At 40.3% G+C, this 121,896-nt stretch overlaps 9 protein-coding genes across 17 annotated transcripts in view; 3 read left to right on the plus strand and 6 right to left on the minus strand.

Moving 5' to 3' along the window:
* The window catches only part of LOC105433914 (uncharacterized), a 76,012-nt gene extending 44,837 nt beyond the window's left edge, over nt 1–31,175 (minus strand). The window contains exons 1-2 of the mRNA XM_011649406.2: nt 29,803–31,175; nt 9,530–9,801 (exon numbers count right to left, since the gene is read on the minus strand). Of these exons, the coding sequence (XP_011647708.2) occupies nt 9,530–9,801; nt 29,803–30,061 (531 nt within the window). The 5' untranslated portion in view covers nt 30,062–31,175. The remainder of the gene's footprint in view (nt 1–9,529; nt 9,802–29,802) is intronic.
* On the minus strand, nt 31,105–37,735 carry LOC105433915 (uncharacterized). Its single transcript, XM_089077548.1, has 2 exons — nt 37,043–37,735; nt 31,105–31,808 (listed from the first exon to the last, which is right to left on the minus strand). The coding sequence occupies exon 2, from the start codon at nt 31,468–31,470 to the stop codon at nt 31,105–31,107; it is 366 nt and encodes a 121-aa protein (XP_088933674.1). The 5' UTR covers nt 31,471–31,808; nt 37,043–37,735.
* Nucleotides 37,736–40,448: 2,713 nt separating this feature from the next.
* Nucleotides 40,449–77,064, plus strand: LOC105433916 (uncharacterized). Its single transcript, XM_089076051.1, has 5 exons — nt 40,449–47,078; nt 73,357–73,623; nt 73,989–74,500; nt 74,622–74,706; nt 74,819–77,064. The coding sequence occupies exons 2-5, from the start codon at nt 73,438–73,440 to the stop codon at nt 75,086–75,088; spliced, it is 1,053 nt and encodes a 350-aa protein (XP_088932177.1). The 5' UTR covers nt 40,449–47,078; nt 73,357–73,437; the 3' UTR covers nt 75,089–77,064.
* A 491-nt stretch (nt 77,065–77,555) lies between these two features.
* l(3)72Dn (UTP4 small subunit processome component l(3)72Dn) lies at nt 77,556–80,483 on the minus strand. The gene is made up of 4 exons (XM_011649410.3): nt 80,246–80,483; nt 78,598–80,137; nt 77,814–78,119; nt 77,556–77,719 (listed from the first exon to the last, which is right to left on the minus strand). Exons 1-4 carry the CDS (start codon nt 80,344–80,346, stop codon nt 77,603–77,605), a joined length of 2,064 nt encoding a protein of 687 aa, XP_011647712.2. The 5' UTR covers nt 80,347–80,483; the 3' UTR covers nt 77,556–77,602.
* An 859-nt stretch (nt 80,484–81,342) lies between these two features.
* Nucleotides 81,343–86,285, plus strand: Lfg (Glutamate NMDA receptor-associated protein 1 lifeguard). Of its 4 annotated transcripts, none has more exons than XM_011649413.3 (6): nt 81,343–81,576; nt 83,567–83,645; nt 84,231–84,347; nt 84,429–84,609; nt 84,698–84,968; nt 85,104–86,285. In XM_011649413.3, exons 2-6 carry the CDS (start codon nt 83,597–83,599, stop codon nt 85,461–85,463), a joined length of 978 nt encoding a protein of 325 aa, XP_011647715.2. In that variant the 5' UTR covers nt 81,343–81,576; nt 83,567–83,596; the 3' UTR covers nt 85,464–86,285. The 4 variants fall into 4 exon arrangements, with proteins under 4 accessions (XP_011647715.2, XP_011647713.2, XP_088933672.1 ...); XM_011649411.2 differs by having other exon boundaries at nt 81,344–81,576; nt 83,579–83,645; XM_011649412.3 differs by lacking the exon at nt 81,343–81,576 and adding an exon at nt 82,220–82,559 and having other exon boundaries at nt 83,579–83,645.
* Nucleotides 86,286–86,697: 412 nt separating this feature from the next.
* On the minus strand, nt 86,698–89,732 carry Rab10 (RAS oncogene family member Rab10). Its single transcript, XM_011649414.2, has 5 exons — nt 88,954–89,732; nt 88,128–88,188; nt 87,887–88,025; nt 87,694–87,783; nt 86,698–87,588 (listed from the first exon to the last, which is right to left on the minus strand). The coding sequence occupies exons 1-5, from the start codon at nt 89,078–89,080 to the stop codon at nt 87,403–87,405; spliced, it is 603 nt and encodes a 200-aa protein (XP_011647716.1). The 5' UTR covers nt 89,081–89,732; the 3' UTR covers nt 86,698–87,402.
* Nucleotides 89,733–92,342: 2,610 nt separating this feature from the next.
* Nucleotides 92,343–96,874, plus strand: LOC105433922 (lethal (2) k01209). 3 transcript variants are annotated; one of them, XM_089077540.1, is made up of 11 exons: nt 92,346–92,644; nt 92,746–92,876; nt 93,610–93,780; nt 93,886–93,992; nt 94,117–94,287; nt 94,377–94,448; nt 94,526–94,777; nt 94,853–95,062; nt 95,393–95,578; nt 95,654–95,966; nt 96,228–96,874. In XM_089077540.1, the coding sequence occupies exons 1-10, from the start codon at nt 92,589–92,591 to the stop codon at nt 95,963–95,965; spliced, it is 1,668 nt and encodes a 555-aa protein (XP_088933666.1). In that variant the 5' UTR covers nt 92,346–92,588; the 3' UTR covers nt 95,966; nt 96,228–96,874. The 3 variants fall into 3 exon arrangements, with proteins under 3 accessions (XP_011647719.1, XP_088933666.1, XP_011647720.1); XM_011649417.2 differs by lacking the exon at nt 96,228–96,874 and having other exon boundaries at nt 92,343–92,644; nt 95,654–96,069; XM_011649418.2 differs by lacking the exons at nt 92,346–92,644; nt 92,746–92,876; nt 96,228–96,874 and adding an exon at nt 93,343–93,440 and having other exon boundaries at nt 95,654–96,069.
* LOC105433920 (uncharacterized) lies at nt 96,059–100,514 on the minus strand. The gene is made up of 12 exons (XM_011649415.3): nt 99,882–100,514; nt 99,160–99,237; nt 98,979–99,073; nt 98,813–98,890; nt 98,577–98,723; nt 98,217–98,292; nt 97,945–98,132; nt 97,691–97,835; nt 97,318–97,533; nt 96,946–97,064; nt 96,681–96,816; nt 96,059–96,536 (listed from the first exon to the last, which is right to left on the minus strand). Exons 1-12 carry the CDS (start codon nt 100,167–100,169, stop codon nt 96,222–96,224), a joined length of 1,881 nt encoding a protein of 626 aa, XP_011647717.2. The 5' UTR covers nt 100,170–100,514; the 3' UTR covers nt 96,059–96,221.
* A 131-nt stretch (nt 100,515–100,645) lies between these two features.
* Nucleotides 100,646–120,465, minus strand: Nhe2 (Na[+]/H[+] hydrogen exchanger 2). Of its 4 annotated transcripts, XM_011649419.3 has the most exons (18): nt 119,493–120,464; nt 118,301–119,409; nt 115,856–116,119; nt 113,120–113,316; nt 111,463–111,719; nt 110,701–110,918; nt 109,568–109,770; nt 108,708–108,797; nt 108,188–108,258; nt 107,424–107,639; nt 107,205–107,340; nt 106,615–106,755; nt 106,458–106,530; nt 106,248–106,352; nt 105,885–105,986; nt 105,356–105,523; nt 104,905–105,063; nt 100,646–103,636 (listed from the first exon to the last, which is right to left on the minus strand). In XM_011649419.3, exons 2-18 carry the CDS (start codon nt 118,788–118,790, stop codon nt 103,386–103,388), a joined length of 3,141 nt encoding a protein of 1,046 aa, XP_011647721.2. In that variant the 5' UTR covers nt 118,791–119,409; nt 119,493–120,464; the 3' UTR covers nt 100,646–103,385. The 4 variants fall into 4 exon arrangements, with proteins under 4 accessions (XP_011647721.2, XP_011647722.2, XP_088933652.1 ...); XM_011649422.3 differs by having other exon boundaries at nt 103,496–103,636; nt 104,880–105,063; nt 118,301–120,464; XM_011649420.3 differs by lacking the exon at nt 105,885–105,986 and having other exon boundaries at nt 118,301–120,465.
* Nucleotides 120,466–121,896: the final 1,431 nt, after the last annotated feature.

Genomic DNA, 121,896 nt, shown 5'->3' on the forward strand with positions numbered 1-121,896 from the left:
AATTCTAACCAGTCTCTTCCCCCCCCCCTCCCTCCCGTCGTCTCAATCGTCTTTTTAACTCCCACTGTCCTTTCCCGCCGCCGTCCTATTCGAATTCCTCCTGTTTTCAGGCGGATTCGCTATTTTCGACGAGAACGAGTCGTTCGCGCCCGTTCCTTTTGTTTGTTCGCCCGGCGTCGTCAGATCGCTCGGCGGATCGCGGCGTTCGTTAAGGGAACTGTCTGCACGTAATAGTAATTAAGACGTAGACAATTAATATCAATGCGAAAGATCTGAAATGCGTACGGTAGTAAGTAAGGGATTTACGTTATCAGCATTGTAATAAGAGAGGCAACGCGAGCGTAAACGGAGAAGTTCTTAAGGTTTACTTTGTCTCTAAGAAATGCACCGGGATTCAGCCGCGACGGCATCGCGCGGATCTTACGGAGGCAGGGCCAATTAAGGCAAACGTTCGTCAGGGTTACCATGCATTATACCGCCGTATAATGAATGCAAATGTTTTCATTATGTTAATCGACCTCGTTAAGCCGCACGACGGCCGACAGCGGTCGGAAAAGTGCGATCGCATCATCGTTGCTTCGTGCGTGTGCCTCGAGAAAGGTACACGCGAAGTCGGAATTTTCTCGGATTCGCGCGAGCGAGATCTGTGACGTAATTCGACCAGAGAAACCAATATTTTCGTCATTTTATATATTCCGTATATTCTGTTACTCGGAGAATTTGTAACGGTTCCCCCCGTTAACTCGAATAGCTCTGCTATTAGAAATCACGTTCAGATTTACGACGTAATTAGATATAAATTGCTAATAAATTGCTATAACTTGTCCCAATCTCGAATTTATTATTCCTACGTGTGTGAGTGGAGAATTAATATTAAAGTAAATAGGAGAAAATTAATATTAAGATAAACCGATTTATTATCCTATCACATTTCTTTCGACTTTCAACACGTAATGAGAGATCACAAGATAAAAAGACAGATGTATCAGTATTACGTATTGCGTTACGCGATTGCTCTAAGATACCGCAAGATACGCGGATGTCGAAAATATTAATATTAATATGTCCCGCCAGGCCCGAGAGAGGGGGTAATAAATTCGGGATTAGAGCAAGAAATTAGCAATTATAGTTAGCGCTCAATTATACCGCGAATCCGAAACGTGTCTTCTAATAAGTGGGAGTGCTAGATTAACGAAAGGCTCGTCTCGTCGCGTGCCAAAGACGCGCAGAGCCGACCGCAGAGCGGGGCGATGTACACGCGTGCGAATATACGCGCATACACGCGGCTACTACACCATGCAGCTACTTTTATGTCTTGGTCGGAAACGGGACCGGTCGCTGAACCGACGCTCCTTGTTGATAAACAGTCGCGTCGTTCATCTCGGAATTAAGAGGTTTTCTCGAAATACGGTCTCTCCCGGAGATTTATCTCCCGTTCGCTACCCGATTCTGAGTGTGTTGCTATTTCGCAGTCCCGAATTTATTATGCGCTAGAACGTTGGATGATGACAGTGCGTTATTTACTCTCAAATGCCGGAGGAGGAACATTCCTGGATTTATCTATCTTGGCATTCTGATGTAAAATTTAAGTTGCAATAATAACTCAATGGTTTACCATCGTATAAAAATTGACTGGAAATAATCGTAATGACTGATCTCTCAATTTCTATCCACACATTTCTATTAGTTTCTTTGTCTATATACGTTTTCACTATTTGCGGAGTTTCTGTAATTTAAAATCAGCCAGTAACTTGACCAATGTAACTTCACTATTTTTTCATTTATCCGTATTAAAGATTGTCGTTTTTGACGGAGTTTATAGAAAGTTCGAAACATGTGTTAATCGGAGAAACAAAATTTACGGGTGTGTTACACGATCGAATACCCTTTGTAACTCTACTATAATCGTTTTTACAGAATACCGTTGATTGCTCATTTTCATAGACGGCAGCTTAATTCGTTGCCCGGAACTCCGACGTGAAACGATCGATAAATGCGGCGGGTGCGGGCCCAGAACAATGACTGAGTTAGTCTGAGAGAAAGAGAGTCAGAGAGAGCGAGCGAGCGAGCGAGAGCGAGAGAGAGAGAGAGAGAGAGAGAGAGAGAGAGAGAGAGAGAGAGAGAGAGAGAGAGAGAACTAGAGCTGGAGGGGCGGGAGGAACGGGGGAGATAGGAGGAAGAGGAGGAGAGGAAGCGGGAGAATCCGAAAAGTAGCGGTCGCCGCCGGAAGGACCGCAGACGCGGCTTGCGGTCCGCGGCCTGTCCTGCGCTTCTCACGACTAGCACTGTCTCTCACTTTGCAAACCACCGACTTGCAAGAGATTCGAAGATTCGAATAATTCTTTGGGAGTAGGAACGCACGAATATAACGTTTCTATTACATTCACAAAATAATCGATAGTAATAGTCATTATCATTCTCGAGTCATTTAAATTCTTAATTAATATTTAACACAAAAATTTAATTAAAAATGTGTAGCAGTCTCTAAGAGGAATATTTTTTTATGAGGTAATAGTTTCATTAATTACCCGTTAACGTAGAGTTGGATAAGCATACATGAATGTTATATAACTAAAACAGTTTCTAGGTGTGATTCACGCAAGTTATGCAATTGAATCTCAGAGATTAATATTCCCCTTTGAGGGTTAATTATTCGTCATTTATCTTCAAATTGGATGACAAATTGATATTAAATTTTTTATCTCGGTGTTAGGTAAGAACGAGGCATAAAAAAGGGTGATGAATAAGTAGATGTAGTGTATTACATACATACGTTAATCTCTAATCCTATTTGATCATCACAAATGTAAAAATATAATAACAACACATTGCAAAAAGTCTAATGAGATTAAAGAAAAAAAAAAGAGAGAGAGACAAGGATATTATTGATAATAATTTGAAGGATGTTATATAAATGAATATCAAAAGAAAAAGCTTCGTAAAATAATGTCTCGTTCTCGTTCACGGGTACACCCTTCGCAGACGACCTTTACGTAATGCTCGCCACCCTTCGCGTTGCTGTATAGCGTGAGAGAAAAGTAGGTCGTATCCGAGGGTTACCTGCAAGCAGCCTCGAGACCGATCAAAATCAACGTAGCCGCAAGCGCACGCTCGCCGTAGGCTCGTCGGATAGTCAATTCGAAGGGCGGTTGGTGGTTGGTTGGATGTTTGGCTCGCCCATGGAGGACGGGCGCGTCGTTGGGTCAGGGTCGCCGCCAGGAGAGAACGGGAAAGTCGATAGGGAAATCGGGTTGCCACCCGCACCGACGGCGGCGGCGGATAGTCGATATATCGGCCAACTCGTAGCGAGGCACTTCCACCGGAGATAATCGAAGAGAGTTCGTTATGTGGAATATTTTACGGGAGGGATTCCGACGCATATCGCAGGGAAGGGTGCGACGGGAAAGAGAGGGAGAGAGAAAGAGAGAGAGAGAGAGAGAGAGAAAATATTGTCCTGTCAATTTACGATTGCCACGATTTCAAGAATTTCCGTTACGTCAGAATTATTTTCGAGCCGTTGGTATTAATGCTACTCTCAAAGTTTATTTCTGATCGAGTGGGGAAATGAAATATATGTTGGCTCTTTTTATCGTTATAATGTGCGTTCTTGCGAAACAAGTGTAAATATTTGTGTGATGTCGCGATGAACGTTTACCGTTAAGCGGGGCCACGTCGCACGGATGACTCGGCGAGACGGCGTTTCTCTTTTTTTTTTTTTTTTTAATTGTGCAACGCGTTGACATATTAAATTACCGATACAAACAGATGTCTGCGTAAACAAATAAAAAAGAATGTTATGTCACGAGGTATTATAGAAATACTTTCCTGTTTTAAAATTTCTTTTATGTTTCAGTCTTCCCGTTTTCTTTTAATTGCATAAGTTTGAAAAAATTTATAATTTGTTCTGTAGATAAAAAGAAAAACTATGAAAATTGCAGCGAGATTTTCGTCTCTTTCTTTTATATTGATTATGTACTAACAAGACTGGGAAAAAGTATACACTTGACTGTCAACAACGAAAAAGTAAATAAAAGAAATGTAGATCTGTCTGTTACATAAGATGAAGATGTTATTTTATCATTGACTCGACCTAGATTTTTCACGAAACGTCAGCTCTTCTGCTTTCGTCGCGACTCGACGTCGCGTAGACGCGGTCGACACCGCTTTCGGCATCGGTGTGTGCCACGGATTGTGACGTCAGCACGTGACGATGCTCGCGTAGTTATATCGCGGTTAGCACGTGCGCGTAGGTCGACCATTGGCGTAGCTTCGTCCCAAATTCCCATCATTTTGTCCCAAAATCTTGGAATCGTAATTAAGTCCTTAATTATACACAAGGTGATCTTTAAATAGAAAATAAGACCTTCCCGAATAAATTTGCTATCGATTAACAAGCTGCATGTATCTTAAGTATCCTAACGTTTCATTTTATTAATTGCAAAAGAAGAAAAATTATATAGAGACTCGTGGCATATATAATCGGGCAAGATTTTGAGTGTCTATTTTTTAAATTTAATTAAATTCATATAAATTATTTCTAAATTTTTATTTGTAACTACTTACCGTTTATTTTTAAAATTATAAAAATGATAATATGATATAAGAACAATTATAATAAAATAAATAGTATTATTAGAAATCTCGTAAGCGAGTATTGTTTGTAATTTGCTGGAAGAAGTAACTTGAAAAATCAAGGCGGAATAATCAACATTCACATGGCATTCTCCTTCGCGCTACAGATTTATTTAGAATTAATTAATATAAATCGAGGTTCACCCGTATTTTTCTTTATCCCTAGTGTGATATCTAGAAAGTCGTAATGTTCGTGCTTCTTAGTTCGCGAATCACTTTATAGTCGTGAGTCTCATCATCGTCACGATTTATCTCTACCGCTACTGTTCGCATCGGCGGACGATGATTCACGCGTAAGTCTAGACGTCGTTATTTCCCGGAAAAGGTAATAGAGACATACGTGTATCGCGGTCTGTTCGCGTATCACACGCTCGCGGCCTTCGCCGCGCTATCGCGAATGACGTTGCGTCACCGGCGGGAGGCTGCCGTTACGTCACGCACGTATATTCTAGTTCCATCCGCGAGCTACAAATCCCCATGATATATGGGTGCCGCGTTCACGTGAACCTCCATCCGCTCTTAAAATATCAATAGCTGTAACTGATTGCCGCGAGAAGTAGATAGACCGCACAAAAGTCACTTAGCACAACTTCTAGACAACATTATTTTATGTTAACATTATTTTATGTTAACATTATTTTATGTTATTGGCCTCATTTCCACTTGTTTGCAGAATCAAAGCTAATCTTTCCACGGTAGAAATTTACCAACAGATCATCATTATTTAACGTCTCAATAATGTTAGAATCTTTCAAGCGATTTAATAGAATTTAATAAAAATGTGTCGCGGAACGATTGCCTACTTTGCATGTGTGTATGGTGTGTGTGTGTGTGTGTGTGTGTGTGTGTGTGTGTGTGTGTGTGTGTGTGTGTGTGTGTGTGTGTGAGTTGTAAAAAAGGTATTGAAAAACAAGAAAAAAAAGAGAAATTTCGAGAAATCTAATGTTAACAGTTAATGACTTTTTCGAACGCGAGCCAAGAAATCATTCTACGTGCCTAATTCCGATGATCACGGATCGAAAGGTTTCAATCAAACGATCTGTTACGACATGTGTTACGCCGATATATTTATTTCATCGACAGTCGACACCACGACGGGAACATGACCAGGAATCTCGGTTTGCGATTTCGCACGTCGGAATTCGGACGATGGTACCATTCGTGCGGGGCATGGTAACGCGATTCTGTTTGCCTACTTGTCTCTCCCGATTGTTTTTCCCGCCAGTTGGTACGCACGTTTTGTATTTTTCTTTTTTTTTTTTTACACAACACACGCGCTGCTCCTGTTTTTCGCGGGTGCGTTCAGGCGGTGCCGCGCGGCGTCGATCGGCAATTGGCACGCCGATTTGGCAGCGGCGCCAATGCGCCGTACTTGGACGTCGCCCAAACGTAATAAATTGCAAATCAGGTCATTGCTTCCCCGCTCGTGGGCGCGAGCTTAACGTTACCGGGGGAAGCCCGAGTGTCGCTTGATCTGCGGAGTTTACACAGCGTAGCGAACGCGTAACATCCGTCGCGTCGGGTCGAGTCGGGTCGCGACGCGACGCGTCGCGTCGCGTCACGTCGCGTCGCGTCGAGTCGCGTCGCGTCGCATCTCGTTGGCGTCGCAGTGAGAATGCATCCTCTCTCTATGGATGTTCCCGCGACGCCATCGGCGACGCGACGGTGGATAAACACTATCCGACATCGTCGTATACGGACGCGACACGCCGGCATTTCCCACACGATGAGACCAAAAAGCTCAGCCGTGCCGTTGAAAATGCCGACACGTCTGATTTTTCCATGTTTAATCCGTCCGATCAATCTTTCCCGCTCGTTTCATTTGCTCAGCTGCTGATTTGTATAACGTTTATCGGTTTGTCTGTAATAACAACACGTGGAAAGCGTAAACAAATAATGTTAGTTCAAAATAATAACAGGATATGGTAATTGTAAACATGAATATGAATATTCATACATATATATATATTTTTTTTTTCGTAAAGTTTTAATTGATGCGCTATGAAGCGCATCTAAAAAAAAAGATTTATTCGAAATGCTTATGTTCTGTCTATGAAATTTCTTCCGCTAAGAAAAAAATGCAAGATGAAAAGTAATGGCAGTCTGTGAAAGAGTAATCGGAGACTACTGCTGCAAAGTGCTAGACATAATATTTACTCCTATCCCGAGACTAATCTCTTCTCTCTTTTTACGGTCAGCTATCTACAGTCAATGGCTTCACCACCATCTTGGATCGGGAAGGTCGACTGGAAGGTCAAAGAAGTCTTCAGCATGTCAGAAAAATATCGAAATGATGTCAATCGGAAAATTTTATTAGATTTGTAAACTCTGTCTAATAAAATCTATTAATATAGATTAATATAGATACTGATTTAATTATTATTATAGAACAACATAAATTTCCAAATATAGATAGAGAAATATAAGTGAATAATAGATTAATCACAATATTGGAATAAGAATGTCGAGAGTGAATTCAAATAAGATTACATTAAAGTAACAGAATTTTATAGTTTAATTTTGGGAATTTGATCATTGTTCTTTCTCTCTCTCTGGCGGCAAGATCTCGGATAGTAAGATGAATATTTGTCGCTACGCTAAATTTAGAGAAATCGACAAAAGATTGGAGCCGAAGTAGTAGAAAGCAAAACAAGATTAATTCATATCTAATATATCGATTTTTACCGCATAAATTATATCATTCACAAAAAAATCTCTGCAAATTATCCAGTCTCAAATCTTCAACGGCCAAAGTTTCATTGGAAAGAAGGAATCTCTCTGCTCGGGGGGAATGGGAAAATTTTCAGCATTGCAGCCGTGACATTCCGAAGTCGCGTCATCGCTCGGTGCATCCATATGCACGCGGAGGCTCTCGTGTGTCGCAATCTGGCGCGGATCGGGAGCGAGATGAAGAGGGGAGGATTGCGCGACCGAGAGGAGAGAGGAGGAAGCCGCATCCTCTCCTTTGGCCTTCGCCAAAGAGCGTAGAGCAGCGTCCTCGTCGGCGTCGGCGCGCGCGGGAATAAGGGCGGTCCCGTAGTACGCCGTAATCTAATTTGCGATGCAATCTAGAATAACAATGGTCCGCGTCGCGGCAGTGGCGGCGGCGGGAAGGGGGCAGGCGTGACGGCGGTACGAAACGCACCGCAACATCTCGCCGCCGCGTCGACGGGAAGGAGGATGGAACTTCCCGCCGTAATCACGGGACCGGTAACTTCCAAATTAAGTTCTCCATCGCCCGATGCCGATGGAAACCGAAGCGCGTGGTGGACGCGCCGCCCGACGTCCTCGTACCCTCGGGGCTTTGCCGAGGAAAGGGCTCTTGCCACCGATCGATACCGAGAGATCCGGTATCGAGACATGTCGCAAAGTGGAGCGTGTACTCTAATGTGTTACGCAGCTTTACGTTACGCGAATTATAACACTTCTCTTTAGGGAAATTTAAAGAATATTCATATGTTTGCGAAAAGAAAAACTTGAGCAATTATTTAGATATTTTTTTAAAAATATTCACATCTTAAACGGGGATCAAATAAATATTTTTTTAGAAAAATATTTTTCTCGTTATCCCATTACGTTACTTTCCGTTATAGAAGATAAAAGAATTATTTTTCGTTGAGGTCTTTGATCGGGCAATTTTCAGAGTATTTTAAAGAGTAGATTCAACCTAAAGTGAAGATTACTAAATGTCTACTAAACTACTAAATGTTTACTCAATGTTAACGAATTATATCATATGAAGTTATACGTATAAAGGATTTACATGCAACTCGCTCGTATATCATCGCCTCGCAAAGTCTTCATCTGAAAACTTGCAATGAAACTATAATACTATCGATTACAGCTGGAGTCTTGTAAATCACGCTCGTTCTAGATTTGTCCTCACTATCGCGCAACGTTCGGAGTAATTGAATCAGGGTGCAGGAACGAAAGAAAAAAGCGGAGGAGCGAGAGAAGTTATGCGTGGCCATGCGAATGTGATCCGCTTTCCCAGGAGGGAAGAGAAAAAGAAGACATAAAAAAAAAAACGCACGCGCCGGATGGACGCAGCTGCGCTGCGACCAAGCCGACCGGCCGTCAAGATTAGATATCGGAAACTTTTTCCTAGATAGCCTTCGACGTTCCACGAATCGTGTAATAATCTCGCCGAAGGTCGACAGCGTCGCCGATAATCACCTCCGCTGGATGGGAAATCGCACTTCCTTTTTTCCCCCTTTTGACCTCCGCATAACTGTTCGCCGCTGACGAGCTGACTACCATGTCCGCAATGACAACGACGCATCTATTGCCCGACGAGAGAGAAAGAGATATAGAAAAAAAATATTCTGACGATAGCGCGTATGCCTTTTGGAACCGTGACGCGGCGATATCATCGGGAATATGTAACGAGACCGGCGATTATTCAGCGAAATGCGCCAGAAAGTAATAAGAAGGAGAAACGATTACGCGGAGAATACGATATGGATGTTTGTCGCGGGTATTCGTTCGTTATTTGTACAAAGAAGCTATTCGACGAACTCGGTCAAGTCTGCTAAAATTAGTACGACGTATATAGTTTCAATGGAATTGTGCGGAAGTGTGCTTTGGTTTTATTCCGAAATACATTTCTCTTCGAGAGATATCTTAGAGATAGATATGATAATCCATCATCGATGCAATTTACCGCTAACTTCCCCAATTATCGTAATAAATTTATCTTAATGTTTTCCAATATCAGATATTTTAAAAGTTTAAAAACGTATATAGAAATACTTTCTCGTTGTATTATTTTTCGCCCTTATGAATCTATCGATGTCACGACATGGCATACATTATTAAAATAAAAATTCCACGTTTCTTTTGTAAAAAACGTAATTTCTTAAAGTTTCACTTGGACGATCAGGTAGATGGTACTCACGGATGTATCAGGATAACGATAATGATCCTGCAGTAGAAGACAGCGCTGTAATGGCGGCGGCGGTGGCTCCTCACGACGATGACGGTGACGATGATGCTGGTGCCGATGGTGGAGAATCGAGGCAGAAGCGGAGGAAGCTGAGCCGGGAGGAACCGGCTCGTGCACCAACAGCCGACGATGATGAAGATGACGCGATATCGTCGCCAGGACACCCACCAGTGCTCCGACTATCAGCACGAGCGTCGCCGAGACGATGTAGCCGCTTGCACCCACTGCAGCAACCGGAAATCACGATTAGTAAACAATTTCGATCGGAAACCTCGTCGCCTTGTCAGTCTCCTTCTAATTTCGCTTTTTATCTATTCTATGTGTCGCAACTGGCGTGACTTTTTAGTAGCGAGGCGTGAAGATAAGGCTATCGTTAAGGCGAAAGTGAATCTCTCTGGACGTGAAAAAAATTAGGGTTACACTCTTGGCGAATTCGACTGAATGCGCCCTCTTTCGATGTATAATATTCGATTGGCTTGCACTCTACCGATTCAGAATCTATGCGTGTTCAATTGAAGGTGCTATTCCATAGACACGGAAAACGGAATCGGAAAGGTGGAATGGTGGGGTCAGCCAATCAGCATCATTCTGAAAATTTCATAGCTTTCCGTTCCGATTTTAAGCACCCTGTTGGAGTGCCCCATAGAGCATATTTTTCAAGAAACGAAATCTATTCTAATCTTATTTTTTTCAATTTAATAATTTTTCATCTTTTTTATTTAATTAATATATTAATTGAATAAAATGATGAAAAATTATCAAACTGAAAAAAATAAGGTTAGAAAGCGGATTCCGTTTCTTGAAAAATATATTCTAGAGGGAACCAGGATGCTTAAAATCGGAACGGAAAACTATGAAATTTTCGGAATGATGCTGATTGGCTGTCCCCACTATTCCACCTTTCCAATTCCGTTTTCCATGTTTATAGGATGGCACCCTCAATCGAACACGCATAGATTCTGAATCGATGGAGCCAATCGAATACTATACACCGAAAGAGGGCGCATTTAATCGAATTCGCTAAAAATGTCTAATTTTTTCACGTCCATATATATATATATATGGACGTGAATATATAACGCGCGCGCGCGCGCGTGTGTGTGTGTGTGTGTGTGTGTGTGTGTGTGTGTATGGATGTGTATATATATACACACATTATTATAATTTCATTATTTTACATATTTTATTTTTTTAAATTATTCTATATTTTTTTTCTTTGAAATGGCTCAGGGCTATGAGCCAAAGAAGAAATTCTATGATTAGCTATATATATTGCATATATAAGCATTCAAGAAATTATCAATTGCACTGAGTTAGGTCAGTGTAAATTACTGCATCCAGGTTAGAGCGAGATACTCACACTCAGTTCAGTATAAAAATACGCACTCCAAGGACGTGCCCCTAGTAACAAAAAGTTACTAGCCACTGGAACGGAGCAAATACATATCAATCGCTATTTGTAATATGAAGGATATTAATTATGGATTTTTTAAAATAAATATTTACATTTTTCATCATCATATTATTTTATAAAATTTTTATTAGATGATATACCATAAAGGTCAGAAGCAAATTTATACAATATATTAATAAAAATGAAATAGATATAAAAAAAATTGTATGAATAAGTTATACAAAAGAGCTTATACTAACTTTTTTCATCTACTCGACTTCATTAATATATTGTATAGATTATTTGATTTTCCTATTTTTAACACTCTGCATATAGACAAATTCTATAATCTTCGTAAAATAAATTTAAAAGTTTAAGTTATTATAAATACTGAATATTATGTTACCTTTTCCTACAAAATGTAATGTGTCACATTGAATAAATATATATGTATATAGCAATATATAACATTGAAATTATTTCTCGCATCGCATAATACAAGTAAAGGATAAAAATATTAAATAAATATAACATTAAACAAAATGCAAGTGATGTTTTACCTACGGAAACGTGTGATGTAAAAGTTTAACAAATCGCCTGTCTCGTATCAGGATTGAATTGTTGGAACATAAACGGTTACGACTCGAATAATGTCCTGTGCAGTTTTTCTAGTCGGCGTACAAATCATCGACACGTGGAAACGATTAGATGTCATTTTCTTGCTACTACCAAGGACTCACGAATGTGATCGACATTTTTTATCGTTCGTATATTTTCCGAGCGCATCTTTAAAGAAACGGAAAATATACGAACAATAAAGAATGTCGTACAAGCTGCCGTATCAATCGCGTAATATCGTTTCGTCAAACGCAGTTAAATGCACATAAATCATGAAACACACGCATGTAGTATGTATGCTAATGAATCTATCTATCGCTCGAATAACTGATTCGTCGATAATTTGTGTCTGATTATACAATATATTTGGATTCGATATCGAACGAGGTGCTAAATACAGGTGCCAAAATTCTCTCCTCCTGATATATGAGAATTTCCATTAAGATTTCCTTTAAGTGCTCAACTACTCAAATCATGAATTTTAACAAGTTACAAGTACTGTTAATAGAGAAACATTAACTCAGTAAAGATCAAATATTCATTCTTAAAATAAACAGTTTATGTATAAAATATCTAATGAACAATTTCCCCTTAAATCTCATGATATTTGATTCCGAGATTAAAGTTTTTTGAGAAAATAATCATGTCGTCCAGAAATTATGGGATCCTTAAAAAGCGATCATAAGTGTATTTTAACCAACATTTTTTACATTATTAAACACAATTTTTAGTCGTGTATTCGAATGATTAATTAATATCGATGGACCTAACGCGTTAAAGATCAACAAGAAATCACGCAGGTCTGGTAGACTCGACTCGGGTTGCGGGAAGGATTGAATCATTTCTATCGCGATCCTGCGATCCTTTGAAGCATCGTATGAGCGGTCTGATCGCCGTTTGGCATCACGAACGTCAACGCCGGCAGGTGCACCGAGATCGAACGACCGCATCTTCCTTCCCTCCCCCCTCCCCTCCCGCACCTCTTCCCCTCCGATCGTCGCCTCTCGCTAGCAACTGCGGAACAGCTCGGGTCGCCGGCTTCGTCCGAGACGGCCTCCATCGCGCTTCCTTGTTCTCCTCCTCTGCCGCGCGCCGCAGGAACACGCGTGTCCGTGCGCGTGTCTCGGCTCGGGAAGATACCGCCCGGATGCGGCGCGGCGAAGGACCGATGACGACGAGATTGAGAACAGGGACGGCGCGAACGTTCGGTTAGATCGGCGGTTAAGTCGCCTCGCTCCCCCTCCCCCCTCCCCCCCGCCGCCGCCGAGCAATCGCTTCGAACGATCAAGTACAAAGAAAGCTCAAGCTCGTATCGTGTAAATTTTTAATAAATTTTAAACCACAAGATGAAACAAGACATTTTTCGTTTCGATAAAATGCAATAATAGTATTACTTATCAAGTTATTCCGGTATCAAAGTTTTTTTCTTTTTTAGAAAAGCTACATAATTGATCGTGAAATTTCAAAGAGTAATCACTTAAAAAGAATTTGTGTTGTTCTCCAATTTCGAACACCAGTTTTCAAAAAACTGGTTTCACATATTGACATTTCTCAAATTTGTGTAAGATTCTTCTTAATAGAAAGAGAAAATCTCAGAGGGCACATTTCGACTACAGGTTTAGAAAAAAATTTACGAATTCCAAACTGGAAAATTCGAGCGATTCATAAAGAAACTTTAGAAGCCTATTTCTCCTCTGTGATATAAAAACTTTTGATTTCTTTTGCAAAAAGAAATTCGCCGGATTAGTACAAATAAAAATCGCGCGCCCATCCCGCGATTTACATCCTACAAAAGAAATGTTAAGTGTTTTTATTACATCGAAGGTAAGGTATTGTTATATCGCAAATATTCAGCGTCAACGTTTTGCAAATGGAACATCGCGAGTATGCTTGCTCACACCGACCCTGATTGAGAGTGAGAGCGAGAGCAGGCCGCGACGAGAGATTGACAGAGAGAGAGAGAGAGAGAGAGAGAGAGAGAGAGAGAGAGGGAGAGAGAGAGAGAGAGAGAGAGAGAGGGGGGAGTAGTGAAGGAGGAGGAGACGGTACGTCGGCCGAAGTGAAGAGGAGGCGAGGTGAGTTGTGCAGAGCATGCGGTGCACCAGACAAAAAACGATGAGCCGCGGTGGGGGCCAGACGGGGGGCAAAAACACGCGACGAGGCCCAAAGCCCAGGCGCTGCGGGCCCCTCGTTTGAACGACTCTCCCTCTCTGCCCCCCTGCCGCTCGCTTACGAGCGCACGATGCCGTGCATGTGTGCGCAGCGTATGCGCTCCGCGGCTACGCCGGGTGCATCCACGAGCATCGCGTGCATCGCGATAAGGACGAGTCCGCGATTGCTCGAGCTAGGAATATTGAAAAGTGGAGTCGAATAATTGTCCGACAGAAATATATAGTCTTTTTTATTCGCGCTTGCGATTGTTTCTTGAAAACGAGTTTCTTCAAAAACTTAATTTGTTACCTATTCGTTTCGCAAAATGACCGCGATATCGAAGGAGCGAACAAAATGCTCAGTACTCGGTAGGCGATATCGATAGAACAATGACAAAAGAAACTCGCTATGATGTATTACGACGATTCTGAGATTCAATTGAGCTAATACACGAGCCATCGATAACGTACCGTGTGTGTGTGTGTGTATTCCCTCGGGAATGAGCCGACGTCGAGCGGCGCGACTGCGAGAATCCCTCGGTCTTATCTCGAGCTTTCTTGCTCTCTGTTATCACGCTGTACGGGTTCGCCGCTCTTTGTGCCGAGTCTCAAGTGCCGCCTATTTGAAGTGCCGCGAGACAAAGAGCGCATCGCTTCGCATTCACTTGGAGAAGAAGCGCTAGCGGCAGTCTGGACGAGACAAGGTGCGTCTCGTACGAGGATAGATTGGAAAATAGAATCGGATAATAGACGCGGATGTTAACGAGCAAGAGGGAGAGACAATACGACCGTCGTTGTGATCTACGAGGTAGGGACTGCGAGATCGGCTACGCCGATCTGGCACGATCTCACCGCTCTCATTATCCTCTCGGTAAATCAAAGAACAAGACCCTCGCAAGTACCTCTTGATTTCGAAAATGTTGATTCGCGAAAGTTGAACGCGTAACTCGTACGACGACGATTCAAGAATTCCCACAGCATGATTTTCACAATAATAACTTAATTTTCTTCATATTTTACAGAATATTCCATATTCGCGCGCGTTACTTATAATACTTTAATTTCATGACGGCCGATTCTGATAAATTTTATAAATCGATCGCTCGCGAATAAAAACGTCAAGGTGCTAATATTTCGTGAAGTTGAAAGCGGACGAGATTCATGTTTCAAGAGAGCGAGTAACACCGGGTTATTTCCGTCTAGCGGAAGAATGCCAATCATCAAGATAATGTTTAATTAACGCCTGCGCGATCGCGCAAAATTTTCGAGCGTTTCGCGGCGATGCGCGACGAAGGCTGAGTTCGGGGAGCGTGCTGTTAGAACTATCGCATCATTCTTATCCTTAATTTACATATAATGAGTAATAAAGATAAAATGATGTGATAGTGCTAATAGCGCACTCCCCGAATGCACTCCGAAGACGGATCAGCAGACAGCAAAAGACGGGGGAGAGGTAAAATCGAGAAAGCGGCACGCGTGCGGTACGAGAGGCCCGACGCGCCTCTGTCTACCCGGTGAAACGCGACGCCAGACTAAACACTAATACGGATATCGGATTCCGAAAGACGCTTAAACAATGACTTTTTTTTTTTTTTTTTTTTTTATTTTAAAATAGCCCGCGGGCTCGTGTTTCTCGACGTGTTTGTCACGGCGGTGTTCGCAGGATGCCACGAGGGAAAAGACGGATATTACGGGCCACAGCCAGCCGGTCCCCGCGTCTCCGCGCGCGGCTGTAACGCGCTACTTTGTCAACTAAATCACGCGGCAAAGGGTTTAATGTCTTCCTCCCAGAGCCTCCTACAAATGCACCGAGATCCCGCGAGAGACTCGCGCAGACGGCGGAGTCTCGGGATACAGACTCTCGCGTGTATCCAATAGAGATCTAGAGAGGGGAAGGGGGGGAGACGGCAGCAGCCCTCGTGATTCCTACCGCTATTGTCCCGTCTGCACGGCTCCTCGTTAAAACATCTCTAATGATCGCTCCTCAACGACGATCTATGACTGTCGAAGTTGGCATAATACTACGGAACGTCCTTAACGGTACTGTCCTCGGTTCATCCTTCGTTCGGCATGATTCTGCCGAGCTACCGCCTCTCGGCGAATCCTTCCTCCTTCCCCCCCCTCCCCCGCGCGATCGATCAGCTCGCCTTTCCGCAAACTTCGTGAACTTTGATTAATTTTACGCGAAGTAATTTTATAATAAAAACACACACACAGAAAAAATAAAAAAAAAATATATTAATTATTAACTAGACGTTGTAGCTTATATGATTCATCTCTATTTTTTATTTTCCGCAATTTTTTGTAAACTTCATAATGGACTTGTATTAATGTATAAAATTTCGTGTTAAATTCCCCGAACGTGGAAAATATACGAATATTTCACATTTAACGCGCAAAATAATTTGAAGTACAAGTAGACGCGATATGTTCATTCATTAAGCGAGAACTTTTCAGTGAGAACTGCTAGAAGTCGTATTTCATCGTAACGCGGGACGAAGTTGAGGCCGAATTTCTTTCGGCTTCGGTTCTATCTCTGCCGAGTGAGGAGTTAAGTGACGGCCACGACGAGGGCGAGCGAGGCGGCGAAAGAAAGGAGCAAACTTTTAATCAATCCACCGCGGCGAGGAAGGCTAAAAAACGATCCGCGCCTACGCAGCGGCTGTCCACGTGCGGGAATGCGTAGGTGGAGCGTGCGAGAAGAGAAGAGAAGAGAAGAGGAGAGGAGAGGAGGAGGAGGAGGAGGCTCGCGCAGAGTGCCGGTACGGTCAGGTTGCGAGGACCGAAGCTGGCCAAGGCCAGAATGCGGTGGAGCCGGGGTGGATTATTTTTAGCGCTTCCTACTATTGTGCAAAGCGCGCGAGTCTGTCGGGTGTCTAGGCGAGACTAACCCGCTTTAACTATACGCGTCCGCTGCTTTCGGCCCACGTGTGCGTCCTAACTTATCTTTCGCGGATGAAAGCTCTATAGATCGTTTCGCTATTAGCAACAGCAAATTGTATTTAAGAAATATACATTTCTTTTGACTGAAATAAAATTTCGAGAGATTAAGGTTTCGGTCGTAAAAAGTAGTAGTTGCGACAGTGAAAAGTTATTAGGAAATTTAAAAAGAACGTATTTCTTACATTTTGTCCAAATGAATAAATTTGGATCATAAAAATGTTGAAATACAAACAAAATCATGTTTATTTATCATTCTTTTTATGAAAGAAAATATATTTATAATTAATATTCTTTTTTAATATATATATAAATTAAGTCATCAGTATGTTAAATTAATAATTTTCAAATATATTCGCTTTTAGAAAGGACATATTAATTCGGTACTCGAATGTATTAAAGTTGATTATTGCCGTTTTTCTGTGATGTCAATTCTCTCTACTTATTTCTCGAGTAGCTATCATCGTAGAGATAACATTTTGACAGTTTATATCTGTCTTGTATACATTGCACATAACTGTCATTGTAGACAAGAAGGTTACAAGTTGAATGAAAATAAATTATTTTGTATTATTTATGAAATATTTTATGCTTGATTAAATATTGAAGATGTACAATTATGTAAGTGATGTAATTTTCATATCACACGAAAACTGTTCATAACATAATATAGATACGTATAGACATAGTTGTGACATAAATTGATAAAATTTATCTGGATTTAAAATTTAATTAAAAAATATGATGTTAGAAAAAAATAGCGCAGTGCGCGTTTGCAGTCTAATTTTCCTAAACGTATTGTTTAATTCCACTATTAACGTTGCATTATGCAACTTTTCTTTATGAGAATCAAAGCAAATTTTCAAAAGAAAATTATGTTCATTTTTTACCAATATTAAAAAAATAGAATTACAGAATTAATCGATACATAATTTTTATATTTTTGTCAATGACTTGATATATGACATGTAATATCTATAAACGAGATATATATGTCGACGTACTTGTTAATACACAACGCTTGTTTATACATAACGGTTGTTATAAACTCATCTGTTTTCTTAGTACTCGCCGTACGAAAAACGATACATCACATTGTACAATAAAGTCTCGCAGACGCAGAAAAAAAGTTCAGATAAGAAAAGCATTTTTCCTAGAAATATATCTTTGTATATTATCATTAAGAATTTTTCAAAAATAATTCTCCAGAGAACTTCTGTTTCTAAACAAATTGAATGCAATTTTGAAATTAAATTGGTATTTTCTAAAAATATCAATTATCAGATTGTCAGATTGACAAAAAAATTATTCATTAACGGAGAACAATTTTTTAAATAGATATGAACAAGCATATTACGGGACATATGTCTTTTTTACGTCCAATATACATTGTAAATACAATAGTTTAAAAAAAAAAATAATGAAAAGCTTCTTCAAGAATAGAATAGATTTAATTGAATGAATAAAAGATAATAGTCGGATAGGCATCCTTCCATTGAATAAACTATTTAGTATGGAAATAAATTCGTAAAGCATTTCATATCATATCATACGCAAAGTGTATACAAGTATATACATTTTCAAAAAAAAAAAATATACACGGAAAGAACAGTTCTATTGAAATATTCAAAAATTTGACGAGATACAGTTATGAAAATAATTTTGTTGGATTACTAAAATAATTATGTATGACGCTTGAACACGATAATAATTACTGCAAAAACTTTTGATATTCTCACAACCAACTTGAGCGTTCTACATAATTATTTTGCTAATTCAACAAAGTTATTTCCAAACCTGTATCTAATCAAATTTTTATATGCTTTAGAAAAACTTCTTTCCGCGTATCCATAAAAAAAACTAAATTATAACAACATTATAATAACGATAACGATAACACCGATAAATCATAATTGTAAGAGCGTAATAAATAACGATGTCCGTGTGTATGTGTTTGACATATTGCTACTCTAAAACATATTAACCACCGTAGATAAAAGACGAAAATTAATTACGCGTCGAACATCTGTACACACGATGACTATGCGATTAATCGCAATTTCCGGGAACGTCCCGTTTCTTTGGCACTTGACACCGATTACCTCCGTCTGGACGGATCGCGTCGCGCCGCGACGCGCCGCGCCGCCGACGACGACGACGACGACGAAGACGGGCTGGCCCCGACGAGGCCGACGTGACGCAATCGACGTACGCGTGACACACATTAGCGGCGCGTAACTCTATCGCGCTAGGTGTTACGCGTCGCGCCGCCGACAAGTGCGTCCTTGGCCGAATAGGCGTTCGCGCTGAACGTCAAGTAGTTGCACGGGATGCTCGCGAGACAGTCGACGATTTCCGTCGACGGCGACGAGTAACGTAATGTTGAGTTAATGCAACGTATATCGTATTGAAAGATTAAATAGCAACATAAAGCAAGCCTTGAAGAAGTAATAGAGTACAGAGCTCTTCTCTCTGAACTCAATTTCATTTTTTACGACAAACAAAATTTACTCCCTGGGGCAATTTTTGTTTTATCGTGTGAGGAAAGGGCAGTTCGAAAAATTAGGCGCAGCAACGATTGATTTGTTCGGCGAGATGAGCGACGTACGATGGGCGAATAATAATCAAAATCGCAAGGGAATCGTAACGTAATTAGTAATATGCAGAGGGGGGAGAGTCGAACTGCTGTTGATAAATATATCTTGTACAACTACAGACTTACAGTCAGATATAGTAAGCCTAAGGAAAGAAATATTTCTCTAATTGATTCATCTTTTCTTTTTCCTAAAAAAAAATTACTCTCTCGTGAAGTAACGTTGGAAAAAAAAAAAAAAAGAAACAGGATGTACTACTCCCTCGGCTGCATCTTTATGCTCGAACCTCTGGAGCATGCGTCTCTACGTTAAGTCAACACGGTGCAATTCCCCGTTGACAAATCGCGGCGAGGCACGCGGGAGCTCGCGATTGCAAGAGGAAAAACTGAAAGTGCAGCCGCGGAATGTAAATACGAGGCGCGCCCCGGCGATTCCTGTTCCCGCGCACACGTGCGCGTCATCGTCTCGAGAAGCGAAACCGAAGTTGTCGTCGTCGTCGTCGTCGTCGTCGTCGTCGTCGTTTCCGACTCGCAGAGGCAGTGCACGAAGGTGGAAGGTGAAAGAGGAAAAGAAAAAAAGAAAAAAAAAAAAAAAGAGAAAAATAATGAAAAAGGAGGAAAAAAGAGAGAGGAACGCCGATCCGCATACCGAGCGGTCGAACGCGATAAATCAGCCGAGATAGAGATCGGAAAAACGGGCGTAGTCACTCGAGCGTGAATCGGGTCGAAATTAGCGATCTTGCTAGGGCTCGCTAGGACTGATCTCCCGGATCTCATCAGTATCGCAACCACCAGTTCCCTACCTACCGACTATCGACTACAGTCTACTAGAGAGACAGTATGAGCGTCTACCGACCGCCGGTGCGGCGCGATGCACGGTGGCGTGTATCTCGAAGACGATGTCGCGGAGAATGAGGCTCTATTTCGCGCGATCGTCAACAATCTTCGCGTTCCCTTTCTACGCGTAATTACGCGTAAATTTCTCACAGCAAAATAACGCGATGCCATTTAAGCGGCTTATAGGAAAAATGTGAATAAAACTTAAACGTTACAAGTATAAAAGAAAAAAATAACGAACTCTTAATATTAATAAAACAAAAAAATTAAATATCATATATAATAATAATAATAATAATAATAAAGAGCGTTGCATTGAAAGTGCAACATATGATAATAATTACCATTACTCATATTTTCCTCCGTCCAATCAGTTGCATCTATAATGACTCGAAACTTAAATAGTATGTAAATTCAATTCAAGAATTTTACATTGTAATCTTATATCTTTGTTTTCGACAATTTTTAACTCGATTGATTGATTCGCTTATTACTTATGTTTTTCTATGTATCATTAATTCCCGTAATATATTTGATCATAAAATATTTTAAAATGAATATTTTTATCTTGTTATTAGAATTAGAAAAATAATTGTTCCGCTTTTTTAATTTCTGTTCAAATTTCATTTTAGACTAGTTATCAATTATGCAAGCGATACGATCAATGATTACATAACGATCATTTAAAAGATTGTGCCCCTTATGATAACGTAATTTCGTCTATCTTTCTCAACATTTAAATTTTTCAAAATATTTAGAAGTATGAATGTCTACCGTGCTGAGCTCACATTGAAATCACCAACAAATATTTGTCTAACCAATTTGTACGTCAATGGATGTTGCATATCGGTAAATATATAGCCCGTTTCATAATTTCAATGCATATCACGTATTAATATAATATTAATCATTTCGATGTAAATCAGTGTCGTCATACAGTTACTATTTTAACTTGAACGAATTGATGTCGTCATATTCGTGGAATTAACGTAATCAGGACTGCAGTGTTATGCGACGAAGCGTAACCGCTCATTACACACATCATTAATTATCACATCTTGCAAAAGAATTCCATAAAAGTGCAACCGTTACTCGCGCAAGGAGGTTTAAATGCCAAAGCGACGTTTAAATGCCGAAGCGGATTTACGAGCGTGGGGGTAACTGGTGGAAAGCATTATTTACTACGTTAAACTCTTTATACGCAGACTAAGCCGTCTCGATTGCATAACGACGATAAACAGCCGGTGTAATAGTGGCTCAAGGCCTACTATACGCACACGCGTTACGTCAATGCTATGATTTTAACGGGTTACATCGACACGTAAACTTATCTTCGATTCTCGCGTATTAATCGGTCGACATCGATACGCGTAACAATTGGACAATTATAAAAAAATCTTGTACAAGTTTTATCATGACATTAGGTGATTTGTATCAATTTTTAAACGGAATCATCCCCTCATCTGTTTTTCACCTTTTCACAAATCACACACGCAGTTCGAAGTAAATGTCTACGTTCGAGGTAAATTTTTCATTTTACGCCATGGTTTCAGAATTGTTCCTCTTTTGAATAATTTCCGCGCGACGAAGCGAATAGATTTTAACGGAGCGTTCTATATATACGTATAACATAATCGTCGCAATCATCGCAACAAAACGGAACAATAAACAGTCTGTAAATTCCGTTTCGTCATGCTCTTTGATATACGATACTGTCTGCGGCTGATTGGTTATCCAATTGTGGTGCTTTTTTAGAATAGACCTTCGTTCAAGGACCTTGGCCGAGCAGACGAGGACCAGACGTGCGTGGACGGACGGCCAGCTATTTCGTCACGCTCGCCGCGCTCGCTTTCACACTCGCATATCCTTCTCTGACACATAACAAAACAATTCTCAAGCCAACTCTATACTCATTTTACCACATTGCACTTTATTTAATCCTAAGAAAATCCCGCTTGTGATTTATGCTCGTACACTTAAGCGGATGCACATGTAGAAACATGTTTCTTTGAAAATTAGATATGATTCTCAAAAGTCTAATCTTTTTAGCATAAATGTGTCACAATTAACTCTGTGTGTGACATGATTTTTTATCTTATTTCGAATAATTATCTTGTAATGATCATAAAGATTTTTAATATTGATGATCAAGAAATATGAAATATCGTTACGGGATGTATGAGCAACGTATGCAGAAATCACAAGTTAATTGATAACCTATTCATTTGAAAGTTTATACCGGATAAATGCATGATAAACGTGTGTTCTTTTGTCACTTTGATTTTCTGTGGTAATTATAGTTTATTATTGCATCTGTCACGACAAGAGTTTGACCGATGCGTAGCATCACGTAGCATTCCGGAGCAGGGATTCCCAAACTTTCCAGTCTTTCATTTGATTCAGCTAATCGCTGATGTTACGAAAATTTTGACACATTCATTTATCTTTCATCAATCACGTTACAAATTTTTACGTATAATTTAATAGAATTGGATGCATTAAATAATAAAACAATCTTTATTTACTTTTAATTTCTACAATCTCTAAGTTTTTATTTTTCTGTCAATTAAAAAAATATAATTTTCATTTTCAATTTAATTTTAGAAGATATAAATTACAATTATGAAAATTGCAATTTATTTTGAGAACTGTGGATAAGTAAAAAGTAAAGTAAGCAAAAAAACCAAAAATTTTCTTCAATTTTTGCGTATATTTCCTATTAATTAAACGTTTTTATATTTAAACGAACAAACGTAGGATGTTGTGTAACAAACTAAGGGCTATCGTTGAAATATTGAAAAAGATAGTAGAGACATTTCTCGATTAGGCAGGATCTTTAGTGCCTGTAAACTTTATTTTTGTATTTATATAAATTTATATAAATTAAAGAACGTTTCTTTACATTTTGTTTGGAATATTCCTATTATGCTTTTCGAAAAACATATCCCCGGTTTGGGAACCAATGCATCGGAGTGACGCATGTGAACAGCGCGCTGACATTCGTCAGAGTTGCGGGAGCAGCGTGCACGCGCTTCCCTTCCCCGGCACTTCATCGTCGCTCGGCCGAGCTATTGTTTCTTCCATATCAGCGCTGACAGATCATGTCTCGCTCTCCTAACATTGATTTGACACGTGTCAATGTCAACTAGCTTCTCGCGCCTCTCGGAAGAACGAAACGTGTCGACGATGCAGAATACGTACGCGATTCGAGAAAGATGACTCTACAGAAATTCCCCTGACAAAGTCCTTCTCTACTTCAGCACTAAATTGTCGAATTATAATCGATCCCCAGCACGGACTTGACCCTTCGATGAATTCTTCTTCATTAATCGCGATAAAATATGCAGGTTTTTTTTATACGATCTGCATTTTGTCGATACAGATCTACGTTGTTGTTCTTGACAATATAAATTTCAACAAACTCGAGAAATATGTTAAGTAGCTATTGTTCGTATTAAAATTCTTTTTTTTTTTTTTTTCAAATACAGTTTCCTTTTGTAACAGTGCGTGCTGTTAGTAGAATGTAAATGCAAAAATAATTTGATGCTCTAAAAAGATATCGTGCTAGTATGGATATTATTATCTTTATTCATCATATATGTTCAAAAAATCATATATATATACAATCATTTGCCTGGCTAATTTCGACATGCAATGGAATTATTTACTTGGTGATATAATTACGAATGCGTGGCATAAATCGATGCCACGAAAATGTCATTTCTGCTTGAAGAGAACATGTCATGGAATTAATGTGACAGATACATCTCATTTTTGCGGAGCGCCATTAGAAATTGATTCTACATGAATACAGAGCGCGATTTCGAGCCAAATATTATAATATATCATAGATACAAGAAATAAAAAGAGCAGTAATACTCATAAAAATTCAGCGTTAAAAATGAGTCATGGCAATTATTATAAAATGGAAATACAAGATCGAAAAAAATATACAGCAAAAGTAATTAATATAATATCTTGAAAATCTCTCATTTTCTCCACTTTATAATTCATTCCTTTCATCCCGTATTACGGGAATAAAATTAAATATTATTGCACTCTAAAAATTATAAGCAGTCGTATTTTGCTGATAGACGTGCAGCACGAATATATTAACGGATTGCGTTTCTGCTTACAAAGCGATTGAGAAAAAGCTGATTTAATCATTTCTTTCGGATTTAGCAAGCACAGTCATCGTTAACACGTTCACACACACGCGCGCGCGCGCACACGTCATCCTATGTTAATCGACGCGATGAAAGATATCTCTTCGATAAACAGTCTCGAAAACTTCCTGCGACATTGACAATTTCTCGATGCCATCCAGCTACATTCAAGAATAGTATTAATATCACCGTATTATCGGTGCGATAAATATGGATAGCCCGCGATAAGCTCCCCGGTTAGGTTTCTCCCAGTTGTTTACAGCACGCCATATACTTCCGCTATTCCACCGCGTGCCTGGTGTGTACGCGCACACAGCCAGACGTCCTTTGCACGTGCATTACGCGACGAACACGCCGCGATCGGTTATTTTTGTTTAGTCTGTCGGCCGTTCTCGCGTCTGTGTTCTCTCAAAACTACCACCGCGTGTAATTGCCGCGCACACGGCGGAGCTGTCAATATCAGAATACTTAACTTTTCAACTTTGCTCGCGTTGTTCCGGAAAGTGCAACGATTGAGTCCTCTTCAGCGAGGGGAAAAATCGGAGCAATCCATATAATTGATTCCCTCCTCCTCCCTTCCCTCCTCCAATTCCCGCGCGGAATTCTCTTCTATCGCGACTTTTTCGAAGCATTAATGTAACGTGAGGGTATTGGGACCGTATAAAATTAAATATAATTAAAACACGGCTCAGTGAGCTACGTTATAAAGATATGAGATTAATACAATATGCAATATTTTTCGAGATTTGAAAATAAAAGGAATTAAGATGAGCAAGGAGAGAAAACGAGAGAGTGAAAATCGTTGCTCGTGATCTTTCGTAAGCGGCATTTTACGCATTCACGTTAGCTCCAGAGACGCTCCGGAGTTCGGATGGTTGCACGGTGAAATTTACTTCCTCGCTCCCGGAAGTCGCGTTATTCCTTCCGGACGGAGGCGAGTCCCGAGAGCCGTCTACCAACATTATAGACACGGTGCTTACAGTGCTCTCCCCACAACGGGGCGAGTCAATACTTTATAGTTCGAAGTGAACTCGCTCGCTCGCTCGCTCGTTCGCTCGTCGTACTTCGCTATCACCCCGTCGTCGCACCACCCTCTTCGCTAGGAACCGTCATGGAGGGTGCCAAGAGCATCGGGGGCTTTACATTGCTCCTCCTGCCCCTTTCTGCCCAACGCCACGCGCAAATACAACCGACGTATCGCGAGCTCTGTCACTCTACAAATATCCTTTGCGAGGAGCACGAGGAGTAGAGCGTGTAAAAGAGGATGACTCGGGGAAAAATTTACTGTCCAACATTTGATAAATAATGAGAAAAATTGACTTGAAAATTCAGTCGTAAAAACGAATTGAAATTTTAAATTATGTTTTATGTAATTATTGATTTGGACTCTTCGTTAATTTGTTGCTTTTTGTTGATAAAGAGATTATGAAAGAGTATATGAAATTAAAAGCTTTATGAAAATTATTATAAATTTATTGTGAAAAATTTAAAAAAAACTTGGCAAACAAAAATAAATGCTTTTTATGCTATTTATTGGATTATTAAGATCGAATCGCATCGATATTCGAATATTTCTGGACAGTCGACAAAATAAAATTGATGAAATATCTACAATTCACCTCGTCATGCTTATTGTAAATTTATATTTAAGATTAATATGTATACAATTAGAAAATATTCTATTATAAAATATTCTTGCATATCTGTTGCAAGAATAGTCATGACTCTTATGACCACATATTCATTGAATTAAAATAACTTGTGATATATGCATATTTTATCAAAGAGCCAAAGTCTAAAAAGATAAGAAGTTGCTGCGCTATCGTAAAAAGTCACATCTTAATTCTCATTAAAAATGGGTAATCTTTAAATGTCTTTTCAGTTAAACAGTTGCAACGTGGCGAATGATACGTGAGATATAAATATTTCCAACTCATATATTTAAAACTCTAATATTTAAAATTAATCTGATATCTGTAAATCATCATTCGATTGCAATTAGCGAAACGACGCGTGCAGAAATCTTGTTGCATAAGGTTTGTGACCGGAAGATTGACGATTTATTATAAAGCAACCGTCAGTCTTAGCGAGAAATCGTGGGGGGAGGAGGAGGGAGGGGAAGTGGCGAGTATCTAGGTCTGTGTAACGATTTTTAGAGTCTCGACCCTACGATCGTTCGGGCCATAAAAAACTTGAGGCACCCCACAGTAGTCGAAGAGCCAGGGTTTCCATAGCGACGAAGCCCTTTCGCTCTTCGCCCGCAAGGCTCCCTTTGCCCTGTTCTGCGGTAACCTACCGGCTGCCGTTGCTACCATCCTTAACGCGCCGTACCGGCCTCGAATCCTGGAGATATACGTCATGTAACATGAGCGCGACACAACCAACCAAGGACCGATGGAAATTGCCCAGTCGATCGCTCGGTTAAATTTCTCTCGCCCTCATATTTATCATACAAATATATATACATACACACGTGTGTGTATGTGTGTGTGTGTGTGTGTGTGTGTGTGTGTGTATGCGATTGATTAAAGATATTTTATATGTATATTTAAATAATTTTAAAATTATAAACACACACACACACACACACACACACACGCGCGCGCGCATGTCACTTTCTAAGAAAATACAATTCTCTAATTCTTCGATTAAGATTCTTTTAAAATGGATACATTAAAGATTAAATGTTAATCTGTTCTGAAAACTATAATGGTGGAATTGTATGAAAAAGAGATTTATATCGAAATATTAGGAATATTTTATAAATCTTACCAAATTTAAAGGATGTGTTAATTATATTAATTTTAGCATTATAATATATACGAAAAAAGAAACGTGATAATCGCTAAAATTAATCCTTTCGGCGCGTTTTCGTAAAGAGTACGCTGATTCGCCGGGGTATTTCTTTGAATTCATACGACGAGAACATTACTTTCTCTCCACCGGTGCGTCAGTTCTTTTCTAGGGATACGAAAATAAATCGCGAGTTTTGGGATGCCTGACCGGTTACTCAGACCATTTAGTCATTCCTCTTATACCGGGTATACTGGGGATCGCGCAGTCACGAGAACTCATCGTTGGGAACTGTCCAGATCACGAATTAGATCGTAAAAGAGAAGGACGACTCCGTGCTTTCTTGCAGGAGCACGGAAATAAACACGTTAAGTAATGATACAAATGTACGGATAACGTGCATTTTAATGCCAGCGATCGGTCGATAAATAAAAATTTGTTAACAAATATCAGAGAGTTTTATCCAGATTATTGAATTAATATGTCATATATATATATATATATATATATATATATATATATATATATATATTCTATACTTATGATTACAAATAAATTATAATTAATGTAGTTTTTCTGTAACTTTGTCTTATCCATTTTCGATACCCTAAACAAAATATATTTTCATAATTGTTGATTCATGTATTAGGAATCACAAAATACAATAAAGAGGAAAACTAGAATATATCGCTCATTATATAAGATATCAATTGAGAATTAAAAGGTTATAACAAATTAAACTTTTGCTAACAGTCAATAAAATTTCCCTTCATTCGATTAATTTGCGAAGGAAATATCGATCTTAAATTTCAACCGATGAGCCACTCGAGTTTCGTTCTTTTTGTCGACTCTCATACGTGAATCGAAAGTTAAGCTTACGTGATCGATGACGAGGATTCAATCGTCGTCCCCATCGTCGCAGTCGCTCGGCATTATGGCCTCTGTATAATTCGCACGTGCGACAAGGCGTGATGGGGTATAAAAGGGGTAAGGATGGGGAAAGTGAAAGAGAGGCGAGGTACACGGTCGGTCGTTGCGCGAAAGAACTAATCGACTGATTTGTACGCGGAGTCACGACTCGTGTACGTAGCCAGACGTAATCAAAAACACACGAGATGAAAACACGCGAGCCGTGCGGCTCTGTCCCGTATCGACTCTTCTATCTCTCTCATTGGCACACCAATCTTTGTGGCACACTTATCTTAATCCTAATTTGATCTACGATGGTGCATGATAAATTCATCGCGCTTATGCGTAAAATAGATTAACTCCATCGAAAGTTTCTCTGATCCTGTTACCTCGAAAATTGCATTTGTTATTAAAATGATATACGAAAGCGTAAAGAGTTTTAATATCGATACCGATAAGATAGTTGCGTTAATAATAAAAGGATTATAAAATATAATTGCTTCTTTCGTTTCCATTTAAATTTTTATCAAAACTTGATATATCAAACTTTGTTTTAAGAGAACATATATATATATATATTCTTTTATTCATAAATGTCATTTACAATTATAAATGTATTCAAAGCAACAGACTGTCAAACGAGTGTCTGAAATCTATCTGAAAATCTATCATTCTCTACGCGTGCGTAGAGAATGATTGAAAGAGCGATATTCGCGATAGAAAACATGACAGAATAAAAAATCTGAAACAAAACATAAAACCAAGAGACAGAAAGAGAAGAGATTAATAAATTCGAAGAAATTCCCTTTTTTTGATCCGAAAATACGGAGAGCCAATGTTCTGATTTCTGTTCTGGTCGTCGTAAACGAAAAGTCGTAGCGTGAGGTGGTGCACGAGAAGATGCAAAACAAAAAAAAAAGGAAAAAAAAAAGGAACACAAAAGAGAACGGGAATGGGGAAGGTGGCCCGCGTGCGTACGGTTAGGATAGTTAAAAATAACTCTGATCGTGGAGCCTGCGGTTCCTGTAAACACGAGCATGGCAAAACGAACATGGTGCTATTCGCATGCGAACCGGTGATCCGGAGGGATTTTAGCGAGGTAGTAAAAGGATGCGAGTGAGAGTCTCATTCAGGTGCATTTAAGGGATCAAAACGAGAAATTGTCTTATTGCTTTCTATAGAAATGGCGATTCTTAAAAAGGATCGAAACGTGTCTTCAGTTTTTTAACTTTTGTGGTAAAGGAATAGAGCGATATTTTATGAAACTTATTGCTGACGAGAGATGATTAAAAAAAAAAGGTCATAATTGTGATACTTGAAACAATCAGGAAAATATTTTTTTCAGTTGTCTCTATATAATTTAATAGATATTTTAAGTTTCTAATACATTTATCGGCATCAATTTAATTTAATACAATACTAATGTAATTTAATTTAATACAATACTAATGTAAATATAAAATCCAAGATAAAAACCCAGTAATTTTGTCATCTAAAATTTGAGATTTGATTTGAATTGTCTAAAAAGATTCTATAATTGATTAAAATATAGATGATCAGTTTATTATTAAAAGGATGTGGCTCCGTAACATGTATATTTTATTCTATCTATTCTATATATTTTCTCGACATATATGAGATTTTAAAAAAATATTCAGTAATACGATATAAAGTAATATATTCCGTTTTTTTACGGAATATATTACGAAAAAAATTTTCTATTTTCATATTTGAAGCAATTTTCTTATTAATTTTTCGAAAATTTAATTTCATATCTCCTTTCAACATTAAGCGAGACATATAGCTAATTCAAATGTAACACTTACGTGCTTCCATAGAGGTGTCTTGAGTCAGTGGTGGACGTTGCGTCGTCGTCGTCGTCGTCGTCGTCGTCGTCGTCGTCGTCGTCGTCGTCGTTGACGATGCAAACGAATCTTCGGTATTGTGCGCGATGGTGACCTTGACCTGCTCCTCGTCGTCGTCTTCCTCGCCCTTCGATGAGTTTCGTTGAGAACTCGCGCGCACTCTTACACGCTCGGCCACCTGCACATCGTCTCCGGAGAACGTCGACCGCGACGATGACATCGGCCCGGCGACTGTTGTCGTGGTCCACTCGATGACACTACCACCACCACCTACAACTGCACCATTATCCTCGTTCCCCACGAGCGCCAACCTCTTTCCGCTCTTATCACCTTCCACTCGGTCTTGAGTCACTCTCTCGACGTCATTTCTTTCGGATATGGTGCTTCCATGACCTCTTTGAGTCGCATCGGGGTACGCGATGTTCCGCGTGATCGTTCTCGTCGTCGCCACCGCCGTCGTCGTTGTCGCCGTTGTCCTCGAAGCACTTTCGCGAAGTAGAATATCTCTCAAGGAGCTCTCCGGACGCAATATCGATTCTCCGAACTTGAAGACGGGCTCTAACGGCGGAGTGAAAGTCTGGACTGCAGAGCGAATCCCTTCGTCAATCGATGACGCGGATTCCACTCTGCGAGATTGCGAAGGGTGTTGGTTAACGCGTCGCCATGCCTCCGGCCAAGGGTTGATAAAGTTCGGGAAGGGTTGATCTTTCAGCTTCGATCTCTTGCTTATCGGTACTCGCTTCGCTCTACCTCGTCGCGCTGCTACCTCTTCGTTCTCGTTGTCACGACTCGGCGTCAAAATGTAAAGATCTTGATGCCTGACGACGATGGTATTCAGCGACGTTAAAGACGACGGCGGTCTTGATAACGTCGGAGGCGGCGGCGACGACGACAGCGGCGGCGTCGACAATAGCGGCGACGTTAATGACAAGGGCGACGTTAATGGCGGCGCGGACGAAGGTGAAAGGCGCGTCGCCAATGTAAGATGATCCAGAGTTCCCCGATTCGCGTGACCTTCGGAACCGACCTCGTTAGGGCTGGACGCGCACTCGATCGCCCTCCGGAATGGGCGCGGCGCGAACGGATAATCGGATGATAGCGACGGCGGCAGATGAACGGGCGTAGTAGCATCGGCTGGGTGGACGCTATCCAGCGGCTGCGGTACCACCGACGCGGCCGTCGTCGCGCGCGTCAAATCGTCGAGAAGAGCAACAACGAGAAGAAGCAGGGGCAAGCCCACCCCCGCCCCCGTGGTGGCTCTCGCTATCCCCTGCCGTGCGATGAGAATCCGCGAGGCGGTCGTTCAGTCCGGCTGTCCGCGATCCGCTCGCGACGATGAGCTTTGTCGTACTTCTTTTCCTCCTCCTCCACCTCCTCCACCTCCTCCACCTCCTCCTCCTTCTCCTCCTCCTCCTCCTCCTCCTCCTCCTCCTCCTCCTCCTCGTCCTCCTCTTTCTTCTCTTCCTCCTCTTTCTCCTCCTCCTCCTCCTCCTCCTCTTCCTCGCGATCTACATGCAACCACGCGATCCAGCGGTTCTCCTCGAGCACCTGCCCACATTCGACGAGTGTGCCTCGCGTCCCCACGTTTGATCCACCACGGCTCGTGCCGACGTCGTGCCGTTCTGGCATTTATTATCCTGTCGCGCGTCCCAGACACGTGCTGCTGCCCCTGTTGCGCTCCGCGATGTTGCCGCCGCGATGGGCGATCGACTCCACCGTAAACTCGATCGACGGGCTGGACGACGATACTCCGCACCCTGTCCGCGCGCATTCCGCCATCATCGCGCACCCCGCGAACAGCCGGTGTCGCGACCCGCGTCCCGGCGATGCTCGGCGCATCGGCGTTGCCCGGCTGCGTCGCGCGGCATCCTCCGCTCGCGCCTCCGTTTCGCGCTTCCGCTTCCTCTTCCGCGTCCTTGCTGCCTAGAGACGCTGTCCAAATAGCGTTCGGAGGACTACAGAGCAATCTGAAACAATCCAAGGATTCCACGCTTTAACGCAGATCGGTATATTTCTCTAATCCTTTTCATCACATTTTTATCGTGTATTCTCCCTTCAGAGATTCAATTCCTCAATTTATGATAGTCATTCCAAAAATTTAATCGCAAAATTTTCATCTAATCTCTACTTGTTTTTTTTTTTTAATTTGTTTATTTTATAATATGCAAACGATATTTCTCATTGAAATTTTATCAATAAATTCAAAAGTGTCCTCTTGGTTTTCTTTTTTTTTAATAAAATTAATTTTGTTTAATATTTAAATAAAAAATTGTTGTTAAATAAAAGATTGATTTTAAGTCGCATTTTTATTTTTTGTCATAATTCTATTATTAAATTAAATTAACAGCAAAGGAGTATTCTTTCTTTAATTACATTTATTAAACTTCTGTAGAACTTAATATTGAGACTTAATTATAAAATATAATTTAATTATAAAATACAAAAAAGTTTCGACAGGTATTCACATTACAAAATTTTACACATTTACGAAATTTACGGCTTGTCTGGCGTTCAGTTAGTTAACACGTGAGATGTTAACAGAACATGATCAATATCAAGTTCACGTGTATCGTTTGCCGCCAATTATTCACGGGACGCAATTACTCCGTCGGGAATAGAAGGGTTAAACAGCCCAATAACGAGCGCAAGTACGAATGTAATAGTACGTGCGTGTTTCTCAATATGAATATGTCAAAACATGCATTTCCTGGTAAGGTTCACTAGGGAATCAATCCCGAGGAGAAAGAGAAAAGTTAAAATAATCATCAAAATCTATTAAAAGCAGTTTTTATCGTAATTTTCACGCGACAAAAATTCCGGAATACTTTCAGGATATTACGCTATAATGACACTTTGGAAATATCTCCAAATAACATCATTTATGCGTCACGAAATATCATTATCCAGATTCACTAAGTTCGGTTTTCGATCTTCATTTCTAATGGGTTACCGCATTTTCGATATTCTATTCATTAATCAGTGCTCCGATTCTGGAAATGCATTGCGAAAAGAATCGATCGCTTTCGCGTACTTTATAATTCAAATGCTTATGGACCGTTTGTTCTCACCAGCAGCAAAATAGCTTAAATAACTAATTTCTGGGCATAATAAAGGTGACACGGCAAGCCATCTGCATAGAGCGAAGAAACACAGAAATACGAGCGTCTAGATGGGAGTGACTGATCTAAAAGTGTAACGGAGGAAATATAAAGGGAAATGAGTAGAGGAGATCGAGGCTATAGCTGTTAAGCTCATACACACGTATACACACACACACACACACACACACACACACACACACGCGCGCGCGCGCGCGCGCGCGCGCGCGCGTGTACAAATAACTATTAAAATAAACTCCACTCGAAATTATCAGAGAAGCAATTTTATTTTTTTTTTACAATCATGAAAATTTACTCATTAACATTTTACTTTCAGTTACTCGTTTCTAGATTTCCTCGCGATTTCAGTACCTCTGAAAAAAATTCTGAAATACATTATTCAAGGTGCAATTTACACGTGAACATCGGGATACAGTACTCTCTTCGAGTGTGTTTTAATTCGACTTTCGATATTCGAACGGCGAATCCGCTCGCGCTCCTCGCGTGTACGTTATGACATAATTATATGTGGAATATTTTCTTGTACCGACACGGCAAAAATTCACAGCGCTATCTCTAAAAATATTTAAGACACGCGCTGAAAAAATAGACGGGCGAGTGAGTGAGGAATATACGGGCGGCGTTTCTCGTTACACGAGGGTCGACCCTCCTGAAATTTGTTTACTACGCCGAGGGACACCGGTGCCCGGGGCTAAGTATAGCCGTAAGGAGGGAGAAACCGCGAAAATGCTATTTTTATGAGCACACGCCGCGCGGACATTGTTGTGCCCGATCGGCTGTGTCTCGACGGCTGTGCCGCCGTTGGCCGGATCGTCATCATTGATGTCGTCGCGGTCATCGTCACCACGCGCGCGGTCGTAAAAATTTAATCAAAACAACGCCATACAACCGATAATATTATTGTAGAAAGAGAACCACGAGATAAATATTTTATCCGAGAGATTTTTTTTTAACAGAAATTCTACATATTTATTTATTATAAAAAAAAATGATAATAAATTCTTCGTTAATCGTTAAATGTAATAAATAAGTTTAATATAGTTGTCACTTTAATAAATTATAGACAAATTATATTTACGTTTTAATAATTATTTTTTTCACCTCTGATAAATAAATTTATATGCGGCATTTATTTATGTTGAGGTAAAAATATCTCAGGTATTTCGCCGACTGTACACGAAAGAGCTTTATCATTCGATTTTCAATAAAAGATACACATTTTTTTTATCGTTTATTTATTTTCAATAATCGCTCGTTTATTTTAATTTTGCGAAATAAATTAGATTAGTGTCATTCAGGTCTAACTCTGATTAATCAAAACTTGGGAGTCATTCGAGATACTTTTTGAGGAAGAGAAGTCGAGCTCAAAACCCAAGTCTCAAAGTTCCAATAGTGAGGTCACGTGACACTTCGTATCGCTCGAATAACGAATTCCTAGTGGCGGAGAGTCGGCATGGTAGAAACCTCGGGGAAGACGGGACATCAGGGTCCGTTTCTACCCGGCACGCTGGTGGAATTCGTGGTACGCTGCTGGTTGATAACAATTCAGCTCGGCATCGGTGTTCCGCTCGCGCGTTGCGACGCGCGGCCGATTGATCCTCTTATCCCGGAGCGAGATCACGCGCGCGCTCTCGCTTTCGCGCGAGCGCGACACGCGTGTATCCGCCGTACGTAAAACGCGAAATATCTGCTAATTATAGTCCCATAGCTGAAGTAAGGAAACCGCGGAGGCACTATTTTTACGACTCTCCCGCCAAAATATCGTCGCGCGTCTGCCACGCGCTCCTACTCGACTTGGGAGGACAGGCGTTCACCTTTGTGTTACGTGACGCGTTTTATCCGACTATTACACGACTGATAATTTTCGGGGAATTCGATTTGATTTGAAACGGAATGCGCAATAGGGAGGTCAAAGACGTATATGAATATTTTATCCCCGCTTCCCGCATTCAACGAACCGCCAAGCAATCCTCACGATTGATTTTAGGAAAATATTTTTTGCAGACCGTTGAGAATAATTCTTCATAATTCTCACGTAATTTTCCTGAAATTGTGGTAAATTCAACAACGAAAAAGAATAAGCATCATATATTCATGGGAAACATAACTAGATTTTTAATGCGATATATCGCCGCTTACTATTTTTGTAGACACTTTCTTCATGGCGCACAGATATCCGTGATATAATGCGAAATAAATTATTTGTTGTTTGTAAAACTTTGTCATATTCTTCAAATCTATCTTTCAAATCTATCCTCGATTAAGTACCATACGATTCGTGAATCTTCTCCGATAATTTATACTTCAGTTATATTAATTACCATAAATTTAATTCAATCTTTAATATACGACAGCTGCGATTTAATTCTTAAGTAAATTCTTAAAGATATCGGTTGATTACTTAACGAAGCATTGTCACTATGACTATCTTAATTTAACGATAATTATATCAATAAAATTAAAAATTATAAAATTGTAATTACGGGAGAATCGATATTTCAAATCAGCTCGCACGTTTCCGTATATTATCAGTAACGATGACGCTCGTTAAATCTCCCAAGTTGTACGAGAGCTACGTGTAAACTCCTCGCGATTTCTGCGGAGATTAATACGCGACGATCGAGGCGGGGAGATGGGGAGAGGAAGAGACGCGCCCAGCCGGCGCGTGAGTGCACGCGTGCGAGCTCGCTTACGAGGTGGTCGCATAACTTCGCAAAACTCGTGAGAGTTCGGAACGCGTGTTCAGGGGTACGAGAGCCAGCGGCCGCCGCCGCGCCCGTTCGCTCGCTCGCTCATTCGCTCGATCGAAACGTGAACGAGAGCGAGCGAGCTTGCGAGCGGGAATTCGTTGTTTTCGCGGCAAAAATGCGTGCGCGGCACGCGCGTTGACGTTCTATTTTCGAATGAAACACACGATCAGGGGATACGAACGAGAGACTAATGTAGAAACCCGGAGGGGAAGAAAAAGCTGATGAGAGGGAGATGGAATGAGGGGAGAAAGAGAGACTTTATTTGTGCTGCGGCAAGCGATATGGAAGAGAGAATGAGATAGGGACGGTTAGGAAAGGGAAGAAGGGAGAGGGAGAGGGAGAGAGAGAGAGAGAGAGAGAGAGAGAGAGAGAGAGAGAGACGCGAGCGTCGAAGAGAAGAGATGCAGAATGGAGAAAGAGAGAGAAAAGAAAAGAGAGAAAACGAAAGACAGATAGAGGAGCTACGAAGGGAGACCGAATGGAAAGAGGAAGAAGGGGAGAATAAGGAAAGGGAAGAGCAAAAGAGAAAGGAAAAGTTGTGCCTCCTCACGCAACGGAGACGCAATGTAAAAACAAGCGAAAGCTTCGCGCGTGGACGAAGTGTAAGAGCGAAAGCCTCGAGCGATGAAAGAAAAAAATGAAAATGTCTGCGTGCGAGAATATAGAAATACATTTATAAAATTGATACATGCTTAAAATACATCATAAAATTACATTAACTCTGCAAATTGATAGAGGAAGAAAGAGAGGTGCGTTAACGCAGCAAGGAGGGAGAAGTGCAGAAAATACAAGAGAGGAAGAGGGATGCTGCTGCGCGAGAACGAGAAGATAGGAACGCGAGCGTCGTCGGTGTAGTACGTAAACGTGAACACCGGCGAGGGGGCTCCGGTTTGTTTTGTGCTATAGGCGGCCATGCTGCGTCTCCGTCGCGTTTCTGAGAACGGAGCATCTTCCGCGCGGACGCGCTGAAAAGCGGGTTCTCGTAGTGACGAGACGTGAGCCGATTCACCCGACGCGACGCCACGTTGCGAAGCGTCTTGATCGCGAGATGTAAACGCCACGGTACGCGACAGAGTGAGATCAACGAACGAAAGAGGGACAGACGGATTGGAAAGAGAAAGGGGGAGAGACAGAGAGAAAGAGAGACAGAAAGAGCGGAGCGTGCGCGACAAAGAGGTAGAGGCAGACAGAGCGCAGAGAGAGAGAGAGAGAGAGAGAGGGGAGGGAAAGAGAAGCAGAAAACGAGCGTGAATGCAGACAGTCGGATAAATAAATAGGTAGATGCAGATACGCAGATACGCGAGAGGGAGAAAGAAGGTAGACAACACGCACCATACAGACTGCCGCGCATCCAGGTCGGGGAGAAGGGAGCCTCCTCTCTTCGGTCGCGCGACGAGGTGCGACGACGTACACGCTCGCAATGCAGCGAGCGGACGACACACGCCGGGCGCTCACACACGTACAGGTTTGCTGCGCGCGACACACGCGGTCGCCGGACACACGCGAAGCGATGCGTTCTCGCTGCACGCGCGTCCTGCGTTTTTCACGGCAGCTCGACTTTTCCTTCGTCGTCGTCGTCGTCGTTGTCGTTGTTGTTGTTGTCGTCGTCGTCGTGATTGTCGTTGTCGCGGATGCCGCGGCCGCGCCACGCCGATACAGTGGGAACGAGAGAAAGACAGAGAGAGAGAGAGAGAGAGAGAAAGAGAGAGAGAGAACGAAAGTGCGTGTGAAAAAAAAGAGAATGAGAGGCCAAGAGAGAGAAAGAGAGAGAGAGAGAGAGAGAGAGAGGAGGCGAGCGTGGCGGAACTTGAACGAGCGCAGGGAGAGCTCGAACCCGAAGCGAGAGTCGAAGATCCGCGGAGCAAGCGGTGCTGCCTATCGGATGGCACTGCGTTCAGCGCCGCGGTACGCGACCCTCGTCGGCCCTCATCGTCTTTCCTCGTCGCGTCTCGTCTCGTCTCGGGGACGCTCGTCGCTTTCCGTCCCTTTCCGTTCCGGCGGGTATGCTCCGCCGTCGTGCCGCACCGCACCGCACCGCACCGTATCGCGCGGGGACGCGCGTCATCTCCTCTCCCGCGGTTGGAGTACGTACGTGCCGAAAGTTCGCGCACCTCCCTGCGGGGGTGGCGAAATTCTTAGATAAAATCCGATAGCGCTTGTGTATCCGATTCTGTCGATCATTGCCGACTGAGGAATTAATATATTTTCAAAAAAGCGGAAAGAAAATCGTGTACATTGTATGTAATAGTCTGTCAAAGGAAGCATATCGTTCCAGAAATGACATGAATTTACGCACGTCATTCGTTATTATTATAGAACGTTTTATAATATAAATCAAATGTCAGAATAATCAGTTCAAGCAAAATAATACAAGTTGATATATATACACACACACACACACACACACACACACACACACACACACACACACACTTGAAAGTAAAAGTACAATACGAGGATTAAAAAGTCAAGAAAAAGTCAAAAGTTGTTAGGAATTAAAAAAGATTATTTTCGTCGAATTGGTCTTAAAAATCTCTTTTTTTCTCATTGATACACGCCAGAATATTTGTATAGCTAAGATTCCAAAATGTCATTGAACATTGAAAATAAAAAGCTCATACACGTCACTCGAAGTGAAATATCTTGGCTGGCATTGATCGAATTAAATCTGTCGATTGTCGTTTCGCAGGGAGAAGAAAGAACAGACGTATCTTCGTCCTGATAGTGGCATATCGGATACGTACATACGCTCGAGAGATGCTGACGTACTTCGGGTCAGTGAAAATAATTAATGGGAAGGGAGCGGAGGGAGGTGGGAGTCGCGGGGTTAATTGTGGAATAGATAGCGCGCGGCGCGATACGCGCCTCACGTGTTTTCATATCTACGTATATCTACGCGACGGCGAGATCTCTCCCCCTCCCCCCTCCCCTCCGGGGGAGGTCTCTTTGCGCAACCCTTTCTTTCTTTCCTCGCGAGATTACTATATCGGTGTCACACGACGCTCCGCGACCTTCCTTATTTAGCGACAAAGACATCGGAGAGTCGGGCTTAACTGCGCGATATCGGCCTCAATAATTCGCTAGTTAATGAATTCGTGACGCCCAACGTAGGAATCCAGAAGTACGACTCCTCCGGTGGGAGAGTACGCTCCGACGGCGACATCGCATACGTTTTATTTCCGATCGAATCTCTACGTTATTTATCGGTGTGCAAACCTATATGTTTAGCCAGCCGTTGCGCCGCATAAGTTAAATGTCAAATGTTATTAGGAAAAAATTAAAGTGCGCGCACTTGGCTTTCGCGCGCGCGTTTCGCGAGTAAATACGTGCAAAAATGCATACGAAATGGAGGATGCCTAGAATATTATACAAACGTCACACGCCGATCACAGCCGATCGCAGCCTGATACGCTATCTCATTAAATCTCGCTCTCGAAAAACATCTCTTAATTTCTGACACATGCATTTCTCACACATTTCGTCATTCCGCTTCTCTCATGATTTCGTATAATTCGGATGTATAATTCGGATTCGTTGTTCATTGCATATTTTACATATCTATCGTGTTACAAATGTACAATATCGTTTGTACCCTCTTTTGTCTCGATTCCGTACGTCACATAAGTGTCGGTCCACAATAAGTAATTTAAGCTTTAAGACGTAAGAAATTGACCAATTATAATCGAATATGAAAAGAATAATCGACTATGATTGGTCAATTTTTTACGGCTTAAAGATTAAATACTTATTGTGGACCGACACTAATGCATCCGAAAAGAGAATGCTAACTGCCAAATCGCTGGCTCGTTATAACAATAAGCGTGGTTTAATCCTCGCTCATATCGTCGTCGTGCCGAAAATTCCTGTCGAGGAGACGGCGAGGATATGACCGCGCACGAGTGTCCACTCGGCGATGCATTAAGCTTTCGTACTGTGTGCGAAGGTATACCCGCGAGTACATGTACGGTGTTGTTTACTCCCGCCTCCGATGGCCGACTGTCTTCGTCGCTCTCGTTCGCACCTTTCCTCGTCTCGCCGATTTTCTTCCCTTCGGTCTCCATGTACGCCGTGTCGGCGCCAACGGCAGCGACGGCGAGGGCGGAAAGGGACGTTCGGCGACGGGGGGGAGGAGGGGGAAGGGAATAGACGGACACGGAGCAGAGAAGCGGCGAGGTGGTTTAAAAGAACCTCAAAGACCATAAAGACCAAGTGATAATCGGTCAAAGACCCTTCTGGCCGGGGCCAGACGGCGATGCACTCGTCCGAAGTGCGCTGGGGCAGACAACGAACAGACAGACGGACAGACAGACAGACAGACAGAGAGACGGACGGATGGACGGACAGATGGACAGACGAGCGGACGAGCGGACACGCGCACCGGCGGCGAGTGTAACCAGAAGACCAAAGGAACCGGAACATTCTCGTATCCTGGTGCACAATCGCAATCCCACTCGCCGGGATTTCCGGCAACCAAGTTTTCTCCGCTCCCTCGGATCTATCGATCGTGAGAGACGAGAAGTGCATTCGCGCGCGCGCGCGCGCACGAGCGCGTGTATAATACTCGCGGATGAGCGAGGCGATCTGTCTCTGTCAAGGCGAGTTTATTTTTGTCGGCGGCCCCATGATGTCCCGTAATGGCAAAAGCCATCTATACGGGGTGCCCCGGCGAGATACTCGCATCGCTCTTCGGCTTCGGCTCCGGAATTTATTTATGCGCCTCGCATCCCGAGCGCGTAGTCGCGCAGATGAGAGACAGTCGATTCTTTCGCGCGTATAGATTTTTTCTTTTTTCCCTGCTTTTTTTCTTTTTTTTTTTCCCGAACGCTCGCGTCTGCACGGGATTGACGATTTGATTTTCGCGGATTTGCATAACGCCGTAAGCAGGAATGTGCGTGAGAGACATACGTGTAAGCGCGAAATTCGTCGCGTATATTCACCGGGATCCTGCATTAGGCCTTTTCCCAGCGACGATACATACTTATGCATTTTTATGTTGTTTATGATCTTATGGAAATTCATACGAGTCGGACTCAGCGCGCGAAAATAAGAAACAATCGAGCGAGAGTCATTGTTACGTTTGGAATGCGCTATGCAAGCTGGGTGTGACTTGTCATTTTAATCTGAAGATATCACGAACAAACAGTACGTATTCTTATGAAACGATGTTAAGGAATCGCTTCTCTCATCTTTCTTTTTGAACACTGATTATTTTTTGATTAAATATTTTGATTAATTGTTTTCTGATTAATTTTATTTTAGTTTAATCTTTTGTTCCATCATATTTAAATAGTATTTTAAATAATATTTTTATCATAATATAGATAATAATACAAATTTAATTAATTACACAATTTGTTAGCGTATTTGATCGTATCCTTTAATTGCATACCGACAATGATATATCTGACTACATGCTATCCCTTTAACAATGATTATTTCGAATCGAAGCATTTGAAAATTCGTCGGTTTCAGCGCATTTTTCCTCGAAATATATAACGTAAAAAATTTTACTAGTCGATTTGACTAATAAAAAATAAGAAATCTGACCAAATATTTAATCGTAAAATACTGTCAAGTTCTGAAAGACTGGAGACTGATGTGGTACGTTTTCACGCACACATACATCGTTGTTAACGTTATTATCTCATCAAACGCGGACGAGCCCGGCGGACACGGAGGAAAACACGTGAGGGAGGCATCGAGTCGCCTCTCTGCAAGCAAACTGAATTTTTACGAGCGACGTACGTGGCTACACCTGCCGGTTTCAAGACACCGATCGTAAACGTCACGCACAGCGAGCGGCGTCATATCGCGGCGTTCGTCATGCGTGGACGAGCCTTGTGTGTTAAACTGACAATGCGATAGGCACGAGATGCAAGGGGAACGCGGGAGAGAGAGAGAGAGAGAGAGAGAGAGAGAGAGAGAGAGAGAGAGAGAGAGAGAGAGAGATAACGCGAGAGTGCCCTCAGCGGCGGAGAGAAAGAAAAGGAAACGTAGGCACGCGGATCATCCTCGTCGTGACAAAGCAGATGCTTTTCATTCTCGTGAGTATTGTAATGCGTACTTACGCATCAGTCTCCGCGATTAACAAGATCTCGATCGCGAAAAGAGAAAATCGGTTGAGAACTCGGCGTATTCTTCGTTCGTGTTAAGGCCCGTATTATAGCGAGCTACGACTCGCCTATTATTCACCTGTCAATCCGACAATATCGAACGTGTCGCATAGGAGATGTAATTATCCGCAATTAAATGAAAGTTGCAATGTGTGCATTCCGTTATAATATATAAATGTGTATAAATTACATGTAATTACGCAAAATTGGGATTGAATATTATATCTCATTATTAGTAACACATATGTCTCATAGTGGAGAAACCAATTACGAATTATTTGCGTGTTAAATGAAAGATATGAAAATAATCTTTCATTTCTTCTCTCTCTTTCCCTCTTTCTCCTTCTCTTTTAAAGTTTCGTCTATTTTTCTATATGAGAAAAAGATATTAACCATCTCGAAAAATTGACATTTTAATGTAAATATTATATAAATTTGGCACGATGTCATGAAGTACAAATATCAGCGCTCGTTAAAATCAAGGTGGACACAATTTTCTTTCTCTATTCGTATCATAGCTAGAATTGCAATTAAAACGTTGTAAAGCGGGTTTGATTAATTCGGACTGCCTGGTGTTTTAATACGTATAAGTACACACAAGATGTGACACGTGCGTGTAAAATTGGTACTCGATTGATTCGAATCCATCCATTATTTCTTTCCAATTATTCAATTTGCCGGGTTTCAAATGCGACGGGGCTGAAATGACGGCGGAAAGCTAAATATCACGTCGAGTGCATCGTAAAAAATTGATATGCCGCGCGCACATCAGTTATACGTGACGGCACTGCGCATCGCGGAGAGCTCGCAATGTTTACAAGAGTAACGATGACGAGCGAGTAGGATGACCCTTTCCTTCCTTATTGGCGCTTTGATCACAACGAAACGCATCATTTCGGATAATTGGACGACTCCGCGCCCCCGCCCCCGATGGGGGTTGCATCGGACCGAGCGAGCTCGGCGCCTGAACTCGGCACTGAAAAATACGTTTCACGTCCGTGCACTTCGCGTGATGTTTACACGTGCTCTCGCGAGACGCCGTGCCGCGCAAATTAGATTATCAATAATCAAACGCGAGATCTGTGCAAATCCGAGTAAAAAAGGTTTCATCGTGTTTCAACCGCCGTTCTTATCGCCCTTGCGTCAGCGCCGTTAAAACGCTCGCACGAAGACCGCGCTGAAAGACGAAGACGACGCGAGGAGGAAGGAAGGGGCATTTATTACTTTTCGCGGAAAAACGTCTGTACGGAGAGGATGCGTGCGGACAAACATAAAAAACGACGCCGACGAATTAAGCGATAATTCTTCTGACATTACGATAATAGGCGTAATATTCGAGACTCGAAATGAAAACACGTTAAACGTTATTATAGATAGATGAAGACGTAACCGTTTCGCCTCGTGCGCAGCGAAATCTTTCTCTGTGGTTAATTTAAGAGATATATTGAGTTGAAATAATACAGAGGGGAATAATAAACGTCATTAATGTTTTATAGACTCTACGGCTACTTGTAAACTTTTCTCATCGTGTCTCAGCATTCAAATTAAGGTACGTATTTATAGACATTCGTTACGTGAATCTCGTATCAAAAAGCGCGCCGAGTAAGCTAACTCGGAATAAAGTTTTGTATTTTGAGGCACTGGCAGTTTAGTAATCGTATTTTGATAACAGACTAGTTTAAAAGTGAATTTTACTAGTAATGAAAAACGAAATAATTATTCTTATAAAATGTGATTTGAGAACTGTACAATTATTATAGAACGTTTTGCAATATAACATCCCTGAGATAATTATTGGATTTCATCATCATTGTTAAAAAAATTTTTGTTGATACAAAAACTTGTTAAAATAAACATGCTAGCCAAAATAAGAATTAAAAATTAGTTTATGTATGATAAGAAATAGGTGATTATGTATGATAAAGAATACATATAATTGATAACTATCAACGTGTCTTTTTATCAATTAACTCATAATATATTATATCTATATAGTGTTTCGGAGCGAAACATTATATTTCTTATTGAATCATGAATTATCATTTTATTGCGATAATTATTTATGATTGATAATGATCTTTTTAATAATTTAGTTTCAAATGCGCTTCAAGTCGCGCTTAAGACTTGAAGCGAATTATTTGCTTATTGCTTTTGATATATACATATACATATATGTATATATACATGTATACGTGTTATATACGCACGCGTGCGCGTGTGTGTACACACATACATGTATACATATGTAATATATATGTAATATATCGATTATTTATTAATAACACATTTTATTGTATCACGATAAAATTGAATACATTTTTGCATTACCTTTTGCGTTATTAAATAATTACTGTCGGGGAATGCCGTTTAAAGTGCTCTGTGATTACTCAATTCTGGCAATTAATACTCGTGATTGTAATTGATCATATTTTCGCGAATGTTGTGTTCAAGCGCAATGAAAAAATTTGAGAGGAAGGAAAAGAGGAGGCTTGAAAAACATCAGGCGACAATGGAGCAATCAGGTTGATAGGTCATTAAATTATTATATTTTATATGATTGTATTTTAGTAACAGATCTCCGTGAAAATTATATCAAATATAAATAATAAGAGGAAATAGATATATTATAGATATATTAGATATATATAAAATTTATAGACATCTATTATTATCTAGGAATGACAGATTAAGATAAATATTTAATTTTAGAATATTATCAACTCATTAAATATTTTGTGCACGAAATGCCAAGAATAAGAAATATAATGTTTTCGCTCCGAAACACTATATATGATGTAATATATTACGATTTAATATATTATGATTTAATTAATTTCCATTCTCTACTGAGTTTCGATTTTTAAGTAAAATAATTAAGTAATGACACGAAATATTATTTGATAATAAAAAGATTTACGTGAAAGAATCTCGAAATGAAAAACATGTATAATGCAAATTAAGGGATATTGAGAATCAACGCAATAAGTAATGCGCAATTCTTAATATCAATTTTTTAATGAATCATTATAACTTGTAACATTGATATAGAAATTTACCTGATACAAAAAAAATAGATTAACAATACATTCGATCGCTGAAGATGACTCCAATCTAAACTCCAATCTAAACCTCTCTCTGTCAGGGTTGCAAATTATATAATTATTTATTTAAAAAATTTTAACATTAACAATTGTACATCATTTACCGTCGCGCCGATTCTCAATTTGCATTATTTATATTTCTTAAATATCATTTGTTTCAATACAAATAATCGATGCATTACATTAATTACAGATTAACAATCGCCCACATAGGCGGCCTTTTATTAATGGTTTGTAAAAAAATAATTTAATAGGCGTCTCCTGATATTCGATACGATCACGTCCCGATATATAATACGGTAGAACATGGAACAGTTCGCACTACTTGCCGTTTCAAGTCTCGAATGACAACACGGTGCATGAGCGGCCTTGTGAGCCATCGCACGTCGCTACCAAACAAATACCAAGAATATGGCAACTTTCACGGAATATCTCGTCTACAAAATAAATCTAACTATGCGTATTGCGTACTGCAAAGTAACTGTACATTGAATATTCGGCCCCTTTAAATTGAAAATATTGAGGTTGCGGCACAGTTGAACTGAATGAAATTTTCCTACGGATGATGACGTTTATGCTATTGATTGATCGTTCCGAACTGAGTAGATTCAAGATGGAGGATGTTGATAAATAATTAAAATTAACATTAAGAACAGAAAGCATCGAATATTTTAGCAATACCATGCATGTAATGAATGGAGTATTATTAAAAATATTAATCATAAAATATCGAATCAAACGTGATATTTTTTAGAAAATTTTTTTTACAATTAATTTCAATAATTAAATTGTTATTGTGTATTGTCATCTTTATTTTAATTCGTTACTATTCTTTAAGATAGCGAATTATATTGGAAGAATTCTATGTTGAGATAGCCTTGGAATAGAAGTATTGCTATTTAAATTTTAACGAAAGAATACAATTATAATGTGATAATTTTTTTTTATATTGTATATTAATTTAACAAGGATAAAATTGTTTGGTTGTTTCGAAATTTGATGTGAACGTGTTAGAGATATTAAATGTAAAATTCATATAAAAAATAAAGCTAATTTATTTTGATAAAAAAAGTATTTATAAAAGTTATTTTTTATCAATTTTATCTTCTTACTCTTTTGCACATCTAATAATTGTATAATAAAAAAAATCCAAAATTATCGCAACGTTTCTTAATAGAAAAAAATTAAATAATTTATATATAACAGTTGAAATTTTCCATAATAATTTAATATATTTTATATTTATATTCACATATTTAGATTAAAATAGATTCTCCTCAAAGTTACAATTTCAATAATTTTCATCTCAAAAAGCGATCTCTCAATTGAACAGAATCAATATGAGACAATTGTGTGATCTCTGAAATTATTCGTGAGACGAATCGCAAAATCTGTCGTAACAATTTATTAGTCAAAATTAAAGTACAATATATTTAATTTATATTTATTTTGTGGTGCATTGAAATGTTTCGCGATATCGATATAGATGGCCGATGTGGAAAATCTGGTGATAACGAGATACGACGTACGCAAGGTCATGCATCGTGTTATCATTCACGCGATGAGACTCGACTCGGCAGGTAGAGGCGCGCGCCGCTCCGTCTATCGCCGCATTACCCATTACCCTAAAGGCTATTATTTCTTGCGAATTATATACACACGATTAATCTCTATTCTATTTCATATAATGATAATTATAGAAACAATTGTAACAATTGTATTAGTAAGTATTTTACGTTATTTAGTTTAGATAGCGATAATGGTTGTATAAATTAATATCGATCTGCACGCACGAGCAACGGTAGTTTTTCTAACGATGCTTAAATCCGAATGTATCGTCTCACGTTACGCTTTAAATTTCTTTCTGATTTATTCATTATTTACGGATTAAGAGCGCGACGTAGTATACGAGTATATCGATCGATCATAAAGCTATACACTTCTTTTCGCTGCGGTATTAAAATGCAAGTAACGTCGGGAGTGCGGCAAACGTGCCGCGCGATTATTTTATTCTAGTAATTAGGATGTGTAATTGTAATTAACTGTTTTTTTTCGTGAGTGTTGTGTACGAGTGCAACGAAGAAATTTGAGAAAAGGAGGACGAAGGGAGGGAAGCTTAGATGGATTATCAGGTGACGGCGGAATAATTCTGAGGTCAGTAAATTATTATATTTTATGTTAATAAATCTCCATGGAAAATATATCAGATATATTTATAACATGTAATATAAATATAAATATACATGTGTAATATAAATATAAATATACATATATCAAATTAAAAACATAAGAATATAAATGCACTTGATAGATTTATTATATTGGAATAGACGAAGTATAATAGATAGAATAAGAATATTTATTCTTGAAAAAATAAATAATAAATATAATAAATATTAATAAATTAAATATTTTATATGCGAATTATCCAGGACAATTCAAATTTTTACAATCAAGAACACTATAAAGAAATATATTAATAATCTTATTCTGTTATACTTTTTTACCATTAATAAAATCGGATCGGTTTTGTAGCATTGAAATTCAAGTTTGCTGGAATCCGAACTTCAATCTTTGTTAGTGCATTATTTGTGCCCGTCTGATCAGAAAACCTGAAAGCTTTCATATTTTATTAGATTCGTTCAAACTCTTATTAGAGTTCCGTCCATTTTAGCTGTACTTTCTTGCATTTCTTACGTTTAAAAATAAAACGAGCTATGCATTCAAGTTTTGGAGCAGGAAAGAGAAAAAGAAAATATAAAATATATAGAAAGCGCGACTGAAACGAAAGAACTTATTGCAACGCGAAATGTATTGGGAACAAGCGTCGGTGAAACGGGGGCGGCCGAGGGCGTGAAAAAGGGGGACGGTAGGGAAGCGGAGAGAAACGAGAACGAGAAAAAAGCATCACCGGAACGTCTAGGGTAACCATCAGGAGCGCCCGGGAGTTATCGTCTGGCGATAAAAGTCGATGGCGATAATAACAGCGATATACTCCTTCTCTTTATAGCTTTCTTTAACCACCGCCACCACCGCGCCCGTCCTTGTCCGCGATCGTTCATTTTTTTTTTCCTTTTCTGTATCACGTATACACACATACTCTTTCTCTCTCTTTCGCTGCCCGTTGCTCTCTCCCGCCCCCTCCATATCCCCCTTCCGTCGCCCGGAGCGGGCTGATGCACTGGTCTGGCCCGCGTCCGCCCGTCTGGCTGTCAACGGGTCGTTGAACCCCCCTCCTCGCCGCCTCTTATCCCGCTGTTGACCGGTGTCTTCAAAGCCCGAGACTTATCGTTGTTTGAATGCAACGCCGCGGCCGTCACGGTTGCACGCAGACAGAACTTCGAGTCTCTTTCTCCCTTTCTCTCTCTCTCTCCCTCCGTCTCTCTTGACCTCGATCATACCCCTCCTATCTGTGCCCCGCCGAACGTACACTCGCATGCGAAAATTCAGCGACGGGTGCCGATTCCCGAGGGACGCGCGATACCGATGAGGCTGCAACCCCTCCGCCGCCACTACCGCCGCCGCCGCCGCCGCCACCGCCGCCGCCGCCGCCGCCGCCGCGGCGATTCGATTGCTGTTGGCCGAGTACGAATGCACGGACCGACGCGCATGCAAGTGTGCGGGTGTGTGCATACATGTGCATGCACCATGTGCACGCTATGTGTCTGTGCGTGATTGGATGCGTGGCAATTGTCAATGAAATTGTCCGCAGTTACGCCGGCGGAACGAGGGTCGTGTTCATCGGGTGACGATTGATCGTCGTGAACAACGGAGGCAGGGTCGAGCGGATTCTTTCACAGGTATTCAAGGTGGAAGGTCGAGCACGGGATGAGGGGAGGAGGGAAAAAGAGAGGAATAGACTTCTAATTTTTTAGGCGAGACGTATTGTTGGACAGAACAGGCACAACTAATCTTATTTCGGCTCATTGATATCGATAAAAAAAAATTAACTAGTCTATATCGCTCCTCTCTCCCGCAATGTTTGAACGTTTTTATTGTCAATTGAGAAGAGTAAACGCTTGCTTTGCAATTCTCTTTATGAAATATTCTAATATGTGGGTAAAAAATATCTTTTCTTATGTAAATATTTAAAATCAAAAATATAAGCAATTATAATTCCGAATTTATATATCTATATATAAGTTCAATAAAAATAAAAAAAAATTATTAAATTCAATAAAAAAAAATTATTAGACTCCTAAAATCCAAGTTCGCCGAGTAATTGCCTTTTCTGTTCTGTTATCGAAAACATAAATTCCATATATACAGTAATCTTTAAGAAAGAGAGATGAGAAAAAGTTTTTCGAATTTGTAAAATATATAGGCAAGACAGTACTCATCCAATCCTTTGGGATATCAAGGTCGGCTTGAACGTTTTATATATCCTCTAGTTCATGAATGGAGAAGCCAATTCGATACTCTTGGGATGGACATTGCACGAGAGAAAGACTTGAGACGACGAGAAGGATACAAGCCCGCGTCGAATAGTACTCATGCGCGAGTCAAACGAGAAGAGCCGACTATCAAAGGAATGAATTTCAAATTAACGGGCGCTTTCGCATTTAAATGTCAGACATCTATTTCGCCGTCCGAGAGGACGCCTTTCTCGACAGAGAGAGATTCGCGAGTAGCGCGATCGCGAGACGACGGGACGGCAAAGAGAGCCGACGTACAATGCATCTCCCATTAAAACAATTTGAAAGACGGCGCACTCAGCCGCGCCTCGTCTACGCGAAATAAATTCAAAGAAGCCCCATCGGGGGAACGCTGCCTCCGCGCTTTGCAGCCTTCCTCGGCCGCGCAAAAAAGGCGCGCAAAGGACGGAGGATCTGGATAAGAACGAGGAGAAAACGAAGGAAGGTGTCTACTAGAAATGGTAATAATAAAATCTAGAAGGGTTGGCATGACCGAGACGCGAGCATGACTACGACTACGACGACGACGACGACGAAGGAGTTGCGGACAGACGATCGGGGCAGCAGCGCGGGGGATGCCGAGGGGTGGAGCAGTCTGGGGGTTGGTAGAGACGGAGACGCGAGGACAGAGTATTTTAACTTTTTAAGGGGGTGCGCGGCGGTAGTGCAGAGTAGGAGCCGGAGAGAGCGGTTCACTCGAACGGTTTGGTTGGCCTGTCTGCCGGGGGTAGATCAGGGGAGAAGCCGGGGGGTTAGTCTAGACGGGAGGACCCCCGACTTCCACCCTCTCTCCGGCAGCGGAGCAACGCCGTCTGCACCAACATCGCCACCGCCGCTGCCGCTGCCGCCGTTGCTGCTGCTGCCGCCGCCGCCGCCGCCACCACCGCCACCACCGCCGCCACCACCGCCGCCGCCGTCGCCGTTGCCGTCGCTACAATACTACTCAGACTGCGAGCAGACAGATTGCGAGTACAGTGTCGTAGCGAGAGACAGCCTCGCCGACGATGCCCTTGGCCAAATAAATTTTCGCCGCAGGCCTGCCCTGACGGATAAAAAACAAAGGTCTCCATTACTCGAGCAACGCACATGTCGCCGTATATGCAATTAACCTTGCGCGTTTAACGTGTCTGGACTCAGATACCTGATTTATGTAGAAACAAGAAAAGCCAGATAGACGCTTTATAATTTTACTCACTGTGTATCTTGATCCGTTTCGCAAACCGGTTATTGAATTTGGAGTCGATATATGTATTAACGTCTTGTTCTTTTTTTATCTCTTGAAGATGTCAAATTCGCGTAATGGTACGTTAGGTAACGTACGATTGCATGCATATGTGCGTGCTTGCGTGCGTGCATGCGTGCGTATACGCACGGCACGCCCTTCGTACACGCGGTACGTACGCACGCACCCGCCGTATCATTACACGACGCGGGATAATGCGCAAAAGATACGACGAGAATATAATTATACGTGCGAGCGATAGAGCAACGACCGCAAATGCATTCAAAACGCACCAGAAAGAAAAAGAGAGAGAGAGAGAGAGAGAGAGAGAGAGAGAGAGAGAGAGAATAGGTCCATTATTTTGCCATATCATCCTACAGAACATCGTTCAAATCGCATTCCGTGTTTGGCAGCCGCGATCAATATTTGAAAAATTATATTCACACATATTTGGAACATACGTGTCCGTAACGTTGCTATAAATTAATTCGTGAAGCGCACTTCACGTTCATACACATGAAACGTGCATTTCATTTGCATAGAAACGGCACGGAGATCTTTCTGTCGCCGGTAACTGTTAATTCAGCAGCGTTGCTGATGTATCGATATTTTCTCTCTCTCTCTCTCTCTCTCTCTCTCTCTCTCTCTCTCTCTCTCCCGAGGCGACGCGCCGGCCAATACAGCGTAAATCTCCAAAGTCGTCCGTAAATTTGCCCGGAAGGTACAAATTGAAACGTCACGACGGGCGACGTGGCCGCGCGGCACCCTCTCGCGCGAAATCGGAAGCGGAATCCGGGGCCAAGTCCGCCGAAGACAGGGCGGAGACGTATTGAAATGCCGGGCACGTAAACGGTGCAGCTTTGATCTCACGAGTGATCGTACGGCGCCTCGTGCATCGAAATTTTCCAGCCGGGAACCGCTCGGAGAATCGCACAGAATGGAATATAGAACGGGACGAGGGGATGTGCCGGGGCCGTAGGAGACGCGAACTCTCGGGGATGGACGACGTGGAATGACGCGTGGAATGTAATTGTTGGGCCGTCGAAGTATGCGCGCGGAGGCACCGACAAAGACATTTTTGTCGCGATCCCCCCGTTCGTTCGCGTGTCTCTCACCGTGACGTAAACCACCGCTCTCGGCGATGTTCTCTGATTGGAGATTTATAAGCGCGACAATGCGCAAGGAGCAGTTTAAATTGACAACATTATTGTTGTTGTCAATGCACGATATTAATATCGATATTTAGACAGTCAATATATTCACATGAATGCATGTATATAAAATTTGTTATATATTATAGTTAATTATGGAGTATTTATCAACTTGAGAGAAAATCAAAGAAGTGGCCAATATATATTTTTCTCAATATTTTAAATACGTAAATTTGAAATTAAAATTAAAATTTAAAATTTTGCTAAAATAGAATTCATCTGACATCAATGAAGAATATGGTATCTTACTATCGTGATTGTGAATTTAATCTTAAAAGAGTAAGAACAAAATTTTTTTCTCAAAATTCCTTCATTTATGATTAAATTTCTTGCTTTTGCATATCTCTACATTTGTGATATTACACTTGAATCATGATATGATGAATATTCTCCTTGCATGTGTGCATTAAAACAAGTAGTAGGTAATACAATACACGTATTTAGGCGTAATATCGTGACTAATTACGCACAATGACGTTTTACGCAGGCGATTTTGAACAATCGCGGTTAATCGTCACGATAGAAATCGTATAACACGGTTGAGTTATCACTCGAGCAATGCGCCAATCGATAATTGCGAATAATTACCAATCAATAGAAGCGACATGGGTGCACGAGCACCCAGCAAGCTCAAGCAAGATGCGTATCATCTTTTAAACTTCATGCGCATTGATCCGGACCGCATTCCCGATGTGTGCGTCGATAGTTCGATATGCAACGATGTCAGACGTGCGTTGGTAGTAAATTCGAGCTAAGTGGGTCTCACGCTCACAGACTAAACAGTGCAGCATCTGCTTACGGTTTTTCTACCGTTTCGCGCGTATTATTAAGGCCAAGGCGGTTCGCGACCATTTTCTATTATGACTGCGACCGAAGGATAATAATATCCTGCAGCTGCAAGAAAAGAGTGAAGTACATAAAACACGCACGTCACGCATCGCCTCACACGCACGGCAGCACGAAATGCGCATTCGCGCTTGTAAGCTTATCGATGAGAGAGAGAGAGAGAGAGAGAGAGAGAGAGAGAGAGAGAGAGAGAGAGACACCTCGCAACGCAGAAAAATATCGTGTGAAAATTAAAAAGAAAAATTGCAATTGTTTTTAAGGGAGGAAGGTACAAAGATAAAATGGCACACATTTATCATTAAGGTTATAAGTGAAGGTATATTTAGGTAAAGAAGCGGATAATTTTGTACGGACCACCCTTAACGAGACTGCAGACGAGGCGAAATTATATGAAGGATCCGACGTAACGTTTTCAGAAACACGATACTGTTTTGATTTCACGCTGAATGATACCGCCGGGAAGTTTGGAATCAACCGGGAGGTTCTCCCGTTCACGACTATAACACCGAAGACGCCGTTAGAACGTATCGTCGCGTTGCTTACATGCCTACATGGCAAGCTAAGAATGGGAACTATTTTAAAAACGTGCTTCTCGGTCGGCGACTAAATTTAATTGCAAAACGAAGATGCGCCTCCTCTCTCATGCTTCCTTCGTACGCGCTCTTCTCGCATCTCGCAACCACATCTTCCTCTCGCCACCATCTTCCTCTCAACTCCCGCTTCTGCAGGGTCATCGGATTCAATTGCTTCGACTTCGCCAATCAGAAGCGAGCGTCAATTTTGTAAAATAATTTCGACATAATTATTTACGTCTAACGATGTATTTTTCTATGACTCCTAGATTTTTAGGTTTCTACGCTTTTGTACGTAAAGATCTTTCGTGGAATATATAACTCAGTCTAGGGAGCTTATTAAAGTATTAGTACATACGATCGATAACTCTTAAATAAAATTTAGAACATTTTTTACGGAACGAATTAAATTCAACCTCCTTATCCACGTCCGGTGGATTTGCGCTCTGGAATGAAATCGAGGCTGAATAATTAATCCCTCCGCTTTCGCTATGATACGTCTATAAAACGCACATCTCCGATCGTCCAATCATCTTCTTCGTCTGTCTCTGTCTCCGTCTCTCCGTCAACAGGACGTCCGTTTCTTTTACGATATTCCATATAAGAGTTTAAGCCTGCCTGCATAACGCGCCTACAATCTTCTCCCTCTATTTTCTGCGATCGCGACCGCAAAGGATATCCTTTCGAAAGCACGAGAACGCATTTCTTCCCTTCGTCCCCACTGTCATCCCCTACTTTCTCTCTTCGCCAGTTTCTGTCTTTCGATCATACGCGTGTCTGTTTCGAGCGAATTACCCTGGCGGCGATATCGCCGCCGCTCGCGCGCAATCGAGACGCCTTGTATTCGTCGAGATTGAACGCAAATCGAATCGCTCGCATTCGTCGATTGTTGGTAGCCCGTGCGACAACCCCGGGCATGACATGATTCGATGGCCACATTTTGAATCCAATTTCCCCCGAACGCGTATTTTCTTGTGAACGACGCGGCGAAATTATTGCCAGCAAAAAACGAATGGAAAATAATATTACGTACAAGAACAAGATCAGTTATATATTTAATTTGTTATTGTTCAATATCGCTAATCATCAAGTAATATAATTTGTCTATCCTATAGTCTATTATCTCTATTATCTTTATTATTTATACATAAAATCTTGAGCACATTGTTGTTAAATTATACAAATTATATAATTGAAGAAATACAAGAAATCAATCAATTTTGGTTTACTTCATGTTGCGCGGAAGGAAAAGTCGACCAGTTTTATTTTACTTTACTTTGTAATTCAGCACAAAGTTATATTTCTTTGTTAAATTCTTTGGAGAACAAAAAAATTAACGTCTTTTTATTATGTTGGGGATTCGGGCAAACAATCGTCGCGATATGACGAATCGTTTAGATTATTACCAATTCTTTTGTTGAGCGTTTGTTATTTATTACAGCTTTGTCCATCGTTATCGACACTTGCAGTCTTTTTGATCTCTACGCGATGTTTCAAATCAATTAAATGTCGTGTGTATCTCGGTGGCACATGTCAATAATATCGCTAGGAAAGTTGGACACGCGTTTGCACGGCCTTAAAACAAGGAGGGACCGAGGATGCCTTAAGGGGCCAGCCAATCGAGCTTTACGAGCGCAGACTGCGATCGTCATAAACACATGCAACTACCGCTTGTCACGTATTCGATTGTTATAGCTCTCGTTGACGGCTGAAGAAGCCAAACGAGGCATTGAATCTGGATCGAGCTTTATTTGCCCGTCTGGTGCGCGGATCTGTGTGCGTGGCGTGTACGTGAAAAAATACACGCCAAATAGGGTGACCAATGTCCCGAGACAACATTAAGACCGTCTGGTAAGCAAGATAGGTGTCGAGAGATATTGATTGTTTTTCACAGATATATATTAGATCACGGTAAGTCGCGACGAAAAATGTTAAAAATTTATAGTGACATTTTACCCTAGCATAGATATAAAACTGGAGATGTTAAAGGTAAAGGATGAGTATCTAAAATATTGAATTTTCTATACAAATAAAACGATGATTCATTTCCATTGAATTAAGTGAGGATCCTTTCAGGATGTTACTATATTTAACAAAGTTAATAAAATTAACAATACAATTAACAAAGTTAATAAAAAACTCAAATCATAAAAAATAAAAATTCAAAATAAATAAATAACGAAACATTCGGAAAAACATTATTTTCTTGCGTATATGAGAAAAAAATTTAATTTTGTTGCACTAAATTAATAATAAAATTTAATAATCTAAAACTGTAACATTTGCAAAACTTATATAATGTATATTATTATTTAGTAAAAATGTTGTCACACTGCGCGAAACCTTTTTCGAAAATTATTTTTTAGAAAGAAAGTTTTAATTATATCTACATGCATAATCTTTTTTTAATATTTTTATACAAATTATTTATTTTAAAGACTCAAAAATCTCACATATAGACAAATAAAATTAGAAATTACATATTCGTATTTAAAAATTAAATAAAATATTTTTACGCTTCTCTTCCCCTGCCCCCCCCCTCTCATTATCAATTTATCTATGCACTTCTAAGCAAATTAGACAAGTCTTACGTCTGTCTCGAGAGCTAGTGGACTCCGTGTGTTGCCATCTAACAACATGAGACTGAAACATCGGATGTTGCCGATTCGCGTGCACGTGGGCCAGAGGGAACCGAAACGTTGCTCGCTCGACGCGCGTTTTACACAGCCGCGGCCGCCGCCGCTACCGCCGCCGCTACCGCCGCCTCCGCCGCTCCGCGCCGTCGTTTCGGATTGAGATGGAGGGGGCGTCTAGACGCAACGTCACGCGAATACCTAGCCCCGGTCCCCTCGGCACCAGCCAGCCGCGGCCCCATGGCCCGCCGACGGTCCGTACTCCACTTCTTCCCTCTCGCCGTCCCCCCCCCCGTCGACACGCGCCCGGGCTCACTCGTTTGCTCGCTCGCTCCCTCGCGCAGACAATCACGTCATCTCCCTTGCCTCGATCCTTCTCTCGCTGCCACCTCTTTCGGCGTGTGTCCCCGAAACCCCCGACTCTTTCTTTCCCCCTTTCTCTTTCTCTCGCCCTTTCCGCCTCTCTCCACGGTCTCTCCTACGCCGGGTGTTTGGTATCCTCCTCCTCCTCCTTCTCCTCCTCCTCCTCCTCCTACTCCTCTTTCGCTCTTCGTCCCTTCCCGCCGCCATTCCCGGCGTCAGCCGCCGTCTCGATGCCGCACTTCGATGACGGTCGCAGTCAGACGCACCCGGGTAGGGGAGAAGGAGGCGAGGGTGACTCCGGCTTTTTGGTTAGGAATTGTTACCGGCCGTCCCGCGTATGTACGAGTCTGCGGCTCGTGTATCCCGATACACATGCACCAGAGAGAAAGAGAAAAGACGCGACACAATATAGGCAACAGGATAAAACTGTCGAGATTGTGCGCTCGTAAACGACGAGGGGCGATAGCAGCGGTGACGCGGTATGAGGGGAAGGGGAGAACGATATAGTCGAGCGGCCTGAACAAAGACGATCGTATCCACCTCGTGGAGAGTGTCGTATCGGCTGGTATCGGACGACACCGCCGCGAGAGGACATGTCAAAGTGACCGCGAATTGAATTTTCCTCGAGAGGACGCGTGTAATTCTGACTTCACCGCTCTTCCAACACTCCTCTTGTCGTTCTACGATAGGCGAATCTTTCTCCTTGTGCAACCTCCCCCTTCCGCCCCCGTTAGTCCCTTCATGTCTCGCTCTTTTTAATCGAAAACCGCGACCGCAAATACGCATAAACTGCTTCACTTATTACAACTCAGATATCAATGAGTAATCATCGCATGATAACTTTCAATTGCAGCAGAACGGAGAGAGATTTGTTAATGAAAACTTTTACATCCACTGCCAACACTTATTATAGTATATTTCACTTCTGCATCTTCTGCAATAAATATTGAACAATAATTATGTAATCTCCATATGAAATTCTGACCGAGATTTCTCCTTTATCATTTTCACGTTGCGTTGGTCAGGGACTGTCTATATTGCGAGAAAAAACATTTTATTTTATACGGGTAAGTTGAGCAAATTTCATTAGGAAACAATTGGTATTAGAATAGGTAATTGGAATCGGAACGAAGAGAACGCCGAATTCTGTTGCTGGTAAGAGTTTCCCGATACGTTCACTTTAACGCTCAGCCTCGTGAACGGCTGCGAAGGCATCTCGATGCGTTTTATTCCGGCCCATCGCATTCCGCCGTTGCGGATTCGCGCGTCAGCGCTGTGTTACGATCGACCCTCTTTCGACAGTCGTGTATTTTCTGGGCTATTTCGCGTGTAGACCGTATATAATCTAGATACGAGCTCTAAATGCGGCGAACCTCCTATTTAGACCCACGAGTTGACTCACGCATGACTATTTTTAGACACGTGTTTTCGTTCGAGCGCGCATATCACATGCGTGCGTACGCGCACACGTGCACGCATCTCGCGTATTTTTGCGCGGACGGCCGCGTGTACATCGCCGCGTTACATCATATGATCACACGCTCACGAAAGGATTTTGGAGACGGGAAAAAATCGAAAACACTCACTCTCCCTCCCGGCGCACCGTCCGTGTACCAAAACAAATCGTGTCCACGAGTGAACGATCCGAGAAGCAGCGTTCGCTAACGACGTAAAATGATATTTCAAGAAAATATCAAAAGTATTTGCGTTTCACTTGCTGTTCTTTTGGAAGTTTTCGAGTCAATCATAAAGTCTCTTTTGCTCATCAAATATTAAAAAAAAGGAGCCTGAGTACCAACTGAAATATATCTTATGTCTCTGTATAAGAAGGATTTAATTGTATCAATTTTCTAGTAAAGAATCAATTAGTATCATATTCATATTAAGATTTTTATATAATAGTTATATATATATTACATATATGACGTATTCATTTTATGTTACAGATTTAAATATAATATTGTCATGGGCTTATCCAAAGGAAGAAATTGGAGATTTTAAAAACCTCCCCCGAAATTAAAAAAAAGGTTAAAATTATAATTTACAGAATCTAATATTTTTCTCATGCAAAATCAGAAACGAGAAGATATTCTAAGCTCTAAAATATTCAAAAAAGCAATTTATTAACGCAAAAAATTGCTGTTTATGCGTTAACAGAATTGATAAATCCCCCTCCTTCCCTCCGAAAAAAAAATCCTGTGCGGATCCTGTGCACATGAATATTATTAAATATAATAGGTATTGGAATTATGATCGAGCTTCGATATGAGGAATAATATCCATTAAATAAATGACTTGCGCATTTTATCAGATAATTTTAAATAATATCGTGGACGCGCGGTTATTATATGTAATTCGAAATGCTCGGTCGGCAGGAACAGCAATTTTGCCCGATGACAGACACTGTAACCGCATACGTTCATACCGTAAAAGAGATGCATGCGTTCAATTTATTTGCGTGTTTCTCGTAGGGAAGGGTTGAACGAGGGTTGTGCCGAGACATCCCAACGCGCCGATCGTAATGATATTTGTGCGACCCTATGTTACACCTCGAAATAAATTAAACTTTTTTTCTAACGACATCGTCGTATATATGTGTGTGTATATATATATATATATATATATATATATATTACCAGTCAAAAAATATATTTGAAAATTTGACATTCGGAATATTAAAACAATCTACATCTACGTGCAAGAAAAATGGCATAAGGCAAATAAAATTAGACTTATTTAAATTATGCAATACTCGGATATAAAAACTCGATTCATCTTCACGAAGTTTCTTGCATATATCTTTATACAACGACAAAAAGAATTATAAACAATCTCAAAGCACGCTCTTTTCTCATATATCACCCTTAGCCATTGCGGAATGGCACCCGAGGCGAATACAGTTAGTTCATGTCTCGCCTCCGGATCTCCCGTATCAGCGGAACGAACTCGTAGGGTGCTCGTTGAACGTGCAGTTTGTGCGCACTTCCTTAGTCGCATTACCGTTCATACGTGCGTCCCATTTCCGTGCTTTTCAATAAGCTCCGGCCGGCCGGCCTGCTCGACTCGGCTCGCCGTTGTCGTCGTCGTCGTCGACGACGTCGTCATGGTCGTCCATTGATCTTCCGCGCGAATGAACGCAACAAAACGATTTCGCGATGACGATGAGGCCACTCGAATCCCCTGCACGGTAAAACGCGCAGGGCTTGTAATACGAGTAGTAATGCACGGGCACCGTGCGCGCATACACACGGGGGAAATGGGTTTTTTATCGATCACCACGCTATCGTAACCTACGACAACCATCTGGCCCCTGCCTTGCCAGGGATAGCCTGCCGGCGTTACCATTGGCTACGTACATAACGGCTCACCTCGATATCAAAGTCAACAGCCGGGGCTCTGACGCCCGAACACGCCGTACGTACGCATGAGGAGACAAAGGCCGCGTATTCTCGGCGCATATTTAGCGCTAAACGTGTCCGCCCGATTCTCGTCCCGTGTTGACATTCGACACGCTCCCGGTTTATTAGTCATACCGGTTGTAGCTTGACCAAAAGCGACCGAATGCTAAGTGGAAATGGAAATTTTACCCAAAGACGCTCGTTCCCGCTACGTATTCGGTGTTAAATATGCCGTCGTGATTTGCACCTTATATCGATATAGTACGACTGCCTTCGCCTAAACACGCCTTCAAACGGCGTTAAACAGAAGCGAAAACACATGCGAAACGAGACATTTTTCACAAAAACGGAAAAACGATGTTTATGGACAGTTTTAATCACAGGCAGATTTTGCGATTAGTATTTGCGAGTCTTTTGATTTGTTATTCGAGATCTTAATTAACGTCGGCCGACCGTTACTGACCTCGTCACGGCACAGACGAAAGTCTTTCGTAGTCGTGGCATCGCGATAACACCCCGGCTATGTTTGGAGACCTACCCCAATCAAAAGCGAAACTAAACTAAACGAACTACGCTCCCCGCTAAGGCAAAGGTATTGGTAATCGTCTCGAGTCACGCGACGAGAAGAAGGCAAGTCTAAAAAGCGCAAGGGAGCCTGTCGCGTGCGTTCCACCATTCACTTGATAACGGTTTGGTAGACATTAGCGATGATGCCATAGTGAAATCTTTGGTCGGCAAGAAAAGCTTTCAGCATGTCTATCGCATATTGAATTGATATTATTTAATTTTCTGACACACACACACACACACACACACACACACATATATATATATACATTTATCAAATATATAAAAAGTCAATATTGAAACATATTTCAGACTTATTAACGCAATCTATCAAATTTCAATTTTTTAATTAATATTTGAGAACATTTAATTTTAAACATTAAAATTTTTTATGATTCATGGCGGATGGATTGATGGCGTCAGAAGTGAAAAAACACATGACGAAAATTCGTGCAAAATTTATTGAAATAGCAATACTTTTTGGTAACTTAATGTTTACAATCAAACAAGTTTGTAAAACATATTGAAAATTCTCTTTTTGTAATAATCAATAAATAATCATATATCTAGAATTGAATTATGTCTCTGTTCTTGATTGGGAAAAAATATTTCTATTTTAATGTATTTCGCAGGAATTTTCGTATGTTTTCTTGTTTTTGACATCATAATTCAACAAGACTGCAGTGAATCAGCAAGAATCACTTAAAACATTCTTTTTAATTATATTTTGAAAAAAATATTAAGTAGAAAATCTCTCTGGTAAATTTGAGAATATGATTTTATTTCGATGGATATTTTATTTGTGAACTTGCATGATATTTAATTCAAATATTTAACAAGCTTTATTTTTACGGAATTATATTATATGTTAATGTAAAATATTGTTTTATTTTTCCAAGTCACAATTATAAGAGAGCAATGCATAAGACCAACCACTTAATCACCAAATCTTCCGATGAGTCACAAACATCGAGACACCGTTGTTCGAACATGATCATCCCCTTTCCCGTCCACCTGATCCGTCTCGCTAACGGGATTAGAGCTCCTTTAATACGCGAGATCATTAAATCACTTCCCGTCGAATCGAGTCACTGTTTTCGTGCATTTCACGAGGCTTGCAGACAATCCGTCTAACACTTTGCAATCCTACCGAGTGGAACAAATCGACAGATTGTGTCTCCAAAATGTTTCTTAAACGCATATAAAGCCATATAATAAAAGTTTTTCTCAATGAGTGTATTTGATTAGAATATATATTCATTGATCACACACTTGGAATTAAATGAAAACAAACTGCGCGCAAACAATCCATCGTTTGCATTATCAGTTTTCTAATCAGTTTACACATTTTGTTTAAACTTAATTACGGATTAAATTTGAAATATTTTAGAGATTGATTATTTTATAAGTATTTTAAAATTATAAAAAAATTATTAGATATATATTGTTAAAATTGTGTGTAGAATAATTAAATAACTGCGAACAACGAAATAACACATTATGGAACTTTTATAAAATTGAGACATACATTAACAAATACGAATATTTAGCTAGTTTATTAGCCAACTGCAGTTATGAAGATTTTTAATTTTTAAATTTTTATCTTATATAAATATCATATATAATTATTACTAATATAAAATAATAGCGTGATATAACTATTATTAGTATAATATTCAATGGATTATTCGAATCAGCAATTATTTGAAGTCTCCCCAAACTTCTTTCGCAGTAAATCTCATTACAAGTCTAGATACAAGTGAGTGCTCTGTAGAATGTTCTAGAGAGAATCACGGATGTACTTAGAGTAAACGCGGGGAAAAATGGGTTTCTCCGCAATTCGACGGCATCTCCATCTCATCGATGGATTTTCAACGGATATACTTTGCGCTAGCTGTTTGATGCGGTGCATCTGGCCGCCCGGTATATAATATAATGCCGCCGTACCGCGGGAACTATAGTCGCTGGCTAGACTGCATCCCCGCACCCCCGCACGACCGAGGAGAGAAGGTCGGCGCAGAGAGAGAGATTGTGGGTACCAAAGGGGGTTGGCGGGGGGACTGGTGGCGACGGCGACGGGTTAGGCAAAGTGGGTGGGCGGGTGGTTGGTCGGGTTGGTTGGTTGGTTGGGTTTCAGGGGGCCCCACGAGGGAAAGCGAGGGAAACGTAGGTACGAACGTGCGCTCGACGAAGATAACGGGAGACGGGAGGGACGCGGGGGGGAAGGACAGGGTGACCGAGTGAGAGAGAGGGCTCAGCGGGGGCGAGAGCTCAGCCGGTTCGAGGTAGGGGGCGCTGGCTAGACACCGCTCAGACACCGGTCCAGGGGGTCGCAGGGGATAATTTCTACAATGGCGTCGACGCACACCGGGACACACGAGACGCATTCGACGACATTTCGATGGGAATCGGCGCGAGCGTGTGCAATGACGTCGAAGCGATCTCCCGGAATCGTCGTCGCTCACACCTGCATCGACCTTCGCCAACGCATGTGTCCCGATTAGATATGCGAGGCACAAATGCGAGACACGACCGGTGTGCATCGGTCGTCTGTCCAGGTGACTGCTGCGATGCGCCGCGGATACTTGACTCGTTCGAAGTCTCAAACGATATTCCAAAATCGTGCGATGAAAAATAGTTGCGTATATTTTTTTCAGATGCATTTTCTCTCAATTAGATCTTTAATCTTTTTTCCAAATGATATCTATCGATACATCTAATGTCTGTATAATTTATAGATAAATAGAAATGTTTCTATTTGTATATGCTAATGTAACGTATCTCTTCTTAGTAAAATTTTGATGATTGATACTAAGGAATATAATAAGATAAAGGTTTTTTTTAAAGCGATTACTTTTAATCGATGATTATCACGTTGATTTGTTTCGATGCAATTGAAGTCTGTGGTGCATTACGCCAATGCATCAGCATGAACCGGGAATGCGGCGAACTGTTTTTTATCAAGTGACGATAGAGAGTTCGCACTTGGACCAAGCTGGGTCGGCCCAGGTCGAGACGAAGGTATTCTAGATGAGGAGACATCTGTCATTTCCATAGTTTTCTCATAAGAATGTCGCGCAAATCATTCACATTTTCTCGCTAGTTTTCATACCATATAAAAAAAAATGCATTTTTGTTTTAAAATCATCTTAGACATCACAAGATACAATAACTATCTTCTAAAACTATCTGTATTTACTAAATGAAATTCATAACATGTTTTGCCATTTTAATTTAAATTTATTTACTTAAAAATAAAAATAAAAAAAATTTCTTATTAAAAAAAAAAACATGTTGTTTTTTAGATACAATGTTAAGATTAATTTTTAAGATTTATATATCATAGAAGAAAGATCGTATAAAATTATCGAAAATTAGTTTTATAAAAATATCCAACGGTCATTTTAAATATTTCTATCGAAAAATTTGGAAAAATGTTTCTATCGAATTAATGTAAGTATAAGTGAAGCGTATTCCAAATCCAACAAAGGATATTTTAAGAATAAATTTTCTTAAAGCAAGATATTTGTGTGTTTATTATGGAAACAAGTAGACGCGACATCTCTTGTTACAACCGGCTGGGAATTCGTTCACTCATCGCGGGCGGGGTTGTAGTTAAATTAATGTACGTTGAATTAATGTTTAATAACATGCAAATCATATAGCGACGGCTCGGCTGCCGCCGACGTCACCGCAGCTTCGTTACAAAGTCAAAAGGAAGATATTGCTATTAAGATCGCGTGTGTGCGAGATAAAAGCAAGATTTCCTGACGTTGCAAGTGTTATTCATTCTCTTTGATGTGTAACTCAACTTTGTTGCGTCGCTCGCACGCATGATTTAAAAGAACACCGGATTATCGAGGCAATGGAAATTTCGCTGGTTGCTTATCTCTGATACGCGTAAAATTCGTCACAGATATTTTTCGCTTCCTTGCTTTTTCGCTGGTCCTATCCGAATTTCCACGGCTAAATCGAAATTACTGTAATTATGATGATCGCAATCACTCCATAGGCGGGATTACTCTAATTGCTACAATGACTCGTAATTAATCGCGATAATTGCTGTAACGTCTCAAGCACTTGTCTTCAAAAGCAACGTGTTTCATGCTATCGATGCATCAATCGCCAATTTGAATGCTCAGTGCTGAGAAATTACATTCATTTTTTTTTAATTACAAATTTTTCCATTCACTTTCACTTGTCCTCAGTTTTTTCTCGGAAATATATACATATACAATTTTCTAGTAATTAGGAATAAAATAGTATAGCAAATTAAATTAATATAAAAGAGATTATACTTTTAAATTAATTTTATATAAAATAAACTCTTTCTCAATAGAATTCTTCTGAATTCAAATTTACAATTGGTTACAGAGATATTACAATTATTATGATTTAAAAATTACAAAGATATTCTAAATAATGATCTCGTTAAATCTCCTTGCGAAGAAGCCCGTCTTTAAACTTGCCAGAGAAAATGACGTAATTAAAAAGACATTTGTTAGTTTCAAGATATCCCGTGACACCCGTCGTTGCGAAAACAAGTAGAGTCGGTGCGCCCGTCTCCGTGTGTCTCTCGTCGGTGTTCTCCCGGAAGCGTGATCGTCGTCCTCCCGGAAGCGTGAACACGAGGCGGCGAGCGGCCGGCCGTTGGGGCAGGATACGGCGGGGACAGGTGGCTGACCGACGTCCGCAAGTGGGCAGGAAGGAGGACATCAGGACCCCGATGCCCCGGAGAGATGACGGGGGAGGGACGGGGACAGGAGTTACGGTTTCGTGGTCGTTCCGTGCGTGCGACGTAATTTCCCGCAGCGCCGCCGTCTGTCCGTCCGCGGCGACACGACGCGACGCGACGCGACGCGACGCAACGCGACGCGACGCGATGCGTCGCGACGCCCCGCGCGCCGCGTCGCACCGGCGTACATGCACATACCGTTTACGCCATTGTTCCGGCTCGCCCTCGCCCTCCTCCGCCCTTCCTTTTCGCATACGAAATCGAACATTCCCGCGTTACCTCCGTCGGGGTATAACGCGATCCTCACCCGAGCGAGACGGCATCTTCAAGTGGCACGCTCACCGGGGCGTCTAGACGCCTTACATCGCGACGTATAGCTTACGCTCGTCTCGTTCCATCCCGTCCCGTCCCGTCTCGTTCCGTCTCGTCTTCTTCCCGTGGATCTCTCTCCGTTATCGGGAATCCCCGTATTACGTCTCGACGGTACGGTTCGCTCGGGGATTGGGAAGTCACCTTCGGTGGCGTTGAATGAGCCGACGATCGAGGATGAAATTTGCCGCTGGATAGTACGTCTGAGTTGCTCGACTGTTCTTTTTTAATATTTTAGAAAATATGGGCCTCCCCACGTCATTCCTACGTCATTTTAAATTACTGTAAATTGTATCAATATATTTTTTATATCGCGCTTTTCATTTCTTTGCATGCACGAGGTGTTAAGACGGTTCTTTCGGTATTACTCAATTTTTTTGAGGAAGAGGGATACGTGATCCTTTACGATTTTATAGTCCGCGATTCCCATGAATTATAAACGAATGCTTTTCTTCGAGTCGGTCGCATCGATCCATTTTCGAGAACGAGGCACCTTGACGGCGACCTTGCAAGTCTCGACGATGAATATATATATATTCAAGTTTTACACACATATATATATATATATATATATTCAAGTTTTACATATATATATATATTGTATACATAAATAACACGATTGTGTCTATGAAAGAAAAACAGTATATGATACGTGTTAGATCGACTTCCTATCGTTTTCCAGAAAAATCCCTTCAAGATAACGTCACTATTAAGAGTTAAAAAAAAATATTCACCTTCTGGAGAAGTACTAAGCAGAAATAGGAAGGAAAGTTTGATTAAAACTTGTTTGTTATTCAAGAAATTTCGAGAGTAATTAATCTTAATCGATTAAAGATATTTTTCAGATAACTGGATTAATTTTTACTTCAACGTTTCGCATAACAGCAATTTAATATTCTGGGATGTATCGTAGTCCGTTGTAATACCCAAATAAATAATCAGAAATAACTTCGCGGTATTTTAATATCGAAGGACTATCGGGAGGCATTTCTAATTATAATCTTTGAACTGTCCGCTGTGTCAATTCCACTTTAGGAGATACGCGAAACTCAATAATAATATTCGGAGAATTAAACATTCATACTTAATAAGACGGAGCTTAATGGAGCACTTTCTCAATGGCGTGGGTACAATAGCGGGCTAAAGCGTTAACTGAAGACCAAACGGACTGGCAAGCAGCTAGATATAATCAGATGAACTGCGCGAAAGGGGAGCGAGGGGAGAAAAAGAAAAAGAGATCTCCGCGAGACAATGCGAAACCGTAACAACGATGAAATGAGGGACAAAAACGTCAACGGTTATAACTGTTGTGGCCACGGCTGCGGCGAGGACGTCTGATGTCTGGCGTGGGTGAATTGCACTAAGGGGGAACGAGAGGGGAAAGGTAATCGGGGGAGAGGATGGGTTACGGGGGTACAAGGGGGCGGCCGTACGGGGTGGCGGACGTGATACTCGGCGCGCAGGGCGATTCCGTAGGGTGGTTCCGAGGATTTCAGCTTTTATTCGAGTCGTTTCGTCTTCCTTTCGACGATGGATCCCGCGTCTCGCGTCTGCAGCGGACAGCTCTGCTATCCTGCCACGCCGCGCCCCTCCCCTGCCGCGACTTTGATCTTGACTGTCTTTTTCGGAATTTCACCACGTACGCGCGGTGCCGGCGAATAGAATTAAAGTGCGACTTAAGCACTTCCGACTAAAAAAGTCGACGGCGGGACGACCGTTCTACATTGTCCCATGTGAAATCGCGAAATAATAGATTTGTCCATCTTACGCATTTCTCCGCTTTTAATATCGATCTTCGATATTTCGATCGTTTCATGTGATTGAAAAAAAATTAACGAAATTGGAATGTAAATATCTCAAATTAATTCAATGATGTGAACGTTTTCGTCTTCTGTTGTTTTTCTACTTATTTTTATCATACGCGATAATATAAGTTACGTATCTACACTGAAAGAAAAATATTATGATTATAAAAAATATCATTACCCTTGAAATTAAAATAAAATGTAATTTTATAAAATGCATAAAAATTTGTAGATTATTTTTTCTAATAATTTATTTTGTTAATGAAGATTATTTCGACAAGGTTTACCGACAATAATTAGTCTCAGCTTTGCGGCTTGTATTACATAAATGACACACGAATGCAAGCGATCTTTCGTCCGGAGATACGATGAGTTCTCAAGAACGAGAATGTCGTAATGCAAAGTCTAGGCACGCTTGAGCAATATGCTCAGCAAATAAAACATACACTATGTTATGTATCATCACCATGATGTCATCTTCTCTATCAAAGTCTCCTTTACATTTCTCAATTAGATGTATGCATAAGATAAAGATTGCAATAAATCTTTTACTCTACATTTATCGGATACACGTGCGCATAGTAAAAAACCCCAAGTATCTTCCGTCGAAAGTAAATTTCCGCTATTTTTTGCTATTTTAAGATCTCACGCGATTTCCTGTGGATTTTTACAGACGGCAGCATGACTCGAACGTCACACGCGAAGCCGTCGGGCGATAAAAGTCACGCGTGATAACGCGTGTTTTCGTCGAATTAAATACGCGCGTGTCGAGAAAAGAGTTAAATTATTTGCAGACATCGCCTGATTTTGTTATGTATATAATTTATTTAATCAAACTTGAGTTCTGTATAATATGAAGTGAATCACTAAATTATCTCCTTAGAAATTCTCTGTTATCCCACGCAAGTGATACCTTGGTCGAATAAAATAATACGAGGATACAATTTTTGTCATTTTTGGGATTTTAAAGAAGGAGTATTTTTTTTTCAATATTTATTTAATTTTATAAATATATTTTTTTTCACATTACCGTAAGTTATATTAGTATTTTAGAGAATTTATGTTTTTATAACGTCACTTTAATTAGTCATCTTGTAATATTTCTAGTGTTAAAACGAGGAAAATTTATGACATGTTGGATGTATCGGTTTATGTTTTACATAATTTTTGCGAAGAAAAGCCGTCATATTCGTTATCACTGCCAACGTCTTTCTCGAAATACCGGACGAGCACATAAATGCAACCGGCAGAAGTCGACTGAGATAAGATCTCGTCGCGTCCCTTAGATTAAGGCGGCTGTAAAGGGAGGCAAACGCCGAGGGACGGCGTTAACCTCTTGTTTCACGGCCGAGACACGGAAATACTGAGTCATTTCGACGCGACGTCGCGCCGAGAAAACTATCTGTCGGAGGACTAACGTTTTCGCGTAATTCGCGAAAAAGGGAAAGTATCCTCCGGGAGGAGGACTCGTGACTTTGCGGGGGTTGTAAAAAAGTTTGTCGTGCACGCGCGCGGATGAGATTGGATCCGGCGGTCGCGAAAGCGGCGACGACAGCGATGCAGACGCGACGTTGATTGTCACGGTCGCTCATTAAAACGCGGAAAAGGAAGAAGAAACCACAACAAGAGGGAGGGACATTATGTGCAGCGACGGTTACGCGTCCTTGCGAGTTATGATTATTGTGGCACGACTGCGGCTTTATAATCGGCGTTACTTCGAAAAACGATTGCACCTCTTTCCATCTCTGGAATATCCCCTCGAATGATTTCCGCCTCGATGTTTTCTGACAGAAATAATCAGAGAAGATTTGTCGTTAAGAGCGGAACATGTCGCACCGACCTCATGATTAACGAAGAATGGAATTGGTCGAAGGATTATTGTAGCCAACGACTCGAATCGTTTCCGACGATCGTTTGAAAATAAAAAAAAAAAACTGGGAAACAAATCATGTTGTGGCATTAAGCCACCGGAAACAAGATGTTGCCTCTCCCCCGTCTCCCTTAGTGAGAACTTGCGAGTCTGAGTTGATTAACGAGTCGTATCCGTTTCGAATCTTCATTCGTCTTGGCGAACGAACGTCAAGATGACGCTGGTAAAATGCAATATGCGATTTCGGCGATATTATTATAAAATATTCGCCTAGGAGAAATCGATAATAATTTGAAAATTATTGTCATTTCAGTGAAAATCAAATGTGCCAAATAATTCCTAATGATTCCTCAAAATCATTATAGCAATAGAATTTATCATAAAATTTCGATAATAATTCAATAATAATCTCATCCAGATATTATCTTATGTTAAATGATATATAAAAAATTATATAATTGAATAGAAAAAAATTGTATATTATGTATTAAAAAGGAGAAAACATTTCACAATTTTTAATTTATTTATTATATTTTTTAATATCGCATCGGAATCATACATAGATACATGTTTTAATTTTAATTTAGAATTTTATTTTATTTAATTTATTGTATAATTTTCCTGATGGATTTCTTTTTAATTTTTTTTCTATGTAATACTTAATTTGATGAAGTAATGAGAGTATTATCATTATTGTAAAGAAATTTGAAACATTTGTTTACTATTATTCCCAATACACACCGCTTCATATAGCGGCATGTCGAATTAACTCAGGAGTATTTTCCGAGATTTTGAGCGATTTACGAGAAGAGCAATGAAAACGGCGGTCGGGACGGGGTCGCAAAGCGCAGGTATTTGCCCGATCGCGTGAATGGGGGGGGGGGTGAGCTACCAAAGCGATACAATATTTCTCGGTGGCGCGTCGCGACATTGCGCGCCATCGGCCGCTTCGGTGGTATCGATAAATACCGACTTTGCGAGAGCGGCGGCTCGCGTTCTCGGTTTCGCGGTGGTATCTCGAACGGCTTAATGGCGCTGTTAACTGCCGTATTATTTAACGTAGATTTATGGATCGGAGAGTCGGCCGATTAAAACGCCACCGTGGTTAGCGAAGGACGGTGGCTGCCACACCACCATCGCCGCCGCCGCCGCCGCCGCCACCGGCATGCTCGAGAGAAGCAGATGAGAAGAGAGGAGAGGATGCAGACGTTAGTCGCCGTATCTCGTGTTCTTAATCCCTCGTTATAGCCCGTTCTAATAAACAACCGCATCCCCGGCGGAATGGCGGTGAGAACGACGCTGCGTCGCGTCGGTGAAAAATACGGGAAACGATTGCGACGGGATTATCTTCGGCGGCATGCAAGCTCTGCCGTGATCGAAACTTAATACGTGGGATATGTCTTTCTTTGAGGCCCCTCGAAAATGCATCGCAAAAGTCGGATTTTTTTTTAATGAAAAATATAAAAATTATACGAGAAATCTTACGTGAAATTGCATGTAATCACCTCGTCGATGATAAATTGTATGGTACCAAGTGATAATACTGTATTAGAAGCTCAAATCCATCATCACGATGTTATTAGGCTTTATCTTAAAAAGGATAGACATGTAGTTAGAAGTTGTAGTTTAGAAAAAAAAAGAAAAAATAATTTTATACTACAGCAATATTATCTCTGTGAAGTTAGAATTTCGACATAATTGATAGAAGTCTGACTTTTCCTCAAAGAGTACTTAATAATATCTCAGAAACGATTCTCGTGATTAAAAGCAAACATTTGAAGATATGAAATACTAACTTTACTTTTCTGTTGTATGAAACTTCCGTAACAACTTTCGCGATTGTGATTCAAGTTATAACTTTTTACATACGAATTGTATTCACTAGATGCTAAGTATAAATTAGAAATGTGAGACTATTTTTTTAACAATCCAAATTGTCCCGTAGGGATAATTTCCGATCCTCACAATGCGACAGTCTAGACGTCTTACAAGCGACGTCTAAGTTGCCTATTTTTCCGAGATTGCAGACGTCGCAGTCAGCGCGGGAGCGTGTGGCAATATCGTATTCGGAAGGGTCGGATGTTTTCTAGGACACGGTGAAGGAGAGAGAGATTCCTGGCACGCGAAGAAACGGAATAATTCTATGCGCTCGTGATGCATACACGAGTGACTGCTGGCGGGGGTGTTGAGAGAAGTGAGGAGAGAAGTAGAGAGAGAGGGGGGGGGGAGGAGACGAGAGAGGAGAGATTGGTGGTCGGGCGACGGTCTCGTGCATCATCCACGTCACGATCGCTGCCAATGGGATCTTGGATATCAGGTGATGCTATTGGGGATTTGCATCTCTTGGCCGCGTCGAATGCATGAGAGAGGTGAGGAGGCCCTCTCGTCCGTGAACTGGCTGGCGCGACGAGAACGATGGGAAATCCGGTTGCGTTGCATATATAGGCGAGTAAGACGAGGACGCAGCCAGTGCGCATACACAGGGTGCTTCCAAATTAAGCCGTGTCACTTTTTTATAAGCGTATTCTTTACTTTATAGTCAATCTTTTCTCTCTCGATTTTTGTTAATAAAATAAAAGTTAATCATCAAGACAATTAATTCTTGACAGCATAAAATCTTTCAATCTCTATGACATGGAGAACGTTGCTAAAATGAGGTCATGAGAAAAACCAATCTTGTCATCGGAAAGAATAAGATTTATGATATCCACTGAAGATTGACAGTGAAGCATATTAATCGAATTTTCAGCGGAGAGAAAGCTACAAATTCGTTATAAGAGTTCGTTCACCAAATTAAAAGGTGTTTAATTTGGGACCACCGTGTAGATCGCGATGGGCGCGAGAAAGAGACGCGGATAGATAGCTAGATAGTGGAAACGGGAGAAACGAAGAGAAACGGAACATGGTCGATGTGTCTAGCGCAACCCGGCTGACTGGCTGGCTGGCTGGCTGGCTGGCTGGCTGGCTGGCTGGTTGGCGGACTGGCTGGCTGGTTCGGGTAGTAGCTGGCTGGCTGGCTGGTTCGGCTGACTGGATCAACCGGGGACCGTCTAGCTTGCGTCTACCCCGCCGCACAAGCCAACCCGGCATTATCTATACGTCTAGACACCCCTGCGCCACCGAGAGAAGACCATAGCGGTTTGGCGCTCCGCTTGTAATTTACAGCGCGCCCCGCCGTGTCTCTACACCCACGAATTCTCTCTCTCCCCTCCCTTGCCCCTCCCCCTCCTCTTCTCTCTTTCTCTCTTCTTCGTTTTTCCATCTTTCTTTTCATCTCTCTTTCTCTCCTCACTTCTTTCGCACTTCTTACGACAGCTAAGATCGCGCTTGCACCTCCTCTGCTCGAGTTTTTCCGTGCGTGCCCCCTCCTCATTCTCCCTTCGGCACTCGTTTCCGTCTCTTGACGTTCCTTCATTTTTCTGCCATCCGACACCAGCTCGAGTGACTCGATCGAAAGTTCACCGACGTTATCGTAAATCTCACGTCCAAATTGCGAGATCGTTTTTCTTATAATTTTATATGAAACGCGGTGGAGACGAGATAATTGCATTCGACGATATGACGCGTGAATTACCGCACTAGTCTACGGTCATTTCGGAGGAAATTCATGATCACGCATTTGTTGCCGTTCATCAGAACGGGAAATTGTTGTCGCCAGCTGGATGTTTCTTTTTCATAATTTCATGGAGCAATGGTGTGGCAAGCTGCAGACGTTATCGCATTTATTAATACTGATGCGCAGATATATTTGCATCAAGGTCGGTAGAATGCATGCATGCGTTCTCCCATTCGGTCATCCCTTCTACAGCCAGACTTTTATATGATTATTCTATAGCGATTAGAGGAAGCTCTGTTAATCCTAAAGGCACTAGATAAAAACAGGCTCTGTCCGAAAGTACGAAATATGTGTCTGCGGTTGGAAAAGCAAAGCAAAGTTTCCAATCGATTCCTGCTAAATAAGCAGCGCGCATAAACTTTAATTTAGAATCGTCGGTATTCGTTTGTATTCTAATTTATATTAACAGTTAAATTAAATCGTGAAGCATTTGTAGGAGCCACGTACTATATTACTTTCTTCAAATTTTTATCCAAATAGATAAATCAATATAGGTTTATCAATATAGGTATTATGATATATTTTGCATTATGATTTTTTACAAATTTAACCAAAGAAATAATATATTGTAGAAAACGGACATGATATGTCTGGACACTTATATCATTTCACTCGTACAGATTTATCCTGTTTAATATCGGTATAATCATATTATATATAATACATAATGTGGAAAAATGAGACATTTAAAAACGTTGGAAAAATGAATTCATTTAGAATTCATTTGGATATCGTTAAGACTCTGTTGTCTTTTATATGATTAATTTTAATTCTATACAAAGAATCGTGGCTTATTTACGTTTTTGGCAGCAATCATCGAGATAGTTACGCTAGAATGGCAAGTGAGCACGGAGATGAACTTTTGAATGAGGGAAAGGAATAGAGGAGGATATGGCGCGATTTTCCCAGGGGTATAAATCGAACGGAGATGCAGGCTGCAACGATGAAGAAAGACGGATGGCTAGTCGGATAGATCGACATCGAAAACGACTCCCGAAAGAGGGAGAAGCGGAGAAAATGGCGACGGTGATGAAGGCGCAGACTATGGCGTCGAAGTCAGGGGTTGAACGGGGGGGTTGATACTTTAAGCGATGTAAGTTACAGGCGCTACGAATAGCGGTCTCGGGTGCAGATTAGTCGTAATCTGGGTACATTGCACTCTGCAGCGTCTCCACTTTCTCTCTCTCTCTCTCTCTCTCTCTCTCTCTCTCTCTCTCTTGATGTACGCTCTACACAGTATATAGCTTTCGGTCGTACATTCTCATATACCCGAACATCGACTTGGGACGTCTCGCCGATGCAGACACCCAGATAGACGCTACCTTGATTATTTCCCGGCCACTTCGACAATCGAAGAAGATTCTCGGTGCTCATTCCCGTTTCCACTGCCTCTACGACCATGGAATTACCACGATCGCGACAGACGTTACACCGGATAACAGATTAACGAGATATCTCCGCCTAAAATGATGAAATTCCTATTTCTACCTCATCATCTCAATACTTCCTCGGAATGGTTTCAGGTACGGTTCAGGCAAAATTGGAAAACTTATGGGAAGTATAAAAAAATTGCATCGATATTTGATAAAACTCGAAAATTCGAAATCGCTTATAAAAAGAAACTTTTGGACATTTTACGTTTTCTTTACAGGGATTTTATTTACGACATAATTCGCGAGGGCGATAGGAAAGTTTTACGTTTATCCCAGAAGATGCGAGTTGGAAGTTTCAATATTACCGCGCGTGATAACTATAGTAACAATCCGAGATATCGAACAAACCGCGCATACGCCTCGGATCGAATTCAATGCCGAAGACTTTGTTCGTCGTGTGAGAAAATATCCGTCCGAATGTCTGAGGAAAAGCAGGATAAAGAAAGCAAGAAGGTGGTCGAAAGAGTGATCCCCACAAAACGCGATGTCTTTAAAAACGAAGTGGCCGCTGATAATATTCGGTAATTTGCCATCGAGAGTGTAATAATAGTTTCGCTTTGATGGTGTACTCATGCATAATAACATACACGTAGACTCTGTTTTATATATGTTAATAAGATGATTATCTCGTTAATATTTTAGCAAGGAAATGAATTTCCTCGAAAATCTGTCGCGGCGGATGTGGCCGCAGAGGTACGAGCACCTGACCGGGCAATTTTTCAGCCAGGTACCTTAAAAAACTCTGTCGGTTGGCAAGTCGCGTACGGCAGAAAAAAGAAAAGAAGAAAGAGTACGCGAGCAGACGAATTTCAATGTGCCCGCCGTGTCACTGACCGTAGGTGCTGGCGGAGGAATGCAGAAAAGCGGGACTTCCGGTGGACACTTTCGAGCGCCCGGAAGACGCGGCCGAACGTTCGCCGATTCCTTTGAAAGCTTCACCGGCTTTCCCCAGGACGACATCCGCCCAGATCGGCCATCGTTCATCCCGCGCGGAATACAGCCTGGAATTCACCGGACGTCTGTACATCTCGCCAAAATGGACCATCGAACCTCCCACGGATACTCCGGAATTGCGCCCCACGGAACAAAAATTTATCTTCTTAGGTTGAAAGAAATCTTATTCATCCGGACATGGCATATTAATACGTACGTATTTGAAATTGCGTATAATTTCTTTCTTGAATGATAGAGAGGATAGAAAAATGGTCTTTATTAGCATAATTTCACTGGTCTGTCGCTTAGTGATCGTATAACAATATGCTTCAAATATACTTTTTATATGAAACAAAATATATTCTTTAATGAAAAAAACGAAAAAAATGAAGAATCAATTCATATATAAAATATTGCTAATAAAAATAGCTTCATCATGAAAAATTTTATTCAGATCACATAAAGATAATTTAAGATAATTTAAATTAGATCAGTTAAAATAAATTAATTATATTGACTATTTAGTTATATCATCCATGGTATTAATTGTCGCTGATCTTGCATAAATTTAATACATTATTATCAAGTAATTGAAGATAATTGAGAAACGCTTATCGATCATCTTTGGTCCACAAAAATTACAAAAATATTTAATATAGCATTCGAAAAATAATTGTAGATACATTAAAATAATTATAAATATTTTAAAAAATTTAATAATATAAATTATATTTAAACAAATTATTCAAATATATACGAACGGAAATGACAGTGTTAAATTAATGCAAAATTGCGAATTTCAAAAATATAGAAGCGAAAATAATTTTCAAAATACTAAAATTGTCGATGTAGACTAAATTTTCTGTAACAGGAAAAAATTAATAAAAAATAAAACGTTCAAAGTGTTTAAATAGAGCTAGAAGTAGTCAAAGCAACGAAGTATTATGAAGTATAATCAACGCAGCTAATTTATGCATGACGATACGCATATATACATGGTAATGCGCGATTTGCATTTTGCGAGAGAATATAACGTGCAAAGATAATTTCAATTAATTGCAGCGTAAACGTTATATATCGCGTATGTATCGCTACAATAATTTATATAATGATTAAACATGGTTAGGACATTATGTATTAGATTAGGACATTTCGAGAAAAAAATATTCGCAATAATTATTTATTTACAGATAATTGCGGAAAAATATAAGTAATTTGAATGCAACATTTTTCAGTGACCGACCAGTATTCGATATTGCGATTCTCGAAGTATCGAAAGGTCGAAACAAAATGGCTGCAGTTATTTCGCGGAAAAGTAAAATCCAAAATAGTTTAGCAGATATTTTAAAAATGATGGAAATAACATATGATAACAACATGAAATAAAAATAATATGATTGACACAATTCAATGTAAACATAAAAGTACTCACCTGGTAATAGTTTTCGATTTCGTACTTCAGCGCAGAAAATATGCTCAGTGGATTCCATAGAGAACGAACGGTTCCAGGAAAGATGAAATTACAACAGGAACTTCACACAATACTAGACGCATTGCGAAGAATCTGATTTTACAAGAAGCACTTAAAATGATTATTTGAGCATAGGATTTATTTACAGGCAGTGATAATCGCGGGAATTGCGACAGAATTAGGATGGATTTGAAAGCTATTCTATAGTCGCCGCGACGCATTTCCTGACTGAGCGCAGTTTGAAAACTATCGAAGAGCCATCTTACTATTCTCGAAGCAACGACCGTCAAAGCAGCGATAAAATGGCGATCCAGTTACCTCCTGTAGAAATTAAATTTGAAATATTTTAGCGAATATTTTAGAGATGGTCGAAGTGGCAAATGTTGAAGTACAATCGGTTCGAAAATAAAAATGTGCGGTATTTGACAATAATTATGCGCTCATTGTTATTCTGACGTATGTATTTCGATTAAATGCGCGAAAACAGGATGTACTCGATGAATTCTATATACGAAAAAGATTATTAATATCGAAATAACAGGAACTTTACGTAAAAATATACTAACAATAATACGACGTATTGCGATAAGAATTGAATTTTGTAACAAGCATTGGAGATAATTGTTCACACCTAAGATTTTATCAACAATTGTGGAAAATATAGAATGAATTTGAATACAATTCTATTTTATGATTGCCGTAGCGCGTTTCAAAACTGATTGTGAGCACAATGCGCAGAGAACTATCGAAGAACCATCTTATGATATTCTAAAGAACGACTATTCAAAGCAGCGATAATTATTTCTTATAGAAGATTCGAATTATTTAAATAAATATTAAGAATGGATGAAGTAGCATATAGTAGCATATTGTATTTCATACAATTATTTGACGCGTTCTGACAAAAATTAACAAAAATTTTCTTCAAAAGCAAAATTTAAATTTAGAGATAAAATTTCAACAAAAATGCCCTGAATTGTAATAAAATGCTGATATTTCTGAATTTTTAAGAGTAAAAAGACTTTTCTGATAATTTGGTTTTTGAGAGAATAGATACCCTGTTATAAGAAATTAATTCGAATTCCCAACTATATTGAAAATAATGTTGAAAAAAATAATACATCTAAAATAGTAAAGTAGTCATGTAAGAATAGAAATTTAAACCACAAAAATAAATATAAAATTTATTTATTATCAATAGCATTTCATATATACATATTTACATGCCAAAAAACTTTTGTTTTAACGTAGGTGGTAATTTCTCAATCAGCGAGATAGGATTCACCTCAATCGCAACCAATTCTTCATCATTTAACCAATTTAAGTAAACGAGATGCTGCAAGTATAATAAAATCATAATTCTTCCTTTCCTTCCTTTCCATTATAAATTACTTAAAATCGATTTTTTTTTAAATTAGTTATAATGTTACCTTGTATTTTTTTGCAACTTGAAATGCATATTGAGATTGTGAGCTGCAAACAGAATTGCTATCCTCTGCGCTTTCTCCGTTTTCACGTTTAGGAATCTTTGCTTCTTTCGCTTCTGGCAATTCACTGTTTTTGTTAATAACATACATACTTGAATCATCCTGCATAATTATGACATTCTCATTGTTCGTATCAAATATGATGTTCGTTATCGGGAATGGACGTGCTAACCAATGTTTTGGTAACCGACTTTGCAAGTTGTTAGAAAACTCCGTATACTTCTTTGTAGGAATGTTGTATTCGACAATCTGAAAATCAAATTATTTGTGTAAGAATTTTGTAAAAACTTAATTACTTTATAATATTAAGAACATTTTTGTGCTCGTTCTAAGATATGAAGTTTAAGCTATTTTCCTCTTGAATCTTCCGATCATATGGATTTAGATCATATGGTTCTTTAATATACTTTATTGTACGTCTTAAAATTTAATAAGATCCGTATCGAGGTAATAAACTTATACTTCACAATATTTATACCGATAATTCAATAATAGGATTATAGAGGTAATTACGTGCAACGTCGTCGCGTAAAAATAAAACCATAATAGCAATTAACAATAAATTGTGAATTTTTACTGCCGCAAATCATTAACGTTGTGCAGCATTTTACGATAACCCATATTTGCGTCGGTCATTATTTTAATGTCGACATATAATGCGCGATACACGTATTACTCAGTTTAAGTTGTTATATCGTCTATAGTTTATATGGTGCGTTATATTTACCTTATGATCAGAATACGCTATGACAAGATTTAGCGTACTTTTCTGCACGGCCATCGCCGTTACTGGACAACTGTACTTGGGTAATTGCCATGCCTTGAGCGATTCTGCCGTTATACCATTACCGATAAAATACACGGCGATTCCACGTTGCCGGTCTGCACATACAAGATACTTGCTGTCAGGAGAGAAACACACGGGACCGACATTTTTAATAGACTCCCTTGTTGTCTGAAATGAACCGATCAGATTTAAGCTTTTCTTATTTACTTTGAACAGCGTCACGGTATTTTCGTTGCCGTCATTGTTGATGGCGGCAAATAACTTCCCATTAGGACTGAACAACATCTTTTGTATTCGATTCATGGATAAATCAGTATCATTCCTAGATAATTGAGCATCTCCTTCCACTACGTCGAAATTGAAAACTCTAACGTGAGTGTCCGTCGAATACACGATCGTCTTAGAGTCTTTATTAATGGCGCAAGAAATTATGCTTTCATCATTTTTTGTTTGTAATTGCAGTAGTTTTATAGGTTCCTCGTCCAACTGATGCAACATAGAAGAACGTACTAATTCTGGAGGATCTTTAGTTGCAGAACCAAGTCTCCATAGCTCTAGATAATTTGTGTATCGCAACAAGATACATCTAGATTTTCGACATATTATGGCACAAGGTGGTTGTAGTAGTGGTGGATACTTTACAAGATTTTTTGGTGGATAACTCGATACAGCAAGATATCCATCTACACCAGTCGAATAGAGTTTTCCATTGGCTTCTACAAGCGCTCTAACATCATGAACATGCAGTCTCCTCTCGATTCCCTTTACCCATTGAGGTTTTCCACTTGATTTTAGGATAACCTTGCAAAAGCTTCTTACAACAGGGTCTACACCCGCACAATATACAACATTCATGTCATGTGACAAAGTAATAGTTAATATATCAGCGGTATGACTTTCATGAGACTCTATCAGGACTCCTATATGAGGATCCCAGAAGCATAAGAAGCCCTGAGAATCGCCAGATATTATTATATTGTCATCAGTAACTGCAAGGCACCAAATTATTGTGCTTTTTTTAATATTACTTCTAGAAGTCGTCATTTTGTGTATTGCATGTCCAGATATGGCGCTCCATACCCTAACAGTATCTGTAGAACCTGTATATATCATCTCGCCTGTGTTGTCCCACTTGATACACAAAATTCTTCCTTTCTGTTTATCAAATATTCTCTCATAAATTAATTTATCTTTATGTACAGCGAAAGTATTAATATATCCATCTTCTGTGCCAACAGCCAAGCGAGTCTTCTCTTGATTGACATCCATACACCAAGCTGCTCCTCCTACCACCATGTCTTCATGCTTGATTCCTAGAGTTTGTAAATCGTACTCGACCACTGCACCATGCAAACCCGTCGAAAATAGTCTAGATTCGATCCAGAGTACGCTTTCTACAGAGTTTTCGGCATGACCAGCTATGGTACAATCAATAAATGGTGCATTCTCCACATTCCAGATTTCTATGGAATTGTCACTCCTTTAAAAAATTAAAAAGAAATAAAAGAAAATCATAAAAATTTTCTTATGTAAACATTTCATTATAGTTTATATAAATGCTAAATATATAATCATAAATATATTTAACCTTGCGAGAGCCAGCTTTTTCGTTTTTGGTTCGTAACACAAGCAAGTCGCCGCCTTCGGTTTCAGATTGTAAAATCTTATGTTATGTATACGATGCGCCATAATTGGATACTTATTTTTAATTTATAACTTAATTTATGTCTAATTTTATATTAAACTGAAATATATGCTTAATAATGTGTAGTAAACATAACCATAATCGTACACACGTGGACGGTACACTTCATGAAACAATGCTCTCATTGGTCAGATATGTCACCAGAAGCTAGTAACATTTATAACAGTGCCAACTTTTTTTATGACTTTATAACATATTCCAACTTTGACTCTCTCTTATTGAAATATATTCTCCTGATAACTTTAACGAATTTTATATATATTTTTATAGATATATATATATGTAATAAAATTAACATATGTTGGAAGAAAAGAATATCAAAGATAAATATTTTTATAAAAGCTTTATTAATAATTTCTTGGAGCAATAATGTATTTAGAAATATGTGTAAAATTTACCTTAGAACTAATTGGCCTATATATTATTTTTCTATATCAATTATTATCGTATTATTATTATTCAATATAATATTTAAATTATAAATTGTTTTTTTAAATTCAAATTTTAATTTAAAAGTCATTATTATTATCTTTTTGTTTTCACAGTTTCTATTGCGCAATCATGTAAACTTATCATTGTCAATAATGACTTGATAAAATAAACAAATTTATAATTAGCTTGAACGTCTTTTTAATATTTTATTTATAATTGTTTTTCATTCTGCCGTAATATCACTAATGAATTCTTTCAGGTAATTTCAAGATATATGCAACAAAATTAATGTGACGTTGGAATGTGACAACATCCTCAGGAAAATAGAATGTTCTTATTTTATTTTTGCCATTATATGATCTCATTATCACACATTCCAAATAATTTCATTTTATCGTTCCTTCCTGATCGCTCGCGATCGGGTATTTCTTAGGAAAATTTCTTAGGATCGGCCGGGGATTTACGCGGAAACATAACGTGGACAAGGCAGACGGAAAATGCGATGCAACGCGCAAGCGTCCGCCGCATGATACTGCTCAAAGTTGGCTGACTTCACACCGTTCGACGGCGCACTTTAGTCGAGATCGCGCGATCGCGCTAGTGTGAGTTTATCGGCTGTTCGTCACGGGCGCGTAGGCTACGTTGCGTGCGACTGTGTCCGATTGCAACCGTGCAAGTAGAGCGATTGTCCGACATCGCCACGCATTTTCGTGTACGCCACAGGCTGCGATCTAAACCGGGATCCTGCCGACAAGAGTTACGGGGACCACGCGTGAAACGAGGTAAATAACACACCCGTCCGCATCGCAATATTCGGGGAGCGAACGCGACTATCGATTGCGACTATTTCCAGAAAGGACGACGGGGTGACGCATCCGATCGACGTATTTACGTCGTCCCGCGCATCTCGCGTTTTCTCTTCCGGCCCTCACGCGCGCGGAACCGCTTCGTGGCGATGGGGCCCGGCCCCCTTAATTCGACGATATCGCGTGCGGTGGAAACGCCGACCTGTAAACCGCGGTTGTCGTGATCACAATAGATTACCGCGGTTCGATACACGCGCGACCTTGCCGTCGTGGAAAAATCGATCCAGAAGGACGGCGTATCACCACGTCGAATATTTCGAGTCCCATACAACACAGACTTCCAAGGGATGTTCTAGAGACATCCAGAGGATTCCAAGGATCTCTTTCATCTTCGATTAACTTAATCGGCTGATTATTCCAGTGGAATGGACCAATCGCATTTGTTGTTAAATGTTTGTCGACAAATACGATCGATTAATTCCAATAATCGAGGACGGTGAAAGAGATATTAAGAACGTTTCCAAGATGTCCCCTAGATAAAGTATGCTGTATAAAGACTTGAGATTTTTGGGAATGTAATCTTTTTTTTTTTGTTTTTTTTTTTAGATAAGATTCACGGTAATCAGCACGTCTCTTTACAGACACTGATGTCTTATCGCGAGTAACATCGCGATTACACGCGCACTCATACATTGCCGCGGATACGTACGGATTTAGGCACTTTGCGTGCGCGCGCGCACGCGCGCACGTATGTACGTGTAAATTTTTCAGGAAAACTTTCGCAGTACACAAGTAGATCGTCGTTAATCGCGATTACCACTATTACGGCGAAGCCGATATCGCGCGTTATCTCGAAGTGACTGTTTATTCCTAATTATAGCGACGAAAAGAGAGGCAGGAAAGAGAAATATATAATCTACCTTGCGTTTAAATATCCGGCGAGATCCGAAAAGAATCCGGTAATTTGCACATCTTGTTCCGCTTACGCGATATTACGTGTTCGCAAATACTTTTGCGAAACTTTCGTCTACGTGATTGTCGTAAATATTAAGCTAAGCTGCCGCTTGCTGCGAGATGCAACATGAAACAAATATTGCTTATCAAGTGTTTGTGTATGAGTGTAGTGTGTATGAGTTCTTTTCTTCGTATATATAGCTAGTTGATACGAATGTGTTAACTCTTTAAACATATCTAATATTCTAACAATAATAATTAATAATAATAATAACCTGTGCGTAATCGAAATAATTTACTTGATGTTCACAATATCTTCGCTTTCGCTTACTAATACATTTTTTTTTTTTCAAAGAAAGTAATGATATGAATAATAAAACAAATTAGTGAATTTTTTTGTTTAATTAAGATTTATTATTAGCAAATTTTTTGATATGATCATAATCAGTCAATCAATTTTGTCGAATCTTCGTTATCGCTTTATTTGCTAAAATTCAGGAAGATATATCAGCAATCAGGAACTAATCCAGAATTTTTTTTTTATGACAATCATGAATGAGTCAGAGATTTTACATTTTAGTAGGATATATGCTTTTTCAAGTGTTTGCCTATGACTCAGTGAACAAATGTGTAAAATATTAATCTCTTTTATTTTTTTATTATGTATTTAACATGTGTTTCTGTATTTTTTTGTTATTCTTTTGGTATGCTACAAAAAAAGGACATAACAATTGATAAATAACATAATAATTGATAAACTAGTAGATGTATTGAATTTTAAAAATATTAATCATAATAAATATTTTTTCAAAAATAAAAATATGATATATGTGTATTTTATTTTTTATTATTGTTTTCATTGCTTCATTTATGTCTTTTTTGATACAGGATAAATTGACTTTAATAAATTTTATGCATAAATATTTAAAGTTATTGATTTACACTACTTGATTGGAGTTCCATTGATGTTTCTTTTTTTCTCTCAAGAGAGATCTAGTTATAGTAATATTAGATTCTTTTTCAGCTAAAACAAAACCAAAAGATGACAACTTGGCAAGCACCTGGTGCGGGGTTCTATGCAGGGCAACAAGGTTCTGATCTTTTTCTTTCTGTTTTTTGATATATTTTCCATTACTGTGTTTCGTTATTCTACTGTTATATTCGGGACCCATGTCAAAGATTGTTCAGTCGGCAATTAGCATTATCACTTGCTTGAGAGGATATATATATATATATATATGTATATATATATATATATATATATATATATATATATCCCACGCATTTCAAACCACACTGCTAATATAATGGTCATTTTTAATTAATGACATTTAAGAATAAAAAAAAATTATTAATATATATAAAATAATTATTAATATATATCGATTAATATATATCTGCAATAACACGCTGATATCATCATCAAAATTGTAAAGTTAATTTATATATATGCAATACATTGCAGCAGATCATGTTAAATAATTAGTGTCTTTGAAGAGCCAATTGCACTTATGAAAATTCAATTTTATAAAAACATAAAACATGCACTGTATAATATATAAAAGTAGTGGCTGCTGTTACTGCACAGAGTTCTTCGAGTTGTTATTGCTTGTTAAGGTTACACGCATATTGTACCGTAATATCAATGTTTATATTTTTCAAATTTGACTGTGCAGGTCCATATCCTCCATATCCTCAACAAAATCCTGGATATCCACCGCCACAGGAAGGCTATCCGTATCCTCAACAAGCTCCAGGCTACCCACCGCCTTACTCCGGTGGGAATCCGCCAGGTATATAAATGCGATTTAAAAATCTTATTTAAACAATCTTAAATTGTTGCGATTATTCGTTTATCGCGCGTATGTTTATAGGTCCAGGATTTATACCTCCACCATACGGTGAAGCGCCACCGCCAGTTGGTCCAGAATTTGGAGGAATCCCTCCAACAGGTCAACCAGGAATGTACGGAACCGGCTATGGGGAAGATCCTATGCAGGATGAGATCAAAGGATTTGAATTTAATGACAAAACTATTAGGAACGGCTTTATCAAGTAAATATCACCTAAAATTTAGTATGCTTCAAAATATATGAATAATAGATACGTATATAAATATATACTTTTATTTTTTTATTTATAGGAAAGTGTATAGCATTTTATTGTGTCAGTTGGTCATCACATTTGGAATGATTAGCCTATTTATTTATCATGACAAAACACGAATGTGGGTCCAGCGACACACAGAGCTGTTTTGGATTTCTTTCGCTATAACGATTGTTCTAATCATATGTATGGCTTGCTGTACCACTGTGAGACGCAAAGCTCCAATGAATTTTATATTCTTGTTCGTATTTACATTGGCAGAGGCTTTCTTACTATCCACAGCTGCATCGACATATGATTCTAAGGAGGTAAGTTGTATGAAATGATTTTAATTCCGAATGCTATACAAGTATGTAAATAAATTTTGTATTACGTCACATTGTGCAATTATGACATGTAACAAACTTGACATCGAGATATTTACATAGAGATTTTTTTTGCAGGTCATGCTAGCCGTTGGAATTACAGCAGTAGTTTGTCTAGGATTGACGTTATTTGCATTTCAAACAAAAATCGATTTTACTGGATTACATACTGTATTGTTTGTCGCTGTGCTCATTTTACTCGTTTTCGGTATGATCGCAATATTTTGGCCCGGAAGAATTATGACTTTGGTCTACGCTTCGCTGGGCGCACTAATATTTTCTCTATATCTAATTTACGATACGCAAATGATGATTGGCGGAAAACATAAATACTCTATCTCGCCAGAAGAATATATTTTCGCTGCATTGAGTCTGTATTTGGATGTCATCAACATCTTCCTCTATATTCTAACTATTATTGGCGCTTCGCGAGACTAATTGATGTCAATTACAATAATTTTAATTGTGTTACAAATACTATGGAATACACTGTCAGTTTTTACTTACCGCCGTCCTGCTCTTGCTCTCCACACAGTTATTCTGAGAGCACACTGTAGGCGAAGGAACGATGAAGCGTGAAGGAGCATAATCTTGGCAACAGTTTAATTTTTATGAAGATAGCTTTTACAAATTTTCAAATATTAATATATATACAGACAGCACGCTTGTATTCGGAGCCTTTTGTCTAACTCCATAAGGCGTAATACAACAAAATATTTTCCACGTCTTGGGAAGAAAACCAAATATAAATTCTTATAATTGCTAATATATTTAGAATAGTATGTCATTGCCATTATTGTTGTCATAAAAATAATCAATGTTATTTCTTTGTCGATTTCATTTTCAATATTTTTCACCAGAATTCTTTATTGTAAGAAGCAGTAGTCAAATTTGTATGTCTTATTTTATTAATTTTTTTAAAAACTCTTAGATATTTTTCAATATGATATATACACATATAATTAAAAATACGTAAAACCAATTAATGTATAATTGTTATATATATGTTATAGTGTGATACAAAGCATTAGTTATAGTATTATATTATCTGGACTTGGCTGTAATTCCAGACAACCCTAAGAAATACTTGTATCTGATGGTTGTCCTTACATATACAATATATATATATATATATATATATATATATATATATATATATATATATATATATACACATACATACATATACATATATAGAAAGTTGAGATTGTGTTTACTCTATCCAAATTTGAATAAAATTATATGATTATTTCTCTGGTATTTATGATTTTTTTCTTTTGATTCCAGTTTACATTGTAGTAGCATGTTGCGATATTTTTCATCAAACATGTTAACGCTATTTCTGCGATAAGATAATTTCTGTATAACATTACGTAACGTGTGACAATCCTGTTTGTAACGTCATATATGTCTGACTCGATCACATATGATCCGAGAGAAAAGAGTGGTCGGATTATTGATACTTTTTTATCTATTAATAAAATGTTAAAATGTTAATCTTATAATTTGAATCATATACGTGACATGCTATTATCTCTATGCTATAAGAAATGATTACATATTATATTAATTATTACTGTCTACTTATCTATAATTTTGCATTTATGATGCAAACTCATTTTCTACAAGATATATATATGTGCGTGTATCTCTACGAAATGAAAACAACAAATTCGAAATTGCGAATATCTGTATTTATAATAAATCGGCCGTACATAAAACGGTAGAAGCTTTTGGTTTTACGCGTTCTTTCACCTAACTTAATATACAAATAAGCATGTGTGGTGCGATTATTTATGTAGGAAAGCATCCAATGTCCAAACGAATTATCAAGATTAAAAGCCGACAATACTCATACTCACACCACTCAACATGGTAACAAATTGCAGCCTCATAACAAACAATATGTCCTAGTTGTCTTTGTTCTCAACGATGCAATATTTTACATGGAACATGAAAGTTCACCATTGAAATTTGTGTGCTTACGCAAATTTTTTTGCGACTCGCATAAATTAACAGAAGTTTAAGTTCGTTAAATACTATATGTAGATACAATTGTATATGCATAAAATAGCGCTTGTATTTTTATAAACTTATTGACATTTATATAAGTGTATTTAAAAAACAAAATTTAAATATTGGATCGATTGAATAATTTTTTGTTAGCGACGACTTTGTTTCGCTTGTAGCATAGAAAAACATATTTTTGTCAGAGCAAAAGTGAGATTGAATTATATCAGATCAGGCAGTGTCGTAAAGTGTCGAATTACGTCATTATGCTTTAAATTATGCTCTAAATCTATCGAGGGATTTATCCCAAGTGGCACGAGCTGATATATAGTTCGTTATGCGCCATTAAAATAAATAACATATAAAATTAGCAGCACCGATTCGAACTTCTTTCTACCCTTCGATCAACCGTTACTCTGTCAGGCGCGTCTTGTGGCTCCTTGCCATGCGTTTTGTCCAATATTGCTTCTGCTAGTTCGCTAAATGCTCGATCAATATTAATGTTCGCTTTCGCGGATGTCTCCATAAATCTAATGCCATGCTCTCTCGCTATCTGTAAGATAAAATTTTGTTTACAGAAATTATCGTGTTTTTCAAGACAAAATGTTTCGTTATTCATAATATATCTAACAAAAAATTATGTCCATAAAATATTTACCGCTTCTCCCTTTTCTGTACTGACAACGCGTTTTTCCTCCATATCACTTTTATTTCCTAATATCATTTTCTCCACATCTTCATTTGCATGCTATAGCAAATGTTTATGGTGATCATTATTATGTGATTATATTAACAAATTTACTTATGATACCAAAAGTTTATAAAATATATATAAAATAAATTATACTTACTTCATCGATATTTCTCAACCATTTTACAATATTTTCAAATGTTTTTTCGTTAGTAATATCATAAACAAGCATAATCCCCATAGCCCCTCTGTAATATGATGTTGTAATAGTATGAAATCTTTCTTGTCCAGCTGTATCCCTGCAAATGAATAAGCATAAAATATATATATAGATATATAAATAAAATGTATATATAGATAGCTTAAGTGTAAGATATACAATAATATATATGATGACTCACCATATTTGTAATTTGATTTTCTTTCCTCTTAATTCGACCGTCTTGATTTTGAAATCGATACCTATGAAAAAAAGCACTTTTATTTTTTTGCTTTATTAAACAATAAAATATTTTAGAATATTCCCATATATATTCCAAGTACATATTTTATATTTTCCAGTTAGTATCATTACGATAAAACCTTAACAAGTTAATTACAATGCGTACGTTTTTCTGGCTCTTACAATTTTTAATATTTATTAAATCGTTTTTTATATATGTACAAAAAATACAATTTGTACATTATTCATAAAATCATTTGTCTTTTTTGTAACTTATACAATATTCATTTATCCTCAGAGATGACGATGCGTGACTCGAGTGAAACCTCGCGAAAGCAAAGTACACCGATCACCTTTCTTTTTTTACTCCGAGAACAACACTCTGGTAATGGTAATTGCAACCCGATCATTGTGTGTATGGTGTGTGTGTGTGTGTGTGTGTGTGTGTGTGTGTGTGTGTGTGTGTGTGTGTGTGTGTGTGTGTGTGTGTATGTCGCGCGCGCGTGTATGGTGCACGTACACGCGCGCGCATACACACGTGTACGAACTTTCGCACACGAAAACGAAGCGAGTCGGATTTTACGGAACGAGGCGCGACGTCCGTCAATTTTTAGGTAAAGCGCCGCATTCTAACCTCATCGCCGGAAAGAAAACGCAAGCCGAATTTAGCGCTGTTGACGAAGAGAGCGAGTCTATGACTTGTCTCTACCGGCCTTTCCGATTTCGTTCCCACTTTTTCATTCTCTCTCTCACTCTCACTCTCTCTCTTTCTCTCTTTCTCTCACCTATCGTGGAAATAAAGGTGGTGGAGAAGGCATCGTCCGAGAAGCGAAACAGTATGCAGGTCTTGCCGACGCCGGAGTCGCCGATGAGCAGCAGCTTGAACAGCAGATCGTACGTCTTCTTCGCCATTTCGTCGCCGAGGCTGTCCCGCGTCGAGGAGTAGGCGCCGTGGAGGAGAAGGAGGCGGAAGAGAAGGAGGAGGTGGAGAAGAAGGAAGAGGAGGAAGAGGTGGCGAAGGAGGAAGTAAACAGAGTAAAACGAGCACGGGGCTGCGGTGCAGCCGCGGTGATTCGCGGTCGGCTAAGTTGTTGCGATCAACAGCGACGATTCCTCCACGCGATGCGCCGATGCTCCGTACATCGAACGTTACGCACCGGTTATAGTCGCCCAAGGTCGAACGAGGGCGCGTCTCCCGACGAGCTGCGACGTATGTATGTGGATGTATCGTGTCGTATCATACATACGGGCGAACCGGTCGCGGAGAGGCGGCGGGCTATTAAAAGACGGCGCGACGTCACGCGACGGCGGAGTCAACACGACGACGCAGAAGCCATCGGGGGGGTAAACGCGGGGTGACTTTCGGCACGCTCGCTCGGCTTTTCGCTTTCTCTCTCTTTTTCTCTTTCTCTTCCCCTCTCCTCTTCTTCTTCCTGTCTACGTGCGTACGGCAAGTTCACTACTCCACACTTTGCGCTCGGCCGGCGGACAACGCGAGATCGAGCGACGATCCGGTGTTACCGGCTGAATGAGTGCGCGATTCGCCGTGGCGTCGCGCATCGCGCGACGTCGCGTTGCGTCGCGTCGCGTTGCATCGCGTCGGCGGCGATTCGCGGAGACGATCTGAAACCAGCGATGTATCCTTCCGACCAAGCTCCTGCTTGTTATCGCGAAAAGTCGTTTATCGCTTTGCTGATGAAAAGGGACGAGGTGGGATTTTTTTTATTCCAGTGTATACGAATTTGAAAATCCTTCAATTTTCGCGTTCAATAAAAAAATATTAATGTTGAATAAAATTATCGTATAGTTAATAACGTTTTTTTTATCATGATTTATTTAGCATCATTTAGCTTGAGTCTTATTTTGTGATGAGGTACATTTAATTTTACGATAAAAAAACTAAATTTTAGAAGAAATCTAACATACATATTAAAAATTTTTCGATATTATATAGGCATTGTGATAATAAATTAAAAATATAACCACGAGATCCGGGAAATACTAAAATAGTGACGTCTCATTCCCGACGAAGATTACATTCACGTCTTGATAAATGTACGTCTTCTGTGTGCGTCAATAATAAAATACTCAGTCTTGAATTTCCAATGCGTATCAAGTTACTTCTTTTCGCTAGCTTATACATTAAAAGATTAAAAAATAGTTTACTGCTAAAATTAGATTATATATATGCGTAAATTAATATGTTAATTAAAACGTGTTTATGCAGAGTTAAGGCCCAGTTTACGCCTTTTATTATTACGCCACTTATTAAAACACATCTATAAATTAATCAAATTCAAAAATTCTATTTTATATACATTGTATTTATAATTTCAAACGTGAATATTTAAATTCATTCATTTTGTAGGCTTATTAATTGCCGCTGCACGCATGTAGCATCGGCGTAATTAGAATATGATACTGGTTATCCGATCCTTGAGTTTCTTATCAATTTTTCATGTTGAACGAACAAGGAGTAGACGCGGTTCAAATGCACAGGCTGGCGCATATTTTTCTCTCCTCGTTGCAGTTTGCAGCTATGACATTTGAAGTGTTTCTATATGTTAGTTTCATTACTTTTTCGCAATATACATGCCAAAGATAGCTAACTTGATCCGCGTGGGTGGAAGCTTTCCTTGTCCTCCTACACCATCTCCTTTATTTATGATATATTTATTGTCATCTGCGTCATATACGCAGTTATTGTCATCTCACACATCTGCGTCATATACGCATACGTCATATACTGAAATATCAGAGATAAAAAAGGATAAAAGAAGAGCCTTGTAAGAAAAAACGGAGCGATGCAGTCAAGAGTAAATTAACGTTTTGTACTGATAAAAACAAAGTTTAAAAAGAAAGAAAAAGGAGATCCAAAGAAACGACATACGATATTTTTAATAAATTACGAATTTTTTTTGAAAATATAGAATCTGTAAAATTTGTAGACGAGCAACAATAAAGGCTAACGGGATTGATCGACTGTACAACCCTGCAAAATCAATTATGCATTCTTTAATGCATTATTGCAACCTGAAATTGATTTTGTAGGGTTGAATAGCCGTGTCGAGGTTTTGCGTAAGTCGAACATACATATGCTCTATCACAGAATTGCACTCGCATGCGCGTGAGTTCTTGCAACGACATTGCGCGTGGCAGATGTTCCCGAAAATGTCTCACGCACGCGCAGATTTTAGCAATGCGCTCGGTCCTCTCAGTCGTGTATGTATTTCACCCCGATACATAATTATTATTAGGCCCTGCGCACAATGGAGGAACAGAAAAATATCAAATTTTGAAAATAAAAATTAGGAATAGAGTTAAACATATAACGCAAAATGGACATAAGTAAATGTAATATATAACTATAGTCTTTGTGCCTTAGGCCCAATAAAACTTGAAATCGATTCGAGCTCTTGTAACAGAGGAAAAATTAACTAATCATATTGATCAATTGATCAAAATAATTACTACAACTATCAACTTTTCCTCCAACCGAGATTTCGTATCAATTTCTACATCGTAGACACAATGCCTTATGAAGAGAATTTCTTTCAACGTTCTTTAAAAAAGGATGTTCATCAAAGGAAATAAAATTTTTTGTAACTATTTAACATTGCTGAAAGCGTTTACTTGTAGTAATGTCAACACAATTTGCCTGCAGTTTTTTTTTATCTAAATTAATTTCAGATAAAAAAGCAAATTTTACTCCTATAATTCATATAATAATTTATTATTTCGCAGAAAATCATCGCCAATTTTTAAAGATAAATTTGTCGATTAGTAAAACAGGATTCAAAATATAAGCCTTAAAATCTATTCAGAAATTTGCATAACTGCATAACTATATGCATAAAGAAAATTATCCAATCGCATTTCTATTATAAGCGTATAAAAATTGGCGATTGGATAACTTTCTTTACGCATATGATCATGCAAATGTGTCTGGATAGATTCTAAGGTCCTATATTCTGAATCTTTTTTCGCTAATCGATAAATTTACCTCTAAAAATAACGATGCAAATTTTCTGCAAAATAATTTTCTGTAAAAACATTTATATGAATTATAGGAGTAAAATTTACTATATAGTTATGCAGTTATAATGCAAATTTGTCTGGATAGGTCCTTAATGTGCATTCTGCTCTATCTCTAGGCATGATCCTGTCGAGACAGTCACGTGGCCGTTTGTACGCACGCGCGCGAAGATGGTGAGGATGTTTCAACGGTGGGGTCTCGCTCATGATTTGGGAATTGGGAACTGGGAACACTGACCGCGTGGTCCGCGTGTGCGCCACTGCGTGTATGGTACGTATGTCGGCGTGCAACGTGCGGCTCGCATACGACGCAGTAGGCCGTGGATGATCATCTGCACGCTGTCGACGAGCGGTTGCAGGTCCAAGTCAACGGAGTCGACGGAACATGGCAGCTAAGGTGCAACATCCGTTCGAGCCACCGAGCTCGGCGAGTTCCGAAAGGTAGGGTACGCGAGAGGTGTTTACTTTTCTCGACATTTTTTTTTCCGCCAATTTTCACGAAAAACTAATGAATATTTCATTCACCGCTGACAATTTTCCAGCGACGAAGGCGACGTATGTCTGGACGATCGTGAGATTTTCCTCGCCGATGAGTTATGCGAGGATGCCGAGCACTACAGGCGTTCTGATGTCGGCACGCCGACGCCGCAATCCCCGAGACCGCCGTCCACAGGTGAATTCGTTTATTATCAGCTTTCTTTCTCAATTTAAAATATCCGAAGTTAAAGAATAACATTGTTCCACATACATCAGAACTCAGTTTAGTCTCACATGTGATAGTGATGTTTTTTATTTCCTCACTAAAACCTGTTAATAAAACCTGTTGGTTAAATCTTTTAGTAGAACCTGTTAGTAAAACTTGTAGAAAATAGAATTATATGGATATATCAACAGATGATGATAATTTTCTTATGTACATATGTTAATATATAAAGTTTATTTAATAGTGTTTAAACAAAGTGATCTGTGACAGCTTAGATCAGTTATTTATTGACAATGAACCATCTGTGACGTAAATTGCATCATATACATATCTTATCAGTAAATGAAGTCTGATGACAGAAAGAAGTAAATTTATGATTAAATAATATATAATTAATGTATGTTATATATGTTAAGTTCTATATAGATGTGTTGTTTGCAGAAACAAAGTGTATGAAATTGCATCTATAAGAGGAGATGTAAATGATCCAATGCCTCAAGTTCCTTAATTCCTAGAAGACAGCTGATACAAAAAGTATAGGAGATCCTTCTTGCCTTTAATCCTATTTCTATTTTTCTTTTATTATATTCTTTTATTACAGATTATAAAAATGAATTAAATATATATGAAAGATAATGTCCTAAAAATAAAAGTTAATTATTATATATAGAAATAGCAAATTGAAGTTATATAATTCCAACAGGTTCACAAAAATCACCGAGATCACGAAGGCAGCGCACTACCAGCATGTCACAATCAAGTAAGAAGACATCAGCAGAATCTATTCTCAGGAGTAAAACGCGTACCATTTATACAGCTGGTAGACCTCCTTGGTATAATTCAGCTGGTCAACAAGTGGAACCTTTTGTAATTGGTTAGTATTTATTGTTAATACAAATAAAGTTGTTTTTAGTTTATAAAATAAATAACCAATACAAGATGAAGATAAACTTTAATGTAAAAAATATATTTGCTATAGGTATCTGTGGAGGTAGCGCCTCTGGAAAAACAACAGTTGCAACTAAAATTATAGAATCTCTCGATGTACCATGGGTGACTCTCCTTAGTATGGATTCTTTTTATAAAGTACGTTAAATTTTTAAATCATTAACATCTATTAAATGTACTTTTGTAAATAATTTAACAAATTTGTTACTAGCGTGATGGAAAATAATTCGATAACGCTGTAAAAACATCGAATACTTTATAGGTATTAAATGAGAAGCAGCACGAGATGGCCGCGCACAATGAATACAATTTCGATCATCCTGATGCATTCGATTTCGAGCTTCTCAAAACTACACTACAGCGTTTGAAAGAAGGACGCATGATAGAAGTTCCTATTTATAATTTTGTTACGCATCGTAGAGAAAGCAGAACGGTAAGTTGATGTATTTATATTATGATTTTTTACTTTATATGAAATAAATCAACGCGATTTATATAATAATTCTCCTTCGTTTGGAAAAGAAAACCATGTATGGCGCCAACGTCATTATCTTCGAGGGAATACTTACTTTTTATAATGCTGACGTGTTGAAGGTAAATCAAAAAAATCAATTTAAAAGTTGGTATAACTATCGAAAGAGAGTAATCAAATAGATAAACATTTCATCAAGATGTGCGATATGAAAGTTTTCGTCGATACTGATGCGGACATCAGACTGGCCAGACGTTTACGAAGGGACATCTCACAAAGAGGCAGAGACCTGGAGGGTGTGTTGAAACAGTATAGTAAACATGTGCAACCCGCTTTTTATTATTATATAGCGCCTCTTATGGTCCACGCGGATATCATTGTGCCGCGTGGAGGAGACAACGAAGTGGCAATTGAGCTAATTGTACAACACATTCACACTCAACTTCAATTGGTAAATTGCCAGTTTTTATTTCGTGTTTTAATGCAGCATTACATCGAAGCTAACGTGATATTTACTTTTTTTTAGAGAGGTTTTAAATTGAGAGAGAAATTAGCACACTCTTATATCGGTCAACCATTACCTTCATCTTTGTACTTACTTCCGGACACACCGCAGATAAAGGGCCTTCACACCTTCATCCGCAACAAGGATACATATAGAGATGAATTTATTTTTTATTCTAAGCGTTTGATCCGTCTGGTGATTGAATATGCATTGTCTCTACTGCCTTTTGAGGTAAAAATAATGTATCGCTGGAATATCATAGAATTTTAATAATTTTTGATAATTTTAACTATGCCTGCGTTCTGATATTCACTACTAATATTGAAAATTATAATACGTGCTACACGAATTATATATTTTTAGTACTGGCAATGAATATCGGTAATCTATATGCATTTACATAAATTTAACTTTCAAATTTATATTTGTGCACACTAAATTGATTAGCATATGAGTTTTCAAAATGAGTTAATATTTTCACAAAAGTATAGATTATCTTTATTAATATTTTATGTATTATGTATTTTATTAATATTTTATGTATTCATAATATTTATGAAGGACGTAACTGTTGAAACGCCGCAAGGAGTATTATATGGCGGCAAGCGAGGTGCAACGGATAAAATATGCGGCGTGTCGATATTGCGTGCCGGCGAAACTATGGAACAGGCCGTTCGGGACGTGTGCAAGGATATACGTATAGGAAAAATTCTTATCCAAACTAATCAGCAGACTGGCGAGCCTGAAGTAAGCACTCGAAAATTTTTTCTTCGCAACGGTACTTGATAGCAGACCGATAATTTGTTTTATTTTCTTGCCTAGTTGTATTACCTTCGATTACCAAAGGACATCAAAGACTATAGAGTAATATTGATGGATGCCACTGTTGCGACTGGTGCTGCTGCTATCATGGCGATCCGAGTACTTTTGGACCATGATGTTGCTGAAGAAAACGTGCTGCTGGCGTCATTGTTGATGGCTGAATCTGGCGTGCATTCAATCGCGTATGCCTTTCCGCGAGTGAAAATCGTTACTTCTGCCTTAGATCCCGAGATAAATGAAAAGTTTTACGTACTGCCCGGCATTGGTAATTTTGGCGACAGATACTTTGGCACTGAGCCATCTGATGATTAAGGTGATTTATAGATCTCTTTTTAAAGTACTTATATATATTCGCTACGTTGTGTAAATTGTGATTACAAACAGATGTCAATAATTTACCATATCTTTAGCAAAAATTACTGTGTATTTATATACTTGTTGGGTATTTATATACTTGTGTGCCTCATCCTTATTACAATTTTGTTTTACATTGACATTTGAATCAAAACTAGCTATCGTACTTGCTATTTTTATATGCAATGTCGACTTTTCTTTAAATGTCAACTATTCACAGAGGCGTAGTGCCAACGCCGCCATTTTCCGCAATATCGGCGGCCGTGCCATGTAATTGTCTATAGCCTCGTGAACTAGCTCGATGCGAGCGTCTCCATGAATCTAAATTGCTGTCAGTGGGATTGCTTGGTGGCTGGCTTAGAAGATATGTTATTAAACGATCCAATGCGGCCAAATCTTCGCTTGTATTGCCAGAATTTGCTAAGCCTTTATGCCGTAACTCTCCACCTAGTATTTCTTCCATGCTTCCACTCTCTTTATTATCCCTACCCGTAGTTCCACGACTATGAAGACCAAGCCGAGGACCAATCTGCAATATTTTTTTTTAATTCTTATTAGAAAAAACTTTGATCAATCTTAAGAAATCTTAGAAAACATTTTTAAGGAAATGTGATAATTTAAAACTTATTAAAAAGTAATTCAATTGAGATATAAAGGACGCATAGATTAGTACCTCTTCTGGCCCGTGTTGTCCGTAGCTAAGCCTTTGTACTTTTCTGAAAGTTTCGTCGTTCATCGCCTCTCTGACTGCTTCATTTAGCGTGCGTTCCAACGCTCGTTGTTTAGTTTTACTCAGTCCATCGTAGAAACTATGAATATTTTAGTGAAAAAGAACTCGTTACATGTAATAAAATATATACTTTTAAATTATTTTTTTACTCATATAAGATATAGTGCAATATCTTGAGATATTTATGCCTGCAATCATTTTTCCTCACCTTGAATCCAAGGAACTGTTATCTCTAGAGATATTTTTATCGCGAACTAGACGAATGTCGTGTTCCCAGAACCGACGTAGTTCCGGAGTGGATGTGTATGGTGCTGCCACCTCTTTAATCTGCAGTTACAAATAAACGATTATGGCGAAAATAAAAATAACGTATATGTTATAAACCTAGATTACACATATTTATTCAAAATCGATAAATTTGTCGTATCGTAGTATAATTGGTATAACTCGAAAGCAAAGTTATAATTAATGATACGATGTATATACGCGTCGGTGATGTAATAAGGTTGCAAATTACAGCTGCAATTTGCGATTGTTCTCGATCGATTAACGAGCAATGTCGCGTGTTAACTTTAATTACCTTCAAGACTATTATCGCCGTAATAAAGATGCACATTACATTGATAAACGTCAGACACGCGCTGATAATGCCATTGCAGAAGAATTCTACGGGCAAGTAATCGCTGTAGATATATGTATACGTGCTATTAAAATTCGTATAAGATTCTCCTTTGATATGGGGCATTTTTATAGGTCGGTATATAAGCCATATGCATCCTAAAGCCCAAAATAAGCCCTGCAAAAAATAAAAAATTTTTAATTTATTCATAGATATGATTACATTAATCATTGATGATTGTCCAAACAATAAAGAGGAAAAAGTCGGATATTTTTTTTTAACTGATTGTTATTACAAAGACTTTTGCACGATGTGTGCACTATTGTTCTCTTACGCAGTTAACGACGGGCGGTAGTAATGAAGCTGATATGGCGACGCCAATTAGCGGTCCATTACTGCCTTGTAACAAAGCGACTGCGACACCCGTGCCGGATGGAAGGGCCCAAAGAACACCCATCCAAAGCGATCTATAGTTGCCTCTATAGAAAGAAAGAGTCGTTTTATTTAAAAATTTTGTATTTAATTTTGTGTAATCAAAAGCTACATGCAATCATGTTATCAGCAACACCATTAATTGACGATATCCACCTGCCCTTCATTTCGTCGGTTGGCCAATCATTGTAGCCCCAGGGCATTTCGGTTGTACCGAGGATAAGGCCGAATATAAAGCCGAAGAGTATCGATAAGAAGATACCGAGCATCAAGCTTTTCAGGCCGACCAGTTGCAGGTCTCTGTCGGCTATGATCGTCCCGAAAGTCAGAGACATCACAGGTCCCTTTGATCAACGAGACGATCAAAAGCGTGAGGTGACGCGCGAACATTGCTTGACGACTAGTAAAGTTGCATTAAAGGGTTTTACCATGAGGGGAGAAACCAGCATGGCTGCAACGACATTGGTCGCGCTGTTCTCGACGAGACCGAGTGCGGCGAGGCAACTGTAAGATTGTAGTTTTCACAAAGTTGATTGTTACAACCTATATATCGCGGTATGTTTCATACGATATTTCATAATACTTTTTTATAATTATATATACATACTAAATTGCTACAAGTAAGTAAATGATAAAAGAAATTTCTTGGTAATGCTGGAAGATTATTCTCTCATAATTATAGACGAACTTACCAGAATATATTTTATATATATATATTTCTTTTTAGCTAATTACTTTTTTAGAGATTGTGCATATATACGAGTAATAAGGGTAGTTTGACTTCTTACTCCGCGGTTAATACCAGCAGCACGTAATCGAAAGAAAGATCACCGCCACTGCGAACGCCGTCGACTACCTGTTTCACCGTCAATTTCGATCTGATAGTTCCTACAAAAGCGTCCCAAGCGTTCTTACGATCCTCCGATTCTTTTCGTCTGGATGACATAAAATGTATATTGAATATCTCAGATAACGTATCTCTGCTTTCGTATCAATTTCGATAGCAAAAGTCAATTAGAAAGACCTGCGAGCAGCATCGTCCTTGATAGCCAACGATCCTGCACCGTTCACACCGCTATACGTACATTGTGTCGGGATTACGCTAAAAATAAAAAATCAATGACCAGAGTCATGACTCCGGATTACAACATACGCTAGAACACGACTTCTTCAACTCAGCGTAAAGTCACCTTACTATCGAGTTCATTTTAACGCCGATACCCATCTCGGTGAGGCAATGTATGCAATTCTCGCAAGGTTCGCCGGCGGGAACCGGAAATATCACCTTCCACCAAAGAGATTCGTTTGCATTTGTGTTTGGAAATATACGAGCACATAGAGATGTACATATATACACAATTCTTACCGTACCTCGTAATACATGTCCTCCTTGTCCTTGCACCATACCACGTGCTCTACTCTAAGCTTCTTGAGAAGTTCTTCCAACACCTGCGAAAGTTAAACACGCAACGACGATACGATAAATACGAATATCTTTGAAATCGAATTGGAAGAAGTATTGAAAAGAAAGAATTCTTATTTTATAAAAGCGAGCTATAATAAAACAAATTGATCGAGTTGAAAAATGTAAAATTTATTTGTTTATTTTTATATATCTGTTTAACAATACACAATTTATTTCTTCATAATTTTAATAAGTATTTTTTTATATCTTTGTATTGTACTTTACATTTTTCAAGATAAAAAATTAAAAATTTTTCACTTAGTTTATTTTAAATGAGTTAACTCTCAACATCAATTATTTCTTAAAATACATAAAATACATTAACTTTAATTTTTCTCAAAAATTTAAAATTTTGTCCCACACTATAACTATTTCGTCGTTAAAAATAATGAAATTTTAAAATTCATAATATTTTAACTTAATATAAATAATTTCTAAAGTTATATTTTAACTTCAACGTAATTTTTAATTAAATTAACTTTTTGTTCATGTAATTTTTAATATAAATGAGTTAATTTCGTAGTCTATTAACTTTGATTTAACTTAATTAAATTAAAAGGAAAAACTAACTCATTCAACTCTGATATTTTTTTTTATGTAGTTTAATGCTTTTTTTACTATACTCTACCGTTTCCATAGACACGAACATCGGTGTTTTCGATCGCGTGGGACCGCGAGCGCGCTTCCTGGGATCAATGTCATCGTCGTCATCGTCGTCGTCAGTATGATCGTCGTCGTCGAGCGTGAGTAATTGCGCGCGTGTTTTCGTTTCCTTCAGACGAAGATCCACCTTCGGCGCGATCTTACTTTTGCTCTTCTCGGTTTTTTTCGAGCGCTTCAGCGGTATACCGAACACAAGTTCGTGCTCGTAGCTCAGAGTGGGAATACAGACCAGGAATACGACACCCCCGGGCATGTTGGTCCCGTGGTCGACAACTTTATCGCACGAAAATTATACGACGCGCGATCCGCCTCGTATGATTGTCGAGGCTGTTCTACTTCGGTTTGGTCGAGCGTTCTCTAAAAGATCGAAGGCCCAATTAGCTATCGATAATTAATTTATTGTCAGACTCGTAATTGTTCGATGAACAAATATGACTCTTCTGCGTTGTCTTCGGACAGTCGTGGCGTTAGAAATGCTCGAGGTCCAACGGAGATTGAAAATATTCTTACTTGGAGGAGATATATAATCGTAGGAATACTTACAATTTTTATTACAATTTTTTTTTTTTTTTAAAGATGTTGAAGAAGAACAGGAGAGTTGATAACAATTTAAAAAAGATTCTTATCGAGCCAACATTGAAATGTCCAGAATTGGCGAGAACAATTTACATAAAGAGCCGACGGATCAAAAAAGGTGAGGCATGCGTGAAATAAAAAAATGTCGAATAGTCCTTTAGGAAATAAACATTTATTTTCCTTTAACAAATCAACAGCGAGACTAGCACCTAAAGACTAGCTCCGAAACGATTTTTATCCGGTCTAAGTAACTAAAGGCCGCGAGGAATATTCCATGCGAGGGGAACTTCCAAATCCGTGCAAAATCATTTTTATTTTTCGTCGCAAAAGACTTCCCGTGTGTTTTTCTCCGTTTTCTTTTTTTTATAAAGCGAACTTACACCCTGTCACCCTTATGTAGATACAAAAGTGTATTTCGGTATCAGAGATCACGTACGCTAAATTAAGTACTTCGCAATACGATGCATTTACAAGGAAGTATAAAAATCGCAGGGGTCCCCAAGAGCCATGAGGTAATGGTCGAAAGTCAAAGAGAGCCTATTGAAAATCTATGCCAACCGCGGCGTTAATATAATTAATTAATTATTAATCGCTATGAACGTCGCGCAAACAAACACAAGGAAGATTGCGATGTTTCCGCAATGTACAGGTGTTTCCGGGACGGTCGATGACAAGGTTCCACTATCCGAGGCGATTCTCCATCACAATTTCTATTCTCTCTATTTTTGATAATGAAAATAAATCTCCAATTATCAAAGGACTCTGTTAACAAAGTTCCCCTCGAAACTAGCAAGAGCCCGACGTTTCCGCTTGCCGCGTGTCGCGCCGAGCAGATGGCTATAATTGCATTATTACTTATTAGTAGTAGAACTAGTATAGTCACATACTAGCGATAGTAACAAGTGTAACAATAATAACTAGAATACCGTATGCTCTCTAGTGGTCACGCTCCGTCTCTCTCTCTTCCTCCTCTCTCTCCCTTCGTTGACGAAATAATACTAAACGATAACAAAAATAGTGATGAGGATGCCGCTGAGGATGACAACGATGAGGATGCCAAGGATGCCAATTTTCTAGCGTATCTTCACTAAGAAAAACCGTATGTACATGCTTTTAGCGGCTTTTTCGCTAAATTGACCAAGCGGTGCCGTGGCCGCGCGATATCAACAATGTATCTTAACAGTGTATTACCATACACCATACAGTGTACTATCATACACCAGGCACCATGTTACTCACGAGTATTCGCTGGAGAGATATTATTTTTTTTTTTTTTTAAGGCCATACTCAAAGGGAGAACGGCGCGCCTGTAGGCATCTCTCGCGTCTCTGGTTCCATACGATCGGCAGTTGCATCGTCTCGCGCAGCCGTTCAGCTCGAGAGGAATTTTCCTAAATTCAGCTGGGGATGCGTCGCTACGGGTTGTCTCGTCTACATACGTCGCGACGTGCTGCGTGTCGCGTGCACACGTGTGTGCGTGCGTACATGCGTCAGAACCACGCTCGGACCTGCTAATAACGCACTTAACGCACTGAACTATTATCGTCTGCGAGGCTACGATCAGACCAGCGACTTGATGAACGGTAGATTTAATCAGATCTTTAATCAGAATCTCGATAGTAGTAGTAATATCGTAATATCCGACGGCGACGATGGTGTCCTCTTCCACAAATAAATTGTAGATTTAAGTCTCTTTAAGTATGTCGATAATTGACACTTTGATGAGCGAAACGAGCATTCTCTGAAAGGTTTCTCGTTGAGAAAAAAATAGAAATGTCTCTCTCCATGCGGCGATGAAGGTGAAAAATTTTAAACTTTAAACGCTATAGAAAATTATGATATAATGTAGATCAATCATTTTGTCAAAAATTAAATATTCTTATTGGAAATGAGTTTTTGATATTGTTTTATAAAGAAAAATTATTATTTTTTTTTTAATTTAATCGATAAATTTAAATGTTAAGCGGTTTAAGTGTTTATTCGACTTTGCGTGTAAGTTTCAAGTCAATTAGTCTAATCGCAGCCTAAGGTCCGCCTAAACTCCGCGGAGTACAGCAGCGATGATCACCATCGAATCCATCCCCGAGAGAAGGTACTCGTGGTAAATCTTGGGGTAAGCTGGGGCGGCGCATCTGCGGCGTCGCGCAACAATTTTTACAAGACTTTTTTTCAATAGCACCGACAAGTGGATTTTGCGCCGGCGACAATGACGACGACAGCGTGCGAGTCGCCGACGTTTAAGCACTTTTACAGTCCTTAAGGCCACAATTCCAAGACGTCTTAGAGACGGATTTAGAAACAAGCCCTTGCTCTCGACAAGCGCCTTCACTCTCGCGAATGCGTTCACGCGGCGTGCAGAAAAAAATAACAGTGATTCGTTAAATTTCAACCTCGTATACGTGTTGTTCCATTTTCTCCAGATCGGCGAGTGATCTCGCGAACACTGAACTCGAGTAGAAGATCGTTTCCTTAAAAAAAAAAAAAAAAAATTTGCCACGCGAAGAAATTCGTCACCAGTTTTAGAAGAATATTTCTTTGCGCAAAATTATTATATCGCGCAAAAAATTCTTGCATTTCTCCAAATATTTCTTCCCACACAAAATCCAATCGAAAGCCTCAACGCTTCAGTTTCTCTTTGCACTATCGTCTCTCCCGGAATTTGTTCGCTGTTCCGCGCGGAACTTTATTCGAACTGAGATTCAAGTTCGCGAGATGCCTCCCCGAAGGGGAGAAGGCGGCTCGTCAAGGGCAGGTCTTCTCAAACGGGGGCACTCGGGCGTCGCAAGAGCGAGGTGAGCAACGAGTGTCGCGGTGGTCGCCGAAAGGGTCGACGTCGCCGACGTTCGACGTCCGCGAAGGCGGACGGTCGTTCCTCGTCGACGGTCCCCAAGGGTCAAGCTTTCTCCTCCTCATCGTCCACGTCCTCCGACGATTCCGACGTGGAGGAGGTGATCAGGGCGGTCGACAGGCTCGGCATCTGTGTGGACGAGCAGGCGAAGGAGTTAAGGCGTCGTCTCTGGACACTCCAGCAATCCGGTAAGGAATGAGATCCGTCGTCTGCTGCCTTGTCCATCGAGTGAGCTCGGTCGGCGAAGCCGAGCTCCATCATCGACACCCTTCTGGCGGGCACCCTCCTCGGGTTGCCTGAAATGAAAAACCAAAAATTCCGTTTTTACTCGAGAAAATCTCAATTCGCGAACAACACTTGGGCCGCGCGATCGTCGATGTCCTTTAATCACCGAAATATAAACAAACGATTTAAAAAGATTTAAAAAGAACGTAATCAATTTGGATAAATATAAAAGTTTTTACAAAATATATCTGCAAGATAAAATACCGCAGAAACAAACATTATTTGCAAATAATGCTTGTTTCTGCGGTATTTTATTTCATAGATATTTTAAACGATAATTTATTCGAAAATATGTATTTATATACAGAATTTGATAAGTGAAATGAAATAATGAGATTAATGTACAACAGAAATTTATATAATTAACAATTTCGATGCAGAAACTAAGCAGATGTTATTTATTTAAAGGACATTGATTTTCCCGCCTGCCACGATATTGTCGCAAACTTCGTAGCGATAGTATTTTGAAGTTAAAAACGTAAGAAGTTAAGTCTAAGTAAGATTGACAAAAGAATAAGTTATTAATAAACAACAAGCTAAGAAGCTTATCCTTTCAATTATTATTTCTACGTCACAACATTGATAAAAAAAAATAAAAATCGTATGAATCTATAACAAAAACAGACTCCTAAATCAATCCCCTTATTTTGTAACTATTTTGTAACGACAATCTCGTTATTGTTAATATATGATTGTAGTAGTTATTTTGCGATACATTTTATTTGCGGAAAAATTTATGACGTGTTAAAAGTTATAGAATAAGGGCATTAGAAATTACATATTTATGCATGTAATCCATTTTCGAAACAATTTTTCTGTAACGAAACGACAGCTAGCACGCTGTGGGCGACTCACGTGTCAATACTCATTTTGCAATTGCTCGCAAAAATAGCCACGGATGTGCAACGGAACGTGAGTGACGCCCGTCACAACGCATTAAAAAATAGCATACGTCAGTGCTTCTCAAACGTTCCGCGTGTTTCGCGCGTGTCACTTCGAACGCTTTTCGCGTAAGCTTACTGATTTATGGTCGTTATATATCGCTTGAAACTCATTTGGAATATCGCTTGGGAATTTAAAAATTTTTCATACATTAACGATAAGTCTCGGTCGAGAGCACCTTCCCCCGCACATTGGAAATGTACGGTGGAGGGGCGGTCGAGTGGAGATTGATTAATCTTCCTCAAGCGGATGCGTGAGAAAAAGAGAGGGGAAAGGAAAGAAAAAGAAAATAAAAAAATGAACCACACGTACCCTCCTTCTGCTTTGCGTCACGTACCCTTGGTTTTCGCGGGGGAATCCACTTTCGCGGGGGTGTACTCGTCCGTCTCGTCCGCCTCGTCGACGGTCTCCTGGCAATCGATACTGTCGGGCGTGCACACGCTCTCGCGTCGAAATAGGCCAATCACGGATTGGACTTTCGGCTGTTCGATCCCACCTGAAAAGCGGAAAGACATAACGGACGTGTGGAAGTGCCGCTGGGAATAAATAGACAGCGAGCGATCCCCCGAGCTGAAAGTTCTCGGAGATAGTTAATCTTTTTTGGAGGAAAGCTCCGATTTTATAGTTGTATAGATTTTATAGTTATCGTGACAGCATATCGCCAATTTTCATGCCCGTTACTTTTCTATGAAAATCGATAAAGCTTCGGCGAGAGATTAATTTTTCAAGCGGTTGCTTGACTTTCATTTTCCTCTCTCTCTCTCTTTTTATCTCTCTCTTTCCTTTACCTAAGAATGTGGCGGAGGGCGAGCTGTAGGCGAGGTATTCTTTATTGGAGCACCAGGCTGGAAATTCGTTCTGCTTGATCGGATGACCCGACTCGTAATCGTCCTCACGTTTCCACGGTAACATAGTTTCTGTGGCCGTGGGGGTAGTTACTCTGTAGCCTTCCGCGCCTGGGTTAAATATCGCAAGACAATAGCAACAGGAATACGGGATAGAAATTGAAGTCGTTATGATTTCGGCGAGTACGGATTTTCGTGCTGTAGACACGAAAAATCCGAATCCGTCGAAATTATATTGATTTCTCAAACGCTAGCGAAATAAAAATGAAACACTCGAAAAATAATGATCCGCAATATAAAAATAAAGGACGCAAAGAAGGAAGCGGAAGTAGTTCGTAGTAGCACAAAATCAATGCTTGGTTTCAATAATGCTGAACAATATATAAAAAAAAGTATGGCAAAAAGGAAAGAAACGATTCACGATAAAGTCTACGCTCAAACTCTTTCTTTTTTTTCCTTTGCGAAAACGTACCGTCGCGTCCTATTTTCAAGTCTCCTTCGTCTGTATTTATTGTGTCCATCGATGTAGTAGCGGTGGTAGCGTGTTGATTGTCCGCGTTTACATTCGGCGAATCTTTCGTTTAGAGATTTTGAAATTTATTAGTCATGACTCATTTTAAGAAGATGATTAAATTTATTTATATGAACGTATAAAAATTTGCGAAAGACAGAATTTTCGCTATAAAAAAAAAACAAAAGAAGAAGATATGAGATATCCTGATGGTCTCTCATTCAATCATCATTTCTCAATTCTCAGCATCAATTCGTCGATATCAACTTTGATTTAATTTTTCAATTCAATTCGATTTAGTAAGTCAAAGAAAAGTTTTCTTACCAGAAGTTCGTGCGGTGAACGTGATCGCCGAGTCCCAGTCCTCTTTGCTGGAAGGCTTCGAGGTCTCTCCGTTTTCTAACTCATACAGCACGCCATTGATGTAATCTGTGCACGATAATTCATGAAAAAAAAAAAAATAGAATTACGAAAGAAGTAACTCTGAAGAAGTTTACTCCGAAGTGCAATTAATTATCGATGTTTTGCACGTACCTTGCGTAAATAACTTTGTCGAGCCGTTCTGCTGTTGAAATTCTGGGAAACTAACGTGATTCTGTTTGCCGTCCTATACAATCGAAATTGATAAATGAAGAGTAAAAGACGCCGTTATTAAATATGACGAATGATCAAAATGTTGCTCGATCCTTACTTTGAGTAACTTTTTGCTGCGTTTGTGGCGGTGCTTGTGTTCTCCCATCATTCGTCGGATATTCATGTGCATTTTGTAATTGACTTGTGTCGAAAGATCGCGATCGTTTACCGCGTGTCGGCTGTAGCTCAAACGCCGATGCTGAATGAGAAATATAATATGTTTGAGATAAAATTTGCTGCAGAAATAAAATTTTGTATATATGTGTATGTGTGTTATTCTGCCATACTTTACATACCGTTTCTTTAAATTCGAAATAAATCTTTTTGACAAGAGTATTAAAATGTTAAATACTACTGTAAAAACAAAAGAGCTCTAGTAATTTTTCAGAAATAAAAATAAATAATAAGATAAAAAAATTATCGAGATATTTCAGCAAAAATTCAGAAATTTCAAAAAGTTATATCTCTGTATGAAATGAAATGATTTAAAATTTATCAAAGGATATGGTTAAAAAATTTGAGTAGGACAATAGAGTGAGAGCACTATCTCATTACACGTAATACACGTAATACATTATGTAGATAGATCATATATCACAAGCAGATTCCGGATTTGAAGAAAATCTAGATTTAACCATAATCCCTTACTCTTTTGTATGGTTTACAAAGCTCTTCGGCGAGCAGATGGTGAATTCTCGCGTCCGTCAAGTCTTTTTTGGAAGGATTGTACTCCAGTTCCTGCAAATCGATATTCCATCCCGTTTCGAGCTGGCTGCAGCTGGGACTAGAAAGGAAAAGAATGCGATTAGACTGCGCTTTTATTTTATCACGACGATTGTCAGCGGCGAATAACGGGAAATTCCGCACCTCCCATTGAATTGTCCAGTATTGCTGTAATTGCGGAATATCGCCGACATGCTTTCGGTACCGCTAATGTTGCCTATGGTAGAGGCATTTCTTCTTATGTAATTCAACGCATCCTTCATCGCCAGCTTCGAGTAAGTTTCCAGAATCTTTGGCTCGGCGCCGCAGTGATCTCTCACGAGATAAGGTCGGATGAATTTATTGTCGAATCGCTTGAATCTACAGCAAAACAAGTTGGACGATGTTTTTATCAGAAATGGAAGCACGAGGGAAAGATACAAAAAATTTTTCCATTAGCTGACACAATTAATTTATCTATACTATATATGACAGATAGAATAATAAATAATTATTATTAAAATAATTATTATTATCATATCTGTCATATATAATATTAAAATAATTATTATTATCATATCTGTCATATATAATATTAAAATAATTATTATTATCATATCTGTCATATATAATATAGATAAATTAATTGTGATAGTAATTATTACTATCATATCGGTCGTTAATCACAAAAATTGCTTACTTTGTTATAAAAGCGCAATTATCATAGAAAAATATTATTTTTATCTTAATAAAAAGATTGTCTTCCATTGAATTAGATTAGATAGATTAGAAACGATTATCCTTTAACTTAACTTCTTTAACTTAATGTTGCTTCTATTTTATGTTAATAGCTTGATATCGATTCTTGTTTGATTGTTTGCAAATACCATCAGGTTGAATAAACACAAAGTTATGACTAAGCGTCTTACTTATCCCGCACGTGGTAGTTGCCGTGTTTTCCCAAAATGTCCTCGATACCCGCCATCGTATGATCCATTATCTAAGAATTAAGAAACAGACATTATTTATCTTTCGATTCGACGAGCGACGTAGGCGTCACGAATCTACGAGGATCTGCTACGTATACGCGGGCAAACGCAAACGCAAGCAGAATGATGTATCAAAGTCCCGGTAAAAATTGCCGCTATGTACACATTCTGTAATGCGACTTGACAATGACGAACGTTATCCTATTTCACAATTCGACCCTATTCTTCACATCGATTCTGTATGGCTCTGTCGTTCCGCTAAAGAGGAATACGCCGTAACCGGGTTTCGATATAATGGGCTTCGTTATCTGTATACTGGCAATAACGATCGAGCGATGTTATCGAATTTTTGCACAACTATCTCGGCTCCCCCTCGCTTTGTTTCCCGACAATGACCGCAATTTTCGCGAGTTACAACGACAAGAAACGACCGTCGAAATGATTCGTTTGCAGAACGTACCCTCTCGTGGATCCGCTCGTTCATCGTCGGCTTCCTCTTCTCGGCCCTCTTGACATTGAGGATTTTGACGAGGGGTTTGATGGTGATCCCCTAAAAATATATAAGAGCGCGTTACACATCGGGGCGGCATCGCGAGCAAGCTCACCCCCCCCCGCCCCCTGCTGCGGATTATCGGCGCCGAGGAACGGAGAGGAGAAACACGCGTCTGATAGAACGCTTGACGCAAAAGTGTATGCTCAAGTGTGTTGTGTGTGTGTGTGTGTGTGTGTGTGTGTGTGTGTGTGTGTGTGTGGTGTGGTGTGTGTGTGTGTGTGTGTGTGTGTGTGTGTGTGTGTGTGTGTGTGTGTGTGTGTGTGTGTGTGTGGGGCATAGAGATATTAGATTTCCGATCGATCGCGCAGCAAAGCACACGTGTAGAGACCGGAGATTTTTTGCGGCTAGCATCTTTGCGTTGTCGCCCATTAATCGTTGATCAAACGGATAATTGTCCGTGGATCTGGCGTCGTTCGCTTTCCTCTTTCTCCTCGCCGTTCTCCGTTTCGACGAGATAATCTTTCTCCCTCTCTCCCCTCCCTCTCCACCCCCCCCCCCCCCCCTCTCTCTCTCTCTTTCTCAGAACGAGCGCGTGCCACCTTCGGTCGCGTCTCAAAATACGCGCGAGTCATCGGTTCCGTGGAAGGCGCCGCTGACTGGGCCGGCCCGGACTCGAGCAAGGTCTTGCAATCTTGCACTCTCCATGAAGGAACGCACTCGTCGGTCGTTACGCAACGCGACTCGACTTCGCGTCGCAGCCCGCCGTCGTCATCCGACGCCGCGATCATGCGGATCGCGGACGCGATCATGCGACATCGTAATCCTACCTGGATGAACACGGTGAAGTAGATGACGGCGATGGTCGTGGTGACGAACATGGGCTGCAGCGGCACGTGTCTAGGATCTATGAGGAGCACCAGGGCGAACGCCACGGCGCCGCGCAAACCACCGTAGGACATGACGAATTTCTCCACCTTGTCCAATTTGTGCAGCCGAAACTGATTCGCCAGCGCTGTCAGCACGATCACGCCTGGAAACGGGAATTCGAGCGTGATTACGATTGAATATCCCCACCAAAGAGCATGTGGCATTTATTCGATCGCGGTCTCGACGCGGTTGAGAAGACAGTTTTAAGAATCCGTTTCTAGATTTGCATCGTCATGTATTTATTTTTATCGATTTTGTCATGTTTCTGGCATCGAATATCATTCCTCTTCGGTCCTATATACGTAGACGCTTCCGATCGATTTATTCGATTACGAACCGTCGCTAATTGCCTATTACGAAGGCACGAAAGGCTGTGCCGATGTAATATCTCTAATGGAAGCAACGCGTGGCGTTTTTCAGACTCGTTCTTATCTTTTCACACTTTCCGCACGATCGGATGACAAATTGTCCGGTTTCCAGAACGAGAAGCCATAAGTGAAGGCGCGTCGCTCGCCAGTGACGTAAGATGCCCGTGTAAGTAAGAGTCAATTGTCTCAAGTCCCATTATGATTTCATCGTTTAATCGTATCGCCTTACACGCCGTTCCTTACTTCGCCGACGAAGCGATGCCCTTAACGCCCGTACGAGTGGCCCGGTCAAGGCTCGCGCGATCGTGCGAGAATTCTTCGACACGAATTCGCCGTTATCACGCCACTTTTCCTCGTTTTCTCCTCTTCGTAACGTTCCTTTAAACCCTTTCCACGCCAACAGTTTTGCAAACTAATTTTTTTTATCGGTCGTTTCGGAAAGAGAAGTTAACCTACTGTATCTTTTTGAAATTTAAATCCGTGCTGGCAAAAGTATCATAAAGTAAAGCCTTCGAAATTGTTAAATGGTAAATACGTTCTCGCGAAAGAGAACGCGTTGCGATTCAGAATCAGTAATCACTCCGTTCGGACGTCAGTACGCTAAACATAGATGGAAGGAATCCTTTTCGGTCGAAATAAAATTAGAAAATCTGGCTTTTACTTGCCCACGGCCCGATAGACGGAGCAGAAAACTATCGTCGTGACGACGAACCACGTGTTCCAATTGTGCGCATTGTTCACCGTGGCGACACCGAGGAACATGAATATGATGGTCTCCGAGCTACTCGACAGCATCTTCATTGTGTACTTGACGGTCGTGTGAGACTTGTGCGATATATTGGCCTCGACGTAATTCTTCATGGTGATACCGCAGAAGGTTATTCTGAAATAAAGGGATTCCGAATTACACGGAGCGTGGTAGCGGCGCTAATTATCGCTGTTTCGACAAAATTAAGGTTCGTAGGCAGGAATCTTGTCTGTAAATACGAGCAATTATAACGGACGGCGTAACTATGGGAATTAAACCCGTACTTGTTAACAGCCCAGGCTCGGCATCGATCCTCCGTCCAACGGACGTTTCCTTCGCGGTAGATTCTTGACGTTTATTTTCAGTTCCTTATAATTTCTGCAAAGAGCCGTGCCAATAGGAACGGTGCAACAAGTTGTTGCAACTTATTCTTGAAAATTGACACCATCGTTTATCAGTGGATCACGCTCATCCGAGATATCCAAGAATAAATAGTCGATAATATTAAATTGCAATGGGGTCAAATCTGGGGTCGAACCTGGTTTTAGCGTTTTGTCGAAACGCACGTTTGTGGAAACACACGTTATTGGAAACGCATTCTGAACGCAAGCGGGTTGGGAAGGGGGAAGGGGGCTGGAGATACCAGCGCGGTGTGTCGGGAAGTCGAGGATTTACTTACGCCAATATTCCGGACAAGTGGAAGATCTCCGCGCTGAGGTATGCCAAGTACGCCATCACGAATATGAAGATCGGCTCTATCACGCGCACCTGATGAGTAAACCTGGTCACGAAGCCAGTGGCGAAACCCCAAACTATACCTATGACCGTGCCGCCGATCGCCACCACCAGAAACGACGCCAGGCCCTTCAGCACGTCCGTGTAGATGATTCTAGCGGGGCCCATCTCGCTGTACGTCTCGAACATGTGATAGAGCACCTGTTTCGTATTAAAATGGCCTTTCACTTCAGTCGTCGCAGTAACCTTTGACACTTTCCGCCGCTCGCCTCGCAACAGCACGAAACTAACAAGCGGCGGATCGTTAACGGTTCAACCTTTTTCGCATACCGCATTCTTAGCCAGCACGACCCAATTTTTACGAAGCGGAACATTTTCACGAGATAGAGAACACTTTTCAGACGGCCGATTAACGACATTGTGAATATTACAGATTATAAATAAGGTAATAAATAGAGGACGCAGCGGCCTATGTGTAGAGATAAATCTCGCTACGTAACGGATAAAATTAGACTAACTGTGAATGAGATTCCCGAAATCACCCCGGTTTGCTACATTCTTCTTGTTCATAAACGGCGCAGAGATATTTTTTGAGTTAATTGTGCATGAATGATATTAATAACCGTCGAGGCGCCTGTGCCGACGACACGTTTATTAAACCCGTCGCGATGAGCCGTGTTGACAAAACGCGTTTGTATTACATTGTATGTTTTGTTTTATTCAAGCGGGGCATTACGGATCGCAGACATACGATTCGCTAGCAAATACGATATTAATTTTTTAAGCGAGGCAAAGGTATTTGGTACTTGACTCGCGCTTATGGACATTGTGATCGATGTTATATCGATCGCACGCCGGACAAGTATTTGTCATTTGACGATATCACGTGCAAAGCTTTACTATATTCTATCTTCGTTTATTTATCAGATATTCTAAAACGCGATACGCGAGGAGGATGAGATAGGATATTAATCTACGTCAACTTCAGGGTCAATTGAGGGCGGATGCGAGAAGAGCAAGAATCCGACATCATACATAAAATGATTGTAATTTATATTATCTTCTTCCTGACGTATTGCTGATTACATTCCGATATTCCGCGATCATTAGTTGAGAAAATAATATAGGTCAGGAAATTAAATAATTCTAAAAAAATAAATTATTTTTATGATTTCATTTATATATACTTGAAACATTTATACTTAAAAGTTTCAAATAAATATCTGGAAGAGATATTTTCATTTATTTGTAATTTTTATTTTATAATTTACATCGCGAATATTTACATAATTATTTGAATTATGTATTTATTACGATTATTTTAAAAAAGGTAAAAATATACGTGTATTATATTTTTCTGTTTAAATACATTCATTTAATGGAGTGCAGGAATCTTGTATTTGCGGAGCAAACGGCTAGAAAGAGAGAGAGAGAGAAAGAGAGAGAGCTTTAATCTTCATTTCTCTCTCTCTACATATCTCTCTCTCGACCTTCAACAGCTTGCAGCAAAAGGACAAAGATTTCTGCAGCACCACATGCTGCCTACGCAACAAATTCTTTAACGTGCAAGCTCGCGTTAATATAAATAATGTAATACTCACGACAGTGACCGCGTCGTTCAATAAACTCTCTCCGAACACGACGATGTAGAGGATCTCGTTCACGTGGATCTCCTCAAAGACGGCCAAGACGGCGACGGGGTCGACGGCGCTGATCAGCGCCGAGAAGAGGAACATGTCGAGGATAGGCGTCTCGACTCCGAATATACCGCTTTTCCCCAACAACCATAACGACACACCTAAAGTGAAAACCGCGGAACTTTTAACCGTGAAAACGCACACTTGAGCTCTGATAATTATTTTACACCCGTAATTTGTCCCGATTGTCGCGAATATCGTCGTTAATCCGTTTTAAATACATCTGAATAAATTGCCAATTTGTCGCGATTATTATTATCCCATCGACCCGCAAAGTCATTGAACCACGATATAGGAGAGAGATAGAACGAGAGTGAGTGAGTGAGTGAGAGAGAAAGAGAGAGGGGAAGAGAGAGAAGAGAGGAGAGAGAGAAAGAGAGAGAGATTAACGTCGCCAAAGATAGAAATTTGCATTATCGGGTACCGGCGCTCCGCCCACGTATTATATTCGTACCTCATCGTAAGTACTCGCACTCTTCGTTCCTCTGGGGAAAAACCGTCTTGGTATTAAGCCTTCCGTAGATTTGCGATTTGTACGTGGTACAGTTTTTAATCTGCTCGTACATTATCGTACATTAATTAAGATCGTATCGCAATTTCGCGTTATTGATCGCTGCTGTTGTTGTGCTTACGTTGGTCGTCCTATATCGTTTCCTTCCTTGGAAATTATTCGCGATACGCTTCTAGAAAAGCAAGGAGCTTTCATTTTCTGCGGGTTTTTATCAATTAATTACCAGTTAATTGGATATCGTTAGATCTTACCACGGTAATTACAGTAGTCGTCGTTGGAAATAATTAAATTTTAATATGACGTTATCGTTTTTTTTTATTTTACCTTACATCGCGTTCAAATGTCATCGTGGTGATTTATTCGCAGGAATGTCTGCGTTCTTTAAAGAAATTTAAATAAGTCCATATTTTCCTGTATATTTTCTATCTTAATAGAGATTGGCATCAAATTATGGTTTCGATGTTTGGCAAAATTTTACGATCTTTGGTCAAAATTTACTAAAAAATTAAAATCGCAAATAATTATAGACGCACTCCGCGCTTCTTCTCGAAACATTATGTTAATTAAATGAAATAAATAAACTTTCCAAGATTGAAATTAAAATAATTAAAATTTTAATATCAGAAAAATAATGAGAAGCAAATGTGAAAATCTTTTACAAAAGATATTACATTTCGAACATTCTATTTACTTATTACAAGAAGAATAAGAATCATGCATTTTTTACATTAACTTTGTACCTCGTAAATGTTTATATAAATCTATAAAACAGTTTACAGTGCTATTGACTTGGCGTCTCTCGCGATAAGAGGTAACTGCTCGAAAATATGATACTGACAATCTTTTTATGTGAAGTCATCAATTCTAATCGATATTCGCGCCCGTCTTTTATCCCCAACGTGTCTATGCTATTCCATTACGCTTTTTTTTTTTCAACAAGATTCTATCAAGCATTAAATAACGCAGATTTCGTCGAATGTCGTGATAATTTTGTTTCTTCTTTTTCATAACGATAATTTCGCTTGAAATCGATTATCATCACTATTGAATCATAAGTTATCATCGCGACGATAGCGATTATCGCACAATGACAATTGTCACACACGCTCCATATGTTATCATTGTCGTTGCTGTCATCGTCATTCTCGTCAACGTCGTCGTCGTCGTCGTCGTCGTCGTCGCCGTCGTCGTCGCCGTCGCTTACTTCGTGCTTCGACGCGTGCGCTATTTTCGTTTTCTAGCCGCGCGTTTTCTCTGTATTTTCAATACGAACATCTGCACTTACGCTAGACTGCGAACAGACCGAGAGCAGAAGTGAAAAATGGAAATTCCACCATCTATCAAAGGGCCGGAGCGTTTTCTTTATGTATGCATCTCTCTCTTATACATATGTATTTTCACGCAAACAACTCGCCCAACTCTTATTACACTTTTAGTTTTTTAATTAATTTTGCTATTCTATTTTATAAACTTCACGTAGAAAGTCATTTTTATCCTTTTTTAATAGCGTCTTTTCATATCGAAAACAAAATCCTGTTGAATAAATAAATTTGAAAATTTAACTGGATATAGACCTAAAAAATAATTTTGTTGAGCCATCAAAATTATTATGTAGGACGTTTAAGCACGATGATAATAATAACGCACAAAATTTTTATATTCTAATAGTCAACTTGAACGTTTTACATAATTATTTCAATGATTCAATAAAATTTTTAGCATCTGACCAAATTTTTAGATACTAAAATATTTAAAATCTTATTTTAACTTGTATTAATAAAAAGTAGTTACGTGGCGACTTTCTGATTTTTCCTCATACAGCCGATGTAAATTATAGTGTTATATATTTTTTTACAATTGTATCTGACCTCATAACGTTTCATGCTCGAAATCACTCGCGCAATCTAGCATACGATGATGGAGGGACTCTGTAAGTGAGTAAACAGATGTTCATGTTTCTATATATGCGGAATCAGTCTACGTGGGCGAGGACGAGCCCGAGTTAGAACTTAGAACGCGACTGACGCGTCGTGGGAAAAAAAATTATATCCAAGTCGAAAATTTGTCCGATGTCCGTCGATCGCGCCAGCGGGTCGTGTCGCGTCGTGTCGTCGGCGCATTATACCAACCTATCGACATCGTATTAAATATAGTCCCAAGGACGGCGAACAGGAGTATCGTCCCGAGGTGATCGAAGAACAGCCGATTGGGCATGAAGTAGCCGGCATCCAGGATAATAGGCGGCAGCATGTACAGGAAGAACGTGTCGGGGGTCAGCGGCGACACGTGGACGCTGCTCGCCTGGAACAGGAGGAGGCCGACGATCACGCCGACGGCGATCAGCAAGCAGGACTCCGGGAAGATCTTGTTGAGCTTCGGCGTCATGTGGAAGCCTAGACATCGATCGTCAAGACGATTAATTAGAGGTTGTCTCAATGAGTCGAGATAAGAAAGAGACCGAGACCGTTCCAATTTTCCGAGAATCGTTTCAAGAAGCAGAGAGCTCGGATCCCGATGTACGCAGACACGGGAACGATTCGTGGCGTGTTCGCAGCGTCAGAATCAGACCGAAATTACATTAAATTCGGTCTCGATTAGGGAGCCAGACCACGGATGGAGCACGTGACGCGCTGCGGCGAACAGCGAAGATTCCACCGAATGCGGCAGATGCGACATGTCGCGTGTGTCCCGCATTTCTTCACGCCTAGCACATGGTGGCCCCCCCCCGTTTCGCGGGCGGGGGGGGTTTCGTGACCACGCGCCGTATGTCGTATCGCAAACGTGCATACGATGCGCCACGTTCGAAAACGTTCCGATATTCACCGTGGAATTTTTTTCGTCACGAAATCTCATGTGAATGCGACAAGCGACAATCGTTGAACGTAATATGACATGAATCGCGATTTTCGTCAACTTGGAACCGAGCTCGCGTTTAAATTACTAACTTAAAAAACAATTCAGCTGTTTTATTTATCTATATAATAGTTATCTGCGACAAACAACGTTTCTGTTGTTTCACAAAAAAAGAAATCTAAATTTTTTTAGTTTTGAGATAGATCCGTTATAGATATTCTGGTGACGTACGATACGTGAATCTCATGTAGATACGTCCATTTCATTTCTCCCGTTTTCTCTTATTCTCGTGACTTTTACCACTCCGCTCCGTCAAACGAAGAACCGAAATATCAACGAGTTTGTTTTTCTTCAACTACCACGTTTTGCATGCCGCGTACTTGCGTACTTTCCACGCGTGCATGCAACGCGAGTAAAATTGCACGGGCAGAGGAAGAGAGGGAGAGAGAAAAATTGCGTCCATCGAGTTTCGTATTGCTCGAACGGGTATCCGGTAAATGGAATGCTCACGTTCGAGTTCGCCCGTCCATTATTATCGTGAGCTGCGCACACAAGAACGAGTGCATCGTAAGACACTAACACTCTTGAGTCTTTGGAGTGGCGGAGCATCTTCATCCATCTCGAAATGCAAAATCGTGGCTTTTCCGCGGCGCGAGCAATTTTTCAAGAGCTTACACGCGAAGGCGTTACATGTTCCGATTTATAGATTTATACGAAATAAATTTGCGAGGCTGTTAAGATACAAATTTTTATTCGACATTTTTCAGCATGGAGGCCTCTTTTGTCCGTATTCCCCCGCGCATTATTCGCTTGTAATAAATTATTAAAAAACAAATTTCATTGTGACGAAAAAAGGGTAATGAGCCTTGCATAACGTAACGAATATTGCAGCCTGCTTTCAATGACATTTGCCAGGTTTTGTTATGTAAGCAAATGGAAAAATATGGTGTGCGCTAATGTATTCATCGAAAAGCATCAGTACCGTGAAAATTGACGCGACTTGATGTGCACAGGCGGATAACAAAATTGCGACAGATGTTTTTGGTTATAACAATGGATGCAAAATGTGTTCATGATATGGCAATTTTCAAATAACGTTGTCTATCGTAATGTTTGAAATGATCATATTACGTATATTGTATTGTTTAATTTCCAATTTTGCTGTGTTTCATATTATTGCGGGTTCAAACAGTTAATTACGAATGTGACATGGGGAATACAATTTATCTTTTAAAAAAAACTTCATATTACTCTCCATTTTAAGACACAATGAATGTTAAACTAATTTGTAACGAGAAATAATGGTTGGTACTTAACCCGTTGAATTGTTCATATGAGGAATAGATATTAGTTTTACAAAGGTCTACTCGATCTAAATACCCTAAATAAATTGCAAATATTATTTATGATCGATACAGATACCTTTTTAAAAAATATATATACAAGTTATTAACTTCCTGGATGAATATATCGTTTCGTTTAAGAGCACATTTGATTTATTACAAATGTTTATCGCAAATGTTATATCTGTCTTTCCTACAACAAGTTCGCTCTTAAACGTTGAAAAGTTTGATATTTATATCAAACAATATGCTCCAAAGAGGTTAGCGTCTCACGCCTACACATATCCTCTCTTGAACTCAACATCTCGAAAAAAAAGAGGAAAGAGAAAGAAAAAAGAAAGAATGTCCCGATTGGTTCTCGAGTTTGTCGGCACTTACCGATTTTCGCAATGCTGGCGAAGAAGATCCATATTCCGATGAGAAAGGGCGTCTCGACGCGCGAAAACTCGACGGTGATGATGTGATACTCCGGCTTCTCCTTCTCTTCGGGCAAGGAGACGCCTGTGGAGTCGTCGCTGGAGCGTGCCGAGGCGACCTGCTGCGATTCCTCAGGGGGACGTTGTCCGGCGTCGTCAGTGGCCGACGAGAGGCTGCGAAGGGTGGGGTGGTATCCATCGTTCGGGGGTAGGGCCGAGCGGACTACCGGGCCCATGGGCCCGAAGCCCAGGCCGGGGTATGCGCTATGGGGGTCGCCGGGAAAATCACCGGCGTCGATCTGCGGCCCGTGCGACGAGGGATGCTTTTCCGCCGGGATCCGCTCCGCGGATCCGAGCTCGTGGAAGGGCGCGAGGCCGGCGCGACCGCATCCCGGACCGTACAGGACGACGACGAGGAGCGCGGGGATGATCATCGAGACGAGGCGGCCCATGGTGCGACCGATGCGAGGGCGGCGCGACGACGACGACGACGACGACGACGACGACGACGGTACTTCTGCCGTGGACGATCCGCGCCGTCGTCCGCGCTCGTCCGTCGCCGGTGAGTCACTACTTCTACTCGTTGTACCATCAGAAGGGAACCGCCACGACGACGAGCACGCTCGCACGTGTTGCGGAGGCTCCCCGCGACTGACTCCCCTAATCCCCGTGCAGCAGCGACAGGGGCGGCCTATTCGATGAGCTACTACCCTCCGAGTGCGATCACACACCGTCCTGCCGCACCCCTCGCGTCCCCCGCGTGATTGCTCTCTGAATCGTTATGCAATACGCCGATTCGTTTGTATACTTGAGACTCGGAAACCCTCTTCCGTCAAGAAAATTCGTTTGCTTACATAAGGTTCTGCCGATGATACACAGCTCTCTATCTTCTTCCGCAGCTTTCTGTATTTCACTCGAGAGCGTGAAAATAGCGTAGCTTCGATTCGTTTTCGTAATGACACTGTATGGACGTAACGTCTTCGAGAAAAACAAAATTAAACACTCTCGGTGTGGAGAGACACGCCGATAGGCTCGGCGTGAAAACTGGATGGGAGCTCGGTGTTGCGACTACTACGATCCGAAATGAACGATAATAAGCATCGCGGTTGTAAATCGCTAAAACGTCAAACCCAATAATTAAGCGTGACTCATACCGCTTCGGCGTCGAGACGTCACGCGCCGCGATGAACAGCTGCTACTGGTCCATATCCCTCGCGCGAGATCGCATAGGAAAGATGTGCGCCGCCAGAATAACGCCGATGTTAGAGGAGTGCCTCGCACCTGGTCCGGAATCGAATAAAGAGCTCAGCTGCGATCGTATCTCCGAGTAAGAGACGCAGAGTAAGAGACTGCTCTTTCCGGTTCGGGGTAGGGAAATTGGATGCTGCTCCACCGCCTGCGTAATTCAGCTCGTGCAAACGTGTAGAGGAGGCCTCGTATATGGATTCGCGCACGCGGGAGTACGACTTCCGGCTTTTGCGCGACTCCGATTTAACTCCGGATCGGACGTCGCCGCGTTTCAATCGCGACGATCGGACTGGAACGATGACGGAGCGGGGGGGGAGGGGACGGGAGCGTCGCTCGTCGCGCGCGACGCTGCTCGTCTTACGTACCGCTCGCGAATACCGCGACACTCTCAAGTCTTTACAGAGTCACCCGGCGGTGAGCGCGAGGTCTGGTCGACGCGCGCGGCCGCGGCGGCCCGTGGACGACGACGTGGTGGAGGGACAGGAAGCGTGATGATGATAACGGGCGCGCCGCATTATAAAATACGGGCGGACGACTCATCGGAGTGGACGTACGTCGCACCTTCGCCGGCCCTTGCCTCTATCGACCGCGACCGCGAGCGACGGAACGACCGACACGGCAGCACTGCACGGCCCGCGAACTGACGCGCACTACCGTCATCGTCGTCGACGGTGGCGGCGACGGCGACGACGCCGATAACGCCCCGAGCAACGGGGAAGCGCTGCCAAAAACGTGCGTAGGCACCGTCGGCACTGCCCTCGTCGTCGGCGACGATAGATAATGGATGTACGTTAATCTCGGCGTCCTCTTTCCTCTTCTTTCATCTATCTTCGTCCGTTCCGCATCATCCCTCCTCGCCGCTACCCTCTCGAGTTCCACACTCTCTCCCTCTCTCTCTCTCCCTCTCTCTCTCTCTCTCTCTCTCTCTCTCTCTTTCTCGCTCCCACCACGCGGACGAAAGCTTCCAGCCAGCTGATCGTCGATGAAACCCGCGCAAGCGTCGCGACGTCTCGATATAGCTACCCTCGACGGCGGCCTGCAGCGGCGTCGAGCGCTCGTGGTCGCACGTCTCGTTACGCCGATGCGCCACTCCTGTGGAAGTACTCGCCAGAAATACTCTCGTCCGCGTCGTTTGCAGTTGGATTTTACGATTTTACCATCGCGGGCCGTACTCCGAAGGTTCGCACCGCGGCGTTCGCATGCGAGGGCGTAGTCGCGAGGGGATCCGAGGTTAGTCCGAGGATAGCGCGAAGCACCGCTTTCGCCGGTGGTGTTTATGCACGAGATATCCGCAGCGGGTTCGCTCCCATGTAACACGTGTCGTAATCGACGCGTAAGACGTCCCACTTTTGCGGGGGCGTCGCGATGGCCCGGCGTCTCGATGTCTCGGCCGCGCGTAGCCCTGACTGACACCGATATATTAAACCAGATAGAGACACGTCGCCGGGTCTCGGAGGCACACCGGCTCGGAGGTGGCCTTGACCTTGCACGGCGCTTACGCCGATATCGCTCGATGCCGCGCGGCTGGCTCGTCGGATTTCGGCGTATGCGTCAAAAGATCGCACGACGATTTCAGCGTCTTTCCGACGCGGCGCGGACGTGTTGACGACGGTATTATCATCGCCGGGCGGCGACGGCCCGATCCCCTTTTCCTGTAATTACCGCGGCGTCGTCAACATTGCGGCGCATTGTTAATCGGGTCGCGCTTTTTGCGATGGCAACTCGGGTGACGCGCGGCGGAAAATGCGGTTAGATAAGGATTTATCGCGGCCTACAAGCGTAATAAAAAATTATCGGGGCGTCGAGTAGCTTCTGCCTGTGACAAATGATCCTCGCAAGGCGGTTCTGCTGTTTGCGGAACGATAGAGAGGCTCACCGGGGCGCGCGCTCGGTCTCTCCGCCGCGCGCTCTCTCACCCTCGCTATTTTAACTCGCGCGCTTATCTTCTGCCTCGTACGTATCTCTCGACAACCGCTCTGTGTTTATCAAGATCTAGCGACTTACGGAAACCCCCTCGGCGCCGTAGGTTGTCGCGCGGTGGCGAGCGCAAATCCACCTGGATGTAAAATCGTTGGCCCGAGGTTGCTGCATTTGCTGGCGCGCGTCTAGAATGATCGGGGGCGGGGGTGGGAGATTTCTCTCTGGTCTTTCTCGTTAAATTACGACATTAATTAACTGAACTACGCTTTAAAGTCACGTGCGATTCGATCCGACCGTCATCGCGTGTCGACGAATCTGTTACCACGTTAAATCGGTAAAGGGATTCGTTCGACCGAAAAGCCGGAATCTATTTGGTTTACGCGTTGCTAT

The sequence above is a fragment of the Pogonomyrmex barbatus genome, unplaced genomic scaffold, assembly GCF_055798465.1.
Source record: "Pogonomyrmex barbatus isolate J1 unplaced genomic scaffold, ASM5579846v1 scaffold2, whole genome shotgun sequence".
In the NCBI taxonomy this organism is placed as follows: domain Eukaryota; kingdom Metazoa; phylum Arthropoda; class Insecta; order Hymenoptera; family Formicidae; genus Pogonomyrmex; species Pogonomyrmex barbatus.

What these genes read in the sequence shown, in the direction of transcription:
- LOC105433915 (XM_089077548.1), bottom strand. Translation starts at nt 31,470, where the DNA reads ATGCCAGAACGGCACGACGTCGGCACGAGCCGTGGTGGATCAAACGTG.
- LOC105433916 (XM_089076051.1), top strand. Translation starts at nt 73,438, where the DNA reads ATGGCGCGATTTTCCCAGGGGTATAAATCGAACGGAGATGCAGGCTGC. An exon ending in GTGGCCGCTGATAATATTCG is followed by an intron (nt 74,501 to 74,621) that starts GTAATTTGCCAT and finishes TTAATATTTTAG; the next exon opens with CAAGGAAATGAATTTCCTCG. An exon ending in CCGGGCAATTTTTCAGCCAG is followed by an intron (nt 74,707 to 74,818) that starts GTACCTTAAAAA and finishes CACTGACCGTAG; the next exon opens with GTGCTGGCGGAGGAATGCAG.
- Lfg (XM_011649413.3), top strand. Translation starts at nt 83,597, where the DNA reads ATGACAACTTGGCAAGCACCTGGTGCGGGGTTCTATGCAGGGCAACAA. An exon ending in GTTCTATGCAGGGCAACAAG is followed by an intron (nt 83,646 to 84,230) that starts GTTCTGATCTTT and finishes TTGACTGTGCAG; the next exon opens with GTCCATATCCTCCATATCCT. An exon ending in CTCCGGTGGGAATCCGCCAG is followed by an intron (nt 84,348 to 84,428) that starts GTATATAAATGC and finishes GTATGTTTATAG; the next exon opens with GTCCAGGATTTATACCTCCA.
- Rab10 (XM_011649414.2), bottom strand. Translation starts at nt 89,080, where the DNA reads ATGGCGAAGAAGACGTACGATCTGCTGTTCAAGCTGCTGCTCATCGGC. An exon ending in AAAATCAAATTACAAATATG is followed by an intron (nt 88,026 to 88,127) that starts GTGAGTCATCAT and finishes ATTCATTTGCAG; the next exon opens with GGATACAGCTGGACAAGAAA. An exon ending in GTACAGAAAAGGGAGAAGCG is followed by an intron (nt 87,589 to 87,693) that starts GTAAATATTTTA and finishes TTTATCTTACAG; the next exon opens with ATAGCGAGAGAGCATGGCAT.
- LOC105433922 (XM_011649417.2), top strand. Translation starts at nt 92,589, where the DNA reads ATGGCAGCTAAGGTGCAACATCCGTTCGAGCCACCGAGCTCGGCGAGT. An exon ending in AGCTCGGCGAGTTCCGAAAG is followed by an intron (nt 92,645 to 92,745) that starts GTAGGGTACGCG and finishes ACAATTTTCCAG; the next exon opens with CGACGAAGGCGACGTATGTC. An exon ending in CCCGAGACCGCCGTCCACAG is followed by an intron (nt 92,877 to 93,609) that starts GTGAATTCGTTT and finishes TAATTCCAACAG; the next exon opens with GTTCACAAAAATCACCGAGA.
- LOC105433920 (XM_011649415.3), bottom strand. Translation starts at nt 100,169, where the DNA reads ATGCCCGGGGGTGTCGTATTCCTGGTCTGTATTCCCACTCTGAGCTAC. An exon ending in AAAATGAACTCGATAGTAAG is followed by an intron (nt 98,891 to 98,978) that starts GTGACTTTACGC and finishes TTTTATTTTTAG; the next exon opens with CGTAATCCCGACACAATGTA. An exon ending in AAGGACGATGCTGCTCGCAG is followed by an intron (nt 98,724 to 98,812) that starts GTCTTTCTAATT and finishes TATGTCATCCAG; the next exon opens with ACGAAAAGAATCGGAGGATC.
- Nhe2 (XM_011649419.3), bottom strand. Translation starts at nt 118,790, where the DNA reads ATGGGCCGCCTCGTCTCGATGATCATCCCCGCGCTCCTCGTCGTCGTC. An exon ending in CACTTGTCCGGAATATTGGC is followed by an intron (nt 110,919 to 111,462) that starts GTAAGTAAATCC and finishes CCTTTATTTCAG; the next exon opens with AATAACCTTCTGCGGTATCA. An exon ending in ACTTCACCGTGTTCATCCAG is followed by an intron (nt 108,798 to 109,567) that starts GTAGGATTACGA and finishes ATATATTTTTAG; the next exon opens with GGGATCACCATCAAACCCCT.